The 144,179-nt window shown below is 45.3% G+C and overlaps 1 protein-coding gene across 6 annotated transcripts; it reads right to left on the minus strand.

Moving 5' to 3' along the window:
- Window positions 1-3,424: 3,424 nt before the first annotated feature.
- ACAN (aggrecan) lies at window positions 3,425-92,340 on the minus strand. 6 transcript variants are annotated; one of them, XM_060282479.1, is made up of 20 exons: window positions 91,942-92,340; window positions 57,293-57,371; window positions 46,281-46,357; window positions 45,187-45,570; window positions 43,816-43,990; window positions 42,237-42,364; window positions 40,899-41,192; window positions 39,578-40,045; window positions 38,581-38,755; window positions 36,385-36,512; window positions 32,290-32,583; window positions 31,234-31,413; window positions 27,697-30,084; window positions 26,832-26,945; window positions 19,870-19,983; window positions 13,051-13,209; window positions 12,010-12,092; window positions 10,726-10,870; window positions 7,593-7,775; window positions 3,425-4,291 (listed from the first exon to the last, which is right to left on the minus strand). In XM_060282479.1, exons 3-20 carry the CDS (start codon window positions 46,348-46,350, stop codon window positions 4,203-4,205), a joined length of 5,571 nt encoding a protein of 1,856 aa, XP_060138462.1. In that variant the 5' UTR covers window positions 46,351-46,357; window positions 57,293-57,371; window positions 91,942-92,340; the 3' UTR covers window positions 3,425-4,202. The 6 variants fall into 6 exon arrangements, with proteins under 6 accessions (XP_060138462.1, XP_060138461.1, XP_034987906.2 ...); XM_060282478.1 differs by having other exon boundaries at window positions 45,187-45,573; XM_035132015.2 differs by lacking the exon at window positions 57,293-57,371.
- Between the last annotated feature and the right edge of the window lie 51,839 nt (window positions 92,341-144,179).

A 144,179-nucleotide genomic window follows, 5' to 3' on the forward strand; every position in this document is an offset into this window, starting at 1 on the left:
CTTATTTTTCCTGAAGGAGGATCTAAGATGGCACCTCCAGTCATTTATTCATTTCACATTTATTTGCTTATGCATTTATGAATCACCTTTCACATAAATTTTGAGGTGATATGCAATAAAACCACCAAAATTGGTTGAGAAAACAATACAAATAAACACAACTCCTTTCAGACTCCCAGCCAGCATGCCCAGTGGTCTGGAATGGTGTGAGTTGTAGTCTAGCCACATGTGCCTAATCCCTCATGTAAGGGGCTAAAAGGCCCCAGGAAGGAAGTCACATAAAGCACATCTTCCTGGGATCCTGGAGAGCTGCTGCCAGTCAGAGTAGGCAGTACTGAGCTGGATGGAGAAATATTCTGACCTGACAAAAGGCAGCTTCCTGTTCACCTGCAGAGCAGCCCTGCATTGCTTGAGGCTGGGAGTGATTGTAATCTATACTGGATGCCTTTGCCTTGCCCTGATCAATACATCAGTTTCTTTGCAGTCCCTAAACTCCACCACTGTGCTTTTGACATAACCCCTTTGTTTTGTAACGTGGCTTCTGATCTGCGACGATGTGTGCACAAGTGTTCCCAAATGCACACACACAGAACACACACACACACACACACACACACACACACACACACACACACACAACATGCAACCAGCACCTCCACAAGGATAAAATACAACAAACTTTTATTTTACAGGGTTCACAACAGCGCCGATAGCTGTTTTAATTTTGAGTCTTGCATTTTATGCATAAGAGTTAAACACCCCCACCCACCAACACTGCAAAAAAAAAGGAAGAAGAATTTTTTTATTTTTTATTGCTTTTTACAGGAAAAAAACCCAGGCAAGCTCTTCTTTGCTTCATCCCACATCCCCCCACCCCCCATACCATTCCCACATCCCCACTTTGAAAACAGAACACACATCAAAAGTCAGGCTCCTACCAGCATCCTTGAGAAATCGGCGAGTCCATTTAAATTATTGTAAAAATGACCAGTTTTCTCTTTGTTTTCAATAATTATTACCATTATGTTTTTTAAAAATATATATAAATAGGTGCAGGGAACTCAGGTGCCCGGCACGGTCCCCCTTGAGAGAGCGCCATCTCAGGATGGGAGCTACTTTTCCATATGTCCTGGTGGGAGGGTAGGAAACAGCCATGGTGGGGGGGGGGCACAGGCTTATGAAGTTGCGTTATAGATATATTTCTATGTCCTCTACTTGCATCTTTAAGATGCACTCAGGAAAGCAGGGAGAAGATGGCCGAAGAAAGAAACCCATGATGTTGTCAGCTGAGTGATTCTGTGGCTCAAATCATAGGCAGGCCAGAGGGGGCTCAGCCCCCTTACCATTTTGTGCCAGCTCCTGAACACCTGTTGTTTTTTAGAAAGTTATGGCAAACGGGGTGGGATGTTTGTATCACGATTTGGCTAAAAGTAGAGAAATTCAAGGATGGACTTCGTAGACTTCATGAAGGACACCACAACCTCCCTGCCCCCCTCTGCACAATTCAAGCATTACTCTGAGAGGGAGAAAAAGCCAATGAAATGACTGACAGCAGGTTCGGAACAAACAGAGGGAAGTGAAACCCACCTCACAAGGCTGTTGTGAGGATAAAATGGCATGGACCCTTGTCCGCTATCCTGAGCTCCTTAGAGACAAAGGTTAAATGTGAAGTAGCCATGGTCTGTATCCCATGTTCTCTGTCCCAGTGCAAGGGCAAGTTTTAATTCAACACAACCGGCTTAGCTCAGATAGCAGAGCATAAGACTCTTAATCTCAGGGTCGTGGGTTCGAGTCCCCCACTGGGCAAAAGATTCCTGCGCTACATGGGGTTGGACTAGATGGCTCAATCTATTGTGCGGCAAAGCTACCAGCCACTTGCTAGTGCATTCTCTCGCACAACACAACGTCCTGCTGGGACAAAACATTTCTCCAGAGGAACAAGTTGGCCACCAAGTGGCTTTAATTTAGCTCTACATTGGATCCTGCCCCACACCTTTGCATGAAGGAATGCATCTAATTCATGGACCTGCTCATCACCCATAATAAATTTGACTAAAAGCTTTAAGTGTTATTTCCCCCACTTTTAAAAATTAGATTAGAGAGTTTTATGGGGCAGACGACAATCATGGTAGCTAAAAAAGAGGGGGAGACTCAATAGGCAGAGGAAGTCTCTCTTTAGTTACCGATGCCAAGGATGCTATCATGCGTTGAACTGAAGGGCCATGGCTCAGCGGCATAACATCCGCTTTGAGTGCAGAAGGCCCCAGTTTCAATCCCTCGCACCTCCATGTAGGGCTGGGAAAATCCCTGGGCCTTTGAAAACTGTGCCTTCCAGTCAGTGTAGACCAGCCTGGATAGCTCAGTTGGTTAGAGCATGGTGCTGTTAATGCCAAGGTTGCAAGTTCAATCCCTTTATAGGACAGCTGCATATTCCAGCATTGCAGGGGGTTGGATCAAGATGACCCTCAGGGTCCCTTTCATCTCTATGATTCTATGCTTCTACCAGAGTTTCCCAAACTTGGTTCTCCAGCTGCTGTTGAACTACAACTCTCATAATCCCTAGTTAGCAGCATCAGTGGTCAGGGATGATGGGAATTGTAGTACCCCAAACAACCAGTGACCCAGGTTTAGGAAACCCTAATGTTGTGCTTGATGGACCTATGGCCCAACTGGGTACGGCAGCTTCCTGTGCCCTGCTTAAGAACTTTGCAACAGCATTTGACTTGAGCGAGGAGTAGGGTTGCCAGACTCAATAGAGGACAGGACTTCTGTGCCTTTAATTGCCCTGCTCTCTTTTGAGTCTGGAAACCTTAAAGAGAAACCAGCAGACCCTTTGTTTAATTTCCAAGCAAAGGGTCTGCTGGTTTCTCTTTAAGGTTTCCAGACTCAAAAGAGAGCAGGGCAATTAAAGGCACAGAAGTCCTGTCCTCTATTGAGTCTAGCAACCCTAGCTAGTAGGTCAATACAGATGACCACTGACCAACATGGTAACTGACCACAAGTTGCACCTCTGTAACTTCTTGTCAAGTATTGGTTCAACTACACTTTTGTTTCAACAAAATTCTGGGGATCAAAGAATGTGGCCCAATGATCAACACCTGACAGGATGTTACAAACAGCTTACAAAGTGCTTACATTCATTCACACAACGGCTGAAAACAGATATTGCCTCTGTTCATTCAGCATGTTGGGACTTGAGAGGGAATCTCCGGAATGACCCACTAAGGTCGATTTATAGGTGTACATATGAAGCTGGCTTGCCAATTGTCAGTATCAAGACTTGAATCTTGTTGCTCCAGTCATTTCTTCTCTCATTTCCTTCACACAACTTTAAATATTAAAAAAATAATAAAAATGGAGGGGAGGAGAAATTGACCAAGAGTAGCTGGAAACTGAAACTAAACTAGCTGGAAACTGAAACTAAAATAGCCTCAGAGGTTCAGCTTTTAACTCTGCCCTTCATTCTTTATATGAATGCCACTAGTCTGATGTTCTGGTTAATTTCAGCCTCCACACATTATTTTATATTTTGCATTTATTTAAAAGAATTGACATATCCAAACAAGCAATGGCTGTTTCCCCCACCTCCCTGGGAGAGGTGGAAATCCTCTTTTCCATTCCTTTCTCATTGAAAAGATTCAGCCCATTTCATCTCTCTCTCTCTCTCTCTCTCTCTCTCTCTCTCTCTCTCTCTCTCTCTCTCTCGATTTACACATTCCCAGTGGCTCCCTCTGAACACTACAAGGTAATCTGCAACAGTGGGAAGAAGCTGAGTGGGACAGGGAAGGAGAAACACAATGGCTTACAAAAGAAAAAGAAAAAGAGAGAGTCTTGTCCACCCTGCAGATTAAATAATTACATGGCCTGTGAATAAAACCAGGACCTCCTCCACAAAAATAGCAAATCTTCTTTATTATTTAACTTAACCCTCACCCTCTTGCGACCCTCTCCATCCCCTTCCCCGAAAAGGCACAAAGATAATTGGATCCAGACGGTTAGTAAAAAAAAAAGCTTTTGCTTTGCTGTTTTGCAAAAGTTTTTTCCTCTCTCTCTTTTTACATATGCACAAGGTGGATTTTTCTTTAATATATTTTCCCCTTATATAACAACAACAAAAAAGCAACAAGAAGAAATCGAATCTGTTAATATAACTGTTCCATATAATCTCTCTCTTTCTCTTATCTCCTCTCTCTGTCTCCTCTTTAATGGGTGGGTCTCTGTGCCATTCCTCCATTGGTCCTTGATCGAGTCCTTGCGCTCCTCTTATGTAGTCTGTGCTTGTAGGTGGAGGCTGTGGGAGGGGAAGAAGAAGAAGAAGAAGAAGAAGAAGAAGAAGAAGAAGAAGAAGAAGAAGAAAAGGCACCTTGTTAGCTAGGGATGGAGGTTACAGAGGCCTTGCTTGTCCTCAGCTGGCTTGACCAAACACCTCTCTCCCTCTTGCTCTCTGGAAAAACACTGCCGAGGCTGTAGCATGTTGTTTCTTTGGCTGGCCGTGCCGAACGTGCCACGGCGCCAGCATTCTCACCGTCGCACAATCGGGCCTTCTCTCACCTCCGGTGCTCTGGGACCCAATGAACCAGCTGGGTGGGTTCCCCCCCCTCTATGGCAGGCTCTGTCCCTTCCAGCTAACACTAAGGGGAAAGAGATTTTGGGGTGCCACAGACAACTCTGCTACTGTCTGTTGTGGCGTGGGGTGGGGTGAGGGAATAAAGTCTGCCCTTTCCAATAACGGTTGATAGGCCGAGACATCGCCAGCCCATGAGGCAGACTCTCTTACATTGCTGCCTGTTCAAGGAGCCGTAGCTGGAGAAGAGAAGAGCCCTCTCTCTTTGCAGAGGAGGAATCCAGAAAAAAAAAACAGCCCAAGACACGTTGGTGCCTGAGGACAAAATTCAAAACGTCCTCTGCCCTGTGACAATTATTATTATTTTTTAAAAGCAAGCTACATCATTGACAATGGGCTCCTCCAGATGGCCTGTTTTTTTAGCCTTCTGATTTGCTGGCACAAAGTGCACACAGAGCTAAGAGCCAACTGAGCCACATCTGTAAAAGGTAAAGGTAAAGGACCCCTGGACAGTTAAGTCCAGTCAAAGTTGACTATGGGGTTGCAGCGCTCATCTCGCTTTCAGGCCGAAGGAGCCGGTGTTTGTCCACAGATAGCTTTCCGGGTCATGTGGCCAGCAGGACTAAACCATTTCTGGCGCAACGGAACACTGTGATGAGTGCCAGAGCGCATGGAAGCACTGTTTACCTTCCTGCCACAGCGGTAGCTATTTATCTACTTGCACTGGTGTGCTTTCAAATTGCTAGGTTGGCAGGAGCTGGCAGAGAGCAATGGGAGCTCACTCTGCCACAGGGATTTGAACCGCTGACCTTCTGATCAGCAAGCCCAAGAGGCTCAGTGGTTTAGACCACAGCACCACCCCCACCATGGGGTAGCCAATGTGATACCCTCCAGATGTTGGTGAACTCCAACTCCCATCAGTCCAAGTCAGCATGGCCAATGGTCAGGGATGGTGGGCATTGTAGTCAACAACATCTGGCTACCTCTGATGGTGGGATGTGGGTATCTTCAACCAATGGAAGAGTGCCCCCAGACAGCCCAAGGGTCAGAGGAGGTGTGTAGGTTAAATCTGGAGAAGGGAAGGTTATTGTTTGTATTCAATGCCAGTCGAACTCAGAGCAGACCCATTAAAGTTAATCAACATAAACTAACTTAGGCACATTCATCTCAATCGGTCTACTTGGAGTAAGACTTAATTGACTACAGGCCTATATTTTCCAAACATGGCCCCAACCCTGGATCTATTTAGTATTTCTTTTCCCCAAATACTTTACATTCAGGAAGAGGGATGGGTGAATCTGTCAATTTCAGTTCTTCTCATCTCCCCCATCTGAAGTTTGGTTTCCAGATTTCCCCAACAGTTTGTGATTTTTTAAAAAAAACAAAACAAAAAGTCATCATGAAAATGGCCAGCATTTAGCGCACATTTCTCTTAATATTTTGCACACAATTCTGTCTTAATACACACACTTTTCTGCAAGTCATTTTCTCGCTATATAATGCATTTTTGCATATCTTCACGAAAAGACACATTTTTATGCACACTTTTGCCTAACGTGCACTTTTTCCTGCTCATCATTTGGTTGGCGAACTGCATCCTAACGTTAGGAGAGGTGTGGACTTCAAAGGACAGCATGGTTTTGATTTGTGCATCGTGTCAGGAAGTGTGAATAAGGGAGGTCCCCATTAAAATGCAAACTGAGCCGAACTTCTCCCCCATCCCTAGTCGGTATCCTTAAAGGAAAACCCATAGTTAAGTTGATTCCCAAACCTTTTATTAGCCAATTGAAAGGGTGGCATGGGAGCTGCCATCTAGCTGCCTCTCCTCTACCCCTGCGAATCTTATCCCTGCCCTCTGTCCATTCACAAGGCAGAGAACTCAAAGACTTACAGAGAGTCTGCTGAGCACAACATGTTGGCCAAGAAGGACTTGCCAGCTGTTGGCATCGCTATGGAATGAAACGTCCCCCAAGCTGAGTATCCAGCTGGCCCTTGTGAGCCAGCTCTGCGTGGGAGAGGGATAGAACTGGAGTCCTTGTCAGACTGAGCTTTAACTAATAGCACTATTGTCACACATGAGGAAGCTTCAGCCAGCCTCTCCCTTGCTGTGGGTCTGAACTGTCTGATCATTCCTAATGAGGAAGAAGAGGCTAGAGAATAATACTTTGGTGTACCAGAGAGCATTCTGGTCCGGTGCAGGCACTGCATTCATGATGGCCTTTCCAGTACAGTCATACTTCGGTTTAAGTATGCCTCGGTTTGATATTTTTGGTTTAAGTACTCCGTGGACCCGTCTGGAACGGATTAATCCACTTTCCATTACTTTCAATGGGAAAGTTCGCTTCAGGTTAAGTACGCTTCAGGTTAAGTATGGACTTCCGGAACCAATTACACTCATACCTCGGGTTAAGTACGCTTCAGGTTGAGTACTCCGTGGACCCGCCTGGAACAGCTTAATCCACTTTCCATTACTTTCAATGGGAAAGTTTGCTTCAGGTTAAGTACGCTTCAGTTTAAGTACTCCTCGGACCGTCTGGAATGGATTAATCCACTTTCCATTACTTTCAATGGGAAAGTTCACTTGAGATTAAGTACGCTTCAGGTTAAGTACAGACTTCCGGAACCAATTGTGTTTGTAAACCGAGGTACCACTTTATAGTTGTGGATTTGCACAAAATTTGGTCATCACCCCACATCTTTCTAGTGCAATTATCTCGTCGCTTTTCTAACCACAAAAAGTCCAATAAGAAAAGCGATGGGAAATTTCCCCTGGAAAGTGTGGGTCAACTACTGGCTGGCAAAGGCCGATGGACTGCATACACACACTATTTGTCTAATTCAAATGGGAGTTGGATAAACTCTTTTGCACTCTCTATCCCTGGGAGTTTCTAGACTGGCTATTTATTGAGCATTCGTGGTGGTACATTCACACAAAACTTGCATGGAGGTTACACAGAGACATAGGAAGCTGTCTTGCATTGAATCAGGATATTGGTCTGCAGTACAAATAAGATAAACCACTACATACGATCAATACAGGCTATCCGTGGCTCTTCCCAGTGCCCGTTGGGTTGACACCGGATGGTGGGCAGATGGCGCTGAATGTAGCCCTGATTGCACTGGTACCGCACCATGGAATTGATCTCGTAGCGGTCTTTCTTCTTTCCGAAGTGCCTGGCGTTCTCAACCACGGGTGGGTCTCCACAGGAAACTGGTGGAGGAAAGGAAAGCCTTCAAAGTTGCTTTCAGCACAAAGCAGCTCAGTGGCTGGTGTGCTGCTCCTAACCTTCTTCTCCTATCATCGCACGAACTTTTAATATTAAAAATGTGTGACACCATATTGCTAACCGGTTGATAGGATGCCGGCTATGTCTCTGTATGATTTACTGCTCTGGTTTTCACTTTACACCATCAGCATCCAATTGGGCTGTCTAATTCTGCTCTGTCTCTTCCTTGGTGTGATTGCAACATCCAGTCACTCTTGGTATAGATATGCAGCAGAATCAGTCACCTGAGCTCAGAGAAGGACGTCTGTCGAGGCTGCTCAGTACCTGTCTCCTTACAGTCAGGAGTCATACACGGAAGAGTCGCTTGGGTTTCTCATTTTTCCAATTTTAAGTTCAGTTTATTCACACTTAATTGTGTGCATTTTTCACAGCCCCAATGTAAATTTATGCCCATTCTAGTGCAAATTCCTTCTAATTTATATATACAATTTTGTATGCAACCCTGCATACAAATTGCTTACACATTTATGCAAAACAATTTCCCCCTAAAATAACAGAGTTTTGTATGCCCTTTTCATGAATACATATGTCTGTGCATATATTTATGCACATTACTTGGCTGGAGAAGTAAATTGCAAAATTCAGGTAAGTGCAAATTTCAAAGGATGGCTGCACTTTGGCTCACATGTTCTTCTGAAAACTGCAAATTTGGAAAATTCTCCTTTAGAGGCACAGGGAATTGAGCTCCTCCTCTATCCCTGCTCACTTAGCAGTGCAGGAGGATGCTCCGAGTGCAGAGAGTTTTTCTGCTTACACAATCTGAAAGCAAATCTTCTTGAGGGTTAAGAGTGAAGCAAACGTTGAAGTTTGGTTCAGAAAAAAAAGTGTGCTTCGATATTTTTTTTAAAAATGGGGTTGGGGAACTAGGTTAGAAACAGAGATCTTGGGGGATTTACAAGAATGAGATGCTGGTCCCGTCCTTAAAATGCTGTTGGTGTTCTCTGCACTTACTGGGCTCGAGAGCAGATCATCCGAAAATTTATCCTTGCTCTTGTTGGATTTGACTGGCATGATTCAAAGTAGTCTTGTGGAGCTATGTTACTGCAGCACCAAAGAGATGATGGCAGATATCCTAACCAAACATCTGACAAAGGAAAGTTTCCAGAGCTTACGAAGAAAACTGGGACTTTGTATAGCAGAGTAAAGTTGTTTAATTTATTAATGTTGTATTGCCTGAGAAGGGGTTTGTGGGATATGTCAGTCAAATCCAACATTCTAAGAGAGGAGTAACTGCCAGTCAGTTTTGTCATTTTGTTGGTTGGTCTGCTGCTGATAGGAGTATTAAGTAGTAAATGCTCTGATGGAGTCTTTTTAGGACTCACTAATATCTAGTATGGGACCCAGGTGGCGCTGTGGGTTAAACCACTGAGCCTAGGGCTTGCTGACCAGAAGGTCGGCGGTTCGAATCCCTGTGACGGGGTGAGCTCCCATTGCTCAGTCCCAGCTCCTGCCAACCTAGCAGTTCGAAAGCACGTCAAAGTGCAAGTAGATGAATAGGAACCGCAACAGCGGGAAGGTAAACGGCGTTTCCATGTGCTGCTCTGGTTTGCCAGAAGCGGCTTTGTCATGCTGGCCACATGACCTGGAAGCTATACGCTGGCTCCCTCGGCCAATAATGCGAGATGAGCGCGCAACCCCAGAGTCGGTCACGACTGGACCTAATGGTCAGGGGTCCCTTTACCTTTACCTAATATCTAGTATATAGTTTATATGTTATGTAACCTAAGTATGTACTCAATGAATCTGACAGTAAAGTAGTTTATGTTATTATCATTCAGAAAATATCATTTTTCTTCAAGAGGGACAGAAGGGATTATCAACCAGGAAGGCAAGAAGGCAGGAAGGTAGAAGGCATAATTATAAAAAGGGGTTAGCAATCCGTTTGCTGCTGTGTAAACTCAAACAAGGAATTGTTTAACTCTGCTATATTATATAAGTGTTCCTACAGCTCTGACTTTTGATTCCACGCAGGAAGGGGGATTCCATACTAAAGCCTTTGTCTGCTGTTTGGTTTATGAGACCTTCAGACGTCAAGGTTGCTAAGAGCCTTCTGTTGCCTGGTCCATGAGCCAGGCTTAGTGGCTGCAGGGGGACATCTTTTTTGTTAAATGTGGCAGGCAGGATTAGAGCTATAAACAACTGGTTAACTAGCATCTAGAGAAGCTGGGGGAATCTGATTCAGGCCACATTTAAAGGTGAACTACTTAATTTTCGCTTCCTGAAACAACGTGCAAAGTGGAACTCAGCCGACCTTTGAAATTCACACGCCTATGAATTTTGCAACACAGTTCTCCAACACAAAACACGCTTTTAACTCTGAGTAGGTCACTTCCACCTAGAGCAGCTTTATCTGAGAAAGGAAAGCCCTGGCAGATTTCTGCCATTTCCTGCCCTCCGACTTGTTGCATCTCTGTGTGAGTCACTGACCCTACGAGGAAAATTTAATTCAGGAAAGGGGAACATGTGGCTGATGTTGCTAGACTGATGCCCCATCCCCTTGGACATTAGCCTTCAAATTGCTTCAAAGGGGCTGATGGAAGCTGAAATATAATTACATCTGGGGTTGGAAACACATGTTTCCCATACCCGATTTAATTACTGAATTTCTTTCACACAGCAGACTTGCGGATCTCTCAAGTCACACACATGACTGCAGGTGCGGTGAACCTTTGGCTCCCTAGATGTTGTGGAATTACAACTCCTGTCACCCTTGCGCATTGGCCATGTTTGCCAGGGAACTGTTGGAAACTGTAGTTCAGCAACCTCTGGACGGCCAAAGGTTTCCCCACACCTGCACAAGTGGCCTTGGGGAAGGGCTGCTATCTTGTCCTTCCTTGTCCCGTAGGACTCTCGCTGCCAGGAATCCTGCCTTACCTGTTCCTTTCTTGCACGTGAATGGGAGGTGGTAGTTGCAGGGGACGTCGTTCCACTCTCCCTTCTCATGCCAGATCATTACGACGCAATCTTCTCCTTTGGCAAAGAAATTATCGGGTTGGTTGGGCCGCCAGTTCTCGTATTGCTGCGAGAGATGAGAATGAAGCTGGTATTGGAACTTAGACAGAGAAGACAGTTGGGGAGGCTTTTCCTTAGGGTCTAATTAGACCCAATGGTGGAGGAAATGGCCATCGGATCACCCATGGTTTTTTGTTTTTGCAGGGTCCCCCAGGTGAAGGTGGGATCATAATCCTTAAAAGTGAGGGGCTTATTCTCCCCAGACTTTTCTGGTCTAAATTCACACCCACTCTTGCAAAGTTGTTATTTGCTCTGCAGGCAGTGGAATGTGGTCCAGCTGGGCAAATGGGACATTGTTACACCAACCTCTGTCTGGCTTTAGCCAGCCCCACCAGCCTGCCTTCTTATTACCATTCCAGAGGGTGGCACTGCCTGTCAGTTTCCTAGCAGTCTAGGGAGTGGCACTGCCTGCCAGGTTCCTTAACCTTAGTTTTGATGTTGCTCCTTGTAGAAGGGAAGGGGGCAAAATGAGGATTGGTTGCTCCATCTTCTATTGTCTCTAGTGCTGCCTCTTGTTGGCTCTAGCTCCACCTACTGGTGGCCTCCCTGCCTTCCACCCTACCAGTCACAACGAGCACCAGCCACCTCCGCTTACGGCCAGCGAAAATATTTGAATGCCATGCAGGTACCTGTATATGCCCAACTCCTTATGGGACACTTGGCAGCTCTGAAGGGCAAGTGGTCAAAGCCCCAATCAAACCTGCAGCCAGCTCTAACTCTGGTCACAAGCACACCATATATCTAAAGCACTATTCCCCCTATTCCCCTCACAGAGCTCCAGTTCCCAGAGTGGTTTAACAACCAATCCTTCTTTGCAGAGAACTCTGGGAATTGGAGCTCAGCGAGGAGAATAGAGGTCTCCTAAGAACTCTCATCATCCCTTAAACTACAGTTTCCAGTTGGGGAAGCCATGACTGTTTAAAGTGGTATCACAGTGCTTTAAATGTGTTGTGGTAATGTTCTCTCTGTCTCTTGTCCTGTCTCACTAAACATAGAAGCCCCTTTCACTCTTGGGCACAAGGGGGGGGGAATAAATAAAGCCCAGAATTATATTTCGTTGTGAGGAAGGAAGCTCTTATGCTGAAATGATTCCCAGCAGCCCAGGATCATTTGATGAAAACCATGTCCTTCTGGAATGTAACTCACAAGGGAGTGTCCATCAGACCAGCGAAAGTCATCTTCAACCGCTCTGTCACTAAGGCCAATCCATTGGTAGTCTTGAGCGTTGTCTAGAAAGGAGAGATAGAGAAAGCATAAAGATTAGAAAGTTAGCCTGTAACTTCCTGCTGAAATCCTGCAAATTTTTACACCACAAATGTTCCACCCTTTCCCTTTGCCCTGCTTTTGTTGTGCCTGGGTGCTCTTCCAGACAGGTAAGGTAAAAAGGTAAAGGTAAAGGACCCCTGGACGGTTAAGTCCAGTCAAAGGCGACTATGGGGTTGTGGTGCTCATCTCGCTTTCAGGCCAAGGGAGCTGGCGTTTGTCCACAGACAGCTTTTGGGGTCATGTGGTCAGCAGGACTAAACTGCTTCTGGCACAATGGAGCACTGTGACAGAAACCAGAGCGCACGGAAACGCTGTTTACCTTCCTGCCGCAGTGGTACCTGTTTATCTACTTGCACTTTTTTTGGCGTGCTTTCGAACTGCTAGGTTGGCAGGAGCTGGGACACAGCAATGGGAGCTCACCCCGTTGCAGGGATTCGAACCGCCGACTTTCTGATCGGCAGGCCCAAGAGGCTCAGTGGTCTAGACCAGTGGTCCTCAACCTTGGGCCTCCAGATGTTTTGAGACTACAATTCCCATCATCCCTGACCACTGGTCCTGCTAGCTAGGGATCATGGGAGTTGTAGTCCATAAACATCTGGAGGCCCAAGGTTGAGGACCACTGGTCTAGACCACAGTGCCACCCGCAATAATATGACAACACTGGGGAAGCATCATAAAATGACAAATAAAATGGAATGATGGGTGGGTGGCCCAGTATAATTCTACCACTAATGCCTTAATTGGCTACACCCACCCCACAACTCCCGCACAACCAATCTGGAATGACTGCAAATTGCAACGTTTTGATTCTACTTCTAAACTCAAGAGGAATTTGTAGCTTCTTGATCAGCCAATGCCGCCTGTTTGGAAAGTGCAACCTGGATCTCTGGCCCTGCGTACTCTTCAAATCACCACACTTACTGTTCACAAACTCTTGCTCTTCGGGAGTGATGATACTGCTCAGGTGAGACTGATGCTCTCGGCAGAGGTTCTCAGCATCCACCCACGTGTGCTTTTCTTCAAAGTGCTTGTAACAGTTGCCTTGGAATTTGGTCCAGCCTGCTTCACATTCTGCCAGATCTGGAGATAAATAAGGGGGAATGCATGTGAACAAGAAGCAAAGGTTCTTCAACAACTCAGGACCAGGTTATCTGAAATAATGCCTGCCCTATAAGGCGATAAAATTTACAGCACATTATAGTTTAAGAGAAAATTATATGAAAATGATATCTAACACCGAGTAAAGTGGCAAAAATGTATAAATCTAAATCAAACAAGTGTTGGAAATGTAAAGAGAAAGAAGGTTTTTTTTATTCTATGTGGTGGTCTTGTAGTAAGGTTACAGGTTACTGGGAAATGATATACAATGAATGGAAAAGGATGTCCAAATAACTTTTGTAAAAAAACCCAGAAGCTTTTCTTTCAGGAATTATAGAGACAGAACTACCTAAATTGTATAGAAATTTATTTACGTATGCTACCACAGTGGCAAGAATGTTACTCGCCCAAAAGTGGAAAGAAGCAGAAGTCCCAGCAAAGGAAGAATGGATACAGAAACTTATGGAAAATGCAGAAATGGCGAAACTTACTGGAAGAAGAAATCATGGTAACAAACTTTTTATAAAAGAATGGAAATGGTTTATTGAATATATACAGATAAATTGCAAACAGATAAAAACATTAGCACGGTTATGGTAATAACCTGCAGTTTCATAAGAGTATTTATATTTAAAGTAGATAATTAAATGAGCAAATTAAAGATATTAGAAGATGTTAAAAATTAAAGATTATGTAAAAGGTAAAGGGACCCCTGACCATTAGGTCCAGTCGTGACTGACTCTGGGGTTGCGCGCTCAGCTCGCATTATTGGCCGAGGGAGCTGGCGTATAGCATCCATGTCATGTGGCCAGCATGACAAAGCCGCTTCTGGCAAACCAGAGCAGCACATGGAAACGCCGTTTACCTTCCCGCTGTAGCGGTTCCTATTTATCTACTTGCATTTCGAACTGCTAGGTTGGCAGGAGCTGGGACCAAGCAACGGGAGCTCACCCCGTCACAGGGATTCGAACCGCCGACCTTCTGATCAGCAAGCCCTAGGCTCAGTGGTTTAACCCACAGCACCACCTGGGTCCCCAAAGATTATGTAGAAGGTATTAAAAAATAAATTTAAGGAACCGCAGAAAGAGGGGGAAGGAAGTCAAACTTTGAAATGTTAAATAGATTGTAAAACTAATGAAATGTATAAATTTGAAAAGTGTAAATAAAAACTATAATAATAATAATAATAATAATAATAATAATAATAATGAAACGCTGCCTGCCCATGTAGAGATGTATAATATTACTCAAGGCATCATACCCTACAGAATATCCTAGGGCAGTGACCTGAGAGCAAACATTTTTTTGCCACTGTGGAATGCTCTTCTTTCTGCCATACATAAAGTACCATCCATCAGTTGCTTCAGGTATCTTGAAAAGATGCATCTTTTTGACTCATAAGATTGGATCCTGCTTTTAGTAGATTTCTGATTTTACCTGTACCTGCTTTTACCTGTTTTTTTTAATAATGCTAATTTATAGCATTTTAATGTTATTTTTGTATATCACTTAGGGATTTTCAGATATTAAGTGGCTTAGAAATGCTTTTAAATACGTACATGCATAATATGCATTGCATCTATCAAGTAACTGCATATGCTTTTAAAAATATGAGCACACATTTTTTTATTCATTTAACAAAATGTATGTAACACTTCGTTGTAAATAGAACCTCTGAGTGGTTTGCCAGAAACGGAACAAAGCCAAAATGGTCAAAGGATGACAATGTTGAAAATCAGGTATTCCAAAAATAAAAATAAATCAAAATATAATTAAACAGTTAAACTAAACTAAAAATATAATTAAAATAAACAGCTAAACTAAAAACAGAAGATGGTTACAACACATAGCAGCTTCTATGTTTCTAGGTAGGCTTGCCCGAACAAAAGTTCCGTTTTTAACAAGTTCTGAAAAGGTTACGGCAAATGCGCCTGCCTGATGACAATATGCAGGGAGTTCCAAAGTTTAGGTGCTGCTATACTAAAAGACTTCACAAGCAGGGAACAAGTATTATGTGGCACCTCTAATAGTGCCAGTTCGGGAGATCAAAGGAGTCAAGTGAGTGATTTTATTCTGTGAGACCCCTGGGTATATAGGGCGCTATATAAATTCAATAAATCAAATAAATAATAAAATAAATGAACTAGTCCCAAACTGTTAAGTGCTTTATATGCAAACAGCAAAAAACCTTGAACTTTGCCTAGTGACAAAATGGCAGCCCCATGCAAATCTCTGAGCAATTACTGGCTACATAGGCAGAATGAGCCAGTTACCCCCAGGCAGCTAATTTTGGACATCATGGAAGGACAGCAAAAGGTTAGCTATTTAATTTATTATTGTTGCATTTTCACTGCCAGGCAGGGAAGAGAGGCGCTTGTGGGATTCCCCCCCCCTTCTGCTTAGGTGCCAAAATAACTTGACCAGCTTTGGGCATTATGTATCTTGACTTGGAAGGGGAGCCCATTTGCTGCTCCACCTCAGAGAAGAAAATGTCTTCTGCCCGCCGTGTAGACACCTAGGTCACCCTTTGCTGTGATGCACAGTTGTCCTCTCAGACAAGAAGAGTTATTGACTTCCCTGTCGAGGAGGCTTCCTACCGTGCTGAGCAAAATTTCAAAAGCTCATTAAAGGACACCACAGTGTGCCAAAGAGACAAGGAGAGAATGGAAGAGCCTTTTAAGACTGCCAAAATGGAAACAGGGCAACATGGTCAGTCGCTTGTATTCCAAGAAGCTGAGCTTGAGGGAGCAGGGACGTTTTCTGAGATAAATTGTGAGCAGGTAAAGAAATCGCTGCAAGACTGTGTTAGGCCCTAAAATAATAATAATTGGGGCCAGATTCACACCATACGTTCAAAGCACTGCGGTACCACTTTAAACAGTCATGGCTTGGAGCTGTGGTCAACAGATAATACATATCTAGCTTTGTTATAAACACACAAAATATTTTGTGTTGCGTTCGATCACTCCGATGATGAAAAGCTGGAGAATGTTCACTATGAGGAAAGCAAAAGTGTTAGGGGCTTTTTTTGTAGATTAGAAAAATGATGATTAAGAAAGGGGGAAATTTCAAAATTACGAATTATATGTAGAACACCAATGGAGATAGCTTTTTCTCTCTGTTTCATAATACTAGAAACTGGGTTAGCTGGGTGAACCTGCTTTCATCACCCTTAACCCATTGCAATCCCCAGGTTCTTTTGGAGGAAGCCATGACTGTTTAAAGTGGTATGATACTGCTTTAAATGTCTAGTGCAGATGGCATCTAGGATACAGTGAGTAGGAGAAGAACTTTAGGCTGATTTAAATATGCCTAACAGGCAGGGCAGTGGAAATCCATGGAGCATATTGTAAGAAGTAGGACCCACCTCAGTGGATTATGCCACAACTAAACATGGTTTACATAATCCCAGAGGAATTAACTTCCTCTCATTTTTGTTGACATTTTGTTTGCTCTCCTTAATCCAGTACAGGTGAAATGAGTTTAGTCCCCGCCCCCCACCAGCATCTCTGTCCCTTGAAATTTCCATCAATCAGAAAATCACTGGCGTAGCAAGGGGGTGCAATGGGGGCCGAGCGGTGCCGCAGCCGAGCGGTGCCGCTCCAGTGTCGTATGGATGGTGCCGAGATCCTCTGCTTGCGGCTGCAACCGTGAATGGAGGATCCTCCGTTTGCGGCTGCAGCCATGAGCAGAGGATCCTGGCAGCATCCCTGTACGGTGCTGGAGCAGTGCCTCCACTACGTAGCACACATGGGTCCCTATTTTCCCAGGACCGTCCTGGATTTACAGAAGTTGCTTCGGTTTCTGATTTGATCCCAGAACAGCCTGCTTTTCCTTAGGACGTCTCAATTTTGACTGGAAAAATGCTGGAGGCTGTGGAATAGGATGTCCCTATTTTCATCAGAGAAATGTTGGTGGGTTTGCATGCAATGTGTGAACAGCCCTTTCATTACTACTGTGCAATTGAGCCCTGTTAAGGTCAAACACCATGGATATTCGAGTAGGTAGCTATGTTGGTCTGCCGTAGTCAAAATAAATTAAAACGATTCTTTAGAAAGATAATTTAAAGTAATTCTTTAAAAAGGTATGTTAAGTCTGTTAGTCAAACTTAACACCCATTCCCCCCTCCCTCTCATTATGTATAAAGGTCTGATGACTTCTATTTCAGTGTATCTGAAGAAGTGCGCATGCAAACAAAAGCTTATACCTAAAATTATTCAGTTGGTCTCTAAGGTGCTACTTTATAATTTTTTAATTCTTCTGGAACGATTCTTTTAAAGGCTTTCTTAGATCATATAACTTTTTTGAAGACTTGATTCTTTTAAGGGAGTTTTTAGGTTTTTAAGAATAGTCTTTTAAAATATATTTTTTTAAAAGAATTGCTTTAATTTATCACGGATATTCAGCAAGGGAAGAAAGACTATGCCAGCTAGCCATGCCCTTGCCTTGGCATGGCCCCCGCTGGCTGTGTCTCCAACATCCATATGTCTTCAGCTGAGCAGGTGAAAGCCCCTCCGCCCCCCATTCATATTTATTCCCATGCAAAGGAACTTCCATTAACATGACCTTTTGCCTGGCATGTTCTCGAACTCTCCTAATATTTCTTGTTTGCCTGGAAGGAAGATACTGAATGTGCCTGAATGTACAAAGGTAACATTTATATTCATTGCTCCACCCACTTTTGTCCCTGGTCCCACCCACAACTTCCACACAGCCCCCCAGAAGATTTCACAGAAGGAAATGTGGCCCTTGGGCTAAGAAAGCATCTTCCTCTTGGTTGTACACGGTCCATTTCTTTTCTGGTCCTGTTTGCCAAGGTAAACAGGCAAAAACCCTGCCTGGCTGTTTGTTGCTCTCAGCTTGTTCTGCAAGTAACGTGGGTGGGAGGAAGAAAGATGTAGGAGAAATCAGATGTGAATTCATCCTGCCTGCCTATTAGTAAGAAGATGGGATGGATGAATGGATGGATGTTTTTACTTGAGGCTCCTAAGGGAAGTTCCGTAGTCCAGCTTAAAAAAATATATTCTTTTTTTGTCCCCACCAAGGAACTCATCTAAGTTGGCGCATGGAATGGTATCATGTTTTGCTTGCCGCTGGAGTATTCCCTATGTGGAAAAGCTAAAGTATGGAACTTATAAATAAACTAGGAGGGGGTAAGGAATGATGAAAAGAGTGGAGAAAACTGGTTGGCTTTGTCTGAGGGTGCTTCCAGGCGACCCATTTGCTGGGCATTCATCCTGCTTTGTTTGCAAGGAGGCTAGATGGGGTTGCCTGTTTAATGAGCATTCATTCTGATTTGCTTGTAGGGTGATTGGATGTGGCTGCATCAAAGCAAATATCATCCCAGGGCATTTCCCCACCCCAAAGAATCCAGTCATTTTGGGAGGCCAGCTTGTTGCACAAGACCACCCACTCAACCGTAATTGTGCAACCAGAATTTGCTGGTATGTGATTGAATTCCATCTGAAAAGTGATGGTCTGGAAGTGCCCCCCCCCAAAAAAACGTAATGCTGAAGGCTAGTTAGGGGGAGGCACAATGGGCCATTGGGCTACATCAGTTTTGTCAACCAACAGAAGGGTGAAGGAGAAACAGTCTACTGCTACTGCAACAAATATCATTTGTTTCCTGAAGCAGTCATCTCACTAGGCCTAATGGTAGGGCCGTCTCTCTTAATGTAGCACTCCCTGCCCCCCACCTCCCCCCACCAGAAGTGAATCCACTCATTCATAGGAAGAAAGTGGAGGGATACATTTAGACACACAACTACAGGGGGTTAAAGTTGCAGAGGTGAGGCAACAGATTTCACCTTTCCCCAATTGCACCTTGGATTTCAGCCTCCTTTTCTTTCTTCTACACATTTCAGCAGGGTCCAGTTAGTTTGAGTCAGACCTCCATAATCCCACCCTGTGTTTTTGGAACGATACTGGAGGTGTGACGTAAGATTGGACATTTAAGAATGTGACCAAGGGAAAGAATGTTGGGAACTGCCCAACAAAGGCTTCCTTTGGTTTCTAAGTGTGACCAAGAGAATACCCAGGAGTCTTGAGAGTTATAAAAAGAGAAAGACAGAAACTACGTATGGGAATTCCTTGCCATACACAAGATAAATATGGGCTGGTAAGCAAAGAAACCAGCTTTCCTTGTGGCAAAAATGCACAATTCCTTCTATTACTAACATGCAACCTTCAGGTGCTGTTGATTATGTACATAGCAAAATATGACACCAGCATGATCTTGCAAGAGGGATGCATCAGCAGGCTTAGGGGAAACTCCAAAGTTTGCAGACATATGAGCAAATGAAAACCGGTGAGAAAACTCTAGTGGGAGAGAATCCCAGGCTAGCTCAGTGAGGTCTGAGCATGCTCAGTGGTCATGGCATGCAGATTAGATATTTGGCAGGGCAATGAGAAAACGCTGAGTGGACGTGGAGTCCTGAACAGCAGCAGCACTTCATACTGCAATGTTCTGTTGCAGTTTTTACTGGTTTTTAAAATTACAGTTGTTAAAGAGTTAGATGAGGATGGGATGGGTGTGTGTGTGTGTGTGTGATAGAGAAGATGTCTCCCCACACCTCCCAACCCAGGGGAGAGAGAAGGGATACTGTTAGTACGATTAGCTGAAGCCAGGTAGGCAGGGCGTACCAACGTCACAGAGGTCCCCTCCGTAGCTGGGAAGGCATAAGCATTTGAAAGTGTGGATGCCATCGACGCAGGTAGCTCCATTCAGACAGGGGCTGGAGTGGCACTCATCAGTGTCTGCAAGAAATCAAGGGCTGCCATTAGGACTCAGGCTCTGGAGGGAGGTCCATCAGCAGGAGAAAGGCTTTCCTTGCTTGTCTTGCAGGGCAGGGCAGGAAGAATGAATGAATGGTTTGGAGAGGCAGTGGGGAAAACTTGGAAGCGGGCACCAGCTTTCGCCTTAGAACTATCACCGCCAAAGAAGTAGAAGAGGAATGGGGAATGGGAAGGGCAGGCTAGGATGTGATAGGAGGGCTTCCCCTTTGCTTACCAGCAGGGATGACAGATCAACCATAGAGGCAAACAACTGCTTGCATTTGGGAGAAAGAAAGGCAGTATAGTACTTTGATGGGGATGCGCTCAAGATGCGTAAGATTGTGATGGGCTACGCAGGACATAGACATGCTCGTAAAGGGGAGAAAATAAAAGAAAATTGTGGGTCATTTTTGTGATGAGAGGACCTAAATGGAAAAGCGAACCCTTGGACAGAAGTCAGGAAAGGGAGCATCATATGTTTGCAAATTTATTTAATTGTATTAGTGAGCCACTGGCATTTTTCTCCTTTAGACCCACAAGTAAAAAACACCCCTATAATTCCAGAGACTTTTTATTTTATACTGCATAGCAAATGCTGGAAATTCAGAGGAGGGAGATGTGGTTATGTAACGGTCCTAAAGAACAGGAAGAGAGGTTTCTCTGTCACCTTCATTATACAGCAAATGTTGAAAGCGCCCCACTTTAGCCTGCCTGTTGACACTTAAGATTTGTTTTGTTAGGACCGACCATGTTTCCGTGTTTGCACATTGTTTTAAACTGTTTTTAAAATTTTGTTTTAATTGTTGTAACCCTGGGGACCTTAAGGTGAAGGACAGGTAAATGATGATGATGATGATGATAATGATATGATATTGTTATGTTCCTCAATGTGCAATGGCATGGGACAAGAACTTACGGTAATTCACATAGAGCAGAAAACCCCCCACAACCTTAGCTTGCCCCCCCAAGCTCTGGGTGCCTCAGGTTATTTATCAATGAAAAGGAGCCCCACTTTTTCCAAGTCTTTTTAGCACATCCTGCAAAATCAATTATTGCCATGCCTTTTTGCTGTCTGCTTCATTTGGACACCTTTGCTTGTGGCTTTCTCACCCCTCTGGTCACCTAGCTATCATTTGGTAGAGCCTGAGACAATCTCTGGGTTGCGGGTTTGAGCCCAGCATTGGACAAAAGATTCCTGCTTTGCAGGGAGTTGGACTTAGGTGACCCTCATAGTCCCTTCCAGCTCTACAATTTTATGATTCTATGAGCAGATGAAAGAGTTCTCCAGCAGAAACGAAGCATGTCTAAATCAGGACCTACTGGGACATCTCTGGGTAACTTGCAGTAGCTCAGCGAGGGTTGACAACTTCCAGTGGTTTAATAAGAGTGACACCCCCCAAAGCCTTTCCCTCCTCTCCAAAATTTGACTGCTGAAATCGAGAAAGTTTTGAAGCAAACAGAAGTAGGTGTATGTGTGAATGGATCCATGCAAGACCTCCAGTTCTGGTACTGAAAGCAAGTTCTTGGTCTCTGAGCCTGGATAGCTCAGTGCCTGGATAGCTCATGTTGGTTTGAGCATGGTGCCGATAACCCCAAGGTTGCAGGTTCGATCCCTGTATAGGGCAGCTGCATATTCCTGCATTGTAGAGGGTTGGGCTAGATGATCCACAGGGCCCCAATCCAACTCTATGATTCTATGATTCTCAACAGCGCCTTGTTTCTGAGCTGCTCTTCTGTACTGGCCATTCATCCTGATTTGCTCGTGGTGTGTCTTCCAACTAATCAGCCATTCATCCCACAAATGCAAAAAGTCTGTTTCCTTTTTTAAAAACGTGGATCTGTTGCACTAGGGCAGCAGTAGGCATCAATCCACTTTAATTGAGCAAGCCCAAATTTCCCAGTGAGGATGCGGGTGGCGCTGTGGTCTAAACCACTGAGCCTCTTGGGCTTGCCTATTGGAAGGTTGGCAGTTCGAATCCCCACGACAGGGTGAGCTCCCGTTGCTCAGTCCCAGCTCCTGCCAACCTAGCAGTTCGAAAGCACGTCAAAGTGCAAGTAGATAAATAGGTACCGCTCCGGCGGGAAGGTAAACGGCATTTCCGTGTGCTGCTCTGGTTTTGCCAGAAGCAGCTTAGTCATGCTGGCCACATGACCTGGAAAAACTGTCTGCGGACAAACATCGGGTCCCTTGGCTTGTAAAGCGAGATGAGCGCTGCATCCCCAGAGTCATTCGTGACTGGACTTAACTGTCAGGGGTCCTTTACCTTTTTTAAAAAAATTCCCAGTATGCTCTTGAATTTCTCCCACAAAATACTGATAGCCTGGAGGGGGCTTTTGTCTGCTTCTAATTGTTTCATCTTTATCCAGAGCCTTAGACACTGGTCATCATCGCACATTCATTTCACAAGCCAAGTGATAAGAGAAGATAACCAGCCACATCCTTATTTCCAACTTTGGGCTTATCTAGACTTCCTTTTGTGCCGCATTTCTAGGCACAGGTTGGGGCTTTAAAGATCCATATCCAAGCTTTGTTTTTTGCTTTTTTGTCTCAGTGTTTTCCCCCTGCGTTTACTGCTGAATCAGAGGAAACAGCAATCAGGTTTTCTGCAGATTGTCGTTTTCTCCAATTCGGTGGTGAAACACAGGTTTTCCTGGGGAAAGCGCTGAGACCAAAGCAAACAAACAAATGCTCAGACATGAAAGGTATAATAAAGCATGGACCTCTTCCTGGAAATCGCAGCACAAAAGGAAGTGCGGATGAGCTAAAGAAAATAAGGAAACAGCACAGGAAATTAACAGCATTAAAAAGGTCTGTACATTATAGAAAACCCATCTAAACTTGAATCAAAAACTTATTTGCACCCCACACCTCCTTTCTCACTTGTATCTGCTAACGAAACAAAAAATGGCTTTTGTACAAGTAACTTATGGAGGGTTTCTCCCCTTTTCTTTGACAGTGAACAGGCAATCATGCCATTTCTCTTCCCATCTGAAAAATCTTCACCATGGGATTTTGAAGTATGCATAGACTGGCTGTCAGGGAATTAGGGCTCCATCTGATGAACTATTTATTGATTTGCTTGAGCAAAAGTTACACAGAGGTGAGATTATATCCAGTCTTCATTGTTTGCAGGAAGTTTCTATAATCATAGAAAAACATAGGAATGGGTGTGTGTGATTCAGTTCACATTTAAAGGCAAATCTACCTAATTCACACTGTCCAAAACAATATGCGAATTGCACTTCTCCGAATTTTGCCATGCAGTTCTCCAGCCAAGTAATGTGTACAAAAATGCACATGGTAACGTAAAGCGTGCACAAAAATGTGCATATGACTGAAATGTAAAATAAAAAATGCACAGCATTAGGGGAAATATAAATATTAGGAAATGTGTACATCAGGCAAAATTTGCATACAAAAATTTGTATATTAGGGTAAATTTGCAGCAAAGTGGTGATGAATTTTCATGAGAATCTTTTTTTCTTAAAATTGCAAACTGATGTGGAAATGTGAAGAGCTTAAGATAGGAAAAAATGAGATATCAAGAGAATATGTAATTGACAGATTCACCCATCCCTAGCTGTCAGAGAATGAGGCTCTATGACACTTTCCTGAAAAATGTTATTTTGTCACTTCTCTTATACAGAAAAACCCTCCAAGGTATAGTGATGTAAAGTGCTTACTCTAAAAAGACCTACCAGCAGAGAGCAGGGAAGCACCGGGAGTCAGCCCGGTTCAGCATTTGCTGAGCTCCACACCCCAGAAGGGTGTGACTGCTGCAAATTCCCTGAACCTGCTTCTCCTCCTCTTCACCTCTGTCTCTCGCTTGCTTGCTTTATCTCTTCCTCTGGCCCAGAAGACGTAAGCAAGGGAATGGCAACGGTGGTGAGATGAAGGAGCAGCAGCAGCAGCTGCTGCTGCCTCGGCCTACCTGCTTCCTGGCTTTTTACCTGGCAAGAGAGCAGGTGATGGCAAAGGCAAGGAGGAGCAACAGTAGATGGCGCTGTAAGAACATAAGAAGAGGTTTTCCTGGATAAGACCGAAGGCCCATCTAGTTGGACATCCTCTTCTCACGGTGGCCAACCGGGTGCCTTGGAGGTGTAGCACCCCAGACCTTGGAGGTGTGGTAAAAGGTAAAGGTAAAGGACCCCTGGACAGTTAAGTCCAGTCAAAGGCAACTATGGGGTTGCACCGCTCATCTTGCTTTCAGGCCGAAGGAGCCTGTGTTGTCCATAGACAGCTTTCTGGATCATGTGGCCAGCATGACTAAACCGCTTCTGGCGCAACAGGACACCGTGACAGAAACCAGAGCGCATGGAAACAGCATTTACCTTCCCGCCACAGTGGTACCTATTTATCTACTTGCACTGGCATGCTTTTGAACTGCTAGGTTGGCAGAAGGATTCGAACCACCAACCTTCTGATCGGCAAGCCCAAGAGGCTCAGTGGTTTAGACCACAGCGCCACCCGCGTCCCTGTGTAGCACATAGCCATGATAATGGAAACGACTCAAAGCAACTTACAGACACAACAGAAATACTGAAACCGATTCCAGCAAAGACAATCAATAAAAAAAACGAAAGAACCCCACCTCTATACAAAGATCTTACAGATCCTGCCGCACTGAAAGAGGCCGCAAATACTTGAAAGGCCTTCAGATTAAGGGCCAAAAGCCTCTGTAAAAAGGCCAAATTTTGCCAGATGTTTAGAAATAAAAGATGCCAGGAGGGCCTCCCTGAGGACAGTGTTTCTACAAGCGGGAAGCCACCACTGAAAAGGCCCTTTTTTGTGTTGCCACCCTTTGGATCTCCTGTGTCAGGGGCAGATGGAGAAGTGCCTCAGATGACGATTGCAGCATCTGGGATGTTCCACATGGAGAGAGGTATTGCATCTTTGTGGTAAGCATTGATAGCCTTATCCTCCATGAATTTGTCTCATCCCCTTTCAAAGCCAGCTAAGTTGAGGCCATTGATCCATCTCATGGTAGCAAATTGCATAGTTTAACTATTCACTGTGTGAAGAAGAACCTCCTTTGGAGACCACATGGAGACCATACATTCAAAGCACTATGATCAGGGTGGATCTACTATAAAACTAAAGAAGATTAAGCTTTAGGGCCCCTAAACCCAGAGGGCCCCCAGAAACGACTTTAGTCCACGCTGCTTAATTTATTTGGGGGGGGGGGGGGAGAGGAAGGGGCTAGTACATCCAATTTGAGTCACACAATTCAAATTGATTAATTTTTTGTTGTATATATTTCAACAATTCCAAAGTTTGAGAGTCAGTAGCACAGATGTTCTACAGGTGGTGTGTTGCAGGAATTTGAAAACTAAAGGGATAGGAAATTTTTATTCACACCAGTGACTTTACATGTGAGATAATTTTGATATGTACAGCGATTTTAATCAAAATCTGAGATGTAGTAGTTTTGTTTTGTTTTTAAAGTGTTGATCTGTTGTGGAACTGCCCCATTGAAAAAGTGAAAAGTGGATATTCAGACCTCGTTGCTGGTTGTGAAGCCCCCCCCACCCCATAACAGTTCAAGCTTCAGGGCCCCCAAATGGTAGGTGCATCACTGACTATGATACCACTTTAAGCAGCCATGGGTTCCTCTATAGCGGGGGTTCCCCAAACTTGGGTCTCCAACTGTTTTTGGACTAAAATTTCATCATCCTTGACCACTGGTCCTGCTAGCTAGGGGTGATGGGAGTTGTAGTCCAAAAACAGCTGGAGACCCAAGATGGGTGGAGATAGATAGACAGATGGTAGATAGGTGATAGATGATAGATAGAAAGATATCCATTCCGTCTTCCTCTCTCCTTTGTAGACAATGTTCAAGACTACCAATGGTTTGGCTTTAGAGACAGAGGTATGGATGACTTCTGCTGGTCTGATGGACACTCCCTGGTGAGTTACATTCCAGAAGGACATGGTTTTCAGAGAATAGTCCTGGACTGCTGGGAAGCATTTCAGAATAAGAGCCTCCTTCCTCAGAAGGAAATATTCTTCTTCTTTTCTTTATTAACCCCTCGTGTATTGGGTGTAAAAGGCTACTACTATTTAGGGTTACCCTATGTCTGGATTTTCCCGAACATAGCTGGAACATGGCAGTCGGAAACATGTCAGAAATCGCTGACATGTTTGGGAAAATCCGGACGCATGGCAACCCCCCCCCCCCAAAAAAAAGCTCAGCCACTTTGCCCCAAAAAGCTCAGCAAGTTTTCTGTCCGGACTGTCACTTTGGTAACCGTACTACTGTTAGTATGTTAGTATGCAGGACAAGAGACAGACCTAGAGACCACATTTACACCATACGTTTAAAGCACAGTGACACCACTTTAAGCAGTGCTGCTGTTCGCAAAGGCATGTGTGTTCCATCTTGGGCTGAGTGAGACCAGCCCCACTTGCTCTGCAACTAGAACTATGAATGAAGCCTTCTTCCTGGGCTTGTAATGCTGCACTGGGTGAGAAACTCTCTTCCCAGTGCGGTTACATATATCAGTTGTTGTGGGGCTGATGCTTGACAGCCATTTCTGATACATCACTTTTGGATTATTTTCCGTTTGCACTGAGCTGCATTAGTTGTTCATTGAATTGCAGATCAGTAGAGCAGATCTGTAGTTCCACGTGCGCATGAACAAAGAAACGTAACAATAGTGTGTTGTGGATAGCCCATCTGTTCTTCTGTTTCTTGGTTCTGCCTCCGTGCTCAGAACCTGGGATATTTGCTCAACGTGCCCAACAAGCAACACAGTTTTGCAATAACATTTTCTTGGTGGGGTGCATATTACCCTCTCAACCTCCATATTAAGAAGAAGTTAGGACTTACCTATGTCACAGCGATCGCCCATATACCCAGGTGGGCACACACAAGTGATGCTTCCATCTTGTTCTTGGCAGGTTCCAGCACCACATGGTTTCTCTTCACATGTCTTGGGCATAACTGCAACCATGAAAGGAGATAAGCATTAATTATCCCTTTGGAACTGGTAGGGTGGAAGGCTGGGAGGTCAACAGTAGGTGGCAGTACAACCAATGACAGGTGAAGCCAACTACAGTGGTACCTCGCAAGATGAATTTTTCTATGGCCGTGCTTTGCAAGATGATTTTTTTGTAATTTTTTTTTGTTGCTTTGTTTAAATTGGAAAACCGCAAGATGAAATTTTCACAATACAAAACGACTCGCGGAACAAATTAATTTTGTCTTGCGGGGCACCACTGTAGTTCTAGTTTTGTCTACATTCTCTTTCCTGTTGACAAAAGTAACATTCATTTCTTCACCCACATTTGCCTTTAGTCATGCTCTCACCTCCCCCCAAAAAGTTCCCAGAAAGAATATGCGGCCCTCAATTTGAAATAGGTTCCTGACCACTGATTTAGGTGAACAGGAATGAGGTTTTGCTGATGAAAGGCAGTATGATAAAGGATGGTCTAGGAGAGACTCAGGGCTCAGCTATACAGCTGCAAATAAAACATTTGAAGTGTGTTTTAAGTGCAATGTGCAATGTGACACTAGATGGCGATTGTGAGCCTTATGGAAAATTCAATGTATTTTTACAAACACTTTTAAAAAAGCATTTTCATAATTTTTTAAAATATGCATGTAGATTCCACCTCAGGGAGTGTGAGCATTCTGGAGATTCAGATAACCAAGGCTGGCTATGGGGGGTTCCACTGTATATTTTAAACTGTACCTTGCGTAGTAGATTCTGTCTCATCTGTAACCTCTGGTGAAACTTCAGGCAGGACATCCTTGGCAGTCGGAGGTGTTGGTGGAACCTCTGGAAAAGCTAAACCTTCTGTTTCCGAACCTGGTATTTTGTGTGTATAGGCCTCTGTTTCAACCTGGCCTTCTTCTAGATGCTTGGACTGTGCAGTTAATTCAGCATCTGGTTCACTGGTTCCTGGTAGACTATCTGGCAGCAGAGCTTTCTCCAGAACGTCAGAGGCAGGGTCCGGAGGTGGCCCAGAACTATCCCCATGAATCTGGCTTCTTTCTTCAAGTGCCTCAGAGGGCAATCCGCTGAAATAAGGTACTCCAGATGTTTCTGTATGGGTTTCAGGCAATGCTGATGTTTCACTACCCGCTTCATAAAGGGTTGGCATTTCAGGGTGGCTGTCTGGTAATGCTGATGCTTCACCACTTGTTTCATGAATGGTGGTGGTTTCTACACCAGCTTCATGAAACGTGGATATCTCACCACTGGTTTCATGAACAGTTGAGGATTCTACACCAGCTTCATGAAACGTGGATATCTCACCACTGGTTTCATGAACAGTTGAGGATTCTACACCAGTTTCATGAAACGTGGATATCTCACCACTGGTTTCATGAACAGTTGAGGATTCTACACCAGCTTCATGAAACGTGGATGTTTCACCACTAATATCATGATATTCAGGTGGGCTTATGGTACTTTCATGATAGGCAGAAGTTTCTCCACCAGTCGCGGAGGTTTCCCCACTTGATTCAGAAAAATGGGGAAGTGTTGCCTCTGTTCCTCCAGCCATTTCCTGTGAAACTGCAGGGCTTGTCACAGCTTCTATAAGATCAGATGTTACTAAGGTGATTTCTGGGATTCCAGAGGCATCACCACTAGTACCAGCTACGGTTGAAGACTCTCCACTTAGGTCAGTGACACCAGTAATTTCTCCACTAAAATAAGGAACACCCGATGATGTTCCACTGATGTCAATTGTTCCTGATGGATAGCCGCTAACTGTTGTCACATCGTATGGTTCTCCAGATGCCTCCCTATCTCCTGAAGGAAATCCACTGATTTCTAATACCCCAGATGTCCCTTCTCCAAGTTCCTGGGCAACCGATGGCTGTGTTACAACTTCCACCAAAGTTGTATCCACAAGGGAGACCGTGGGAAACCCAGACGTGAGCCCACTGTAATCGTAAATTCCAGATGACAAGCCACTGGTGAGACCAACACCAGAACTTTCCTCACTAATGTCTGTTAGTCCACTTGGAAGTCCACTAATTTCATGAGATCCTGAAGTCCACCCACTGAAGTCTATTTGGCCAGAAGGCTGACCACTCACATCTAACATTCCAGATACTATGCCTGATAGATCTTCATCTCCTGAAGACAACCCACTCATTTCTACAAATCCTTTGCCTTCTTCTTCTTTAGCTGAAGGAGTTGTCACTTCAAACAAATTGGCATCTATGAAGGTTACCCCTGAAGGCTCGCCACTTCCATCAGTACCGGAAGCGTGGCCACTTAAGTCCACGAAGCCACTTATATCAGGTATCCCAAAATGTTCCCCACTGAAGTCAATTCCTGAGGACAACCCACTAATATCTGGTAGGCCAGATGGTTGTCCGCTAGCATCAAGTCCGGATGGTAATCCACTGATATCGGGTATCCTAGGCAGCTCCCCACTGATATCAAGTCCTGAGGAAAACCCACTGATGTCAGGTATTCCACTGACATCAAATCCCGAGGGTAACCCACTGGTTATGCCACTCATGTCCCATCCAGCAGAGGGCAACCCTGATAAGTCTCCATCTCCACTGACCCCAATGGTTCCTTTCCCTTCCACTTCCTTGTCCGTTGCTGTGGTGACAACTTCCACCAATGTAGCATTGACAAGGGACACGGTAGGAAATCCAGATGGGAGACCACTGTAATCATACTCTCCAGATGGTAAGCCACTGAAAAGGTCCGCACCAGAACCATCTCCACTGAATCCAGAAGGCAACCCACTGATTTCTGGAACCCCTTTGCCTTCTTGAAGTCCAGGTACTTGCTCTTGGATTCCTGAGCCAATCCCTGATGTCAGTTCTTCATCTCCAGAAGGTAAAATGCTGACTTCAATAACACCGGAAGACAGGCCACTTATGTCTCCTGATGGTAGGCCACTCTCACCAGAAGGGAGTCCGCTGAAATCGGTGGCGCCAGAAGGAAACCCACTTTCTCCAAATCCAGAGGGTTCTCCACTAGGTTCATACATTCCACTTGTATCTGGAGCTCCAGATGTCCACCCAGAAGCAGATGTTTGTGTGATTGGAGCTTCTGCACTTGTTTCACTAGGTATGGCATCAATAGGAGCAACAGCTGATGGAATCACTTAAAAAAAGAAGTGTGTGGGAGAGAGAGAGAGAGAGAACATTAAAGAAATCTTGTTCAAGGACACTGACATTTTCTCACATGATATAAAGAGAAACATCAGCTTGAACTCTGTTCAATATCAATTGTCCATTATCATCTCTAACTAGCTATGGCAGCCAAGGAACTCAAGCAGAAGGTCTCACCCACTGCCTGCTGCTGGATCCTTTTCACTGCAGACACCTCCTGTTCCACTGTTGGCTATGTGCTGGTCATTGGCAGATTAGATTACAGGCAGCCCCCCACTGCGTCCGTGAAATCGCATATATTTGAAACACCACTGGAAAAAGCCTGCAACTGCCCCATTCTGTCCCTTTTTGTAACATTTTCAGCTCACTTACGGGTTCGGAGCAATTCACGTTTGCACAGTCATGCAGATATTGAACATGCGTAATTGGGGGAGTTGCCTGTACTGCAATGTGCTCTATATGGGATTGCCCTTGAGACTGACCTGGAAGATGCAGCTAATGCAAAAGGCAGAGACCCGGCTGTTCATTAGGGCAGAATATCACCATATTGCTGTGGAAAGAACTGCATTGGCTTCCATTTAGCCACTGGGAGAACTTATAGGTGCTGGTACTGCCATACAAAGCCTTATGCAGTCTGCGATCAGGATACCCAGAAAACCTAAAAGATCGTCTCATCCCCTATGGGTCAAACCTATTACTGTATTCTACAGGGGAAAGCATCCTGTCAGCAGGTCTGTGTGGCTACGCTTTGGAGGACCCCCCCCTCATTATATATCAGGCAGGCACCTTCTCTAAATCTACCATCCTGTAAATTAAGTTCTTTGGATATTGTCTTGTCCTCTGGGACATCAGGGAAGAAATCTTTGCCCTGTTCTGTGTCATGTTCCTCTGAGTATTTGAACAGCCCTATCATGCCTCCTCAATTTTGTCTTCTCCCCTGGTTCCTTCAACCATTCTTCATAGGACTTGTTTTCCAGATGTTGTTGACTCCCCCTCCCACCAGTCCCAGTCAGCATGGCTTATAAGCCAACAACATCTGGATGGTCTACATGCATCATTGTGTCCATCACACATTGGAAGCACACGTTTAGAGCCACCTCTGAATAGGGCTGCAGAGTTATAACCATGGAGCCCAACATACCAGACAACAATGATATGTTTGTTGGAAATACTTCTGTTCCCCACTCAGTCTGATTTTCAGAATCAGTGGCAAACTCCATTTCCACAGTTGTTTCCTCCCCAGAAGGGACTTCCTCGACCCCAGGAACTAGCTGGGCTGCAATGAGCTCTTCCTCTATGCTCTCATACTGAGATGGTTGAGCTGAAAGACAAAAAACATCACAGTGAATATCCACAGTGTCCTGTCTGTCTCAGATGTCTTATGTCTACCCTGTTTAGTGTGGGGAAGATTTTTGGAATATCCTCAATTCTGAATGAATACAGTAATGCCCTACTCAATGTAATTCTCATTGGTCTATCATGACCCCCATATTTCATTTCCTCCGCTAAAAGTCTTACATTGTTTGTTGTTGTTGATGATGATGTTGTTATTTATTTATTTTTATTTTTAATATTCCGTCATTAGCCCAGACACTGAGATCTAGTTCCAAGGGCCTTCTGGCAGTTCCCTCACTGTTAAGAGGGTACAGGGAACCAGGCAGAGGGTCTTCTTGCCAGTGGCACCCTCCCTGTGGAATGCCTTCCCAGCAGATGTCAAGGAGATACAACCTTTAGAAGGCATCTGAAGGCAACCCTGTATAGGGAAGTTCTTAATGTCTGGTGTTTTATTATGCATCTGGATATGCTTGAAGCCACCCAGAGTGGCTGGAGTGACCCAGTCAGATGGGCAGGGTACAAATAATAAAATTATTAACAAGATCACTAACAATACCAATACCAATATCACTATCAATATTAATATTAATATCCTGCCTTTTCCCCAGGCTTGGACTCAAAGTGGCTTACAGTTTCACCATTTAAAAACAATTCACATCGTTCTTCTCTTCTGGAATACATTATGTGGTATTATTCTGGCCCTGTAGTGCTTGAAAAACCTTCTGTGATGAGTCACAGAGACACAAGAACATCATAAGAAGAGCCTGCTAGCTTAAAGCCCATCTGTTCTCCTGTTCTCACAGAGGCCAGACAGATGCCTGTGGGCATGACCTGACCACAACAGCACTCTCCCAGACAGTACCTCTGAAACAAAAAGCGTGGTGCTTTGACTGAGGATCAGGGAATCCCGTCTGATTGGGGTACAGGTAGGTGGTCCTCACACCAGGCTTCTCCCCACCACACGCAGGACGTGGGTGAACAATGGGATATCGAAGGCTGCCATCAGCCAGCCAGCCAGCCCGGCAGTTATCCAGACCCAGCTTCCAGGCTGCATAGAGTTGACCAGTTGAAGCCAGTGTGGCATTCTGGCTCTGACAATATTCTTGAGCTTCCTGTAAGGTGAACTCGTCTGGTTGTGTTGCGAAGAAGACCTCACCTAGGGATAAAATAGTAAGCATGAGTTTTGGCTATATATATATATTGGAGAGGTCCTATGGAAATGGAAATGGGGGGGTGGAAATTGCTGACATTCCCTTATGTTCCCATGTGTGGAACAAAAATTAATCCAGCAAATATGATTGCTGTTCACCTTTGCTTTCAGTCCGCAAATGGAACAGTGGTACCTCGGTTTAAGTACACAATTGGTTCCGGAAGTCTGTACTTAACCTGAAGCGAACTTTCCAACTGAAAGTAATGGAAAGTGGATTAATCCATTCCAGACGGTCCGCGGAGTACGTAAACTGATGCGTACTTAACCTGAAGCGAACTTTCCCATTGAAAGTAATGGAAAGTGGATTAATCCGTTCCAGACGGGTCCACGGAGTACTTAAACTGAAAGTACTAAAACTGAAGCGTACTTAAACTGAGGTATGATTGTACTTGATTGATTACATTCCTCCATACAGTGGTACCTCTACTTACGAATTTAATGCTTTCCGAACACACATTCGTAAGTCGAAAAAAATTGTAAGTCGAATCCCATAGGAATGCATTGGCAGAAAAAATTCGGAAGTAGAAGCAACCCTATCTAAAAATTCGTAAGTAGAAAAAAATCCTATCTAAACCGCATCCAAGATGGCGGATGGAGCTCCATTCGTAAGTAGAAACATTTGTAAGTAGAGTTATTCATAAGTAGAGGTACCACTGTATTTGCATTGCGTTTCCTCTGCACTGAAATACGTGGGGTGGATTAATGTAATGAGAACATAATTTATGTAATTAAATACGCAAATTATGTAAGTGATGAAATTTCACTATGGGGGGGCGGGGGACAGTGAGATGACTAATTCAGGTCCCACCTGCACTATACATTTAAAGCATCGTCATCCCAATTTAAACAGTCATGGCTTTCTCCAAAAATCCTGGGAAACATAGGCAAAGGTACAGTACTGAGAATTCTTAGGAGAATTCCCTTCAGAAAGGTTCCCCAGAGTTCCCCAGGAAGAGGGTTTGATAAAAATTGTTTTTTAAAATCATTTTTATTTGATTTTACAAATATAAATTTATAACAAAATCAAATACATATCAATATAGAGAGGTTTCTCTGAATCTCAAGACTTCCCCCATCCCCTCCATGGGTCCTATTGTCAACATTTTCAACTGCATATCATTTCATAGTCTATATTTTGTATCTATCCGTATTGTCCATAGTATTTGTTACACTGCAAGTTAGATTAAAATCCTAATGTTTTCATCTGCTTACAGTGGTCTCCTAAGTAAATTATAATTTCCCCCCATTCATACTTGAAGTTTTTGTCTTCTTGATCCCTGAGCTTTCCGGTCAGTTTTGCCATTACGCATAGTCTAACAGCTTGGTGGCGGACGCGGGTGGTGCTGTGGGTTAAACCACAGAGCCTAGGGCTTGCCGATCAGAAGGTCGGCGGTTCGAATCCCCGCGACAGGGTGAGCTCCCGTTGCTTGGTCCCAGCTCCTGCCAACCTAGCAGTTCGAAAGCATGTCGAAGTACAAGTAGATAAATAGGTAAACGGTGTTTCCATGCACTGCTCTGGTTCGCCAGAAGCGGCTTTGTCATGCTAGCCACATGACCTGGAAGCTGTACGCTGGCTCCCGTGGCCAATTATGCGAGATGAGCGCCGCAACCCCAGAGTTGGTCATGACCGGACCTAATGGTCAGGGGTCCCTTTACCTTTAACAGCTTGGCAAACCAAGTTGATCGTTAAAAATGGTTAAACCTGTTGACGGGAGATGGACTGCCATGGAATGGAAAGAGCGCTGCATGTGACTTATATAGGGCAGAGCCCCTCGTTTTGACTCAGATTTGTTTCCCATGAGTATAAGAACATAATAAGAGCTCTGTTGGATCAGGCCAATGGGCCAGCCTCCTGTTCTCACAGCAGCCAACCAGATGCCTGTGGAAAACCCAGAAGCAGGACGCGAGCACAAGACCACTCTCCTCTCCTACGGTTTCTGGAAACTTGTATTCAGCGCTTGACTGTAGAAGCAGAAATAGCCATCATGGCTAACAGCCATCTACAGTATAGTCCCCTCCTCCATGAATTGGTCTAATTCTTTCCAAAGCCATCTAGGTTGGTGGCCTCCTGTAGCAGTGAGTTCCATAGTTTAACAGTGTGCTGCATGAAAAAGGTACTTTCTTTTGCTTGCCCTGAATCTTCCAGCATTCAGTTTCATTGGATGTTTATGAGTGCCGTGAGAGAGGGAGGAAAATGTTTCTTTCCAACCACTTTCTCCATGCCAGGTGTGATTTTATAAACTTCTACTGTGTCATCTCTTACTTGCCTTTTCTCTAAACTAAAAAGTCGCAGATGCTGTAGCATAGCTATAAGGAGGACTTCCTACAGGGAGCCAACCCCCATCATCCTAACATCCACCTCATCAAGTACAGAGAGCAGCAGTGGTTCTGAAGCAGCCAGAGGGGGAGGGGGAGGAGGAGACTCGGAGAGGGAGAGAAATCAGAGTGAAGGACAATGGGAAAGCTCGGAGGCGGAGGGAGGCAGGCAGACGCTTGGGAATACTGCAGAGCCAGGGAACCGACTGCTGAGGGAGGGAACTGAAAGGGCATCGCTCCTTCCGGTGCCAGAAATGAGGAGAGCACCGCAACGCAGGTCAAGGGGGCGGTGTTTTGGGGTGCCCAGACTACTTGCTGGCGTAGGAACAGACGTACGCCATTGCCGGATTCTGATTCGGGATGAGAGGTCATGTTTTTAAGCTGTCTCTACACTGTACATAATTAGCAAAATAAAAGTCTTGAAAAACAAACTGGACTCAGTTGTATCTGAAGAAGTGTGCATGCACACGAAAGCTCATACCAAAATAAAAACTTAGTTGGTCTTTAAGGTGCTACTGAAGGAATTTTTTTTATTTTAAACTGGACTCAAGCAGAGTTACTCTAGAGTAGCCACGACGACCCTCTGACAATAGCTGTCAACGTTTCCCTTTTCTCGTGAGGAATCCTATTCGGAATAAGGGAATTTCCCTTTATAGTAGCAAGTGGGGGGTAATAGGGAACTGTTCATACTAGTAAATAATAATATAGGCCTACTAAATAATAAAGATGAATATTTTTCTTCAGTAGTTTTATAATGGGATCAAAATAAATAAATTATTACATGAAATCAATCAGTAGGCATAAGACTCATACCCTTAATCTATGCTGCCTGATCATCAGTCTACAACAGGCATCCCCAAACTGCAGCCCTCCAGATGTTTTGGCCTACAACTCCCATGATCCCTAGCTAAGAGGACCAGTGGTCAGGGATGATGGGAATTGTAGTCCAAAACATCTGGAGGGCCGAAGTTTGGGGATGCCTGGTCTACAAGCACTCTTTAATATTACATAACAGGTACAACAGCTTGACCTACATTCAACTGTGCAGCATTGCAGTCTGCAGCTGCATGCTACATGTTCCCATGCAGCCAGTCCATGCAGAATGCAGGCACCCTATATATAGAAAGGAGCAAACCAGTGATATTTTAGGGAGCAGGCTAGCAGGCGGGGCCCATGACTTACATCACAGGAGCCTACACAACACAAAGCACTGCTGTTGCAAGTAGGTTTTATTTTATTTGTTTTTTATCTTATATTTTGGAAATGTAAATCCAGGTGTTTTTTTCCCTTTAATTTTTTGGGGGCCCCCAAGAGAGTGGGGCCCTAAACTATAGCTTGTTTAGCTTATATGTAAATCCGGCACTGTGTCCGGCGCATGGATACATTCAAATGCACTTTACTCCAAAGCGGGAAATATGAAAGAAAACTTACCATTCAGTCTGTCAATATAGCAGTAGACATCAAACATCTCAGATGCTGGGCGCATGCCATATGTCCGTACGCCTGGGATGTCGTCTTTGTCTCCTTCACATTTGCTCCGTGGAACCACAATAGGGTACCTGGCCATTAAGGACATTTGTTAATTTTTTCACCCAAGATCTCACCTATCTATCTATTTAGAAGATGTAGGAACCCCTTGATCAAATAGCTCTCTGCGTGGTGTGCAAAAAAAGAAGAAGCTGTAAATAAAACACAGCTAAGATCCACAAACCAATTAAAAACAAATATGCATGAAACCACCACCGTTAAAAGCAAATATAAACTCAATAACACTTTTGAAACAAATATAGGGTAACTAATTATATCTTGGCAAAACAAAACAAAAAAGTTTTCAGCAGGTGTTTAAAATAGGGCAGCCCAACTTTTCATACAAAGTGGGCTGCAAGAGGACTTTGGAAGCTGCCTTGGCATGTGTGGGGCAGAGCGAGTCCAAAATTTGGCATCCCCCAGCCTCCACACTGCCTTCCCAAAGCCCACTGAGTGAGGAGTGAGGCTCTGGCAGGGTCCTAGATCCCTTCTTCCTCCTTCCCAAGGCTGGGAAAGTGCAAATCAGACTTTGGGAAGGAGACAGGAGGATTTTGGACTCTGCCAGGGCCTTCACACCTCCTTCCCCAAAACCAGCTCCTTGATTACCCAACTTTGGGAAGGCAGTGCAAGGGCTGGAGGATGTCAAATGTTGCTGAGGGATGCAAAAAAGGCCTCGAGAGCCGCATGCGCCTAAAAACTTTCACCAAGGGCACCTGCTTAGTTGTCAATAGGCAAGGAGCTCTGAAGTACAGGTGCTGCCACGCTAAATAAATGTCTCCTCACAATGCAGAATGGATGCAGCAATTGCACAGGCATGACTGTGAGATCAATTGCGGCAGATTGGCCACAGGAGAAACATCACCTTCTCAGTAGTGGCCATAGGAAGTTGATACACAACAAGGCAGACTATCAGGGCTTGTGTGCGGCTTCCCACGACCAAAGACCACCAAAGCTCGATGATGGGTTTTCAAACTTTATTGCTATTTACATATGTACAATTCAGAGTTCAGAAAGACATGACCACCTATTCTGAGTCAGAATCCGGAACTGGTGCGCGTCTCGATCTATGCCAGCAGAGCAACTTTGGCCCGCCTCATTTCCTCCTTTGCTCCTGATGCTTTCCCCAGGGGAAGGAGCGGGACCAGACCCCTCCCCTGAACTGCTCACAGCCTCCTTGTTGCCCTGACTTCCGAAACCTCCCCTGTTGCAGTACCTTTGGACACCTCCTCTCCTGCACGTGCGTCGGTAGCATCCCTAAGCCCCTCCACCTCGCTCGGAGCCCTTGCACCGCTTTCCGTTTCACTCTCCTGCCAGCTTTCCTCTTGCTCTGCCCTTTCCTCAGGTTCCTGTCCCTGGGCGAACTCGCTCCCCTCCCAGGGTTCCCTGACAGCAGACTATGTTGCTCAGTGTTTTCCATAGTGCCTGGCAGTGGCTCTCCAGGGTTTCAAGCAGGAGATATTCCTTGCCCAACCTGGAGATGCCGGGGAATGAACCTGGGCCCTTCTCCATGCAAAACAAATGCTCTCCCACTGAGCCACAGCCTTTCCCCAATGTAGATCAATACATTGATGGTAGAGGTAGTGGCAATAGTAGAAATGAGATCACCAGCAACGCCACTCAGTTCAATGAACATTCATTTATTAATTGTATGTATTTTAGTTTCATTAAATGCTTAAATCTGCGCCCGCCCTGTGGAACGCCCTCCCATCAGATGTGAAGGAAATAAACAACTACCTGACTTTTAGAAAACACTTGAGGGTAGCCCTGTTTAGGGAAGTTTTTAATGTTTAATTCGTTCCACGGGTCTTTTCTTATAACGAAAAATTCGTCTAGTGAATCCCATAGGAATGCATTGATTTTTTTTATTTTTTTTGCCCATAGGAACGCATTAATTGAATTTCAATGCATTCCTATGGGAAACCGCGATTCGCTAGACGAATTTTTCGTAAAACGAATTCGTCTAGCGAGGCAACCTCCACTGGAAAAAACCTTTCGTTAAGCGGAAATTTCCGTTAAGCAGGGCATTCGTTAAGCGAGGCACCACTGTACCCTGCTCATTAACCTTCCCACTGGACATGCTGAATCATCATCTTTCCTTACCTGACCGTCTGGTCTCTCAGCCAGCCAGCATCACACTGATCATAACCGTTCTCATAGGCTGCCTGCAGTTGTTCGGGAGTGGCAATCACCGCATTATTATCCAGGCAAGCTTGCTGAGCTTTGACAAAAGTCAGGGAATACCTGTTGGTGGATGGTCGGTAATGAAAGATGACACCTGTTAAAGGAAAAGGAAAAACAACTGAAGGGGCAACTGGGCATGAACCCATCAGCACTTGCATTGCATATTTCCTAGGGATGTGCTAATATTTCTGCAATTTCAATATGTGTTTCCGGAGAACTGAAACTGACTCTAAAAGCAGTTCCCTCTGGAGGATGAGTGTTTGTCACTGGTTTTGGCTCAGTCCTGTTTTCCTTGAAATATTTGTGATTAGGGATGTAGGAGAAATTCAGTCATTTTTTTATTTTTTATTTTGATGCGAACCTACCCAATCTGCACTTCTTAAAACAATATGGAAACCAGAATGCAGCTATTCTTTGAAATTCACACCTCTGAATTTTGCAAAGAAGCTCTCCGACCCAATAATGTACCCCAAAATTCATACATTAGGGGAAAGTATGCATAATAATGTGTGTCTTAGTGAAATCAGTATACAGAATTTGCATTAGATTAGGGGCAATTGCATGCAAAAATGTGTGTATTCAGAAAAATGCAACTAAAATGCTGACAATTTTTCATGAGGTCATTTTTTTTAAAGGTTTCCTAGTTGATGGAGAAATCTGGAGAGGTGAACACCAGACTGGAAAAATGGGAAACTGGAATTGCCAGACTAGTCCATTTCTAGGTGTGATCGGGTCCCTCTTGCGGGTTTCAGGTTGGCCACAGTGAGAATAGGATGCTGGACTAGATGGGACATTGCCTGATCCAGCAGGCTCTTCTCACGTTCTTATGTGATTCATGGTGGACCACACTGGGCTACTGAATCAGGTGGGTTTTGTTACTCTGCATTTGCATAAAGCACTAGGCATTGCCACATACCTGTGGGAGAAATGGGTTGCCCCGGAATGAGGCGAATATCAGGAGCAGCTGTTCCCGGTACAATTTGATCTTCCCCGGTAAATGGCAAGGTGGATTCTAGTCCTGGCGTGATGGTAGTCCACAAGCTGTCTTCCACCGAGCTCACCTCCAGGGTATCGGTGGTGGGAAGAGCATCTAGGAGCGAGAAGGTGGCATTTTCTAGACCCTCCCAGATCCCCACATCTGTCCTGTTCTCTGCCTCTTCAACAAAGCTAGTAACAAAGAGATCTGGTGTTGCTGTGAAGCCTTCGTCCACCTCCGAGCCAGTAAAGTCTATTGGCTCCAAGGTGGCAATGCTGCCTCGGGCCTCCTCCTCAGTGGCGTTGCGTGCAAATTCCAGCTCAACATCTGTCTCAGTGACTGTCTGGATGGTGAAGCCACTGCCCAGTTCATCAATTATCTCACCGGTGATCGTGTCCAAGTCGCGACCTAGGGTGAAAGAGTGAGGATTCATGGGATATGAATGCAATGGATGAATACAAAGCATTGCCAGGCTACAAACTTAGGTCCCCCAAAGTCCTGAAACAATGCTACATCAGGGGGGTTTATAGGAAATTTACACGGTGGACAGATCTAGCTCAGTATTGTCCACACTGACTAGCAGTGGCTCTCCATGGGTGTGAGGCTTCAGTGAATTCTGATCCTCCCCTGCTCACAGCAGACAGCCAAGGAAGTAGACAAGGAAGCTCTTACCGAGTCTTTATTCAGTATTCACAGTGAGAGGCTCATGTATGCTGCTTCTTAGATTACTGGTGCTGCTCCAGCTGAGCTCCTCTCCCCCCTTCCTTCCTAGCAACAGCACTTCCCCTTACGGTGGCCACCAGGGGCTAATTGTCTTTGAGTCCTTTGCTCTTCCACTTTCAATGCACGCTGGGTTTTGGGAGAAGGGGGGTCGGGAATGCTTTTCAGTGATAATGTGTCAGCTGGCTGCTCTATCTCTGTCTCCCCCTTCTGTTCTCCCAACACCTCCCAGCTCTTCTGTTCACTTGTCTCTGAGCTGTGACCTTCCTCAAACCACTGCTGTAAATCAATACTGCCTTCCTCTTCTCTAAAAGGTTCAAGGGGAGGGCGGCCAGCCTCCACCATTCCTCCTCAGTCCCATCCCCCTCAGTCCAGTCCCTGACAATGGGTGTCTCTCCCAGCCCTATCACTTCTTTCACCCAGTAAAGGTGCAAGTGCTGATGGTGACAGGAGGTTACTGGAGATTGGCCCATGACTCTCATTCTTCTGTACTCTTGCATCTAGGAAAGTATGAAGAAATAACTTGGGACCCAGCACTTACCAGCGTAGCAGATGGCATCATAGCGGGAATGGGGGTGAGGATACCCTGTCTGGTTGACGTGGAGGTACACGGTGCGCACCCCGACCAGGCCGCCACCACAGGTGGGGCGTGCCTTGTTGATGGGGTACCGGACGCTGCGGTCTGCCAGCCAGCCAGCGCTGCAGACATCCATCCCATCCTTCCAGGCCAAGTACAGTTCTCCCGTTGTTGCCAAACGAGCGCCGAGGCGGTGGCATTTCTCTGCAGCTTCAGGGAAGCTGAACTTCTCCGGGGAGGTGGCATAGAAGACTTTACCTGCAATCACACACAGCAATTATTATTTATTACAATTGATTTATTAATTGCCCTCTAAACCACTGTCTCAAGGCAATTTGCACACAAGATAGTTAAAAGCTCAAAAACAACAAGACCCCAAACCCTCATGACACTCATGGTCAAGACCCATTTATCTAGCTGGGAAAGCCTGTTGGGACAAAAATGTATTCAACTGTTTCTGGAAAGGGGAGTTAGTGGGCACCTGTCATGTCTCGACAGGATTGCTATTCCAGAAAACAGGGACAGGCACACTAAAGGCCCTGATCTGAGTTACTGTGGCTTCTGAAATCTTTGGAATTTGCAGAGAAGCTCTCTCACAAACTGCAGTAATCTAAAGTACTTAAACCAAGGATTAACCGAAGGCTTGCATCTTTTCCTTTTTACACAGTGATCTTGGCCTTTTCTTAGATAGTTCACAGGGTCAAGGGGTCAAAGGGAACAGAGGCGAGGAGATTCAAAAAGGCAAGCATGTCTTGAATGGGAAAGATACAGTCTGCAGATACTGGATGAATGCTAAGGAAATTTATATAATTTCCTTAAAAATTATAAAATGTCAGTTGAACTGGCTGATGTGACTGAACCAAGCGAGACTCAACTCAGCTGATGCCTGGGGAGTGGGGTTCAATCCTACAATCTGCAAGGCCAGCCAGTTCCCCTGGGGAGTTTAATCCTTCCCCCACCCTGCAGCCACCTTTACCTGCCTGATACCGGGCATCACATATGACATCAGATGTGGGACAGGTAGTCATGGCTTAGAGAAAATGGCTTTGTGGTCTAAATGGGGAGACATGACTGGTGAAGTTTGTTCCAAGGGCTGGAGGTTCACCACCACTGGGGCAGATAGGATTGCATGTATATTTTATTCAAAATGATAACGTTGAGCACTTGGAGAAGCTAAGTCATGAATGTAAAGTCACCCAGGGCTCTGCCACACCACAAGAAAGCCGCAGACCACCAACTGTCATGAGTAGCTTGAGGTGGCAAATGGAGTGTATACGTGTTAAATAAATAAGAAACAATTACCTTCCATTTCTTCTGCATAACAATACACATCATATGTCTCATCCGTCTCACGAACACCATATGTTCTCACTCCAGGAAATTCATCCTTGTCACCATAACAACCTTCCCGGGGATGGTGCATTGGGTACCTGATTCAGTGAGAGATTCAGTGAGAAGAAGAGACTGTGTTGCCTGGGGATGGGGTGGCGAAATACTGTGTACTTTATGGTGCTGGGATGGAGGTAGTAACTTGAAGAACAAAGGGAACCTAAGCAGAATTTGGATATACACTGTATGAACAGCCTAGCAGCTGGATCAAAAGCCCATCTAGTCCAGTAGCCAACCAGATGCTCATGCGAAGCCTGGAAGCAGAACCTGAGTGTAACAGCAGCTGTCCCCACTTGATAAACTACTTCCAGCAGTGGAGGTAGAACGCAGGCATCAGGGTTAGTAGCCTAGCCAAATACAGTGTTGACCTCATAGATTTGTCTAATTCTCCTCTAAAACAATCCAAGCTGGTAGCCATCGCTGCACCCGGTGGGAGCAGATTCCATAGTTCAATTGCACTGTGTGAAGAAGCAAATTATTTTGTCTATGCTGAATCCTCCAACATTCAGCTTCATCGGAGGGCCCCAGGATCTAAAGTATGAGAGAGAGGGAGAAAACCACCTCTCTATTCACTTTTTCTGTACCATGCGTAATCTTAGACACCTCCACCGCGTACCCACTCAATTGCCTTTTCTCCAAACAAAAAACCCCCAAATGTTGCAACTGTTTTGCATAGGGGAGTTGCTCCAGCCCCTCGATCATTTTGATTACTCTTTTCTGAACCTTCTACAGCTCTACAACTTCCTTGTGGAGGTGAGATGGCCAGAAGTGTAAACGGTATTCCAAGTGTGGTTACAACATAGAGTTGTATAATGGCATTGTGATATTGGCTGTTTAATTTCCAGCCCCTAACATGGGCTTCTCCTCTTCACAGCTGCCACACACTTGGTCAATACCTTCATTGAATTATCCACTACAACCCCAAGGTCTTGTGCCTGGTCAGTCACCACCACTCCAAACCTCTTTAGCATCTATATGAAATTTGAGGGGGAAGGCCAATGTGTATCCCTTGATTTGATTGAGGAAAAAATATATATGTTCCATTGACCTGGGAAATTGCAGGAGCAAGGTGATGAAAATTGGGGTGGCATTCCCACATGCAGTTCTTCCCTGCTGTTTTCAGGGGGGAATCATGAGGGAAAAGAAGCACACATGTGCAGAAAAGATGGAAGAATAGCGACCTCCAGTGACGTTCATTGTGATGTCTGCTGGTGTGAATGAAATCTGGTATAACATGAGGGTATATGGGTCAAAAAGCTACAGTTCCATAACCCAACAGGTACTGCAGTACAAAAAGAGCAGGAAAATCAACAATAAACCCAATGCCGTGTTGCGGAGTACAGCTGCAAGAAGCAAAAATCAGTGTGGAACAGCCTCTAGTCACATTGACCTCTGACCCTTTTCTGATTCCTTGTCCATGACAACCTGAGTTCTCCCCAATGGCCAATTTCGCCCCTGTGGTTTGTTCATATAACTCCCTGCCAGAACTTACCTGACGGTCTGATCAGCCAACCACCCAGCATCACATTGGTCAAAGCCATCGTCGTAGGCAGCCTGGAGCTGTTCTGGCGTTGCAATGACAGCACTGTTCTGGATGCAGGCCTGCTTGGCCTTCTCAAAGTCCAAAGTGTACCGGGTGGAGATGGCTCTGTAATGGAACACGATGCCTGGAAAACACATTCACCAACATACATATACATATCAGTAAATAACCCAAACCAGTTGAGTTTTTTAAAAAGTGAGGCAGAGGGCAGCGACTTAGGATTTTCAGGAACTGGAGTGATACTGCAGAGAATCTAGCGTTGCCTGTGTGCTTGCTTCTGGGTCCCTGCAGTTCTGAAACACATAAACTAGTAACCTTTTGGGGCCCACGGATCCTCCTTCCGACTGGAGAAAGTGTTGTGGGCACTGCACAAAAACACACACACTGCAACCAAGCACACACCACAACTTATTCTCATTGACTACAACACAATGTTTCTTTCAAGTCAAATTTCAGGATGGGCAGGGGAAAGGTACCATGGTGGTGACCTGTAATCTAACCCTAAAGGACAAAACTGATATGGCATTAATGTCCATTTGATCAGTCTGTTTGCCCCTCCCCCACCTTTAACACCAATTGGTAGGTGAGCAGGATTGCTACCATGGCCGGTTGCCCAGGAATTATAGAGACAAGGAAAAGTTTCTTATAGCCCTTTTTTATTTCAATCTTTACAGAAAGAGGCTCTAGAACCCAGCCTCTTGGATAATGGCGTTGTCCTGAGTGAATCTCCACCCGTCGTCTCTCCCACTTCCTCATTCGACATTCTCATCATCTCTCAACGGGTGCTGAGAAGTGCCCTCTGTCTTTGAGCTCTTTGCTCTCCTACTTTTAAGGCCCTCCGGGTTCTGGGATATGGAGGGCCTGGAATGCTTTCTAATGACGACGTTTCAGCCAAGTGTTGCTCTGGCTCTCCCATGATTTCCCAACTTTGCCCTTCATCAGCCTTTGAGCTGCGACCTCTAAATCTATACTGTCTTCCTCTTCCTCTTCCCTGGAAGGGTCAGGATGGGGAGGGGGTCTCCACCATTCCTCTTCTGCCCAGTCCCCGACAATGTCATGGGCCTGTCAAAATCCCCCCCACTCCTGTAGTTAGACCCAGCGAAGCAAACTTCCGTTGTTGCCAACTTCTCCTGCATCTAACAGCAGTTGTTGGTGGCGGGCTGCGCCAAACTCACCGCCTCCCAGTAAACTGCAGCGATGCCAATGGTGGAAGGTCCAGTAAGCCCTGCTAGCTTGCCCCACCAACCACTCCTTGTGTGAAGTGCCTGGCCATCTGGAGAACCCAACTCGGAAAGGTCAGCCGAAAAGATGCAACCTTACCTTTTACCTTCACCTCTACTGTGTCCTGGCTATCCTCAATGCCATGTATCACCTCGCAGCGATAGACCCCGGTATCATTGGAGCGAAGTGCCTTGATTTCCAGCGTGGCATCAGTGGGTATGGCAGGGTAATTGGGCAAAGAGACCACCTCCTGGTATGCAGTGTTGATTCTCACATGCCCATCCATGGCCACCAGCAAGACAACCTCTTTGCCGCCCGACAACTTGCTCCATTTGATCCGCGGAGTCAGAGGCGGGGTGAACGGAGATGTGGTGACGTGTTCCAATGTGTCGATGTAGTAACAGGGGATGGTCAGGGTGCTTCCCAGGGGAATGTGCAGGGGGGAGCGTAAAGGTATGCTCACACTCAGTGTGGCACCATGATCTGCTGGTTCCAAGAAGATGAGGGAGGGAGAAATCAGCAGCATTCATCCATTGCTAGTCATGGCGGCTATCGGTGGCATGCGGTGAAATCTTTCATAGGGGCATAGTTAGGGCTAGAGGCACCAGCTTACAAAGGCGATGGGGCCCCCTGACATCATGCGTGTGACATCACGATGTCCTGATGTTGCATGCATGAACATCACACCTCCCTCCCTAAGCTGGGCAGGAACTTCTGGGCTTTGGGAAGGGGGTGCCAGGCCTCGGACAGGATACTAGAGTCCTGCTGCCTCCTTCCCAAAGCTAGGGAGGCCTTGGGAAGATGGTGGGAGGGCCAGGACTCAGTCGGCACATTGCACCTCCCTCCCTAAGCTGGGTAGAAGCTTCTCAGGCTTTGGGAAGGAGGAGCCAGGCTTTAATACTCTAATTTACTGGGAACATGTAAGGGACTAGCCTAGTGCCCCATGTCCATAGACCACACACCACTAGCGGCTAGGTTCTGCCTCCATGTTTGGAAGCAGTAATGCTTCTGAATACCCGGGGAAGGGAGAGTGCTCTTGTGCTTGGGTCCTGCTTGTGGGTTTGCCACATGCAACTAACTGGCTGGCTGCTGTGAGGACAGGATGCTGTTCACAGGAAGGGGCTCGAGGCCTAGCACTCCCCACCCCACAAAACTTCATATATTTTAAGTATGGCTCTGGGGGTCTCACATACCTAAGACTTCCACAGCGACAGCTGCAGTGATGATTCGCAAACACACAAAGGCTAGTAGAAAAGTGGTCATTGTTTTCCTGAAAGAAGCACAAAGACAAAAGAGCTGTGTTAGAGAAATGGGCAGCACCATCTTTTGTGGAATGAAGGTGACAAGAAGTGAGAGTAATAATAATAATAATCTATTATTTGTACCCTGCCCATCTGGCTCCTGTATTTGCAAGAGGTGTGGAGCAAACATCGGTTCAACTTCTGGAAATGACAATGGAGGAGAAGAACCTTCACTGAGTGATATATTATTAATTAGTAATGTTAATTAGGTTGTATCCAGTGTTGCTGTTGTTTCTACCTTTCCTCCAAGGCGCTCATGGTGGCAAACGTGGTTCACCCGCTCTCCATTTTATTCCTACATAACCCTGTGTAGTAGGTTAGGCTGAGAGACAGTGAGTGGTCCAAAGCCACCCATTGTACTTTATGGCTGAGTGAGGATGAACCCTGATCTGCAAGGTCCTACACCGATACGCTAACCGCTCTACCATGCTGGCCTACGCAGAATAACCCCATTGAAATGAACGCATGTGAATAACTAAGGTTCATTAATTCCAGTGGCTGTACTCCAAGTAGAATTTAGCTGGATACAATCTATCATGATGATGTAAAAAGAAACCCTCAAAAAAAAAAACCCCAAAAAACAACAACACATTGTGGAACCAATTCTGGTGAAGCATATAGAGAGACATAACAAACTGGAGAGAAAGTGGTGGCCAACACATGAAAACAGTGGATGATATTCAGAGATGATTCAGCAAAGTGGCCTTCTTTTTCTAGGAACCTGGTTGGCTACTGTGGAAATCAGATTGGCCTTTTATTCTATTCCTATGCTCTTAGTACCTATCACTTTCATTGGGTGATCCGCCTAGTATTATGGGAGAAAAATTGTGAGTCCATTCTCTCTATACTAATTAAAAAAACCAAACCAAAACACCCCTCTATTGTGACCTCTTAGTCATCTATTTTTCTGCACCTAAGCACAATAAGGACATGAGAAAAATCCTGCAGGATCAGACCAAAAGCCCATCAATTCCTGCACTGTGTTTTGTGCAGTGCATCTTGGAAGACTGCAAGCGGGCTGTGAGTGCAATAGACTTCTCCCTCTTGTATTCCCAAGCAACTGGCATTCATATTCTTTCTGGAAGCCTTCTAAGCAAGCAGCCATCATCACCATAGCTGCCAAGTTATCCCTTTTTTTAAGGGAAATTCCATTATGCTGAATAGGCTTCCTCGCGAGAAAAGGGAAAACTTGGCAGCTATGATCATCACCCCTTGCAACAGTGGGTGCTGGTGGTCAGGAATGGGAAGCCCCTTTCAGCACCAAGGGCTGTATTCCATTCTGGGCAACTTTCTGGGAGGCCACATGTGAGTGGTGGGCAGGGCCAGAGACAAAACTTGGCCAAAGCAACAAATGTAAAATTTACCTTTGAATGGCAGACCATTTTCTACACAAAATGACACACTGCTCTCTCTTTCCTCCATTCAGGTAGGCAAGATGCATTATCAGAGTTCAAAAACATATTCTAGATGGGAAAACCATGTAAGGAGGGTGGAAAGCAGGGCTGGAGAAGGGTGTGGTCTGATAAGAGGGGGCGTGGCTGGGGAAGAGGGTGTCCTAGGAATAGTCCCAAGGGCCACACTGAAAGGTGTGGAGGGCCACATTTGGCTCCTGAGTCTGAGGTGCCCCGCCTCTTACTGTAATTAAATACACATGGCATAAAAATGGACATTCGTTTATCAATCTTGGACCAACCGCCAATCAGTTTCATTTTGTGACCCCCTCAACCACACCATGGGCCAGAACAGAGATCTGATGCTTGGGGAGTCCTGCCCAAACAGGGCTCTAACATAACGGAGGAAATGTGGAGGAGCTCTGGTTCATTTGGGTTCCGTGATTTGGTGCACACTTCTGTGAACAAATCCCTGATTGTTTTCACAAGATGCCTTCCTAGAACTGAGAGTTTTTCTGTTCAAAATCCAGCTTGCTTCAGGAAATGGGAGGGGAGAGTTTTTAGGCAGGGGAGGAACTCATTTTACATCTCTTTCCCTCCCCCCCTTCTTAAATAAGGCAAACGCTGGAACCCAAATACAGAAATAAATATACTTCTGTGACTTTTTGTGTATGTGTGTTTTCTCAGCTGTAGCAAAAATAAGAAATTTATTCCATTCTGACCGGCTTCCAAACCATCCCAAGACTGAAACTCCTTTATACATTTAGCTACTTGGAATGGTGAGCTCTTCTCCTCTCCCGTCCTTATTTCCTTGGTCATCAAATTAACTGAAACAAAATAACATGCTCTTCAACATTTCTCCACTGAAAATAGGGACGTCCCATTCCATAATGATAATTTTACTATTCATCTTCCTGGGTTGCCGCAGCCACTCTAGGCAGCCTCCAACATATATAAAAACATCATAAAACATTAAACATTGGAAAAAAACTTCCCTATACAGGAATGCCTCCAGACAGCTCGGGAGTCAGATAACTCCATACCCTCCAATGAAATAGGGACATCCTAAGGAAAAGTTGTGGAATGTGGGTGGCACTGTGGGTTAAACCACAGAGCCCAGGGCTTGCCGATCAGAAGGTCGGTGGTTCGAATCCCTGCAATGGGGTGAGCTCCCGTTGCTCGGTCCCTGCTCCTGCCAACCTAGCAGTTCAAAAGCACGCCAGTGCAAGTAGATAAATAGGGACCACTCCGACGGGAAGGTAAACGGTGTTTCTGTGCGCTGCTCTGGTTTGCCAGAAGCAGCCTAGTCATGCTGGTCACATGACCCAGAAGCTGAATGCCGGCTCCCTCGGCCAATAAAGCGAGATGAGCGCCACAACCCCAGAGTCGTCCGCAACTCGACCTAATGGTCAGGGGTCCCTTTACCTTTACCTGAGGAAAAGTGGGACATCCCAGGATCAAATCAGAAACTGGGACAGCATCTCTAAATCAGGGATGTCCCTGGAAAATAGGACCAGGGAATTAGCTGAACGCACGGGTGCATTGAAGGTGTCTGAGTTTTATACAAACGAATGCAAAGTAAATGTGCACCTTATATTGGAAAGAACAGCCAGATTTTCACAAAGAGAGCAGGTCTTCACTGGGTGCACCTCACGCCTGCTGTAATGGGAGCTAGCGTTTCACTCTTGAAAGAAAACATAGCTTAGAGCTGTCATCTTCAAGCACCGAGGACCCAGCATATAAATTGATTTTCTGAATAGGCCTATCTTTCTCCATTTCTCTCTGGATCATCAATTGCCAAAAGACGACATGACAGGAGGACTTTGTGAGCCAAAGTACATTGTGTGTGTATGTCTAACAAATTCACTTTTGTTTTGAACCAAAAGCAGCCAGCAGTGCCTTAATACAGCGTCACACTTCTGATCCATATTGTTCCTTGCGCTGGTTTCCTGCTAGAAAAATCACCCCCAACAGAGCTACTGTTTGCCCCCAAAGGTGCAGTAAACTGCGATTTCTTTCAGTAAGCGGCAATTAATGTTAACAAGCTGTTTAGGCCTATTACCCAGCTGTTTAGATGCAAAGGGTCCCTTGTCCTCATTTCCACCCAGTCATTCGCCTTCTCTCCTTCTCTTTCTTTCTTTCTTAAACACAACAGTCCTGGAATCACCATGTGACACCCTTTGGCATCTACCAGGACCTCATCGCTCCAGAAGGGCTCTTGGGCAGCCAAGCACATTTCCAGGACCTCCTTTAATTTTTTTTCTGGCACTAAGTCTGGTAGCTTCCATCAGGGCCAGCCCTATCACGAGGCAAATTCTGAGGGGTGGAAAGTGGCTAGAAAGGTGTGCCATGTGGTCTGCCCTGCAGTCCCTAAGCTAGCTTGTTGCCATAACATAGCTGGCACACCAATGAGGTGACATGAGGCAAACCAGCTCGGGTGGTATGCTCCTACCTCTCCACCGGGACCGGATCTGTGTGGGGAAGCGTTGGTGGCATGTCTTGCCTCAGGTGCCAAAAATCTTGGGCTGGCCCTGGCTACCATGTTAATTCCTCTAGCACCCGTGATGTAGTGCTGCTTTGAGACAGTACTAGAACTTAAATGGCAGCTGCCTGGAGCCAACCCCTTTGGGACCTGTAGGGCGGAAGGCAGGAAGACCAACAGCAGGTGGTGCGAGAGCCAATAACAGGCAGAGTCAACCAATTCTCCTATGTTCTCCAATGGTGGCACTAAGATAAAGAGGAGGAAGCTGATAGGCTGTGCTCTCCCTTGGCTGCTTGTAAGGAAGAAGGCAGGCAGGTCAGGACTGGCTGAGGGTAGCTGGGGGTTCATGGGGCAATGCCCCATTTGCCTTAATGGAGCAGCTTCCACTGCAACCAGATTAGCAACACCCCCACCCCCACCAGGTAACTGTGTCAATGGGTGAAGGAAGCAGGTGCCTCTGAAGCAACTATACAAATGGGGCCAGAAGCTGGTCCTAAAAGAGAGCACAGTAGGAAGATTTTTTTTGTTAGCCCTCAAATGGAAAACGAGCGAGGTCCCAACTAAAGAAGAACGGCAGCTTAAGTTGACAGAATATGCGCAGCTTGTGGACTTAACATATAGAACAAGAAGAGCATACGTTTAGAGAAGATTGGAAAACGTTTATTGAATATATGGGAAATAACCGTGTACAGCTGAAAACGCTGGCAGCATTAAGATAAATTCAGCAGTGTAAATAAGCCTTGATGGATGCAATAATGGAATGCTGAATGGTATAGTTTCTGTAAAATATGCAGGGAATTTATGATATGCAAAATGAACCACGGAAAGAGAAGAAGGGAAGTCACTGATATCTTAAGGATGTAAAAATGAGTATCTTAAATTGGAAGACAGAATTATATATATATATATATATATATATATATATATATATATATATGAAAGAAAAGACGATAGTGCGATTCAGCAAAGGTCAGCTTGCAACCCACTGGCTGGAAGCATTACAGTTTCCGGCCCTTGAGGCAGAGCATAGCCACTAGCTGGTAGCCATTGATAGTCTTATCCTCTATGACAGGGGTCAGCAAACTTTTTCAGCAGGGGGCCGGTCCACTGTCCCTCAGACCTTGTGGGGGGCCAGACTATATTTTGAAAAAAATAGGAACAAATTCCTATGCCCCACAAATAACCCAGAGATGCATTTTAAATAAAAGGGCACATTCTACTCATGTAAAAACACCAGGCAGGCCCCACAAATAACCCAGAGATGCATTTTAAATAAAAGGACACATTCTACTCATGTAAAAATATGCTGATTCCCAGACCTTCCGCAGGCCAGATTTAGAAGGCGATTGGGCCGCATCCGGCCCCCAGGCCTTAGTTTGGGGACCCCTGCTCTATGACTTCTTTTTAAGCCATCCAATTTGGTGGCTATCACTGCCTCTTGTGGCAGCGAGTTCTGTAGCTTAACTATGCACTGCTTTCTTTTATCGGTTGTGAATTTTCCAACATTCAGCTTCATTGCTAGTCAATGAGCAGGTGCGCCAACTCTAGGGGGTGGAGTTGTCTTCCGAACTCTCAGTATTTGTTTGAAGGGGGCTAAGCCCTCCCAATATTGAGGGGCCCCAGTGCAACATCGCAGAAAGCTGCACCGGTTCGGAGACATGTGTGACATTGCGTGAAGTGTGCAGGATGTCACATACGCATGGTCCCCCCCCCAATCTTAGGAGCAACACAGTGTCACTGTGCACTAGTGCTAGTGTTATGAGAGAAGGGAGTGCATTTGGGCCACACTAACCTCCCCACGTTGACCTCCTGCTCAGGGCCGGCCCTACGGCCAGGGGGGCGCTGCACAGCTGTGCCCACCTGCCCGCTGCGGAGCTGTGCCCGCCCACCCGCCGCAGAGCTGCACCCCCAGCAGCCGTACTGTGCGCTGCACCCGCCCGCGCAGTTCCGGCCACGCAGCTCCGCCCGCCCGCCGCGCTGGGAAACGGGGCGGGGGCGCCAGAGGGATCCGTCGCACCACGTCGCCAGGGCGCCAAATATACTTAAGACGGCCCTGCTCCTGCTCTCCCTTTGGTAGGCAACAGTGACCCAGCTGCCAGGAAATTGGCCCAGTGGCTCCACCTCCCCTTGTGAGACACTTCTTTTTTGGAAGAGACCAAATTGCAGCCAGGCAGGAGGCACTTTTGCTACTGGCATCATTTGCAGTGGCAGCAAAAAAGAAAAGAAAAGCAACTTTGCGTTCTTGTCATTTTAACGGTGAGCCTAACACTTGAGAAACTGTTAATTTCTCCTCTCTCTCAAGCTGTGGTTTCCAATGTGGGGCACACGCCCCACGGGGGGGGGGCAATTTGATTTTTAAGGGGGGCAATTTGAGAATGAGTTATTAACAGCTGTTAATGGCCTTTTAGGCTTCCTCCACGTGAATAGAAGTTCACTTTTTGAATAATAAGAAGTATATGTCACGGGGGGAGGGGGACACACCAGGATTTTAGAGATGCTTAGGTGGGGCATGGCCAAAAAAAGGTTGGGAACCACTGCTCTAGAGAGATTCAATGAAATGGTTCGCCCTTTCTAATTTCTCAGATTACGAATAGAGTGGAGAGAGTTTCGAGAGGCCATTTGCACACAGTGCTAGTCTCAACAAGAACCTGATCAACCGCTATGGTGGAAACTCCTCAGACCCAGACATTTTGCTTGGAACAGCTTTCCCTTTTGGGCACATGGAAAAATAATAATACAGTATATCCTCTTGGCGCTCACCATACAAGAGGGTCTGCTTTCTCTCTCGTTGAGAGCCATGTTTATACAGCAGGATGCAGTGGTCAAGCTTTTCCTGGACTGTACCATTTCAGGTTGCAGGTATGTGTGTGGGCAGGTCCACGTCACACATTTAAAGCACATGACTTCCCCCAATGAATCCTGGGAACTGTAGTTTAAGGGTACTGAGAACTGAAAGCCATGTGCTTCCAATGTGCGATGGGTGTGCTTTAAATGTTTGGTGCGGGACTTCCCTGTGTGGGGGTCACATATTTGTGTGCAAAAACTCTTGCTCTCAGAAAACTAGCATATAAAGGAGAGAATTCCCCTGCACGACTCATACAATTTTATGAGTGCTGAGAGTTGTTAGGAGATCTCCTGGTCCCTTCACAGACCTACCAATTCTCAGAGTTCCCTGGGAAGAGGGATTAATTGTTAAGCCACTCTGATAAATATAGCTCTGTGAGGGTAGTAGGGGGTATCCTCTCAGCAGCCTTAATAAACAATACTTCCCATGATTCTTTGGGGGAACCATACCTGTTTACAGTGGTATGATACTGCTTTAAATCAATGGTGTCTCCGAATTTTTTTACACATCACTTGGGAAGACAGGCGAACTAATGCCAGTGTACTGGAAGAAGCAAAGATCACCAGTGTTGAAGCAATGATTCTTCAACATCAACTTCGTTGGGCTGGTCATGTTGTGTGGGTGCCTGATGAATGTCTTCCAAAGCAACTACTCTATTCCGAACTTAAAAATGGAAAGCGTAATGCTGGTGGTCAACAAAAGAGGTTTAAAGACTGTCTCAAGGCAAATCTAAAAAAATGTAGTATAAACACATTTGGGAAACACTGGCCTGCAAGCGCTCCAGTTGGAGAACAGCCTTTACCAAAGGTGTCATGGGCTTGGAAGACACTCGATCTCAGGACTCAAGGGAGAAACGTGCTAAGAGGAAGGCACGCTTGGCAAATCCACACCGTGATCAACTCCTGCCTGGAAACCAATGTCCCCACTGTGGAAGGACGTGTGGATCCAGAATTGGCCTCCACAGTCATGGACCCATTGTTAAAACCGTGTTTATGGAAGACAATCTTACTCGGAAACAAGTGATTGCCAAAGAAGAAAGAAGAATGTAAGCTCAGGGTTTTGTGACTGGAAGGCCCCATGTTTGTTTTTCCCCTAAAAGGCAGATGTGGAGAATCTTGACCATGATTGGTCCTGTGGCATGGAAGCAAAAGGTTAGATCATAACAGAAGGCAAACATTCAAAACAGGGTCCCTGCAGATGCATTTTTAAAAAAAGAAAACAAAACAAGTCCACCTCATGCCAACTATACAGCTTCTTTTCTTCTTTGCATCTGGCAAGGATAGCAATTAGGAAAGCTTGTGTTGGGTTGCACTTTGGGTTGCCAACAATTCACACACTCACACCCAGGAATGGCTCCTGTGCCTTTAACCAGTGTTGAGGAAACTGTGGTCCTCCAGCTGTTGCTTGGCATGGGAGGGATGATGGGAGTTGTGGTCCAACAACACTGGAAGTTCCCCATCCCTGCTTTAATGGGTACAGACACACAACAGGCAGAAATTCAGTAGGTGAAGCTTTATCACCACCATAGGTACAGTGATAGGAAAAGTTTCCACCTGCTCAATTTCTCCTTGCAGAGCAACTGTTGAAAATTATTGAGTGCTGTCCAATATGAAAATGGGATTAGAAAAGGGAAGCCTGGCTTTGGTATGTTTCTCCTTTCTCCCCAGTGCCCCCTGTGCTCAGTTATTCCAGGGAGAATAAAGGAAAAGGGACCCCTGACCATTAGGTCCAGTCGTGACCGACTCTGGGGTTGCGGCGCTCATCTCGCGCTATTGGCCAAGGGAGCCGGCATACAGCTAATTCCCTGGTCCTATTTTTCCAGGGACTTCCCTGATTTAGAGATGCTGTCCCAGTTTCTGATTTGATCCCGGGATGTCCCACGTTTCCTTAGGTAAAGGTAAAGGGACCCCTGACCATTAGGTCCAGTTGCGGACGACTCTGGGGTTGTGGCGCTCATCTTGCTTTATTGGCCGAGGGAGCCGGCATACAGCTTCTGGGTCATGTGACCAGCATGACTAAGCTGCTTCTGGAGAACCAGAGCAGCACACGGAAACGCCGTTTACCTTCCCGCAGGAGCGGTACCTATTTACCTACTTGCACTTTGACGTGCTTTCGAACTGCTAGGTTGGCAGGAGCTGGGACCGAACAATGGGAGCTCACCCCGTCTTGGGGATTCAAACTGCCGACCTTCTGATCAGCAAGCCCTAGGCCCTGTGGTTTAACCCACTGCGCCACCCGGGAGAATACACCGCAGTAATAACATCATTAATAGCTTAGCTTTAATACACCACTTGAGAGCAGGGATGGGGAACTGCTACCCTCCAGATGTGGATGGACTACAACTCCCATCAGCCTTGGCTGGTGGCTCTGCTGGCTGATGGGTGTTGAGTCCAACAACATCTAGAAGGTGACAGGCCCCTACACCCCTGCTTCAGAGGGGTCAGAACACTTCAGACACATTGCTGCAGTCTTCACTATGACCCTGTGAAGTGAGTACAGATGTGGGTTATATTATAGTGCAGATGAGGACTGGAGGCTGCCTTACCTAAGGCTACATAGTAAATTCATGGCAGAGACCCAAGACTCAAAAAAGAGGCTTCCCAAGTCGGAGTGCAAGACTCTTCCAATTCAAGCTGACACCTGCCTACTCAGAAGTAAGCCCTGCTGAGTTCAATAGGACTTGCTTCCAGGGAGTGCTTCTTTTCTGGGGGGTACGCAGGCATACCCCTAAACATTTTGTGAATCTAAGTTTGGCCTCATTGCAGGGCAATATGAGTAGGAAAATAAGAGTACCCCTAAACATTTTTTAAGAAATTAAATCACTGCTCCCAGGTAAATGAGTAAAAGTATTGCAGGCTTTTGAATTATGGTGCTGGAGGAGACTCTTGAGAGTCCCATGGACTGCAAGAAGATCAAACCTATCCATTCTGAAGGAAATCAGCCCTGAGTGCTCACTGGAAGGACAGATCGTGAAGCTGAGACTCCAATACTTTGGCCACCTCATGAGAAGAGAAGACTCCCTGGAAAATACCCTGATGTTGGGAAAGATTGAGGGCACTAGGAGAAGGGGACGACAGAGGACGAGATGGTTGGACAGTGTTCTCGAAGCTACCCGGTACGCACATGAGTTTGACCAATCTGTGGGAGGTAGTGGAAGACAGGAGTGCCTGGCGTGCTCTGGTCCATGGGGTCACAAAGAGTCGGACACGACTAAACGACTAAACAACAACAACAATTGCAGGCTCAGTTACTGTGCTATGCTAGCTTCAACAGGACCTTTATCTCAACAGGGAGATTTACTCAAGTAACTGAAGGAGTTTGCTTACACTATTAAAGCAATTAGTACTCTGAGGAGCTCTTGTTCTGCTATAAACAATGTCAAGGAGACAGGTTTTTAGCCCAGGGGGGTTCTACTATAATATTCATGACAGCCAACATGTCATGAATATTATAGTCTCTCTCTCTCTCTCGCTCTCCCCTCTGTCTCTGACAACACACACACACACATTTTAAATACCCCAATGTCCATCAAACGTTCTCTCACACAAGAGACCATGTTTCCTTATGTATAACTTTAGGCTGGAGTGCAGAAGCTGAAAACTCATGGATGTTTCCCCTCCTTTAAACATCTTCGTGTGTGTGCCATTCATAGCTGCCAAGTTACCCCTTTTTTAAAGGGATTTTCCCTTATGCTGAATAGGCTTCCTCGTGAGAAAAGGGAAAACTTGGCAGCTATGGTGCCATTCAGTAAAAAATAATAATGAATGATTAAAAAAGCAAGCAAGCAAGCAATACTGTATGGCCTGTTGCCTTAAAACCAGCTTGATAAATTATTTCCCCATCAAGTGGATACCAGCGGTGCTTGCTGTTAAGGTAGAATTTGGGGGCAAGAGGTCCAAGGCCCTGCTCAGGAGAATGAGATCAGCAGAGCTGGTTTACCACATTTTGAAGCAAACAAACCAATACAAATTTCTGGAGGCGAACCATCCATAAGACCCATAAACCCAGAGTCTAAAATTACCTAACTGGTGGGTTTCTAAGGTGACCCAGCAAGGTGAATTAGCACAGTGAGGGTTAACCCTAACCCTATCTTCATTATTTGCTTCCTTCCTCCTCCTGCTTCGACTCCAGGTTTATTATGCCATTCCCAGAGACTTACAAAATCAAAGGGCAGCTGGTTGGTTACCTGGAACTAGAAGTCAGCAGGATTGAATCTCCATTAAGTCTCCAGGGCTAGCTGCTTCAGACTAGAGGTTAGCAGGGTCCTTCAAGAAAAGAGGGAGAGAGAAGGTAGGGTCCTTTCGAGGCAGTAAGCAGGCAGGGCAATCTGGACGCATGGTTCTATGGAAGCATCTGCCTTAGCTTTCCTAGGTTGCCAGAAAAAGGAATGTACGCAGATGCCGAGAGACAAAACACAATGTTCTGTGTTATTGAAGGCCATTATGGTGCTCAGTGATAAGACGCGAGACCAAGCAGAGTTAACCGGTGCTGTGGGTGACATAGCTGGCAGCCAACACATCCCTCTAGTCTTGACGCAGGGGAGGAAATAAGCTTTTTGCTTCATCTGCTGAATCTGTGTGCTTGCCATAATCATGCTCTCCCACCAACCAAGACATAATATCATGGCACTGGAAGAAGGTAATGCTTGTCTCCTGTGGTAAAGGGCAGCGTTGTGATGGGGTGGTTTGGTTTGGTGGGTAGATTCTGGAAAAGTAGCCCCTGTGGCCTGAACTTTATTCCCTCCCCATCTTCTACCCAGCAGCTGCTGTTTAATACCTAGACAAAAACAAACCCAGATACTCGAAATGTGATCGTGGCTTTTCACAAACCATCGCTTACGCAGCATCACCAAAACGGAGGAAGATTGTTATTTGGATTGAAACACCAGGGTGTTCAGTTGTGTGTGTCGGCTCCTAAGAGGGCCCAGAGTGGCATGGAATTTACAGGTGCTAATGTGTATGTCTAGGTGCAAATTTAGAAATAATTTACAGTGATTTACACAGAAATATAATCCGTCTCAGCTTGCAGTTTCGGATGCTGAGGCTTCTGATAGCAATATTGCAGGCAGGTGGGGTGGGGTGAGGGAAACAAATATTGTTTTTCCTAATATTATCTGTAGCCAAAAGAACAAGCACTCTCACAGGACAAACTATTGCAGAGTAAATGAACAGACTGCTTAGCAGGCAGGCAACAGCTTTCGGCAATGCGTAGCAGGTTGCGTATTTGTATCAGGAAGGGATGGATATTCCAGACTCATCCTTGGTATGAGAAGAGGGGAGTAACAAGAAGGCAAAGTATCCCTATCCCATCATTGGTGGGTGTGCATTCATCCCTCAAAATGCTGTTGCTGCTGCTGCAATTGATGATCATTTGGTTAACTGTGCCACCAGGCTTCCTCAGTAGTCTATCGCTCTATTGATCTGATGTAGCAGATTGGCCCTGAGTGTGAAGTTCAAGAAGCATTTTTGGAAAGCTTCTTTGGGGTAAGGAGAAGTTTAAAAGAATACAGGGCCAGGGATACGATGAAGGCCATTCAAACAAAATTACTCCACAAGGACCTTGAATATGTCACAGGGTATCTACTCTGTAGCTCACTATGCATGAACTTTAATCCAGTACACTGGTGCCTCACTAGACGAATTTAATTCGTTCCCCAGGTCTTTTCTTATAACGAAAAATTCGTCTAGCAAATCCCATAGGAATGCATTGAATTTTTTTTGCCCATAGGAACGCATTAATTGAATTTCAATGCATTCCTATTGGGAAACCGCGATTCGCTAAATGAATTTTTCATAAAACACATTCGTCTAGCGAGGCAACCTCCGCTAGAAAAAACCTTTCGTTAAGCGGAAATTTCGTTAAGCAGGGCATTCGTTAAGCGAGGCACCACTGTACTAGGGAGCTCAGCTCTCCAAACTCTGGCATAAGGCCGATGGACAATGCTACCTTAAAATGAGCCAGGTTATAGGTATGCTACTTGCCCAAGATTGTATAAAGATTTATCCATCTCTTCTACCCAAGAGCTTTGAAATAACTACGATCCATTGGTGCAGTAGTGGTGGTGTCAAACACCCATTACTATTTCTGCAGAGCCCCTACTAGATCCTAGATACTTCAGTATCCTAGAGTTACCCAATCAGCAGGAACTGGGAGCTTTTTGGCCACTGTATGCTCCAAAGCAAACACTCAGGGACACTGAAAACACAAGATGCTTCAGTTTCAAGAGTATGATATGCAATGGGACTTCATGGAGAACACAACTAAATTCACTCCAAAAGAAGTTATTAGAGCACTCCAAATCATTTCCCCATGTATGTGCGCGGAAAATATTAGATCTAGCTGAAAGGCAACTCCTGGAGATCTGCATTGACCGTTGCTAAATATCCCTAATTATTCTTGTTGTATAATTGTAAGTTTATTGTAAAATCTTATAAGGTTGTATATTCTTAGCAAGGGAGTGGGTGTGACTATCATGAAGGACCCTGCACTTCCGAATTTGCCACTGTGCCACTGCTGGCAACACCAGGAATTGAATCTGAAACCTTCGTCATGGCAAAGTATTGAGAGCTCTTCACAAATAGATGATCCTATGAAACTACGGTAGTTTGTTCCAACTCAATGCAGGAACTGAGGAAGAAGAACAGGCAGCCTCACAGGAATTGTCAATTTGGAGGGGCCATTTACTGAGACCTTTTGCGAACGCTGTAGTAGATACTGGCGGACACACTTTGGTGACTCCTGAGCTAAGCAGCCATTTAAATGGGAAGTGTTCCATCCTTGGCAACCATCCTGCAAACAAAAAAAGCAGGGGAGAGAAAGAAAGGAGAACTCGCAGAGATGGGCTGAGCACTGGCAAAGAGAGCCCGTATCCAAGTCCTCCTGCCTCTGAGTCTCGGCAGCACAATTACCCCGAGATACATGGGCGACATCCAAATAGCGCCAAGAGAGTCAGCTAAGAAAACAAACCCTTCTGCAGAGGCCAAATGCAAAGGCTGCAGTTTGGGCGGAGAGCCAAATGGGTTTTTAAAGAGCTTTCTAATCAAGCAGTTTGCCTAGTTAGGACATGGCAGGTTTTAACACTCAGAGAGCTGGGACGGCACTGCAGTTGAAATTGAGACCTGGTAAGTGGCTGGTTCAGGAGGAGGAGGTGTCAGCAGCAGGAGAGGTGGCAAGGTTAAGTTTACATGAAGAGGCTGTGGCAGAGAGCAGTTCAGACTCCGAGGCAGAGGCAGAGGCAGGAGGGGAGGGTGGCCAAGAGGCAGAGTGGAGATGGGATGCTGAAGAATCCAGGGAGTCTCCCCCTCCTGCTGCAACCAGCTCCCCTTCTCCTGGTCCCTTAAAACTCACAGAGAAATGAAACAGGCAGAGAAGAGGATGGTTGTATGCAGACACAGCCTCAGACTGTGTGGGAAAGACCCTGGAGAGGAGGAGTCCTAGGGCACTGGGAAAGTGGAGACTTTCAGTCCTTGCAACTGCTTTCTTGGGGAAGACCTCCTAGAAAGAGTTGCTGAGACCACTAGGACTGTATTATTTCAGGAAATCAAACTTCCTGAAATAATACATGAACCAAAAACGCAACCGTACTTTGAAATTTGCACTTCTCTGAATTTTGCAATGCAATTCCCCAGCCAAGGAATGTGTACAGGAGTGCCTATACTGAGGTTAAGTGTCCATAAAAATGGAAATGTTAACTGAAAATAACATACAAAACTGCACCACGTTAGGGAAAATTGCTTGCAAAAATGCACACAGTTTATTTATTAAAAATATGCATATACTGCTACATCATAAAATAGATATCCCGGTGGTTTACAAAAATATAAAAATATTGGAGAAAAACGCTTTTAAAGTTTCATGAGGGATTTTTAAAAAAAGGGAATTTGCAGACTGTTATGGGAATGTGGAGAACTGAATTAAAGGCTGGAATCATGGGAAACCAAAACTGACAGATTCACACATCCCTACTTCTAATTCAGTCCTGCACTTGGATCATCAAGCCAAATACCAGACCCTCCAAGTGCCCCTAATCTCCAGGAACACCCCTGATTTAGAGAAGCCATCCCAGTTTCTGATTTGATCCCAGAATGTCCCACTTTTCCTTAGGATTTCCCTATTTTCACTGGAGAAATGTTGGAGGGTATGGAGTTATCTGACCCCCGAACTCTCTGAAGGCAATCCTGTATTGGGAAGATTTTTAATGTTTAATATTTTATTAGGTTTTAATGTATGTTGGAAGCTGCCCAGAGTGGCTGGGGCAACCCAGTAAGATGTGTGGAGTATAAACAGTAAAATTATCATTATGGAATGGGATGTCCCTATTTTCATCAGAGAAATGTTGGAGAGTATGAAATGCAACCTCCATTTATGTATTGTGGGCTGCAAAGTGACAAATCGGGTTCTCTATTCATTGAGAGCACATGTTGCAGTGGGGTTAACAGGACATCCCCTGGGGTTGCTGGGCAGATTAGTTTAAATGGCCACAGGGTGATTGGACAGTTTGTTGCTGGGGGGAAAGTCACGTTGCAAGTTAATGATTCATGGCGATAGCGGGTATAAATTCTTTGTGGGCAAGTTTTGGTTTCACTTTTGCCAGTGCAACGTAAAAGTCAAAAACCATGCAAGGCTGCTCTAACTAATGCATTCAAGCAACTGCGCTCAATCAAAATGGTGTACTTTTCAGTCAGCTGATCCCATCAATAAATAGCAACTTTGGTTAAGTCTGTTCCTCTCTTTTTGGGGGCAGAACTCCAAGTGCAAAACAAATCTGCAAAATAAATCTTCCCTCATTTCCCTCCCTATTATCTACAGTGGTTTATTTCAACAGAGCCAAATTGCTCAAGCACAGCGAAGACAAAAGGCCGAAGTGAGATAGTTTACAAGCGCTTGTTCTGGGTCAGGTATGAAGAGACCCATCAATCAGGTACAACAAAGACTTTAGGGAAAGCCTTTCATTGCTGGCCTGACAGTGATTGAATTGCAAAAGAAGAGAAGGGAGAAAGTTAAAGGAAAAGGAAAAGCGCATCAGGAGCAACTGCTTTAAAGATTCCCTCAGTGTAGCTGGTACATTCAGTAAACTCACTTACAGCCTGATCTTATTTCATTTCATTTTAGCATTTGTGTCCTGTTTTTACTTCCCAGAGGAAGCCCAGAAGGGCTAGCAACAACAAATAAGAAGTTAATAATAGCAAAATGACAATCCATACAATGTGAAAAAGGAACAATAAAAAGTCTGCAATAGCTTATTGATAACATTTCAGTTCAATGCCAACTTTTAAGCAGAACTGATTTTTTTTTAAAAAAAACCTAGCAGTGCAAGCATTTCAATGATCTCTCACACATTTAGCCACCAGATTACCCAGAAAGAGGTTTAAACTACCACACCATTCTTCTATTGTGTTTCTCCGAAAATAAGCCATACCCCGAAAATAAGTCATACCCCCCCCCAAAAATAAGCCATACCCCAAAAATAAGCCATACCGTGAAAATAAGCCAAGGTGATATACTTAATTTTTTTAAAAAATACATCCCCTGAAAATAAGCCACCGTGTTTTTTTTTGAGGAAAAATAAATATAAGACGGTGTCTTATTTTTGGAGAAACACGATATGCATCTGCTATAAGTACCCTCTAGATGTTTTTTTAAAAATAATAATATTTTTTTTCAATTTTCCAAATAAACAAACAAAACAAAAACAATTTTTTAAATACAATTCATCTTACATTCACCCATCTCAGTTCATTTCGCTCTGCCAAGCTATGACTTCCCTCCCTCCCGTCATTCAGCTTTATTTCTCACTCTTATCTCGCAGTTCCTTTTTACCCACATTTTAAACCAGTTCGTAGGATTTATTTCAGTCCTGCAAGTGTCTTTAAACTTCTACAGTTCGTCTCCATATAGTCAATTAATTTACTCCATTCCCTTTGGAACTTTGTCTCTCCCTGGTTACGGATCCCGCAGGTCAACTTTGCTAACTCTGCATAGTCAATCATTTTCGTCTGTCACTCCTCAATCGTCGGTATCTCTTGTAGTTTCCATTTTGGGGCTAATAAAGTCCTTGCCACAGTTGTAGCATACATAAATAATCTCTGGTCTCCTTTTGCTATTTCCTCTCCTATTAGTCCCAATAGAAAAGCTTCAGGTTTTTTGGGAAAGGTATACCTAAACATCTTTTTCAATTCATTATATATCATTTCCCAAAATCTTTTCACTTTTTCGCATGTCCACCACATATGGTAAAATTCACCATCTTTATATTTACATTTCCAGCATAATTTACTACTCATTCTATACATTTTAGCTAATTTTACTGGTGTTAGGTATCATCTATACACCATTTTCATTACATTTTCTTTCAAAGCGGTACATGCAGTAAATTTCAATCTTTCACTCCACAGTTTCAACCACGCGTCATATTCAATATTGTACCCAAAGTCTCTTGCCCATTTTATCGTCACATCTTTTGTCAGTTCATCTTTCGTAAACCACTCTAACGAAAAATTATACATTTTCAATAACAATTTCACTCTGCCTTCCAACAATTCCATTTGAAAATTGGACATTTTATCCTCAAAGCCTATTTTCCTGTCATTTAACAATACATCATTCACTTGGTTGTACTAAATACCCTCCAGATGTTGATGGACTACAACTCCCATCAACAATGACTGCTGGTTATACTGGCTGCAGCCGGTGGAACTGGAGTTCAGCAACATCTGGAGGGCCAAAATTTCTCCAGCCATGTGCTTCTGACTACTAAGGAAACATATTCATAAACTCCAGGCTCCTCCTTTGACAGCCACATTCACACCCTACATTTAAAGTGTTGCGATAGTTATGGCTTCCGCCATATAAGAAGATTTACAGCATGGTTTAACAATCAATCTTTCCCAGGAAACTCCAAAACATTACAAAGTGAATCTTGTTTTATTGTGATCCAGCTAGAGCAGGGGTCCCCAAACTAAGGCCCGGGTGCCGGGTGCGGCCCAGTCGCCTTCTCAATCCGGCCTGCGGATGGTCCAGGAATCAGCATGTTTTTACATGAGTAGAATGTGTCCTTTTATTTAAAATGCATCTCTGGGTTATTTGTGGGGCATAATAATAATAATAATAATAATAATAATAATAATAATAATAATTTTTATTTATACCCCGCCCTTCCCAGTCAAGACCGGTCTCAGGGCGGCTAACAACAAATAATATCAACACAAATATAAAAGAAACAATTCAGTTAAAACACAGATTAATACAATGTTAAAATTCAATTTTAAAATTGAAAATCTACGAATAAGATAAGACCATTATAAAATAAAACCTTAGGGGAGGGTAACTGTGGGGTCAGACTGCGTCAGTCCGAAGGCCAAACGGAACAGCTCTGTCTTGCAGGCCCTACGAAAAGATGACAAATCCCGCAGGGCCCTAGTCTCCTGAGACAGAGCGTTCCACCAGGTCGGGGCCAGTACTGAGAAGGCCCTGGTCCTGGTCGAGGCCAGCCTAGCCACCTTGTGACTCGGGATCTCCAATATGTTATTATTTGTGGACCGTAATGTCCTCTGTGGGTCATACCGGGAGAGGCGGTCCCGTAGGTATGAGGGTCCTAAGCCGTATAAGGCTTTAAAGGTCAAAACCAGCACCTTGAACCTGATCCTGTTCTTCACCGGGAGCCAGTGCAGTTGGTAAAGCACTGGATGAATGTGATCCCGCGGCCGGGACCCCGTAAGGAGCCTCGCCGCGGCATTCTGCACCCGCTGGAGTTTCTGGGTCAGTTTCAAGGGCAGCCCCGCATAGAGCGAGTTACAATAATCAAGTCTAGAGGTGACCATCGCATGGATCATGGTGGCCAGATCAGGTTGAGAGAGGTAGGGGACCAACTGCTTAATGCGGCGAAGATGGAAAAATGCCACCTTGGCTGAGGTTGCAACCTGTGCCTCCGTGGAAAGGGAGGCATCCAAGGTTACACCCAAGCTCTTGACAGAAGGGGCTGACACTAATTGAGCCCCAGTGAAAGATGGAAGTTGCCCCCCCCCCGCCCCATGTCATCCCGCCCCAGCCAGAGGACCTCTGTCTTCGAAGGATTTAGCTTCAGCCGACTCCCACGTAGCCATCCAGCCACAGCTTCCAGGCACTTGGTCAATGTGTCCGGGGCCGAGGCAGGATGGCCATCCATCAACAGATAAATCTGGATGTCATCAGCATATTGATGACAACCCAGCCCAAAACACTGGACAATCTGGGCAAGGGGGCGCATGAAGATATTAAAAAGCATTGGGGAAAGGATTGGACCTTGTGGGACTCCACACACCAAGGAGTGCCGCGGTGACAACCCCCTCCCTAGCGCCACCCTCTGTCCCCGACCTGAGATAAAGGAACGCGGCCATTGTTGGACTGTACCCTGAATCCCCACGTCGGCAAGGCGGTGGTCTAAAAGCTCATAATCGACCATGTCGAAGGCGGCTGACAAGTCTAGAAGAATCAGCAGCCCCGACCCGCCTTGATCCAGCTGTTTACGGAGGTCATCTGTTAGGGCGACCAGTGCTGTCTCGGTCCCGTGGCCGGGACGAAAGCCGGACTGGAATGGATCTAAAGCCGATGTTTCATCCAGAAACCTTCATTCATATTTTTTTCCCCAAAATATAGTCCGCCCCCCCACAAGGTCTGAGGGACAGTGGACTTTGCTGAAAAAGTTTGCTGACCCCTGAGCTAGAGCAATTCAACTGAACTAGATGCTGTAGACAAATGGGACATGGTGAAAAACATTTTTTTTTAAAAAAATGTAAACAACACATGCACATGTGGCTGAACCTCATTGATGCCATCCTAGAAGTTTTTAAATGAAAAAAGATAAAGGATTTGCCCACGGGATGCTGACACAAACCCCTATACTAATACAGTGGTACCTCGGGTTACGAACGCGATCCGTTCCGGGTCGCAGTTCGTAACCCAAAAAGTTCGTAACCCGAAAAGGGCCCGGACCGCCGTTTTGCGCATGCGCAAAGCGCTATTTCCGCGCTTTGCGCGGCGAAAATACTTTTGGGTTTGCGAAGTTCGTAACCCGGGTTGTTCGTAACCCGAGGTGTTCGCAACCCGAGGTACGACTGTAATAGACAATAGAACAAAATATCAGTACCCCCATCTCCCTCCCCCCCTCTCTTTCCCAACTGCAAGATGTCTATGACAAAAGTGTCTCTCACCAAATGTAAACGAACTGTGAAAAAGACTACGAATTGTAAGTGGAGACAATAGATGTACCTTTCCCTGTTGATCTGTTTGTTTAGTAGCACAATTTAAAAAACAAAACAAAAAACTAATTTTAAAAAGAAAAAACCCAGTGGAGAAGTGCTCATTTAACTGTCTCTCCCTCTCCCCCCTTTTAAAGTTAAATGAGCACTCCTCTAGTGGAATTGTAGCACACCTTGCAAACGAAGAAGTGCTGTGGGTGTCAGCACAAAATGGCTGCCATGGGCAACTGAAAACAGAGGTGCTGGGTGAGTACCACCACAAAAAGCATGAGGTAAAGCCAATGGTGTGCTGGTCACCTCAGATGACAGACAGGGCTGACCCAAGTCATTTTGCTGCCTGAGACAAAGATGGCGCCTGCGTCCCAATTCCACAGAAGCCAGCTGGACGGGCTGCTGAATTTTAACTGCAACACTGACAATAAGAGAACATCCACCACCACACCTGAGGGCAGAAAGCTATCTTAAGAGCCTCCGAGGAGGCTGAACGGTGTGCACAGGTATCGGATCTGTCCATTTTGTTCATTAATTGCATTTATACTCCTCCTTCTCCAATTTGCTCCAAATGATGTGCGTGGCCTACTCATTTCATCTCCAGAACAACCTGTGAGGTAAGTTAGGCTTGGAGGCAGCGAATGGCCCAAGGTCGCCCAGTGAGCTTCATGGCCAAATGGGGGATTTGAACCCTGGTCCTCCAGGTCCTCGTCTGACACTCTAACCACTATACCACATTGGCTCTCAGTTTCTCATTTTTCAAATATTAATTCAGTTCTCTGAATTTCCACATCAGTTTGCATCGTGAAGAAGAAGAAGAAGAAGAAGAAGAAGAAGAAGAAGAAGAAGAAGAAGAAGAAGAAGAAGAAGAAGAAGAAGAAGAAGAAGAAGAAGAAGAAGAAGCCGCCTTCGTGGAATTTTAATGTTAGTATCTCCTCGTCTATACGGTTTCATAAACAATATTGCTTGATTTACACATTCCTACAAAGCAATCTTCCCTAATGTGATGCATTTTTGAATATGCTTTTCTGTACACTGGAGAATGGAATTACAAAATTTGGAGAAATGCAATTTTTTAAAATAAAACAAAACAAACCCACTGTATTTTGGTTCACATATTTTTTCAGAAATTGTGAATTGGGGAGGTTTGCCTTCAAATGTGAAATGAATCAATTTTCTCCATCTCCTCCACATAGGATTGTCTTCCAAAACAGGGGAATAGTTGTTGATGTTGTGGCTTATAAGGAAAAGCCAGGGGGGTCTACCACTGGTGCCTCCCCCAGCCCCCAGCATCTACTGCCTGAGGTGAGTGACTCACTCTACATTATTATTAACAATAATCAATGACATATTGATAATAATTAATTAATGAATTGCCCTATTAGTCACTGACTACAAGAAGTCTCTAAGCAATAACTCCAAAACAGTTCCAGGAGAAAACTTCAGCAGCAATGATATTGCATCAAATAGTCCATCAGCCAACTGGTTAACTCACCACCTTAGAACAAATTTACACCACCAGGTGCCATAGAAAAGCACTAGATATATCAAGAGATCCAACGCACCCTGGTCACCATTTCTTTCAGCTCCTGCCATCAGGACGGAGATATAGAACAATGCAGGCAAGAACGAGCCGTCTCAGGAACAGTTTCTTCTCTAGAGCAATTTTGGCCTTAAATGGAAAGCCCGGACTTTGAAGTCATCTTATTTTACTTGTCATTTTGTAGTATAATTACTGTTTTTAATTAGCTTTTTGTAATTTTGGATTATGCGGAATGCTTTATCTGAGTGGATGTAGCAACCGAGTAATTTCGTTGTTCCCGCAAGGGGACAATGACAATAAAGATATCTTATAATCTTATCTTAAAATCCTTCAGATATGTGGGAGAAAATACAGGTTTTAACCTGCCACCTGAGAGATGTTAATGTTGGCACCAGGCAGTCATCACTAGGGAGAGCATTCTGCAGTCAGGGAGCCACAAGCGAAAAGGTTCTTTCCTTGGTCACCAGCCTTTGGACCTCCCTCAGAAGTTTCTCAACTGCCAGGAACAGAAGCGCAGGCTGAGAGCGCCAAAGATCCTTTGCTGGAAATGTTCCTGCCAAGCAGCACTTCCGGATTCTGACTCGGACTGAACGGTCATGGACATTTTTGCTCTGGCTTGTACATATGTACAGTGGTACCTCAGTTTGCGACCGCAATCCGTTCCGCGGAGGCGGTCGCTCGCCGAAATGGTCGCTCGCCAAAGGCACGCTTCTGCGTGTGCGCGAAGTGCCGGTAGATCGCTTCTGCGCACGCATACGCTGCGCAGATTGCATCTGTGGATTCGATGCCATGGAACCCGGATGTAAACACTTCCGGGTCCACGGCGGTCGCTCGCCGAAGCGGTCGCTCACCGAGGTAGGCGTAAACCAAGGTTTGACTGTATATAATAAAACTCTGTAAAAAAAACAGTTACAGAGTTTGGAGCCTCTTACTTGTGAGAAGCCACTCAGCGTCCTTACATCAACACAAAAAAGTGACCATTTGTTGTTGACAAAGGACAGCTGGACATATAAAGGGCCCCATTGCCTCCAGTAGCTTAGGGCCTCATCAAACCTAAATCCAGCCCTGGCTGAAGACCACAGTTTGCCCACTTTTGGATTTCATCAGGTACTAAGCTTTGTGAATGAGTCACCATAGATACATACAGGGATTTAAGGGAGACCTTTGGCAAAGGATCTTCTTGTGTGCAGAAGGCACACATACACACACACACACACACACACACACACACAACGTTTCACAGCTCAGCAGTGGTGGGACCACTGGAAATTTCCTGGAAAGGCACTATGTCAAGGACATTGTGGGATATTAAAATTGTGGCTTGCAGACAGCAAGGCAGGTGCCCATGGGACCTTTCTGGGTTCTGGAGCCTTGGCAACTGCCCACAGATGCTGAATATATTGATGCCAGGCCTGATTGTAGAAATGGAGTGTCTCTATGCTCTCTTCAGGTTTCTGGCAGGTCTCATCTCCTACCTCAAGATCTTCATCAGTTTTCACAGCTCAGGAGGACAGAAGCAGGACTGGACCATGAAAAGTTTGGCTGGTAAACTGACTTGCTCAATTATAATATCCAGACAGATTTCACATCTTGAAAAGATGTGTTCAGATTTTGGGGGGAAATAAGCCTTCTTCAGATGTTTGGGTGAATGGACGTGGGTTTAAAGAGGGTAGGCAAATGCGTATGCATACAGATACCCCCCCCCAATACCTCATTGACCTCTGGCTAGACGTAAAACTTTCCCACTTTGAGAGGGAAAATCCGAAAGCAGATTGTAAGGTGCTTAGATTCCTTTTTGTGACCAGGAGCACTGATACAGTATGGTTTCTGATCATGGGGGATATTCTAAGCACTTTCAGCTATGAACACCCTTAAAATTTCCCTTCAAACCTTCCTTCTCAATGTGGGACTGTTTGACGTGGAGACGGCACAGGTGGGGGCATTGGGATTGTGCCCCAGCCTCCTCCCCACTTTAGCATTCCTGAACAGGGCTCTGACCCTCTGCTTCTGTAGCTGAAGTGCCCAAGTTTTAGCAAAAGTGAAAGAAAAGCAAACAAGAAGAGAACCTTCCAAAACTAAAGATAATCTTGACATTTTCAGTGTGCTGTTAATTTCCCATGTCCATATCAGTAGTTGTGCCAGTATAATCATCCCAATGTAGCAATTTAGGATGAGCTAACAAACCTTATCCCACTACCTCTGGCCTAATAAATCTTTACTTGCTTCTGGTGTAATACTATCATCTTGTATGGCCTTTGTGATGAATGAGTTGCTTGATTATCTTAAAATGTCTCTGAAATGCAATCCTTCCTGCCCATACAAATCTTCTATAGAGGACTGGTTAACTAGCCTTTTTCTCCCCACCCCATGGAACTCTGGGAACTGTAGTTCTGCAAGAGGGGCTATGGGCTGTACTGGCTGAGGCAGATGGTATTTGAAATCTATAACATCTGAAAGGCACCAGTTTGGTGAAGGCTGGCCTCCAGAGTGGTATTTTTATTTCGTTGATTCATTCATACCTTCAGCATAGATGAGCTTATGGTGGGTCACAACATACAACCATACAATCAGTGGTAGAGCTTCTGCTTTGCATGCAGAAGGTCCAAGGTTCAACCCCTGGCATCTCCGGGCTGATAGAGAACCTCTGTCTAGAGCCCTGGAGACCATGGACTCATCTCATTTGGCCTGGGGCTTCTCATCAGGCATGCCCCAAGGGCTGATGCTGGTATGAGAGGAAGCCACAACATAGATTCATCCCATTTGGCCTGGGGCCTCTCATCAAAAGCATCCCAAGATGCTGGCGTGAGAAGAAGCCATAGCATGGACCTTTGGGGCCAGTGCTTCTCATCATTGTTGTTCCAAGATATTTTGGTGCCTGAGGGGAAGGACAAGGTGGTACCTTCACCAGTCCAGAAGCCAGGTGGCCTGGTGGCTGAAACTTACTGCCACATTGGCATCCTCCACAGTATAACTCAGTGATATGTTTATTCATTTATTTAAGCAATTATCACACCATTTTTCACTATTTGTCTCAAGTTTGTGTACACACCAGAGGCTGCCACCCCTGCTCACATTGCTCACCAACCCCACCCCCCCTCACAACTCTTTCAAGCCCCCAATATCCTTGCAGCTCCTCTGTGCCCATCTAGCCCTATGTTACTCAAACCTCCGCTGTTGTTGAAATCCACTGTTTTAAAACCCACCTTCTCTTTTGCCCCCTTGCCTGCCCTGATTTCACAAAAAAACTGGATTCTGATGAGGCCCTAGAAATCCTTCCCTAGGGGCTGCATGATGATAACCAGAGCCATCTTTCCCATATGGCTTAGTGGCGCATTGCGCCAGGGCACCGGCCTCTATGGGGCACCCCAGCGAGTGGGGGAGCTGCGCAGCTTTGCCGGCAGCCTCCCTTTTCCCTGCATGCCCGCCAGCTGCACCCCGCCAACCATATGGCTGGCAGGCATGCAGCTTGTCTCCCAAGCCTCCGCGGGAGGAGAGCGATCCCCACAGAGGCTTAGAACGGAAGCTGCGTCCCACCAGTGTACAGCTCCCCCCCATCCGTGGTAATTTGGGGACGCTGAGCGGATATTTGCACCCTGGCGCCGCATCTGCTAAAGATAGCCCTGATGGTAACCTTCTATTTTTATAGGACAATATGAATGAAACCAGACTTCACTTCAGAAAAACAAAATGGCGGTGGCTATGTGAACCATATCACATGCTAGCACCTTGCACAAAGGCTGATTAACTTGGCAACACTTATTTCAGTTTTTTTCAAAAATAGTTATTTTCCAGTCAGCATGTTCCTGAGTAAAGAGCAGAATGAGTCACATTTGCATTTTAAACAAGACCACACACCAGATGAACGGAACAGGTTTAAATGGCCACACCTCAAGTTAAAAGCCAATGTTCGGTTTCTCATTAGTTTCCTGCCACACAAACATCTTGTCTGTGGCAGGCAGGCCGGCCTTTCTGACTCACAAATAGTTCTCTGTTAGCCTTCCTTGCACTGGCACCAGCTTGGGTGGATAGAAAATGCCCAGCCCTTGGACGCTCTCTATGCCCCCTTTGTCACCAAAATCCCACACCTCTTTAAATCTCTCATCTACCAGACACCCCCCCTCTAAAGGCAACTTTGGTTCTGCCATGCATCTTGAGATGTGTCAAGTCTCACAAGACAGGCCCATCAAACTCACAACCTCCCTGAGACACAGATCATGTTGCCTAGAGACACTACAAGTCCGTCTCTAAAAGGCGCACCTCATATTTTAAAGCACATTTCCTCACCACTAAAAGAATCATGGGAACTGTAGTTTGTTAAGAGTGCTGGGATATGGAGCTCTGTGGTGGATAAACTACAGTCCCCAACATTCTTATCTTTATTTATTTATTTATTTATTTTAGAGGGAGGATGATGCCAGAAGATCTTCGGTTTCCAGAGTTTCCAGGGAACAGACATTGATCGATGAACCACTCTGAAAACTAGCTCTGTGAGAGGAAATGTGGTCTCCTAACAACTCTCAGCACCTTTAACAAACAACAGTTCCCATGATTCTTTGGGGGAAGCTATGACTTTTAAATGGCATGATACTGCTTTAAATGTATTGTGCAGTTGGGGTCCAAGCTTGTTCTGTGAGAGCTTTACTATTTTATCATTAATTTTTTGCAAGAAAGCCAAATATGTTTGAGTAATGCTAATAAAAATTATCCAAGGGGTGACTCCAGTCCTTCATTCCCCTCCTTGCAGTGGCGTAGCACAGGGGGGGGGCACAGGGGGCGGTTGCCCTTGACACAACATTGTTAGGGGCGCAAAATTTCAACACCTGGTCCTGCCTCAATACCTGGTGCTGCACTTCCATCGTGCTTCCTGTGAACCAGGAAGTGACCTCTCTAGACAACAAAATGACTCTTTTTATCTCTGTGGCTGCAATACATACTCTATCTGTTTCCCTCCCTGCCCTCCCCACAGCCTCGGGTGTGGCAACCCACGCTACGCCACTGCCTCCTTGCAGATATCTTTGAATTCCTTTCCATTTATTTATTTGCTATTTAAACATTTATAAACCATACTTTCCTATAAAAATATCACAAGGAGGTACACAGTGGTACCTCTGGTTACAAACTTAATTCGTTCCGGAGGTCTGTTCTTAACCTGAAACCGTTCGTAACCTGAGGTACCACTTTAACTAATGGGGCCTCCCGCCGCCGCGCTGCCGCTGCGCGATTTCTGTTCTCATCCTGGGGCAAAGTTATTAACCCGAGGTACTACTTCCAGGTTAGCGGAGTCTGTAACCCAAAGTGTTTGTAACCCGAAGTACCACTGTACAACAAAAAAACACTAAAAACCTCAAGTAATTCAGTACAAGCTGGTTGGCAAAGAATCTCAGGTCTGGAAGACTTGTCTGACTAATGCAGTGTTTAGAAGACATCTAATAACAAGCAGGGATGACTCCTGCGGATGGAAGAACATGTGCGTGAAATGCAGATCTGTGATGTATGAGCATATGACAAACTCTCTCCTGCCCATTGGCCTCTCCTACGGATCTAGCCGGGTTTCCATTCTGATGTAACGTTCCCTCTCCCCTTATGGATTTTTCTGTAGCGTGAGTTCCAAACAGCTGGGAAGGAAAACATAGGCTGTGTATACATAGCATTTTCTTCTAGAATCCATGGAGACTGAGTATTTGTCCTCACACAATCTAGATCTATTGTGAAACTTCTTGTGAAACTGGTTTCATTCTGAATAGTAAGGCTCACTGCAGATTGATTCTACATTACGCCTAAGTATGTATTTGAAAACAGGTGTAAGCTGACCTGGCAATGGGGTGTATGAAAGCACACCTAGACTCAAGCTAGGCTGAAAACAGCATGTTGAGGATGAGCGTGAGCAATTCCAGATTAAAAGAAAACTTAACGTTTTTGTGCTACAAACATGTTAGCATCTAACACAGCCACAGGACTGAAAAATATAATATTCTGGAATTTAAGCCCAGGACTCAGTTCTCCTTTCTCCGACTGCTTAGACCAGGCATAGGCAAACTTGGCTCTCCAGATGTTTTGGAACTTCAACTCCCATGATCCCTAGCTAACAGGGCCAGTGGTCAGGGATCATGGGAGTTGTAGTTCCAAAACATCTGGAGAGCCAAGGTTACCTATGCCTGGCTTAGACAGCTATTGGATAAAGATTGATGAAGGAGGGGGTTCTTCCCCCTCCTTCCTCAGGACCTACAGCCGCAAGCAAGGTGCCAGGAACACTGGAAAACACAATTTCCCTTACTTCCCCTGACAGACATGAGGGCTACTGGCATATTTTGGCATTGCAAAATAAGAGAGAAGCTTGAATATATCCCTTGCTGAGTCTTGGGGTGGATCAAATCAGAGTTGCTGATTCTTGAAATCAAAAGTTCCAGTATGTGGGTAGAGATAGGGGTGGAGCCCAGGTTGAATTGGGTCCTGGGGTGGTGGTGGAGCCCACCGCACAAATTGTTCCTTTGGCTTCGGTCCAAAGCTAAATAAACAGTGGCTTGGTTGAGCCCCGCCGCCCTCCAATCTCTGGTCTGTTGACAACAACCCTACATTGCACAGAGATCTAAAGTAAAGTATACATGTTGGGGGGGGGGGTTGTGTTAGAAGCCATCTCAATCCTACTTTGAATTCCCTGTACCGCCTTTGAACCTGAAGGGGATGTGATCATTTTATGTTGAGAAAACACTTTGCACGCACAAACATATGTATTGCACCAGTGTGTGTGTGTGTGTGTGTGTGTGTACATATATATTCAGAGAGAGAGAGAGAGAGAGAGAGAGAGAGAGAGAGAGAGAGAGAGAGAGAGAGAGAGAGAGAGAGGTGGATAGTTCCCATTATAAAATAAAAAGGCCCATCTATTCCTGAACCCAACAAAAAAGCTTCTATACATCTCACACTGTAAGCCCATTGAGAGGGGAAGGCAGAGGCAGCCACTCACACCCACTCCCCCTTGTACACACAGATGGAAGGAAGACCGAAGAACTTCAGGCTCGTACACACACAGGGTGATCTGTTCTGCTCTCGCACAAGGAGGCAGTGAGTTCTTAAAAAGCAAACTGTGCAGTTTCCGTTGTTACATGGTGCTCAAGTTAATTTAATATATAACAACTCTCTTTCTCGTTCCACCTTCTACTTCTCTCTCTCTCTCTCCCCTTACCCCCTGCTCTGGCCCCAATTCTTGCTCTTTTTAAAGGACCTTGAATGTTCAGAGCTGCTCTGCAGAGGCCGAAAGCTGGCACCGTATGTGGTCCAGGCCTTGCAATGAACACAGCTTTTGTTGCTGCTTGCTGAGAAGCTGGCCGCAAAGGGTACACACACACAGTGACCGGTTTGTCTGGTGCACGGGAGCTGAGTGGTGGAGGGACTGGAGGGAGGAGGAGGAGGGAGAGGGAGGCGACCAATTTTGGGGACGATGGGCACCTTGCGGTGGCCAGGCACCTTTCTGCAATGCAACAAGGGGAAGGCGAAGGGAACGGGCAGGTTAGAGCACTGGGACAGAAAAGATGTCTCATTCATAACTTATGAAAGCTCCTGTTGATTTTCGAAACGGTATGGAAGCACTTGAGAAGCTGACAGTGGCTGCATACAAATGTGCTTCTTCTCGAGAAATCTAGGCAGGACTGTGCCAATAATAAAACACACACATGCCATTGCACCAAGGAAACCTACATTGTATGGCTCACATGAAATGGGCAAATAATAGAGGCCGGGATAAATGCAAATGGTTTGCTCGGGCTTGCCCAGCGATATTTGGGTTTCCCCAGGATTTGAAATAATATGTGGCTGGGAGATCACAGGGGCATGGGAAAAAATGGGGGAGGAGAGGAATGGGATATAGGAACAGACAGTAGAGCCAGTTGCTTGAGAGCAAATGGGTCACTGGTTCACCTGCCTCATCCTCTCCTCGGCCAACCTGCACCTGCCTGCCTTCTTTCTTACAACCAGTCCTCCTCCTTCGTTTCAGCGTTGACCCTTGTAGAGATCCTCGGGGTCCCTTCCAACGCTACAATTCTATGATTCTAGAGTAAGTTGGCTCTGCCTGTCATTGGCTCTGGCTCTAGCTACTGGGGCTCTCAGCCTTCTGCCCCAGCCCCCACAGAGAAGCAGAGAAACCTAGAGTGGTAGTAATCACGTCACTTTGTGCTTTTTTTCTCTCACACTGTTTTGACCAGCCCTCCCCAACTTGGTATCTTCTCCGAAGCAGGATGGACAATTGGCAGGGATGGTGGGTAGCTGAGCCATTCCAAACAACTGGAGAGTGTCAGATTGAGCATGGGGGCAGGGACTGGTGTTTTGGTTTATAACACTGGAAAGTCACATGATGGCTCTGCCTCTGAATTTTGCACATCACGGTAGCAGGTCTGAAGGAAATTTCTTCATGCGTTTGGGTAAGCTATCTTAGAATTCTCTCCACAATCTGGGTCCTGATTGCAGCAGGGTATTCTTAATCTGGCCAGCTGAACGTCCCAAGAAGAACCCCACTTTCAGACTGCCCCACTAAATGCAAGAAGATTGTGGCAGGACCGGCCCACACATGAGGCAAGGTGACATGAATGCCTCAGATGGCAGGGTCCATGGGGCAGCAGATATCAATGTTGATCTCCCCCAACACCCAGTTCCTGATGTAAAGATCTTCCCTGACCCCTTCTTTACTGGCGGGAAGGGGGCACCATTTTAGGATTCCCCCTCAAGTTCCAAAATGTGTTGGGGCAGCCCTGGTTAGTGGGAACAGGGATGTTGGAGTGGGGCTGGCACACACTCCCACAATACCCTGTTTACACTTTGTTGCATGCATTCTCTGAATGCCTGAATAGAGCTATACAATACATGCTTCTTTTCCCCGTCAATTTTCTAGTAAGACATTGCTCCTGTTTTGGACATAATTTTTATTTTTATTTTATTTTCACAGGTTTTACAAATTTATTTACATTCCAATATATGTTTTTTCTGGAAAATGTTGACTTCCCACCCTCACTTCCATGCTGTTTTTATTCACACCTTTATACCTACTGCTTTATAGAACATACTTTGATCTAATCGCTGCTCCTGTTTTGACTGTTTTGTGATGTCTGGTTAGCCTTGTAAATATGAGTTTCCTGCGTTTCAGCGGCAGAGTATCTGCTTTGCATGCAAACAGCCCCAGGTTCAACCCCTAGCATCTCTGGTTAGGGTTAGGAAAGAACCCTCCCTGAAACTTGGAGACCCACTGTCCGTCACTAGACAATACTGAGCTAGGTAGACTAATGGCCTGACTCAGTACGAGGCAGCTTCCTGTAAGTTACTTTTCTTCAGAGCAGCTGTGGGGAACCTCTGATCCACATGCCTACTTAGACCATATTGTCTAAGCCAGGCCCACCTGCCCTATAGCTGATGCCAGATGTGGGAGAGGAAAGGGGCTGAAAGAGGATGTGCAGGCAGCTCACTGATGAACAGCACCTGCCAATACCTGTGTAAGGTCCCATACACAGTGTGCTTCAAGCCCCTCCAATAAGGCTAGATGGATCTGTCAGTTTCCAATTTTTCCAATGTTAAATTCAGTTTTCCACACTTTTACATCAATTAGCAGATTTTTTTAAAAAAATCCTCATGAAGATTCACCAGCATTTTAATGTGAATTTCTCAAAACACCACCACATTCCTATATGCCAGGCATAGGCAACCTTGGCTCTCCAGATGTTTTGGAACTACAGCTCCCATGATCCCTGACCACTGGTCCTGTTAGCTAGGGATCATGGGAGTTGTAGTTCCAAAACATCTGGAGAGCCAAGATTGCCTGTGCCTGCTATAAGCTGTTTTGACTAACGCACACATTTTCTGCAACACAATTTCCCCTAATGCATTTTTGTATTTCATTTCACCCTTATCTACATTTTAATGCACACTTTCCCTAATATAAGCATTTTTTGGTAAACATTGGTTGGGTGGAGAACCACATCACAAAATTCAGGCTGGTGCGAATTTTGAAGGATCACTGTGTTTCGGTTTACATGGTGTGAATTTGACAGAGTTGGCTTTAAATGTGTACTGAATCTATTTTTTTTCCTCCATCCCTACCCACCAATCAGGTGATCATCGGGGCTTCTAAAGTGCTGTGCCCAGGGCTTCCTAATAACCTATGATCACCTGATCTGTGGGACTTGCAAAATGCAATGTTGCACCTTTGTCCACCTGGTTTGATTTCAAACCACATGGACAGAAAATGGCATCCTATTCAACTTGGTCCACAGCGAGTGGGGGAAGACAAGTTTTTGACCGGCTGGCCAGACCCAGCTCTGCACCTCTGCTCTAGAGTTTAAACGCTTGAGTGGGTAATGTATGTGTGTTGACTCTAGTATCCATGCATGTGTGAATGTGTGTGTGTGCACACTAGAGCACCATGTTATTTCACACACTGAAGCTTGTGAGGTATGTTCTGAATGGCCAGCATTATTCAAATATATGTTTCCGTAACACCCTACTGGCTTTGAAATAAATGGGAGAGGCTATTGAGGAGTAAACAAAAAAGCATAGAGCAGGTGGGGAGACCCTTCAACAATGTATAATGAGACAGCCAATCTTGGTGTGAGTGAAAATGACACAAATAACAGAAGGTTATTGATCTTAGCACTCTGGTGCTGAGTTCTAAGATCAAAGACCCACTGGGTTGTATCTAATGTAGCGCTAAGTGACTTTGACTTGTTCTTTTGGCAAAATGCTTTGGTGCCAGCAGAACATTGGTTCACAAGAGAACGCATAATCAGTTTGCTCGTAGCTCTGTTGTGCAATAGATTATGTTACACCACAAGTGTCTGCTAGCACAACTGTTGCGTTGGATTCCTCTGTTGTGCAGCATCAAAACTCATTCATCTGCTAGCCAGGCCCGGCTCTAGGGGTAGTGTTGGTGGCGCGGGGCGCCGGGCCGGCAGGAGGGCACTGCGCGGTGATGCCGTGCGGAAGCCGTGTGGAAGCCGTGCTGCGCGCTGCACCCGCCCACGAGGGTGGGGGCACCAGAGCGATCTCCGCGCCACGGTGCCAGGGCGCCCGACCAGCTTGAGATGGCCCTGCTGCTAGCTCAAGAGCCTTTGCACTAGCAGACAGAGAACACTGGGCACAGCCCTTTATCTCCAAAGTTAACACTTAGTGCTTAGATTGGAGGTAATGGTTCTGATGTCTCTGAGATCAGGTGACTGGCAGGAGGGTGTACTTTGCCCTAAATAGCCTTGCAGGCAAAGGGCTTGTGGGTCTAATTACGGCCAAGGCTTGGAGGCTCCCCACTGATGCTGTAAGGGACACAAGAAGTAAAAGGAAGGAGGGAACAGGTGGTGGCGGTGGCTACAAAAGGGCTAGAGATTAGAAGAAGCATTACAGGAATAAAAATGTCAAAACAATGCCCTGTCTAAGGTAGCAGTGGGAAACCTAGGGTCCTCCAGATGTTGTTGAACTACAGCTCCCATCAGCACCAAGGAGCATTGCCAAGGGGGGACCTTTGGCCCTCCAGATGTTGCTCAACTACAAATCCCATCATCCCTGGCCATTGATCACGCTTGTTGGGGCTGATGGGAGGTGTAGTTCAGCAACATCTAGAAGGCCACTGTGCACTGTGTCCTCATGGCTCACTGAGGTCATATTGCTCCAGAATCTAATGATTATATCCTGTATGACTAGATACTGAGTATAAGTTATTGATGGGCTCTTTGACATTTTATAAAATCACCACCAAACTGGACAAGAAAAATGATGCTTTCAGAAGGACAACACTCTCACAGTGTCTGGGAGATTGAATACAACTGACTTCCCCCGCCTCCAATTTGCACAATCTAGAGCTGCCTCTGTAAGTATTTCACTACATAAATGTTGTGGTTGAAATATTTAAATATGGACACCAAATACAAGCTCTGGGCGAATCTATGATAACTAGCTAAATCATGATAGCAGAGAGAATTTGAAGCTTAGGAATCGGGTGCTGGGAAAATGCATCCACAAAACATTACATTATAAATATCTGCAGCAGGATGAACAGCCACCAGAGAAGGCAGTTACTATGGCCAGGTTGTATGAAAGGGTTCAAGAATAAAGTTGCCTAATGGCTGCTATGTGTGGCGACTGCAGATATGTCCATTAATTGTGTCACTCAGCAATGTAGCATCACAAGAGATGCTGCACCCCAGGATACAAACCAGACAAGCTCTGATAATCTTGGCTGCCACTCGGGATGGGGGAGAAATTAAATGTGGTTTGCATTTAAAGTCATAAAAATGTATTTATTAAGAGAATGCTGTAGAATTTCAAGAGGGTTTTTTTAAAAAAGAAATTGCTGAAGAAATGTGGAGAATTGAATTTAAAAAATGAGAAAGAGAGAGAACCAAACTGGACATTTGTAGCTTGTTGTTTAAATATTGCATAAAATTGTTTTTTTTTAATATTAATGTTGTGTTTTAATTGTTATAACCCACCCTGGGACCTTAGGGTGAAGGGTGGGTAATAATATCTATAATAATGATGATGTTAATGGTCAGGGGGACTCTCTATAGGGACCCTCCCCCAGTCATCCTGACCAGCCCTTCGCCCAGTGACAGCGCAAGCAGCGGGATCAGGAGGAGGGAATGAGGAATGGAGCGGAATGGAGAGGGGGCTTCAAGACGTGTCAGAGCCTCGGCACCGACCCAGCTGGCCAGAGGAGGAAGGACAGCGCAGCGAGGTGTTGGAGCCTCTGCAACGCTCCAGCCAAAGGACGGGAGAAGGAACGCAGCCCCTTCCAGCACCCATGTCGGGTCATGCACCCAGGTGTAGGGCAAGGGGGCGGTGTTTTGGGGTTCCCATACTATTATGCTGGCTCAAAAGCAGACAAGCGCCATTGCCGGATTCTGAATCAGACTAGGCAGTCATGTTTTCTTATGTCTCTGCACTGTAAATAGTATGCACAATAAAGCTCTTAAAGACAGAGCAGGCTGGAGTGTCTTTACTCGAGAGTAGCCGCAACAATCCCCTGACATTAATAATAACTGAACCACTCCTGAGAGCAGTGTGGAACAACAAATGCTACTTGTTTATATGGCAAATAATAAAGTGGACATTGAACTCGGATTTCTCACAAAAAAAGCGAGAGATGCAGTCTAACTACTTTCATGGGCCAACTGAAGACATTTTTCCGCCTGAGGCAAAGACAATATGCCTTCCTTACCACCAGCACAGGCACTTATTTTCAACATGGGACAGCATCCTTCACTGCACCTAAGTAGCTAGCTTAGGGGCTCACAGGGCAGATCACTTGGCTACACAGCCGCCTGCTTTATGACTCTCAGCATCTGCCACCTGAGGCAGCAGTGCCACTCTGCCTCATGGTAGGGCTGGCCCTTGACAAACCTGTATGAGCTGGCTTGGCAACTGAAAATGAGGAGGAAGGGAGCATGGTTTATTTTATGAATTACAAAGGGAAATGAAGTGTGGAAGTTAACGGGAAGCAGTCAGAGATGGTGATTGAGACTAGGAGTGAAATGAATTTTGTTAGTGCCAAACTTTACCACGCTCTGTTGGCAAACACACAATTAAGGCTGTTGCCCACAAATAACAACAAGAAAAATCACTTATGCTCAGCTCCATCCATTCATGTTTATGGGTTACTGGGAAGCACAGTTCTCACAGAAAAATACTGTTGTATGTTGGTCATGGGGAACATCTACTTGCCTAGAAGACTGTACTAATTTTTCAGAAGGGAGAGTCAGTGAATCAGATTGCAAATGGAGTCTTTAGTACTCAGTCTTGCCTACATAACCTGCTGGAACATCTAAATGTCTGTTTAAAGCAGGGTTGGGAAATATGATTCAGTCAGTGGGCCAGATCCTGATCTCTCTTACCCTTCATGGGCCAAAGTTGATAGGTGGGTGTGGCAAAATGATGTTAGGTAATGATTTTTTGGACTCCATAACATCACAAAAGGCTGGTCAGCTGAAGCGTGAAGTCACTGCTTAGGCAGGCTATGGCTTCAGATATAGTATTCCCATAAACAACTCAATCAAACAGCCAATCCAGCTGAGCCTCTCCCTGCCTCACACCTGACATCATATATGACATCAGGTGTGGGACAGGGTTTGGGGGAAATGGCCTCACATATCAAATTGAGGCCCTTATTGGATCTAATTTGGCCTGGGGGGCAGAGATCCCCCACCCCTAGTTTAAAGGTATGGGGCAGAGCAGAGGCTAAAGGTAAAGGGACCCCTGACCATTAGGTCTAGTCGTGACTAACTCTGGGGTTGCAGGGCTCATCTCGCGTTATTGGCCGAGGGAGCCGGCGTACAGCTTTCAGGTCATGTGGCCAGCATGACAAAGCCACTTCTGGAGAACCAGAGCAGCACATGGAAACGCCACCCACAGCGCCACCCACAGCGCCAGCCACGTCCCTTACAGCAGAGGGTATTCTCATAAAATTACAGTAGATGAGACTGTCATGTCTGTTGCTGAGAATCTAAGACCCATTTCATATCCCCTGCTAGAAGATGTGAATGATGAATTGGACAAGATGTTGGAGAAAGACATTATAGAAGCACATGAAGGTAGCGGCCTGATGTTGAGCATGCCCAAAAATGCACCAGTGAAATTAGAGTTTGTGTTGATTTAAGAGCAGTAGGGTAGGAGCATCACCCTGTACTGGCAAGAACCACTCTTTTGTACACTGCGCAAGAAAATTTGCCAAGCTGGATGCCACCAAAGAATTCTGGCAAGTGGCATTTGCACCAGAGCCCAAGCATTTGACAACTTTTGTTACGCATTCAGGTTGTTACAGATTTTGTAAACTTCCCTTGAACTTTTCAGTGCCTCAGCTTATCATAAGGCTGTGGATTCGATCTTTGGGGCAGTCTTGCCAGTATAGCCTGGCATATGGATGATGGCGTTGTGTATGCAGCAAATACTGAAAAACTCTTTGACAGATTCCAGGCAGTTTTTGAGAGGTTCCAGGAAAGAGGACTAAAATTAAACAAAAATAAATGTTGCTTTTGTCTTGAAGAAGTTGTGATATCAGGACATGTTGTTTCAGGAGAGAGCATCAAGCCAGACACAACAAAGTGAAAGCTGCCTTAAAGACTCCAAAACCTAAGAATCTGAAAATTCTGTGTTCCTTCCTGGCAATTTCTGACTCTCTCTCTCCACCCTCCCTCTCCAATTATGTAGGTATCTCAGAACCACTTTCTGGACTAAAATGGGCTTTTCTTGAACTGTCCTACAGTGGCATTGCCACCTTTTCAGCACCTGAAAATTGCATTAACCTAAGACCATTGTCTTGTCTATTATAACCTTCATGTACCAAACACGGAGGGACAGTGCTGTTGGACTAAGAGTCATTTTGCTACAGACTTAACCAGCTGAATCTTGGAAACCTGTGGTTAATGCCAGCTGCTCCCTTTTCTACTCCAGAGAAGCAGTATTCACAGAATGAACGTAAAACTCTGTGGCATGTATGGTTCATAAAACATTGTAATGCTTGCTTCTGAGGGATGTCATTTTGTGTTGTTGACTGATTACAAAGTACTCATACACCTGCTTCAACCAACTAAAAACAATGTCTTACCATCTTGCTTTCAGCATCTCACTGGGAGATGGCAACACTATGCTTATACTATCAAACACAGTTTTAGGAAGCCCAACACAGCTGCTTTTATTATGACGTCTTACACTCTCTGAAATGGGGTGAAACTCCTTGTTAAGGTTGTCAGCATGTGTGTTTTGTGGTTCAATCTCTTGGAAGAAAAGATATCAGTGGGATGTATTTCTTGCTAGGTTGAAACATATTATTCAATCTGGCAACTGATCACACAGACAGTGCCCACCTACCGGTATTTGCACCCTTTTTAGCATGTAAACTGCTTGGAGGATTTTGTTGGTGGTGGTGCATAAATCTTATTAAATAACCAATTTTGCCTCTGGCAAAATTTCCGTCCATGAGGATGTTCTGTCAAGAGGTGAGCGGGTTGTTATGCCTGCTGCGATTGCTATACCTGAATCTAAGCTATGCTATTCATTAAAGGTGGCTCATGATAAGATACAGCAAAGGGGTTCTGTGGACCAAGCAACCTCTATGTGCAAAGTTTTATTGGCACATGGGTTTATATGGGTTCTGATTTGGAACGCTATAACAGGAACATGCTGCGTATGGATGGACCCAACCTTCACATGATGATCAATCATCATGACCTCTTCAGTTGCTACACCATCCTTGGACCAAGCTAGGCATTGATGCTGTGGGACATGTACTCCAAACCTTTTTGCACACAGTCATTGATGATTAGGGCTGTGTACCGGATTTGGCTGAATCAGGCTCAAAAGGGGGGCTCCAGGCTTTTCCCAAGTTGGGTGGAAACAGCTTCAAATCACCCCACATTGGAGTACCCAGAGTCAGTGGTGGAGCTTCAAGCTCCGGCGGTGGGGGGGGAGAGAAGGCGGGGGCGGGGCTAGCGCATGCCCCAGGGGCGCGGCACACTGCCTGCAGGGACGTGGCACATGTCCCATGGGCATGGTGCGCCACCCACAGGGGCATGGCACGTGTCCTGGGGTGTGTGGCATGCTGCCTGCGGGGGTGTGGCACCCAGCGCTGGGGGGCAGCTGCAATGGCACCCCACCTGGATTGTGCCGCCAGGGGCGGTGCACTCCCCCCCCCCCGCACCCCTGTTCCTCCCCCAGTGCCCAGAGTGATCTAAGGCTGTCACGGGGCAGAATGTCAGGCAGGAATGAGAGGCAGGCAGCCCCAGGATGTTCCACGTCACAGGAAATGGGCTGGGGAAGCAGACCCCAGCAGGACTGAACCCTTCACTCACTAGCTGGTGAGCAAAGAATTCAATCCTGCAGGATTCAGGTGCTCATTCACAAGCATGTTCCCTGCATGGAAGGAGGTAGAGCATCTCCTTCCCCTTCTCAAAACCCCAATCAAACATTTGCCCCATGCCCCCAATTGATTGTGGACTGGATCTGGGTTGGGCATTCCTTCGCTGTTTGAAGAAAACCCTGCAAGCAGCTCACTGGGAAGGGCAGAACTGGAAAATAGAATTATTAAATATCTTAATGGCCTATTGACCTACTTCATGCAGAGTTTCAGAGGAGACATTTCCTAGATTGCATTTTTCTTGTCAGATTCATACCAAACTAGGGTCAGGGTGAAATTTGATTAAGTTTTCATTTGAAGGCAAAGCTACCTAATCTGCACTTTCTAAAACAACACACAAACCGAAGCACAGTCATTCTGTGAAGCTGCCACTTCTCCAGATTTTTTTGCAATGCAGTTCTCCAGCCAAGTAAAGCATGCATGTAAATGCATATATTAGTAATTTTTTTTAAAAAAATAAAAAAATATATCATACCCGGCGAAACCGCCTTGCAAAATTGCAAAAAAAGAAGAAGTATGCATTAGGAGAAATCTGCACCAAAATGCCGATCAATTTCACGAGGCCTTTCAAAAATAAATAAATAAACCACACCCTGATGCGGAAAATGAGAAACTGAGAGGTTAGCCAAATTGACAGGTGTCCATGCACCAAACTTCCTGGGCTCACCAGCAGAACCAGAACAAGGTGAAACAATACAGTGATGCAAAACATAGGGCTAAAGGACACAGCATCAGAGTTGTCGGCCTGCTTCCATTCTGGGGAACCCTTGGCACTTCAGACATTGGTGAACTACAACTCCTATCTCCACTGGCCATTGACCATGCTTGCTAGGGCCAATGGGAGATGTAGTTCAGGTGGTGCCCCACGCCTGGTCAACATTGCTAGCAATATTGCAGGTGACAAATAATTTCAGCCAACCTGTAGACATGAGCACTGTGTGATTCTTAGGAGCAGATTGCACGCTTCCTTTGAGCCTATGAACCCTGAAAATGGGAGTGTTGTAATTAGAAATGTTGAACATCTGAGAAAGGTTCCACCTGGGGTACCAGCTTGAGTATGGAGATGCAGAGGTTCCTCATCATAATTCTGATTCAACTACAACTGCAGAAGCATCCAGTGAAAACAGGAGCAAGGAGATAGGGGAAGCAGAGGCTACACGTCTATGTCAAACCTACTCCAGGGAAGACGGCTTCTAAGTGCATGAGCTGTTCGGTGACCCTCCAGATTTAAAGCCCAGATTAAGTAGGATTTTGACCAAACTGCGGGAGGCAGTGCAAGACAGGAGTGCCTGGCATGCTATGGTCCATGGGGTCACGAAGAGTCGGACACGACTAAACGACTAAACAACAACAAGTAGGATTTTAAGGATCTAGTTCATTTACTGTATATAAATATGCATTTTAGAGAAATAATAATGTAAGAGTGGGCTTAGGTTTACTGCTGTTTGTTTTGATCTAATGTAGTGTATTCTCTTTATAGATACTCCTGCTCTCCTACACCTCCCAGCAGTCTCTGTAAGGTAGGGATGAGGATCTTTTTTCAGCCCGAGGGCCACATTACCATTTGCGCAACCTTCTGGGGGCCACATGCAAGAGGTGGACACTGGGCCGGAGGCAAAAGTGAGCAGAGCAATGAAAGCGATTTTTTACCTTTATACAGTAGTCTAGTTTCTACAAACACACCCCTGTCCCCCCAGTGGGTTCTTTTCCTAGAAAAATAGGCCAGGACTCACCAGCAAGCAAGGGGAGGGGCCAGTGCATGTGGGAGGGGCGTGGCCTGATGCCAAGGCTGGGTGGTGAAGGCGGGTTAGCTGCTTGACACTCCCCTGCCCGCCCACCTTACCTTCCAAGTCCCGGACTGCAGAATCCGGGACCGGCAGCCGTGTGACACCGGAAGTTGCGTCGACGTAACTTCCGGTGTCGCTTTGCCCTTCTATGGGCACCAAAAATGGCTGCCGCCGGCTTCGAAAGTCGCTTGTACGCATGTCAGGAAGTGCGCCGACGCAACTTCCGGTGTCGCTCTGCCCATCTATGGGCACCAAAAATGGCCGCCGCCGACACCAGAAGTCGCATCTATGCACTTCCGGACATGCGTAGATGCAACTTTTGAAGCCGGCAGTGGCCATTTTTGGTGCCCATAGATGGGGAAATCAGAAAAGAGAATGGCCGCCGGCAGGAGAAAATAATGGAGAAAAACGGGAGACGAAGTGATACGGGGGACCACCGGGAAAAGGTAAGTAAAAACGGGGGTTTCCCGGGGAAAACGGGGTACTTGGCAGCTATGCCGCTCACCCACCTGCCGGGGCACTGCCACCCAATGAAGAGGCCTCCACTGCCTGGCTTGGGAAGGAGGCAGCAAGGCTCCAGGATCCTGTCAGAGCATCGTGCCTCCTCCCCTAAGCTGAGCAAACACTTCCCAGGCTTGGGGAAGGAGGCTCTGATGGGGTCTGAGAGTCCTCCCACTTCCTTCCCTTCACCCCCCAAGAAGATACTACTGCATATTGTTCGTACCACCAGAAAAAAGCACTGCTTGTCCCTATCCTCTGCCTAGGCAAGAAGCATTATTAGAGTTCAAGGACACATTATTAGAGTTATTAGAGTTCAAGGACACATTTCACCAAGGCACAAAACACTCAAGGGGGGGTGGAAAGCAGGGGCAGTGGGGGGGGGTCTTGAGGGGAGACCAAGGGGTGGATCTAGTGGGTGGATCCAGGAAGGGAAAAGCCAAGGCAAAGGTCTAGGTTCAGAGCCTGAAGGATTGTTGCATCAGAGGGGCAGAGTGAGGGCAAAATGTGGGAGGGGGAAATATAAATTAGGAGATTGGAAAATTGGAAAATTAGAAAAACCAGGGGAAGGAGTAGGAAGAGATCTGGCAGGGCCATTGCAAAGTCCGCAGTGTACTGTTTTCACCAGTATCTGATGCTTCAATGAAGCAAAAGTGAAATTTGGTATGCTGGTTTATTGTTATTATTTTATTCCACGACTGTATTACCATTTCTTTGGGCTTGCCCATACTTCCTCCTGTCTCATGCCTAGAAAGCACAGGTCTGGGTGCTTTTCTGCTTTTCCTGTGCTTTCTAAACAAAGGTCTGAGTGGTTTTGCCTTTGCTGTGCTGCCATATCTGTCAAGTTTTCCCTTTTCCCGCGAGGAAGCCTATTCAGCATAAGGGAATTTCCCTTTAAAAAAGGGAGAAGTTTACAGCTATGTGTGCTGCTTTCCCCCAGAAAATGCACTCTTTAGCGCTAGATCAGAACAAACAGCAATCCGTTGAAAAACTGATTGCCATTTGTTCTGATTCGGTGCTATACCATGAGTGTTCCTGGGGAGAAATGGCAGAGCAAAGGGAGTTGTGAATAAGCCTTCTTTTACTTACTTACCTGCCGGCCACCCCACCCACCCCAGTGTCTACATGTTCTTTTTCTTTAAGAATCTGATGTTGCGTATTGGCTGGGTGTGTGACCCAACAAGGCCAAAAACTAGGTCCTTATTTTGTAGTCATCCAATCTCTTGTGAAATAAAGTTTAGGCCCCATATACCATATATTCCGGCGTATAAGACGACTGGGTTTATAAGACGACCTCCAACTTTTCCAGTTAAAATATAGAGTTTGGGATATCCTCGCCGTATAAGAAATACGACCCGGCGTATAAGACGACCCCTGACTTTTGAGAATATTTTCCTGGGTTAAAAAGTAGTCTTATACGCAGGAATATACAGTACATGACCCATGATTTCTTCTTCTTCTTTGGTCGTATGGACCACTTTCAGAAGAGCCAGTCAAAAGACCCACAACTTATGCTGGTCCTCTGTAGTAAGGATGCAACAAACACTATCCTACCTCAGTGACGCTGGTGAGTATCTTTTTCATTGCTCTTTTAAGGCAGGTGCATTATCCTCCCAAGGCATTATGGTCACTGAAGTAGCAGATCAAAATTCAAGTCTTCAACCCATTTTATTTATACCCTGCCTTTCCTGCAAGGATCCCAAGGCAGGGCATATATGGTCATTGCACCCCTGTTTTATCTTCACAACAATTCTGTGACCTAACTTAGGCTGAGAGATAGTGACTGGCCCAAGGTCACCCAGTGAGCTTCATGTCTGAGGAGGGATCTGACATGGCACTGTCTAGTCCGGCACTCTAACCACTGCTCCACACTGCCTCTCTTTTTAAATGCATCCCAATGATATTTATTAGCACAGACGATGAGTTTTCTCCCATAGATACAAATGGCTATTGTATTCTCCCAGAAAGGTAACTGTGTTGGTTAATTTTTTCATTGCATTTTCTCCCAGGCGTTTTGGGACAACGTTGCGATAGTGGTGGGACCTGCCTCTACGGCCACAGAGTTGGCTCATATCTATTAACACAAACCTGAAAGTGGGAAGGGGGGATTCAATCTATGTGCACAGGGGTCCAAATAACATAAGGGTTCCTCCCCATCTCAGTGATAAACAGTTTCCTAGTAAATAACACCATTTGGCTAAATTGCTGTTACTCTCCCAATAATAGTTTCAAAGCACTAGTGGACAGTGCTGGTGGTTTTAACGATTGCTTTTTTTAAAAAAGCACCTTATAACTTTTCCTGCTCGTCTTTACAATTTATACAGTCAATTTGGACTGACTTATAGAAGTGAGCAATTTGCTTTAACATTTTTTTTAAAAAAGCAGGTGATGTGCCTTCTGAGTGTTACCCTTTTGCTGTTGGAAGAAGTCTAAGAAGTTTTTTTTAAAAAAAGTAAATAAGGCTAATAGAGCCATAGAGAAAAGAAACTTTCTAACTGGATAGGGTAGGGGGAAAATGTGAGGTTTTGGCATCAGGTTGGAAATGCAAACTTCCATGAGTAATGAAGGGGTTGAAAGAAGAAGAAGAAAAAAGCAGTCTCCATGTAGAAACGACACTTTCTTTTCAATGTGAAACCGCAGCTTGGAAAAATTGCACTTTCTGTGCATTCATTCAAAAGGGAGGCTGGTATTTAGAGATTCTAAGCAGATCCCTGGACTTTAAAAGAATGCCAAGTCACTGTAGACCTTACAACAAACCATATTTCAACAGCAACAAATCCCTGTTAGCTGCCCAAGCCTATTGATTTTTTTTTAAAAAAGTTTTATTTTAGAATGCAGGACAAACATACTCCCCCCTCCTTTCATGCAACCATTCATCCATCATATGTACTAGTATTGAGCTCACCAGCCACCCAATCCTATGGTAATTACAGCCTCTTTAACTACAGAATCCCCCTTACATATAATGGAAATCACAGACAGCTTATACCAGGAGGTGACATCAAAGTACAAACACATCCAATAATTCTTGGTTTCGCAGCATAGCGATTTTTGAAACTTGCTTAACGGCAGTGAGCTCTGTAATTTCCAGTTTTGCAGAACGGTTTGCAAATACATTATTAGCGGATCTATAATTTTGCTGTTTGGTATCAGTGCTTTGCTTTATGAGTCACGATTGACCAAGGCAGCCAGTGTGGGCTTGGGAGGTGGGCTGAGGACATGGGCTCTGAGCCACGGAACTCACTTGAGGACAATGGACCAATCCCTATCTCTCAGGCTGGCCTACCTCCCAGAGTTGTTGTGAGGAAAAATTAGGATGAGTCCATGCGCGCCACTCACAAGTCTGTGGAAGAAAGAGTGAGAAGTGCCTATGTGACAAACTGAGGCTGTAATCCTAGACCCACTTAAACGGGGAGTAAACCCCATTGATTTCAATAGGATTTACTCCTCTTGTGTAGATATGGTTAAGATTGCAGCCGAATTCTAAATTTAGGCTGGACTGTGGTAAAGTCACCCCATAGTCGTTGTGCACTGCTATTCCATATATAAATGCTTGAAGCTTTAACTTGGTCTACATTTTTAAGCAAACTGTTCTGATGTGGACTTCCTACACTAATAGGCGTATTAGAATATAGTTGTCATTTGTTTTCCACATTTCTCTGAATTTTGTTATACAATTCTCGGCTCAACCCCCCCCCCCCCCAAAAAAAAATTCACACTGTAGAGTAAAATGCATAGAAAATGCACATTTGTCTCAGTGTGAGGTGTGTTGTTGGTTTTTTAAAAATAAAAAATTAAAAAATTAAAAATTACAGAATGATGAGGAGACAAGAGAGAACAGATTTATGAATGAACACATCTGAATGAACTAACACAGAGCAAAAATAGACTGGATACAATTTGTTCTCACTGAAATTAGCCAAAGCCACAGAAGCAAATTTCGTGAGGCTGATTTCCTGAGGCGAGCTGAAGATTTGAAAAGATGAAGATGTACAAATGCTATTGTTTCACAATCAAAAACAAATAGTTGAATCCTGCTTTATGAATGGATTTCAGAAGCATTGATTTCATTTGTCAGTATTCATTCTCTCCTCATTTCCCCCTCATTCCGCTTTATGTGGATTGTAAGCTCCTTGCAGACAGGGACCCATCTATGCTGCTCCTCCATGTAACTCTGCAAGGTGCTGTATGATCGTGGCATGGTATAAATAAAAATAAGATGATATTTGGGGTGGCGTAGGGAGGCGCAATGACAGCAACATTTCTGATGGAAAACAAGAGGCTTACAGAATAAATTTTCCACTAAAGTGCCATCTGTATTCAGCTGGCATAATTTATTGGGGAAATTTATTGGGGGAAATTTATTGGTGGGTAACCCCTAACCCTACTCTACGTCTTTCATTATAAGCAGAGTCTGTTATTATTACTGTTTTACCAAGAAAACTAGGAAATGCCCTTCTTCTGACTATAGATCTATTTCCTTGAAATTTCAACAGACTGAGTTGCTGGCAGAGTCTGATCTTTTCCTTGGTTGCTTGGCAACAATGGGCATCGCACATGCATACACTTCTCTAACATGAGCAAACTTTTCTGGGGTGCAACTTTTTACAACAAGTTGGGTGTCGAAACCAGCCCATATTCTTGCATTCCTGCACATACACAATCCATTGAATCAGACTGACAGCGCATCTGCCCAAGTATTGTGTTGCAGACAGTGGTCAGCAAGAGCCCTCCAGGAAGTCTACAAGCATGGCATGAAAGCTTCCACCCTGTTCAATGCTCCAAGCATATGCCATTCAAAGGTACACTGCCTCGGGATTCTAGGGGAAAGCACCCACCCCATCCCACCTTGGTTAAGAATAAAATACTTAACAGCAAAAAAGGAAAAAATAAATTGCTCGTGCTTACCTTCAACAAATTCAGTGCTTCAAGAATTTAAGTCCCATACACCTAACAGGGCAATAAGGATTCTTGTGTGTTAAGAAAGAGGTTACGACGTCCGGCGATCCCTGTAGATCCCCTTCACAGCCTCCAGATGAGATTTCCTGCTTTTGTTTTGTGGCTAGATCTTTTTCTTTCCTGGTTTATTAACCTCCCAAGAAGAAATCAAAATTATTGGTACGTCAGGTTCCTTTCATGCAGTGGCAGCAAAAGCAGCAGCAGCAGCAAGGTTGAATTTTTTGGAAGGGAAAAAAATGAAAAGAGCAAAGGGGTGGGGGTGAGAGATTTTAAGCAACAGCCCACGTTGAGCTGCTCCTGGCTGTGAAAAGAGACCTTCCAGGCTCCTCCTGTCCCTCCTTGGATACCTCTTGCTACAGCTGGCAGATTGCTAAAGGCACTGAATCCTCCTATGAAAAGTTTGAGTCAAGGTAGGCAGGAATCCAGGAAAAATAAGACAGGAGCTTGGGTGGGGAAGAGGAGGGTGGTGGGAGGCAGCAAAAGGAGGGCTGTAAGAGAGAAAAGAGAAGCCAAACCTCTTGGGGGGGGGGGGAGAAAAAGAAAGGATGACCAGAAGTCCTGAATAGGGAGAACAGGGAATTGGGGGTTTTGTTTTATTTTTTAAAAAACCAAAACAACCGTTTGGAGAGAGGGGGAGCAGTCAAACTATGCACCACAAGTGGTTGAAAGTAAGGAAGAATATAAGGAATGAGGTTGAAGAGAGAACCAGGACTTGTGCAAAAAAATGGGGAATGGGGGGGGGAGAGAGAATCGAGATATATCTAATTAAAATCTCTCAGCAAGACGAGTGGGTGAAAATGAGGGAGAGGGTGCCTGCAATGCAGTCAATAATACTGCAGGCTGGCTAAGGGAGCTGTCAGGATAAATATTGGGAGAATCTTCCATAGGGGGGTGACCCAAAACATGCAAGGCAGGCAAAAGAGAGGAAAGTTTGGAGGATTCCAGTTAGGGTGCAATTGGAAGGCATCCGGCTACACAGACACAGAATATTAATTAGTATTCATTTATTGCATTTATACTTCACCTTCCTCCCTCCCCGCAAGGAGTTCAAGGTGGCTTAAATGGTTCTCTCCCCACCCATTTAATCCCCACAACAACCTGCGAGGTAGATTAGGCTGAGAGGCTGTGACCTGGTTCAAGGTCATTCAGTGACCTTCATGGCAGATTGGGGATTTGAACCCCGGTCTCCCAGGTCCTAGTCTGGCACTCTCACCACTACACCACACTGCCTCTCCAGTGGGAAGGCACTGGCCAAGCAGCCCATAGGTACTTCTGCTGACTCTGAGGTTGCCACTCAGTTTGCCCTGTCGTGCGCCAGTCCTGAACAGAACTTGGTGGCAAATGGTACCTTGCTAGGAAGGTGCAGCGAGAAGGGAACAAGAAGACAATTGGTGCCATGTATAGTGTGATAGATTTGTGAGGGGGGACCATAGAAATTAAGAAGTGGTAGGATTTTGATTATTTGGGATGTGGGAAGGGAGAAATATAAGCCACAGGGGAATTCTTGAGCCAGCCTATGCAAAACAACCCGGTCATTGGCAACGCAAGGGAACTGTCTTCGCCCCATCCCCTTTGCCCTGAGATGTGAACAGAGAGTGGGGTGCCAGGGTAATTGGGTGTGAGGTGACAGGAAAAGAGACCTTTTAGCAGGGTGTTCTAGAAAGAAGGAAGAAGAGAGACGGGTCCATCTTGGGCAGGCTGGCTGAAAGCTGGCTGGGAGAGATGGCTTGGACTCCAGGGCTGCACTGCCGTGGGGTGCAAGCCCCTCTTGAAATGACCATGCCGTAAGATCTGGACCCCCTCCATGCAGACTGAAGGTGTAAATAGGTGAACAAATCATATTTCTAAAAGCTACGACAGTCTCTGCCATGTCTCAGTTCTCCAAAGGAACACAGATCCTGGATGAGTGCCTGGTTATGAGGGGCAGATAGAGAGTCCATCCCTGTTCTATAAAATTTGCAGTAACTGTTTTCTGAAACAAATGAATCAATGAATGAATATGGTTGGAAGCGCCATACTTGTGATGGACAGAAAACTGGCAACAAGCGCTTCATGGAGAAGCAATTGGAAAGACCACTGTTTGTTTCAGTTGAAATAAACATGTTGGTGTGTTTTAAGCAGTTAAATTGCACTGAGAGGTGGAGGGAACGTTTTTTCATATGTGGCGGACTTGTAAAAGGATAAAAGAGTATTGGGAAATGATCCATAATGAAATGAAAAAAATGTTTTAAAGTACTCCCCCCCCCCAAAAAAAACACCCCAGAGTCCTTTCTATTGGGGATAATTCAGGCTGAAATTCCCAGGTTTCAAAAAAGCTTATTTATGTATGCTACTACTGTGGCTCGTGTTTTGTTAGCCCAAAAATGGAAAACGAGCGAGGTCCCAACCCAAGAAGAATGGCAACTTAAGTTGACAGAATAATAATAATAATATGCACAACGTGCAGACTTAACATATTGAATAAGAGAACAAGAAGAGCATACGTTTAAAGAAGATTGGAAAACGTTTATTGAATATATGGGAAATAATTGTGTACAGCTGAAAACACTGGCAGCATTAAGATAAATTCAACAGTGAAAACAAGTTTTGATGGATGTAATACTCAAATAATGGAATACTGAATGGTATAGTTTTTAGTTTCAATATAGGGACATGGGAGAAAGCTGCCTTACAGCAGGTTAGAGTATTTGTCTGTCAAGACCAGTATTGACTATAACGATTCACAGCAGCTCTCAAGGGTCTCAGACAGAGGGTCTTTCACATGCTACGTGACCCCTTTCACTGAAGATGTCGAGGGCTTAACTTCCTGGATGCAAAAGATGATTTGCATTGAAGAGACATTACCGTAGCAGTTTGTTGACACTCAGCTCTTCCCTCTTGTTTTGATTTCCGGGTCCGTTTATTTAATTCACAAGGTTTATATACTGCTTGATTGTTACGAAACCTTCAAGTGCTTTACAAAAGGAAGGAAATAATAAAATTATCAGTGAAAAGCAACAAATAAACACATTCAAACATATTTAAAACCATCAGTGAGCTAAGAAACCAAATAAAAACTCATCAATATTCTACATGTCTGGATAGGCTTTTCTAAACAAAAGCACCAGTTAAAAAAACAGTACCTTGAGGGAGCCTGCCTTAAGTCAAGAGGCAGGGTTTTTTAGAGTGGGGCAATGGCCAAACTAAAAGATTGATTCCTTACGAACGCTCAACGAGTGTTATGTGGCAGTTCCACAGATCATAGAATTGTAGAGTTGGAAGAGGCCACGAGAGTCATCTAATCCAACCCCCTGCAATGCCAACATGAGGTTCGAAGCCACAGCCCTGATATTAAGAGTCTCATTCTCTACTGGGTGGGTATATTATGAGGTGAGGAGATCTCGCAAGTAAACTAGTCCCCAAGCTGCTACAGACTTCATATGCTAACACCTTTAGTTTCCACCAGTAGCAAAATGGTAACCAGTGCAGGTTTCTGACCAGAGGTGTTATATCCTGACAGGTCTCTCTCCTGGCAGCAATCATGCTGCAGCATTCTGCACTAATTGCAGCTTCTGGATCAAGGGCAGCCCCACACAGAGCACATCGTAGGAAGGTGCTGAAGAAGATATGGAGTCAGTGTTTGGCATTATTGCTGGAGGAGTGGATGCGGGCAAACAAACCGCAACTTAATCCAGCCAACGGGATAGAGGTGAAATTTGGTACGGTTCATATTTTAATGTGAACCTATCTAACTTGCACTTTCTGAAACAATATCCGAACTGTAGGAAAGCCATCCTTGGAAATTCTCACGTCTGTAAATGTTGTGATGTGGTTCTGCAGCCAACTAATGCAAAAAATAAAATAAAATAAAATGCATACATTCATGAAAACAATGCATAAAAATGCATTGTGTTGGGAGAAACTGCTTGCAAACATGGGCCCAACTGCAGAGAAAGATAATAATAATAATAATAATAATAATAATAATAATAATAATAATAATAATTTATTATTTATATCCCGCCCATCTGGCTGGGTTCCCCCAGCCACTCTGGGCGGCTTCCAACAAAATATTAAAATACAGAAATCCATCAAACATTACAAGCTTCCCTAAACAGGGCTGCCTTGAGATGCCTTCTAAAGGTCTGGTAATTGTTATTCTCTTTGACCTCTGGTGGGAGGGCATTCCACAGGGCAGGTGCCACTACCGAGAAGGCCCTCTGCCTGGTTCCCTGTAACTTGGCTTCTCGTAGCGAGGGAACCGCCAGAAGGCCCTCGCCGCTGGACCTCAGTCTCCGGGCAGAACGATGGGGGAGGAGACGCTCCTTCAGGTATATTGGACCGAGGCCGTTTATGTTGGATGGATATGTTAGGAGAAATTTGCACTAAAATGCTGACAAATTTTCACGAGGCGTTAGAAAACAGCTGCTGTAAGCTGATGCAGAAATTGAGAGAGAGGAATTTAAGAATACGAAATGGACAGAAGCCGAAATTGACAGATTCACCCACCCCTGTCCAGACAGTGAAATGCTGTTGACTGGGGTTCTGTTGATCTGAGTGCCCATATACAGTCCGTTCTCTGTTGAACTGCATTCCCCTCAAAGATCACATTCACAAGTATGGGAGGGGAAGGAAGGCGTTACTCCTGAAATCAGCATTGGTACCAGATGTCCAGGTGGCAGAAGCAGCAGGGCTTTAATTCAGTGCCAGCTGGTGCTTCAGCTGCTGCCTTTTTTAGAAAAACCACACCTGGCCACGTCCGAGTTTCATGCCCGCCCTGATTACTGCTACTTTAGATTACTAAAACGGTCTTTCTGCAGGGCTGCCCTTGAAGACAGTCTGCGAACTGTAACTGCCAGGATTCTGACAGAGACTTGGCTCATAACCACACCACACATTTGAAGCACTTTTGTACCACTCTAACAGAAGTTATTTAAGCATGCTGGAAATTGTCAGGAGAAACCCTCCCAGAGCCACAATTCCCAGACCTCCAAATATTCTGCAGACCTTGCCCATCTGAACAGTTTCACGGATTGAAAAGAGCTTGTGGGTCAGTGCGTTGTTATCATTTGGGGCGGGGGCTAAGTCCTGGAAATTAATAAATTGTAAGATTTTGATTAATTGGGATATGGATGAAACTACAAGCTGCAGAGTTGTGCCAGACAGGGAATCCCTGGGCTGGCTTATGCAAACCAGCCTGGTTGGCCTTGTGAAGAGCAGCAAATGTATTAACGGGGTTAATGGGCCATTTGAGAGGAATATTTTGCCTTGGAGAGGAGGAGGAGGAGGACTGGGCTCCATCTTGGGCAGGTTGGCTGAAGGCTAGCTGCAATGCTGTGGGGGACAAGCCCCTCTTGAAATGACTACGCTGTAAGATCTGGACTCACTCCATACAGAATGAAGGTGTAAATGGGTGAATAAACCATGTTTCTTAAAGCTACAACAGTCTTTGCTGTGTCTCAATTCTCCAAAGGAACACAGACCCTGGATGAGTGCCTGGAACCCCTGAAATCTTCACTAGGCAGAGAGAAGGTGAGTCATCCAACTTTTGTAACAGCATAATGTATGGAATTCACCGACAACAGGTATAGTTAGGGCCACCACTATTTTAGATGGGTTTAAAGGGGAACGGTTAGATAAATTCATGGAGAAAAGGCTAGCAATGGCTATTTGGAACCTCCTAGTATGACTATAGAATGCCAGTGCTGGGTAGCAATGACACAGGAAGACCATTGCCTTCATGCCTACTGATGGGCAGCATAAAGGCATCTGGCTGGCCTCTGCTTCTCTAGTGTTACCTGAGATGGACTAGGGGTAGCCAATGTGGTTCCTTCTAGAAGCTTCCACTACCCCTGAGCATAGGCTACGTTGACTGGGGCCCATGGAAGTTGGGGTCCTGCAGCATCCAGAGGGCAACAGAATGGCTCCCCCTGCAATGGGCTGTTGGCCTGATCCAGTGCACCTCTTCATCAGTCCTTGCATTGCAAGAGCCCAACCCGAAACCCAAATTTCTCCCTGTTCTTCATTAACACAAGTGATAGCTTCATGCACAAATTTGGGAGCGGCCGAATCCCTCCCCTTTTAGCTGCCTGGCAGTTTGGAGCCTCAGGTTGGTAACCTTGCTTTGGCCCAAGCCTGCTGCCCCCAGGACAATGCACCTCTATTTAACCTGCAGCGGCTGGCTCTGAATGAGGCTCCTTCTCTTTGCGTAGACTGGGCACCTCTTACAAGGTTAGTTGTAAACAGCCACAGTCCTCTCCCCTCCCCACCTCCCACCTCCCTCTCTACCACCACCCCAATATTGTGGCTTATTCATCACCTGGCAAAAATAAAAACGGAGGCTTCCAGGAAGGATGGGCCTTGCTTACACAGAGCGGGGTTTATTTAGAAGCTGTTCCCAGCCTCCTGTCCCTCATATTCTCTCTGTATCTTTCCAGTTGCTCTGTCCAGAAAAAAAAAAGCAAGACACAGCTTGGTAACTGCTGCAACATAGCGGCTGAACTCGGTTCGGATCCTTGGTTCAAGCATTGCCTCTGTTGTGAATTTGCAAGGTGCCCCCAGGCAAACCTATACACTCTCTCAGGTCCCAGTTAATGCAATGTCCCATGACTTGAAATAGTCATGGTTTCCCCCCAAAGAATCCTGGGAACTGTAGTCCATTAACAGTGCTAAGAGTTTTTAGGAGGGCCCCTCACAGTTCCCAGAATTCCATGGGAAGAGGGATTGGTTGTTGAACTGCTCTAGAAATTGTAGTTCTGTGAGGGGAATAGAGGTCTCCTAGCAACTCTCTGCATCCTTAACAAACTACAGCCCCCAGGATTCTTTAGGGGAAGCCATGACTGTTTCAAGTGGTATGATGATGCCCCAGTCCCTCCCATTTTCAATATAGGGAATAATAAAGGCTTCAGCTCAATTGTAGGGCATGCAGAAGATCCCAGGTTCAATCCCTGGAATCTCCAAGTATGGTTTGGAGAGAGACTGCTATCTGAAACCCTGGAGAGCCTCTGTCAGTCAATGCAGGCAGTCCTAAACTAGATGGATCCATGATATAAGACAGCTTCCCCTGTTTCCTGTGATCCCACTGATCTTGCAAGGCTTTTGTAAAGGGTTACAACTAGAAAATGCACATGACATGCATCGAACACCCAGAAATGCTATGCAAATATTAAACATTATTCTTTACTATAATTCCAAGCCCAGAACAATTGCAGGCCAACATTTGCTTCTTTTCTAGCTATACCCATTATTCTATTTGGAAAAATGTTTCTGTGTCTTTTTATTGCTTCTGAAAAATTGCTGGTGCCAATACTTATGCAATTTAGGCACCAGCTGAAGACACACCTTTCCATACAGGCATATGCCAGACACTGGGGTAGAGCCTTTTAAAAAAGCATTATAGAAGAGCTCTTGGTGGTTTCAGTGGTTGAGAGATATAAATAACTACATTCTAAGCACAACATCAATCTGGTTCTCAGTACTTTTTCATACCACCATAACAGGAAAGACCAGGGGAGCTGTACACCTGCTCTGTCTGCTGTTCAGATAAGGCTAACAATTGATGGGCAACTTCAAGATCCACCTCCCTTCTTATAGTTCTTTATCTTCTTTATCTTTAATCTGGACTTACCCTTCAAATAGAAGGCTCCATCAAATAAGCGCTGTCCTCCAAAGTAGCACAGCTACTTATATCTGAAGGCCAGAGACAGACTGACCACTAGGCCCTACTAGATCTCACAGCCATCTTGTCAATGGTGCATCCCACTATTTTGTGGATGTGACACTCCCCTGGGCCGAACACAGGCCTGGTTTGAGCACCTTGGGCAGATGCTGAGGTGCTGGCAGTGCCTACTAGCATCAACACCTGCCTAGAACCTCCTGTGTGAGCGTTTATTTCCCACAATGCTTCAGAGTCATGCTACCTTTAGGGGTATTGTGGGAAATTTAAAACAGTCGTTTGTCGCTGTCCACCACTGTTGCTAGGTAAGTCCACAGCCAGGCTCCCTGAATGTAAGAGCAGCCAATCAGAGAGCAGTTTCTTGAGGAGTCTCTTCAAATCTGGAGCCAGCCCTGTGGGCACACACACCCTTTCTTTGCCCATTCGCTGTGGTTCACCTCTTCATCAAGCTGCTCCCTTGTCTTTATTTTGGCTTCTCTGCTGCTCACAAGTCAGAAAACTCAAAGAGAGAGAACGCAAAGGCTGGCACTAATGAACAAATGAAAACAGGGCTAATTTTATGTTTGCCCCGTCACTAGATGAACCAGGTAAGTAGGAGAAAATGGTGTCTTTTGTGCAGGCGGACACAGGACATCTCCCTTGTTGACTTTTCTCCCAGAATTTTCTTGCTAGTTCAGCACTGTATAAACAGCTCTCTGTTGACCTTGGAGATGAATAGTGGGATTACCTCAGGTGAAGAGCGTTTGCTGTGTTGGATATTTGTGCCCGTGAAACGCTTCTCTCCTTAGCTACAGAAGTGAGAGCTGAAGGTAGCTCAACAGAGCCATTGTTCCATCACATGTCTACTTTATATTTATTTAATTTGAATATTTATAGACCGCCTTTCCAGGATGAGGTGGGAGAGAAGCCCTCTCAAGGCGACAAACAAGAATGCCAACATAAAATTCCATAGGGTTGTCTCCAACTAAGTTCTAACTCATGGGTAGGCAAACTAAGACCCGGGGGCTGGATCCGGCCCAATTGCCTTCTAAATCCAGCCTACAGACGGTCCAGGAATTAGCGTGCTTTTACATGAGTAGAATGTGTCCTTTTATTTAAAATGCACCTCTGGGTTATTTGTGGGGCATAGGAACTCATTCATTTTTTTCCTTCAAAATATAGTCCGGCCCCCCACAAGGTCTGAGGGACAGTGGACCGGCCCCCTGCTGAAAAAGTTTGCTGACCCCTATTCTAACTCAAACTAAACCCATTGAAATAAATCAACCTAGGGGAGTTGCATTGATTCATTTCAGCAGGTTTGCTCCAAGTATTACTAACATTGCATACGACTTGTAGTGGTGCCTCGACTTATGAATTTTATCCGTTCCGAAAGGCACCTTTGTAAGTTGAAAAATTTGTAAGTCAAAAAACGCCATTGGAAATGCGATTTCCCATAGGAATACATTGGAAATAGAAAAATTCGTAAGTCGAAGCAACCCTATCTAAAAATTCGTAAGTCAAAAAATCCCTATCTAAAACTGCTGTGGTTTCCCCCCGGATGTCGAGACATTTGTAAGCGCGCGGCCATTACCCCCATTCGTAAGTCGGAAAATTCGGTTGTTGAGTGGTTCGTAAGTCGAGGTACCACTGTATTGGATCTGGAAAAATATATATCAGGTTTTAAAAAATAAATAACAGTGGTACATGCCACAATCTCCAAATGGCAAGAGACTCCAGGAAAACCTGTGTTTACCCGGGGTTTTGTTTTCTTGGAATGAAGTTCAATGGAGGCTGCTGTGTCTTTGGGATGCATAGTTTTATTTAAGCATATATACAGCCTGAGTATAGGATGGAAGGGCTCACAGCATTAACATCCCAACGGATACTGCTTCTCCATTAGGTTCCCTAGCACACAGCAAAACATGCCTCGGTGCCTCAGCTAAAACTGACACACACAGCCCCTTCCCCACCTGTAATTCTTTTCTCTAGGATGACAATCCATTCAGGTGAGGTGGGAAAAGACCCGCCCATTTGTCTCTACAGCAACAGAGCAACTTCTTTAGACATGTAAATGGAAGTATTTATCTGCCCAGCCAAGGGCATTATCTTGCAAAGAAACTGTTCTCATGGGTTTCCTTTTATATATTCTAACCTCAGATGCAGGATTACAGACCTGGAAGGAACCCATGAATATAATCCAGACTGGGTTAGAGTAGGGTGCTATTAACACCGAGGTTGAAGGTTTGATCCCCTTAAGGGACAGCTGCATATTAGTACATTGCAGGGGTGGGACTAGATGATCCTCTGGGTCCCTTCCAATACTACAATTCTATGCTTCTATGACACCCCTCCCCCCAAAAAAAATAAACCCACCCTCAACAATATTATAAAGAAGATCCAGCCAGGACAAAACTTTTTCTTCTTCCAAGAACTGCTACCTGAAATAAATAAGACTTTGAAAGTCCACTCCCCCCCCCCACATACCATGACTGAAGAGAGCAGCTGTGCATTCCTTGGGAGGAAGTCAACATTTTAAAAAAAAACCATAGAAAGAGCCCTATTATATCAGACAGATGGCAAATATAGTCCCTCATCCTGTTCTGGTTGGTAGTGGCCAACCAGACAGTAGCAGGTAGCTCACACTGTCGCTGAAAAATGCGGGATCAGCAGCAGCGCGGCACCGGCAGTTGCATAGAAGCAATTTCCGGGGCCGCTCTTCCCATGTGTGGGCACCAGAAATTGGGCAGAGCGGCACCGGAAGTCGCTTCTATGCATGCCCGGCAGCCATCTTGGTGACGGCCGCTGCCATGTGGCCACCACCAAGATGGCCGCCGGGCATGCGTAGAAGCGACTTCCGGTGTCGCTCTGCCCGATTTTCCGGTGCCCACACATGGGAAGAGCGGCACACAAAATGGAGGCTCCCTGGCAGGTAGGGAATCCGGGGGATTTCCGGGATTTTTCTCCATTCGGGAGAACAGCAGGAAACGGATTAAAATCCGGAGGTTTCCCGCGAAAAACGGGATACTTGGCAGCTAAGCTCTGACTGTGTATGCAGCATGCATTTAAAGAACATTTAAAGCACATGACTTTCCCCAAATAACTATGTTTCCCAGCACTCTTAGAAAACTACGGTTCCCAGGATTCATTGAGGGAAGTCGCGTCTAGTGTGTACATATAGCCTGGAGGGAGAAACTAAAGGAGGGAGAGCAGTTCATTTCACTTTCCTGCCCATATCCTTTAAAAAGGAAATGCAAAGCATACAGTGCCCCCCCCCCAAATTTCCCCCTCATTCCCCACGCCACACCCCAAAAAACTATCCCACCATTTCGGGGGGAAAGATTGGAACCCCAGTGTCTGGGAAGAAATTCCATCTGGAGAGTTTTTCTTTTTTGGTAAGGATTCAAAACCGGTATGATGGACACAGAATGAATAGCAGGCCAGAAGATAGTTGTTAGATCAGTGGATCATGTAGTGGGAGTCATTTATTTACTTATTTTTCAGCTAAAGAACATTGCTTAAAGTGGTTGCATACCTCATGTTGTTATTTGTCCCTTTCCGACATGGTGACACTTGGAATCAGGAATGAAACAGGAAGTGGGACATTCCCTTTCCTACCTCCCCATATAACCACAAGTTCCCTCCAGTGTATCCAAACATAGAGAGGAACAAGTTCAGCACAACAGAACAGAAAAATGAAAGGGAGGAAAGGAAATTCTTCTCCATTGGTCTCTGAGTGGGTAGCTGATATTTACAGGGGGTTTTTTGGGGTGGGGGGAGTGGACTTCTGAATTGCTTCACAAGTACACATAGTTCCTGGTCTATATGAGGTCAATTTGGGTAGGCTAATTTGTCAACTGACAAGTACTTTTGGATGACACATATGATGTTAAACCTGGCTGTGATGAAAAGGTTTGGGTGATCAGGAACATCCATGAGTGTGGCAATTCATTTCCCTTTCCCCATAATCCAAGCTGGAGGGAGCACATGATCAGTTATGGGCCAGAGTAGGAGTAATAATAATAATAATAATAATAATAATAGTAGTAATAATTTATTATTTATACCCCGCCCATCTGGCTGGGTTTCCCCAGCCGCTCTGGGCAGCTCCCAACAGAACACCAATAACAATAACAAAAAAGCAACAACATCAATCATTAAAAACTTCCCTAAACAGGGCTGCCTTCAGATACCTTCTAATCTTATTTCCTTGACATCTGAAGGGAGGGCATTCCACAGGGCAGGCGCCACTACCAAGAAAGCCCTCTGCCTGGTTCCCTGTAGCTTCACTTCTCACAGTCAGGGAACCGCCAGAGGGCCCTCGGTGCTGGACCTCAGTGTCTGATGGGGATGGAGACGCTTCTTCAGGTATACTGGGCCAAGGCCGTTTAGGACTTTAAAGGTCAGCTCCAACCCTTTGAATTGTGCTCAGAAATGTACTGGAAGCCAATATAGGTCTTTTAGGACCAGGGTTATGTGGTCTCAGCAGCCACTCCCAATATGGTATCTTCCAGATGTTGTAGACTACATTTCCCATCAACCCCAGCTAGCATGGCCAACAGCCATGGATGATTGGCATTTTGGTCCACAGATCTGGAGGGGCCCACAATGATGATGACCAGCAACTGGATTTAGGAAGCATCCCCTGCCCCGACCCCATGATCAAATGTTCCTTTTTGTACACATTTCTTGGCTGGAGAACTGCATTGCTGTCATAGACTGGCTGGATGCAGAGGAGTGGTGGGAGGAATCAGCTAGGGAACCCCCAAGGGGAGAAGGCTCAGAGCCAGGGAACTGGGAGATGACAATGAGAAGAGAGAGAAGACTGGGAAGAGGAAGTGTTGGAAGCTGGACCGGCAACATGGTTCAAGTGAGCAGGAAAAGTCTGTGACAGAGAGCAGTCCAGAATCAGAGGTAGACGTGGATGCTGGAGAGGAGGAGAAGCTGGTCTTCTGGAACCAGAAGAGGTATGAAGAGGGCAGAGCAGGGACAGACCACGTGACAGATTCTCAGAGGGTGAGGTGAAAAGTGAGGTGGAATAATGTACAGTCATACCTCTAGTTGCGTTAGGTTGATGTTGTGGATTTTCGGGTTGCGAACGCGGGAAACCCGGGTTTCGCCACACGCACACACACACAGAAACATTATGCGCACTTCGCGCATGCACAGGAGTGCTCTATTGCGTGATGTGCAGGAGTGCTCTATTGCGTCACGCGCACACGCAGAAGCGGTGCTCTACTTACAGACTTTTCAGGGTGCGAACGGCACCCCGGAACGGATCGCATACGTAAGGAGAGGTACCACTGTAATGTGAAAGTCATTGTGTAATTTATATAATTGCACCACAGAGGCCAGCAAGACAAATACAGTAATGTCATTTTTGGCAGAAGACAAACTATGGTGGAACAGAAGCAGTGCTGCATGCGATGACTACAAGGTGGAATGGAAAACCATGCAAAATCATACCCCTACTTTATTTGCGGTTCTTCATAGGAGGATTGGTCCCTCACAGTTTGGTGTTACCCAGGCCACTGACATAAATTAAACTATATAGTACAGTTGGCCAGGAAAATGTTGCTATTTACTATAGTGACTGCATTTGAACACCACGTTTCCATGGAAGATTAGAGATATGGCTCCCCCCCCCCCAAAAAAAGCTCCCCTCAGATATCTTGTTGCTACCTTCCTCAAGATATTTTGTTGGAAGATTCAGGTCAGGCAAAGGAAAGTACTTCTTCACATAGTCCATAGTTAAACTAAAGAGCTCGCTCCCACATGGGGCAGTGAGGGCCACCAACTTGTAAGGTTTTAAAAGAGGGTTAGAGAAATTCATGGAGGACAAGGCGGGGGAATTACGGGATATTTCACCATTCGGGACAACAGCGGGAATGGCTAGTGGTGATTGCTATCTTCTGCGTCCACCGTCGGTGGTGGTATGCGTCTGAATACCAGTTGCTAGAAACAGCAGGAGGGCTTGTGTGCTTGGGTCCTGCTTGAAGGCTTTCTGCAAACATCCAGTTAGCCACTGTGAGAACAGGGTGCTGGACTAGGTGGGCCATTCTGAGTACAGTTTTTGAGCACGCTTTTCCAGGTTGACGCTATAGAAATGATCCCTGAAAGTGTAGTGGTCCAACACATTTCCAGACCATGACACAGCTAGAGGGAGAAGAAGCCAGATGCCTCACTGACCCTCCCGTGTTGGGTATATTCTTAGCCAATCTCTCTCTCTCCCTCCCTCTCCCCCTGCCCCACTCATCTTTTGCCACTTCACTGTAGAAGGGACCACCGGCTTCAAGGTCTGCCTCTCCCAATATTTTTAGTGGAATCTTTTAATGGAATTCCGACCAAAGCCTAGAATGTGTCACTTGGCACATAGAACATTTACTTTTCCACCAAAACTATAAGATTGGGACATACACACATATGGTCAGAAAACAGATGACTAATGTCCTAATAATAAAGCCCTCTACTCCCCAGGTGTCTCTTGTTATTTCCTTGCTACTCTGCAAAGCTTCACATATTCATATTAATATGGTGTTGTCTACAGGCACACCCTCATGTCCGAATGGCTGATGTAATGAGTTGAGTGGGGAGTGGAACTGATTCTTCTTCTTCTTCTTCTTCTTCTTCTTCTTCTTCTTCTTCTTCTTCTTCTTCTTCTTCTTCTTCTTCTTCTTCTTCTTCTCTTCTCCTTGCTACTCAACTAACTGAAAGGCTTGTCAGATTAAAGCCAGCCCTAGAAATGTTATTCCTAGCACTGGACTCACCAACTGCAATGTCAATATTTGTGAACAGGGATAGGTCCTGCAAACTGCACCTCTTCACCAAATGAACTATGCCATAAGAATTCTGAGGATGCTGATTCATAGGCTCGGAGAGCTGGGAGAAGCCTGAAATAGATAATCTAGTCTCACCTTCCCTGTCCCCAAAGCAGGAGCATCTACCCACCAGCTCCCTTACTGATCAAGTGGACCCTTCCAAGGTCAAGTGATGTCTTCCAGACCACAGGCTATCACAACAGCAGGTGCACTGCCACAGGTTGACTGTCGGGAGCAGAATGTTGGAAGATTCTGGACTTTCAAGAGAAAGCGCTTCCTCAGGCAGCCCATAGTTAAATTATGGAATTGACTATGAAATCGCTACAAGATCTGGTGATGGTCACCTTCTTGGATTGGGCTAAAAGAGGATTGGGAAAATTCATGGAGGACAAGGCTGTCAATGACTCTTAGCCATGATGGCTATGTGCTTTTGAATGCCAGTTAATGAAAACTGCAGGAGGAGAGAGTGTAGATGTGCTCAGTTTTTGCTTGTGTGCTTCCTATGGGCATCTGGTTGGCCACACTGAGAATAGGATGCTGGACAAGATGGGCCATTGGCCTGATCCAGCAGGCTCTTCTTATATTCTTATGGTCTTAGATAATGGACAGTCCATTACTGAATCACAGCAGCCAAGCAAAATAAGTAAGAACACAAGAAGTGCTCTGCAGGATCAGATCAAAGTTCCATCATGTCCTGCCTCCTGCTTCCCACAATGGCCATACAAAAGCTTATGGGAAACCTGAAATTGTGAAGGTAGCATAGATGCTAACAAGCGTCATTGACGTGACCCAACCAGACACCTAAGAGAGCCTTCCTTTTATGACTCAATGATTCTCTTTATATCTAGTTGACTCTTTATGACTTGATGTCCAAAATGAACCTATTTATTGGGAATGGAAAAATCCATCATATGTGGAATGTGGAATATAGAAATAAAAATATTGTGTAAAATATGATGGCACATTGCTTGGTTGGTGCCAAACCATGGCAGGGCCTTTTCAGTGGTGGTTCCCTGATTGTGGAATGCCCTTCCTAGTGAGTTGTTCCTGTCTATAAGGAATTTGAAAACATCCCTGTTTGCTCAGGCCTTGCGTGATCTTGAGATCACTGGATGGAAGTATGTTTTTACTTGTAGCTGCTTCTAGATCAGGGGTCAGCAACCTAAGGCCCATGGGCCACAAGTGGCCCACAGGGCTCATTTAACCAGCCCACGAGCAGCCCCTGAACTGAGCTGCCCGCTCATTGAGTCCCTGCACGCTGTGCTAAACCGGCGCAGCGCAGCGCAGAGACTCGCTTCTGCGGCACTGGAAATCGTGTCTGCGCAGACACAGATACCGGAAATCACGGACGGGTGTGATCACACACACTCGCGATCCAACCCACAGAGGGATCTCTGCTGGAGTGAACCGGCCCAGGCAAGGTAAACCTTGCTGACCCTTGTTCTAGATGTTTGCAATTACAATTGTTCTTAGGATATTTTAATCTGTTTTAGCATTGTTTCTTTTTGTAAGCAAATTGTAATCCATTTGCTGCCCTGGGTTCTTTGGGGAAGGAAGAGTTGGATAATGATGATGATGATGATACACACTTTAACTTTTCACGGTTGGAATTTGGAATAAAGTGCGACTTATATTCAGGCCAATATGGTAATACAGTAATAACTGTAGCTGTCTCATTGTAAGGAGGAACACAGTCCTGTATTAAAGCACACCATTGGTCCATCTAGCTGATTGGTTGGCAATGGCTCTCCAGGGTTTCACCCGGCAAGGGGGGGGTCTTTCTCAGCCATATCTGCAAATGCCAGGGATTAAACCTGGGACCTTTGGCATACAAAGCTCTGCCATTATTGAGCTAGCCCAGGTCCAGCTCAGGCTGCAATGCATCTTTCCTTGGTTTTCATTCTTTCTTTTTTTCTCTTTGCTCAATCCCCCAGGCCCTGTCAAGAGAAAGGCTTCTCGTATGTTGATTTTGTTTTCCTTTCCTTATAGGGGAGAACGATTTCGCACATAATTATAACAGCCGCAGAGAGATTGTGCGAAGAGCACTTTACTGGAAATTGCAAGAGAATGAACAAGGAAAAGCCTGTTTTTTTAGCGTCAGCAACTGGGAGAAAAACTCCAGACTGCATGTGGTTGGAGGAGAAGGACAATGTGCGGTGTTCAGGCTGCAAGAAAGGAACCCTTCAAGGGATTGAGGTAGGTCTTCCAGGTGCTGTGATGAACTGAGCCAGAATGGACCACAGCATTGGCCCGATACATCTGCTGGGTATTAGGGAGTTGCTTTTTGCAAGAGGCCTCCATAATCTGTGTGCAAAGAACAGAGGGTTGTCCCTTGCATCAAGCAGGTATCAGATATACTCTTCTCCGCCTGTGGGCTTCAGCAGTGGTGGCTGACGTCCATTGGAACTGATATGATGGAAGGCAGGGAGCCCGACAGTAGGGGGCGTCACCGACAATGACAGGTGGAGTCAACTCTTTCTCATTTTGCCCCCATTCTCCTCCCTGCTGATTTCTACAAGGGGCAACGGTGAGACTACGAGGAAGGAAGCCGATAGTGACACCCTCTAGTCTGCACCCCATAGACCAGCCCCCACTGCAGTACATGATGGCAAACTAGCACACCCTGTGGGAATCACTGGCCTTGATGTCAGAAGCTAGTACTTCTGCTCTCCTAACAAAGAGGGGCTTCTCCTGCCCATCTCTGGTCTCCTGGTATGTTTTAGGGTGAGACTGTGTGCGTGAACATCAGACACTTGAGTCGCTGTAGTGTCTGCATCCCCACTTCTTCCTCCAAGCCACATAGTTTGCTTTCATGTCTGGAGTTTTGAGGTAGGAGTCTTGGCAGAAACAAGGAAAAGATTCCCAAAGAGCAAAAGTGGAGTTGGAAAGGTAAGAGCGGTGCCAACTTGCTGGATTTTTCTTACATGTTTGCTTCTGGCCTCTCAGCAGCTCCGCTTTGCTGCTTCGCAGTAAGTTGTCAGCTTTCTCTCTCTCTCTCTAATAATAATAATGATTTTATTATTTATACCCACCCATCTGGCTGGGTTTCCCCAGCCACTCTGGGCAGCTCCCAACAGAATATTAAAAACACGATAAAACATCAAACATTAAAAGATTCCCTAAATAGGGCTGCCTTCAGATGTCTTCTAAAAGTCAGATAGTTGTTTATTTCCTTGCCATCTGATGGGAGGGCGTTCCACAGGGTGGGCGCCACTACCGAGAAGGCCCTCTTCCTGCAGGGATGGAACCGCCAGAAGGCCCTTGGAGCTGGAACTCATACATCCACAAACAAATGTCCTGCAGGATCTGTCTGAGGTGAATTTGTACACCACTTCCCAAACCCGGAGAGCTGTAGAATTGTAAAGGACCCTGATCCCGTATGGGGATCGAACCTGCAATCTTGGCATTATCAGCACTATGCTCTAACCCAGACCCTCCAGGTGTCCCTATTTTCCAGGGACGTCCCTTTTTAGAGAAGCCATCCCGGTTTCTGATTTGATCCCAGAATGTCCCGCTTTTCCTTAGGATGTCCCTATTTCCATTGGAGAAATGTTGGAGGTTATGGAGTTATCCAACCCCGGAGCCATCTGAAAGCAAGCCTGTATAGGGAAGGGTTTTTTTAATGTTTAATGTTTCATTATGTTTTTTATATATGTTGGAAGCTGCCCAGAGTGGCTGGGGCAACCCAATAAGATGTGTGGGGTATAAATAGTAAATCTATCATTATGGAATGGGACATCCCTATTTTCATGGGAGAAATGTTGGAGGGTATGTTAACCAACTGGGCTGGGTGGGAGGGCAAGATTGGTTCCATACCAGGACACGTGAGCAAGTAAGCTATTGTTAGGGGCTGGGCCATATCCTCCAATCCAGGGGTGGGGAACTTGGGCCTGGGGCCTGAATGTGGCCCTACTTTGCGGTCTCCCTTATGGCAGAAGTAAGAGACCTCAGGTGTGAGGCAGGGGCGTAGCCAGGATCAAAACTAGGGGGGGGGGCAAGCCATGGTCGTTCAGGGGCGGGGCCAAGGCACAGAAGGGGAGGGGCCACAAAGTGGGCGGGGCTAAAGGGCCAACGGGCCTGATGACATCGTGGCGGTGGCAGCAGCGGCCACCTTGTGCTTCTGGGGCTGGTAGCGTTGGCGGCTACCCTGCTTGGCTGGAGAGGACGGGAGGGTCGGGCAGGCGAGAGGGGGTGGCAGGGCGGGCGAGGGCAAGGCAAGACACGGCCGCAGCCACGATGGCTCCGAGGTGTTGCTGCATATCAGCATAATATTTCAACCATGGTTCAAGCCCCACCTTAGGAAAAAATCCTGCATTGCAGGGGGTTGGACTAGATGACCCTTGTGGTCCCTTCCGACTACAATTCTATGATTCTATTGATATATTACCATAGCATATGCATCATTCTGCTTTCTTGAATTGTCCTACTCCTAGGCATAGCATCCAACTCCTAGAGGCCTAGGTGCCCCCCCCAATTACTGGTAAATACCGTATTTGAAAGAGTCATCCCCCCATGTTGATGGGCTTTCTATGTGGGGCTTATCTGCCCCCCCCCGCATTTTATTAAAGATGGAAGAGGGAGGGAAGGAAGGAAGAAATAGAGAGAGGGATAACTCATATTTGTGGGTGCCTCTGGGTGACGCTGGGATGCTGGAACTCTGCATGTACAGGAGCCTTGTAAGCAGATTTCTCTCTGCTTGATTTACAGCAGGCACGTCCAACAGGTAGATTGTGATCTACCAGTAGATCACTGGATGTCTGTGGTAGATCACTGGTAGGTCACTGGCACCCCTAAAAAAAGCTCACCCAAAATTTTCCTCCTCCCTCAAAAAAGTTGAACTATGACCTGAAGCCCTAAACAAAAATGGACCTCCCTCCCTCCTAAAAGAAGCTCAACAAGTTTGACCTAAACCCCAAAAAACAGGGCTTCCCTTCCTTTAAAAAAAACTAAACAGCTTTGACCTGAACCCCCCAAAAGGGGGTAGATCACCCCCAGTTTTAAACTCTGAGTAGATCAGAGTCTCTTGGGAGGTGGCCACCCCTGATTTACAGTATACAGATGCAGGAGGAGGGGCAGACTGGAACACCAATGCTTTTTATAAACATCACTGTGTCTGTCAAAGCTACAGCCCCCCCTTTCTTATTCACTTCTTTTTAGCCTTGCAGAGCCACCTTAGTCAAATTGAATCCCCTGAGTCTGCACCCTCATTAAATCGCCAATAGAACTCTTAATGCTCCTGAATGCTCATTAACAGCTCCCACTTAAGAACAATAGGGTGAAATGGTCAGCTATCAAATCTTGCCTGGGGATATATGCTCCATTGTCTTAACTGCTTAACTACTGGTAGCCACTTTGCTTTATTTATTTGATGTGTTTTTGTTACTGCTGTGTGTCCCCCCCCCCCAGCAAGCGGAGACTTAGCTGCTCTTGCTAAAGCAAAGCCCTTTCCACTTCAGTTTTTGGAGGGGAAAAGTGCTGGTTATGGTCTGTAAAATACATTAATTTTTTTGCTTCTAGGGGGGGCAGCTGCCCCCTCCTGCCCCCCCTGCCTACGCCCATGGTGTGAGGTCCAAGTGTGGCCCTCCAGGCCTCTCTAATCTGGCCCTCAAAGAATCTTCAGAGGCTACTCCCTCAGAGCCCTGCTGCATAGACTTCTCAAGTGCTTTCACCTGACTGGAATGTATCCTTGAACTAGGGCCAGCCCACCCATTAGCCCTGCTGAGGCAGTCACCTCAGACGGTAGGCTGGGGACAGCTTTAAGGCACAGCAGATCTGGAAAGGGAGGAGCATCCTCATGTGCAGTGCCGGATTTATGTATAGGCTAAGTAGGCTGAAGCCTAGGGCCTCTAAATCTAGGGGGGGGCTCACCAGCCTGCCCACTCCCCAGCGGGCTCTCTCCCCTCTCCCCAAATTGCAAACCCAAGACTTCATGTGAGGGCAGGGCAACTCGGGCCTCTAAATCTAGGGGTGCTAATGTCTAAATCTAGTGCTAATGTCTGGCCAAGGCGAAGGCGGTCATCCTCTTATATACCTGCTAGGATTGACAAGGCATCTGACCCTCACCTGAATCTCATAACTCTCGTGACAGGTGATTTGGTCTGCAGCCACAGTGTGGAAATAAAGGATGAGATTGCCCACCAGATACCAGGCACTCTACTATTCAAATTAGGCCCCAGTGTTTTTCTTATAATCCCCTTCTCAAATAAATAATCAATTTTAATCTAGAATTTAAATTCTCAAAACTTTATTTGTTAATTCAAGCAAGTAAACAAAGAGTCAGACATGACTAAACGACTAAACAACAACAACAAACTACTGCTCTCACTTCATTACAAACAGTATTTCTACCGGCAACACACTTGAGCAAACCTGTTCCTTTTCCTTTCACATATATTTTGTTGCCATTTGCAACTGTAGCTGCCTCTGATTAGTTATCATTTAACTCTCTGGGGAAATAATTGGCACCACATGTCATGTGCATGGAAGTTGCCAAACCAATTAACCAACTAGAAGGATTACTGTTAATAGCACCAGTTTTCCTATAACTTGATATTGCTGTATAGTTCTGATAAACTGCAAAAGCATTTTTAGTTTGCTTTCTGTTGCTACCCTGGAACTTTTCTTTATTAGTGCCACTTTGTTTTGTACGATTCCTTGCAAATGAAGGAAAACAACTTTTCTGCTTATAAATGTTGATAATATAATTTTGGTTACTGAGAACAAACAAGAGTGTACAAAAACAAGATTGGGCGCAGGCAGGCCTGGCCAGGACATAGGCGTCCTGACTGTGACAAAGGTGACCTGTGTGCTTGCTTGCTTGATTAACAGCTGTTAGGAACTTCAAGGTCCCTGCTCTCCCTTCTTATGGTCTTTGTACCGGACCTGGAGACCCCAATAGAGAGCATTCCATGTCAAGAAGGAGGGCAAGTGGGCATTACTCATAACCCACCTACTCTCAGCAACCAGAAACACCATAACCAGACACTGGAGAGACCTGCCAGGAGTAAGCATAGACCAACGGTAGCAAACAGTATAGGAAACAGCCTTACTAGAAAAATTAACTAACAAGCTGAGAATGACACAGGGACAAATAGAAGATGGCTTCACCCAGGTATGGTTCCCCTTTATCACATACACAGCCCAACAAGACAATGACAAAAATCCACCAACAGCATACAAATCAATATGGCTAACCTGACCCAAAACACACACACACCCCACTCACACACGAAACAAAGACCACCACAACCAACCACAAATGAACAACCACACCCTAGGCCAGGCATCCCCAAACTTCGGCCCTCCAGATGTTTTAGACTACAATTCCCATCTTCACCGATCACTGGTCCTGTTAGCTAGGGATCATGGGAGTTGTAGGCCAAAACATCTGGAGGGCTGCAGTTTGGGGATGCCTGCCCTAGGTCAATCCCAACCTCTCAACTCCAAAGGAACACAAGCAAACAGCAGAGAACCAGCACAAGCAACGCTGACAAAAAAAACCCCACATATACCAAGTAGAATAGAAATATCGTCACCCCACCCCACCTCCACCCATCTTTCCCCATCTACCTCTCCCCCCTTTCCCCCCCTAATGTCTCAACAAATGAAACTGATTTGTAAAAATGTTATGAGAGACATTGCACATATTTCTGTAAATCAAGAAAATCTTTAATAATAAAAAAAGGATGGCAAGTGGGCACCCTATCAAATGACAGGGCAGGAGCCACACAGCACAGGGTAGCTCCACGGTTGTTGCTTTTTAAAGAATATCATTACAACTTCATTTCCCTAAAAAAAATAATGCTTATTCCACAAAAGGTTTAAAAAGTTCAGTTACTGCAAAAGTCTTTCAGTGTTAATTTTATGCATTTTTAAAAAATCAACATGGTGTTTAACAATAATATCTTACATCTTTTAGAGGAGAAATTGTGAATTGCAGAATTTTTTTAAATCACCATGATATTTAACAATAATATCTTATGTCGAAATTGTGAATTGCAGAATTTTAAATACCCATCATGATCCTTTCCTTTGCTCAGTTTTGTTTGTAACAATCTTCCATTTTATTCGAGTTGTGAGGGTGGGGGACGGGGATGGGCCTCACAAGTTAGGGTTGCCAGACTCAATAGAGGACAGGACTTCTGTGCCTTTAATTGCCCTGCTCTCTTTTGAGTCTGGAAACCTTAAAGAGAAACCAGCAGGCCCTTTGTTTAATTTCCAAGCAAAGGGTCTCCTGGTTTCTCTTTAAGGTTTCCAGACTTAAAAGAGAGCAGGGCAATTAAAGGCACAGAGGTGCTGTCCTCTATTGAGTCTGGCAACCCTACCTAGGGCCTCTCTTCATCTAAATCCAGCCCTGCTCACATGCCTTTGCCACCCCTCCTCTGGCTGAGGATAGGAACCACCACCACTGCCATCCCAGTCACCCCCTGAGCAGGAAGGTCACTCTGCTGCTGCCTGCTCCTCTCTGGTCTCCTTTTCTCTTCTTGCCATCTTTAGCACACAGGCCACCTCCAGTTGCCTCAGGCAGCTCTGCCACTGGAAATTGCACAGGGAACACCATTTTCTGATTTGCCTCAAGCAGCAAAATGCATTAGGCCAGCCCTGCCTTGGGGAACCTGCCAGCGACACTTCTGCCTGTATGCTGAGCAGGCAGAAGGAAAATTCAACATTTTTAAAAAAAGTTTCATAGTGAATAGTGTCCCTCTGGGTTTTTATTTGAGATAGCTGGGCCTCAGTGATCAGACGTTGAGGGTCAAGCTCTTGCCATCAATCCTCCTAATGAAGAGTGTGCTTGTATTTACACAGAAACAATTTCTCAAGGAAGTGCAAAATGTGCCGATCTCAGTGGTTCAGCCGCTCTTCATCTTCAGAGTGGGCTGGAGAGCAGTTCTAGATGTCTTGTCTCAGGTGCCTGAGCCAGGAAGCTGATGTCCACAAGAACTTGGCAGGGAAACAGCAATTCCTGGGACACCCATTTCAGAGAAGAACTGGAAGTTCTGGTCTGCCTGCTTAACAGCGAACTCCTGTTGTACAGCTTTAGGACACACACACCCCTGGCACTCTGATGACTGCAAGGGCTGTTTGCTACCCAACACTTTCCAATGTGCAATCTAATTCTACATCCATTTTGCCCAACCTGGGGGGCCATTTATAGAGTACGAGCCTTGGGAAACATTCTTGGTCAAGAGGGGAGAATGTCTGGGCACAGCTACCTCCTCTCACAGGGGTGTTTACTTGACTTCCCTATACCCATGGGAAGTCAGAGCTGGTATTGTCCCAAGTGGACAGATGATGTGAGTCCTGTCCCAAGTGGACAGAAGATCGGAGTTCTGTCCCAAGGGGACAGATGAATTGAGTCCTGTCCTAAATGGACAGATGAAGATGGTCCTCCTTATAAAGGACGAATGGTTAACCAAAAGCCTAAGCCAACACTCGAATTAAAATTGTATTTGAATAAAGTTGTGGCCAAAATTAATGCCAAAAACCCAAACTAAAATATTGTGTCTGTCGTGAATTATTAAGGGGGGATTTCTGGCAGCCTCGTCACACAACTGCTGTGCTGAAGCACGTGGTTTGTCCTCGCTCATCCTGTTCCTGATTCCAGTGTTCCTGACTTCGGCTTCTCCTGACCCCCGGTTCTGATACCCAACCTCGGCTGGTTCCTGGCCCAGACTGTTGGACCTAGGCTCCGTCTTCACCCGACTGCTGCCTTCAGCACGCCAACCTGTCGGCCCCCTAACAGAGGGTAGTCAAAAGATGACAATGAAGGAGGAGGAGGAGGAAGAAGAAGAAGAGAAGGCATTCCCTTTTCTTTTGGCAATGCATGAGTCATTAGGACTCACATTAGGAACATATGAAAGGATTTCCTATGCAGATACAGCTCTCTACGCATGTACATGCCCCATTCATGTGTTCCACTGAATGCCCAGGCATCATGGGCAGGGCTGCGATATGTCTGGAATCTGCTGGACATAGCCAGGATTTGCCCTTCGAAAATGGCGTCTGGGCAAAATTTTTAAAAAGTGGCTAATGGCGTACGGAAGTGTTGTTAGCCAAGGTTGCCCAGGTTGCTTTTTTCCTTAAAATATAGGTAAAAACTTCTCGTTTTTCTTTAGATTTTGCACACACAAAAAGCTAATCAACTTTGCCAAAAAAAAGGGAAGAAGCTCAACAACCCTAATCATGGGACACATTCAGGAATATGGCTCCTTGGTGGTGTGGCTTTGCGCCCTGCTCAGGTATTCACCAAACCCATGTTTGTGTGACAAGGAGCATGGTTGCGCAAGCACATTTGAATGAATGGAACTTGCTTGTGGGATTTTCCGCCCTCACCCAGTTCCATTTCATTTGTTGCAGCGAATCCTGGTACTTTTCCATTCCCCCTGGAGCGCACGAGGCAAGGGCCTGCAGTCATTTAACCGAGTCAAAGCCATACACCGCCTCAGAGCCTTGTAACCTGGCCTGGCCCCAGCAGTCAGGTTTGTCCTCCGCACATCATTCCTCTGCCCTCGGACTTATTTCCATCTTCTAGCAGGGCAGGGTTTTGGAATGCAGCCGAGGCGTGGCTCACCTCGCTGGAGATGAAGATGTCAACTGCTCACAGGGCTTAAAAGAAGTGGAGGAATTTAGCAAGGCGGGAGCAAAATTCAGCAATCTGCAGGGACTGTGAAAGCTGATGGAATGTTTCAAGGGTCTTCTTGGGAGTCGTGCCACAGTATCAACTCGGTCGTAAACAGGGATGGGCGAATCCGCACCATTTGCTTTCTCTGCATTTGTCATTTTTCCCATCTTAAATTCAGTTCTCCACATTTCCACATCAGGTTGATTTTTTTAAAAAAATGTGTGAATATTGAAGGATGGCTGCATATCCTCCAACATTTCTCTGATGAAAAGAGGAGTGTCCTATTCAATGATATTATTATTATTATTATTATTATTATTAATACCCTGCCCATCTGATTGGGTTGCCCCAGTCACTCTGGGTGACTTACAATATATATATATATACATAAACATAATTAAACATTAAACTTTTTTTTTAATCCTCCCTGTACAGGGCTGCCTTCAGATGACTTCTAAAGGTTGTATAGTTACTTATCTCCTGGCTTGGGGAGGTCACATAACTCCATACCCTCCAACATTTCTCCGATGAAAATAGGGACATGCTAAGGAAAAGCAGGACATTCCAGGATCAAATCAGAAACCAGAACAGCTTCTGTAAATCTGGGACCGCCCCAAGAAAATAGGGGCACATGGGCGTAGGCAGGGGGGGCAGGAGGGGGCAGCTGCCCCCCCTAGAAGCAAAAAATTATTGTATTTTACAGACCATAACCAGCACTTTTCCCCTCCAAAAACTGAAGTGGAAAGGGCTTTGCTTTAGCGAGAGCAGCTCTCCACTTGCTGGGGGGGGGCGGGAACACAGCTGTAACAAAAACACATCAAACAAATAAAGCAAAGTGGCTACCGGTACTTAAGCAGTTAAGACAATGGAGCAGAAAATCCCTTCAGGCAAGGTTTGATAGCTGACCAATTCACCCTATTGTTCTTCAGTGGTAGTTGTTAATGAGCATTCAGGGATCACATTAAGAGTTCTATTGGCGATTTAATGAGGGTGCATTGACTAAGGTGGCTCTGCAAGGCTAAAAGGAAATGAATAAGAAAGGGGGGGCTGTAGCTTTTGATAGACACAGTGATGTTTATAAAAAGCAGAGGTGTTCCAGTCTGCCCCTCCTCCTGCATCTGTATACTGTAAATCAGGGGTGGCCACCTCCCAAGAGACTCTGATCTACTCAGAGTTAAAAACTGGGAGTGATCTACCCCCTTTTGGGGGGTTCAGGTCAAAGCTGTTGAGTTTTTTTAAGGAAGGGAAGCCCTGTTTTTTTTTAGTTTAGGTCAAACTTGTTGAGCTTCTTTTAGGAGGAAGGGAGGCCCATTTTTGTTTAGGGCTTCAGGTCATAGTTCAGCTTTTTTTAGGGAGGAGGAAAATTTTGGGTGAGCTTTTTTTAGGAGTGCCAGTGATCTAGCAGTGATCTACCACAGACATCCAGTGATCTGGATGTACCAGTATCTTCCTCTTGCTGCAGAGTTATCCCTCTCTCTATTTCTTCCTTCCTTCCCTCCCTCTTCCGTCCTTAATACTGTGGGGGGGGGGCAGATAAGCCCCACATAGAAAGCCCATCAACATGGGGGGGATGACTCTTTTAAATACAGTATTTACCAGTAATTGGGGGGGCGGCGGCACCTAGGCCTCTAGGAGTTGGCTGCTATGCCTAGGACAATTCAAGAAAGCAGATTGATGCATATGCTATGGTAATATATCAATAGAATCATGGAATTGTAGTCGGAAGGGACCACAAGGGTCATCTAGTCCAATCCCCTGCAATGCAGGATCTTTTTCCCAAGGTGGGGCTTGAACCCACAACATGGTTGAAATATTATGCTGATATGCAGCAACGCCTCGGAGCTGTCGTGACTGCGGCCGTGCCTTCCCTCGCCCTCATCCGCCCTGCCACCCCCTCTCGCCTGCCCGACCCTCCCGTCCTCTTACTGCAGAGTTCCAGCATCACAGCATCACCCAGAGGCACCCACAAATATGAGTTATCCCTCTCTCTATTTCTTCCTTCCTTCCTTCTTCCATCCTTAATAAAATACGGGGGGGGCAGAAAAGCCCCACATAGAAAGCCCATCAACATGGGGGGGGGGGTGACTCTTTAAAATACAGTACAGTCGTACCTCGGGTTGCGAACACCTCGGGTTACGAACAACCCGGGTTACGAACTTCGCAAACCCGGAAGTATTTTTGCCCCGCGCGCGTGCGCAGAAGCGTCTTGCGCATGCGCAAAGCGCAAAAATAGCAAAAACAGCGCTTTGCGCATGCGCAAAGCGGCAGTTCGGGCCCTTTTCGGGTTACGAACTTTTCGGGTTACGAACTGCGACCCGAAACGGATCGCGTTCGTAACCCGAGGTACCACTGTATTTACCAGTAATTGGGGGGGGGGGTGCACCTAGGCCTCTAGGAGTTGGCTGCTATGCCTAGGAGTAGGACAATTCAAGAAAGCAGAATGATGCATATGCTATGGCTATATATCAATAGAATCATAGAATTGTAGTCGGAAGGGACCACAAGGGTCATCTAGTCCAACCCCCTGCAATGCAGGAATTTTTTCCTAAGGTGGGGCTTGAACCCACAACATGGTTGAAATATTATGCTGATATGCAGCAACGCCTTGGAGCCATCGTGTTTGCGGCCGTGCCTTGCCTCGCCCTCGCCCGCCCTGTCACCCCCTCTCGGCTGCCCGACCCTCCCGTCCTCTCCAGCCAAGCAGGGTAGCCGCCGATGCTGCCAGCCCCAGAAGCACAAGGTGGCTGCTGCCGCCGCCGCCACAATGTCATCAGGCCAGCTGGCCCTGTAGCCCCGCCCACGTTCCCACTTTGGGGCCCCGCCCCTGAACTACCATGGCTTGCCCCCCCCCTAGTTTTGATCCTGGCTACGCCCCTGTAGGGGCACTTGGAGGGTCTGTGACTGTGTTACAGTTCTCATATTATTTTAGAAAGTCCAAATTAGACAGATTCACCTTTGAATGCAACCTGGATCTTATTCCTCTTCCATCCAGAGATGAATATGTATTTGAGATGCACACTGGCCTTTTGGTTAACTTTGGTTGATTTTCTCTTTCATTGGTGAAAGCCAAAAAAGGGTTAACAGATGAAGTTCGGAAAAGTGGGGAAGAAACAATGTCCAGTCACTCTTCCTGCCCAACCACACCTTTTTGCTTGTTGGGCGTTTCCCCCCCCCTGTTTCTATTAGTACTGCTCCTCTCCTTGGGAACACTGTGTTGCTTTTAATAGTGAACGGTTGAGGTGTCATCCAAACGGCTGTGGAAAATTCAGGTGTCCTGCTTTATAACTTGTGAGGCTTACAAGGGAATGACTCAGATTCAACAGGAGGAGCTGAGTGAATGAGCTATAGAATCAAGCTGACTGCTCCTAACTCCGTTGGGGGAAAATGTGAAAGCAGGTCCACATTAACTGTAGGGCAAAGTAGGGCAGAAATGTTGTTGTTGTTTAGTCATTTAATTGTGCCCGATTCTTCGTGACCCCATGGACCAGAGCACGCCAGGCACTTCTGTCTTCTATTGCGTCCCACAGTTTGGTCAAACTCATGTTGGTAGCTTCGAGAACACTGTCCAACCATCTCATCCTCAGTCGTCCCCTTCTCCTTGTGCCCTTAGTCTTTCCAGCTATGTTTTCCCAGTAGTGATGTATGGAAGTGAGAGCTGGACCATAAAGAAGGCTGATCCCCGAAGAATTGAAGCTTTTGAATTATGGTGCTAGAGGAGACTCTTGAGAGTCCCATGGACTGCAAGAAGATCAAACCTATCCATTCTGAAGGAAATCAGCCCTGAGTGCTCACTGGAAGGACAGATCCTGAAGCTGAGGCTCCAATACTTTGGCCACCTCATGAGAAGAGAAGACTCCCTGGAAAAGACCCTGATGCTGGGAAAGATTGAAGGCACACGGAGAAGGGGATGGTAGAGGACGAGATGGTTGGACAGTGTTCTCGAAGCTACGAACATGAGTCTGACCAAACTGCGGGAGGCAGTGGAAGACAGGAGTGCCTGGTGTGCTTTGGTCCATGGGGTCATGAAGAGTCGGACATAACTAGATGACTAAACAACAACAACATATATGGGGTGCCTACATTCTGCATGTACAAATGGCTTTAGATACATACCTGCCAAGTCCTGGATTGCAAAATCCGGGATCGGCAGCTGTGTGACGCGACTTCCAGTGTCGCTTTGCCCATCTATGGGCACCAAAAATGGCGGCGCCGACAACAGAAGTCACATCTACACACTTTCGGACATGCGTAGAGGTGACTTCCGATGTCGCTTTGCCCATCTATGGGCACCAAAAATGGCCGGCGCTGGAAGTCGCGTCTACACACTTCCAGACATGCGTAGACACGACTTCCGGCACCGGCCATTTTCGGTGCCCATAGATGGGCAAAGCAGCAAAAAATTTTTTTTTACAAAAATGGCCACTGCCAGGAGCGGAATAAGGGAGAATAACGGGAGAGGAACCGATGCGGGGGACCTCCGGGAAACGGTACGAAAAAACGGGGATTTCCTGGGGGAAACGGTGTACTTGGCAGCTATGTTTAGATACCTATTAGGTCCATAAATCACCATATAGCATATATTCAACACAAAAAACAATGACAATTTGTTGTTGACAAAGGGCAGCTGGACATTTAAAGGGCCCCCCCGTTACCTTCAGTAGCTTAGGGCCTCATCAAACCTAAATCCGGCCCTGTTGCCAGTCCAGTATCAAGATGTATATATTTTTTCATGAATGTATGTAATGAAAAGTGAAATGTTATTTCCCCCCTCCTCTGCTGGAAGTCTCCACGGTGTTGGCACCAGCTTGCCCAGCAGTTATTCCTATTTGCAAAAGCACCCTTGAAAGGCCCTTTTGAAAGTGTCGTTTTTGGAGAAGGTGGATAGAGAGAAAAAGCCCAGTCAAGACACGAGGATATTTAAATATTCCATGAATATGCTGGTATTTTATTTATTTATTTTGCTTGGGATCTGAACTTCACCTTATATAACTTGAAGCACTATGCCAGCCTGCGAAATAAATGTGCAGTGACTGGTCACCTTTCACAGGCTGAACACTTCCTGGGTGGGAAAGATGGAGAAGTTGTATGGGCATAAAAGGAGCCCTGCGTCAGATTCATCCCCTGGGAAGAGGGATTGACTGTGAAGCTTAGCTGCCAAGTATCCCGTTTTTCACGGGAACCCCCCCGGATTTTAATCCATTTCCCGCTGTTCTCCTGAATGGAGAAAAATCCCGGAAATCCCCCAGATTTCCTACCTGCCAGGGAGCCTCCATTTTGGGTGCCGCTCTTCCCATGTGTGGGCACCGGAAATCGGGCAGAGCGGAACCGGAAGTCGCTTCTACACATGCCCGGTGGCCATCTTGGTGTGGCCGCATGGCGGCAGCCATCACCAAGATGGTCGTCGCCATGCGGCCACCACCAAGATGGCCGCCAGGCATGCGTAGAGGCGACTTCCGGTGCCGCTCTGCCCGATTTATGGTGCCCACACATGGGAAGAGCGGCCCCGGAAGTTGCTTCTATGCAACTTCCGGAGCCGCGCCGCTGCTGATCCCACATTTTTCAGCTGGAGACTTGGCAGGTATGCTGTGAAGCCTCTCTTGAGAATCATAGCTGCGTGAGTGGAATAGGGGCCTGCTAACAACGCTCAGCACCCTTAGCAAACTACAGCTCCCAAAATTCCTAATACAAGTGCCAGCCCTGTGAGCGCTTTCAGACACTTAAATCAGATGTAGGCTAGGATGGGATTCTACTGTTAAAAAGAATAAAACAGCACGCTGAATTTACAGCAAATTTGGCATGCAGCAGTTAAGAATGCCAGATGTCCTACTTGCAGGATAATTTCTTGCTAGAACATAGTGATTAAATTGCTGAGGGACCACTGCGTGGCTCCATCCATTTAGCCACATTAACCTTTGAAGTTCCCTGAAGCTTTGTATCATAATGTGTGGTTGTTTTTGTTTTTTTTAAAGTTAAGTGTCTCTTTTCCAAGAAACAAACATTATCTTTGTAAGGTATGAGTCCCTTGTCAACTTTTTAGAGGGGGTAAAAGTAAAGGTAAAGGGACCCCTGACCCTGGCCGAGGGAGCCGGCGTATAGCTTCCAGGTCATGTGGCCAGCATGACAAAGCTGCTTCTGGCAAACCAGAGCAGCACATGGAAACGCTGTTTACCTTCCCGCTGTAGCGGTCCCTATTTATCTACTTGCACTTTGACGTGCTTTCGAACTGCTAGGTTGGCAGTAGCTGGGACCAAGCAAAGGGAGCTCACCCCATCACAGGGATTTGAACCGCCAACCTTCTGATCAGCAAGCCGCTAGGCTCAGTGGTTTAACCCACAGCGCCACCTGGGTCCCTTTTAGAGGGGGTGGGGCAATGTAAATTATTATTTTTATTATTTTATAAATAATTTTTATTTGGTTTTACAAATTCGTTTAACATTCATATTCATCCATAGTAAAAATACACAAGATTCTTCTGAATTTCAAGACTTCCCTCCTCTCTGTGGGTTCTTTGAATAACTTTTTAACTGCATATTATAGGTCCATCCAGTTTACTGTCCTCTGCTGTATCCAAAATCTATGTACAGTATCCTTGCAAGAGTTATTTAAAACCTGCTAAAGAGTTCAAGTGTTTACAGTGGTCTTTCAAATATACAGTCATACCTCGGTTTAAGTACACCTCGGTTTGAGTACTTTCAGTTTAAGTACTCCGCGGACCTGTCTGGAACGGATTAAATCCACTTTCCATTGCTTTCAATGGGAAAGTTCACTTCAGGTTAAGTGTGCTTCAGTTTAAGTATGGACTTCCAGAACCAATTACACTCATAATTCGGGTTAAGTACGCTTCAGGTTGAGTACTCCATGGACCATCTGGAACGGATTAATCCACTTTCCATTACTTTCAATGGGAAAGTTCGCTTCAGCTTAAGTACAGACTTCTGGAACTAATTGTGTTTGTAAACCGAGGTACCACTGTATAACAACATAATAAAGCATTAAACATTTTATAAATATAAATTTGTCCCAATCTTTATTGAATTTTTGATCCTCCTGGTTTCTGATTTTCCCAGTTCATCTTGCCATCTCTGTGTAGTCTGAAAATTATTTCTCCCTTGTGAAATCACCTACACATTGGGGTTTCTTGATCTCTTGCCATAACTTCCCAAAAGCATGACTTCACTTTGTGCTGATTCAAGAGGAAAGTATGGCCTTTTTTTTTAACCCAGTCATTATAATCCCTGAGCTGAGGGATCCTTGGAAAGCCTTTGCTTTCAAACACCAGCCTTGTTCCATTTCGGAGAACTGATGAGACCACATTTGCAAGCATGGGTTTACTGACAATGCCTCTTGACACAGTGCTTTCAAACCGCAAGCTGGTATACTTTGTAAAATGCACTGTGTGTCATTGAAACATATTTGCCAAACTCTGTTCAGTGATTCAGCTTCTCTGTTGCTGAGGCTGAGTTTTACATAGGGGTGGATGAATCTGTCAATTTTGGTTTCTCTCAGTTTCTCAAGTTTCCAGCCTTAAAATAAGACTACCCTAATTCCACATGCATTTGCAATTTCTTTTTCTTAAAAAAAGGTCTGGATGAAAAATTGTACTGTACTCGCTTTCGTACACAATTTTGTCCCGTGTATGGGCATTTTCGCAAGCGATTTCTAACTAATAAAATACATTTTAATATGACTTCTTCACTACTATATCCATGTTTGCATACACTTTTAGCTAGCATACGCACACTTCCTAGGTGTGCCTTCGTTCAACAACTATGTTGCAAAATGTGGAGAAATGTGAATTTTGATGGAGAGCATGGTTTTGGTTCACGTATTGGATTGGGAAGTGTGGATTTGGTAAATTTCATTAAAATGCCAATCAAATACATTTCTCCTCAACCCTGTTTGGTAAAAGTAAAAAATGTTAGATATGATATAATAAAAGGAAAATATCCTGGATGCCTGGATCCAGGTTTGGAGCAAGTGCTCTTTGGTGAGAGAGCCCCAGCAGAGATTTAAAATCACAAAATATGCAGCAAACCATGGAAATATAGGCTGTTAGACCTTTAAAATATCCCCTTCTGAGTTGCTTCTCAAAGTTCTGCACTTCCTTTAGCACAAAAAGAGACCATACGCTTGGTAAGTTAAAAAGGGTTTACTTACAAACTCTTCAAAGGTCAGATTCATGTGCTTTGCAGCAGGAAGAAAAGTGGCATGGTGTGAGTTTAAATGCATAGTGCAGATGGGGTCTAAGTTTAGTTTCCAAACAGGACTCACCTGATCCACACCCTTTGGACCAACATGCAGCTGCTCAGTAGTGATCTGCCTCAAAATCTATATACTCTTACCAGATTCCACATTGAGATGCTCTGAGCGCTGACTCTTTCCTTTCTAAGAAAAAACCAAGCAAACAGGTACAGTGGAACCTCGGTTTATGAACACCTCGGTTTATGAATTTTCGGTTTATGAACGCCGCGGACCCATCTGGAACGGATTAATTCACTTTCCATTACTTTTAATGGGAAAGTTCGCTTCAGTTTATGAACGCTTCAGTTTATGAACAGACTTCCGGAACCAATTACACCCATGTTTCAGTTTATGAACGCTTCAGTTTAAGTACTTCGCGGACCCGTCTGGAATGGATTAATCCACTTTCCATTACTTTCAATGGGAAAGTTCGCTTCAGTTTATGAACAGTTACTCCGCGGACCGTCTGGAACGGATTAATCCATTTTCCATTACTTTCAATGGGAAAGTTCGCTTCAGTTTATGAACGCTTCAGTTTATGAACAGACTTCCGGAACCAATTGTGTTCATAAACCGAGGTACCACTGTACTTGCCATTAGAGTGGCTAGCACATGGGGTTCCTACTGCTCGTGTGGGAAATGTGGCTGCAATTTCCCCTGGGAGATGATGTGCTGCCCCTATCAGGATCTCTCTCTCTCTCTCTCTCTCTCTCTCTCTCTCTCTCTCTCTTTCTCTCTGTGGGTGGGTGGGAAACCTCAGCTACCCACAGCTGGCATGGAAGGAAGGAAGGAAGGAAGGAAGGAAGGAAGGAAGGAAGGAAGGAAGGAAGGAAGGAAGGAAGGAAATGAAACCTTTGGGGAGATTTTTAATAATAATAATAATAATAATAATAATAATAATAATAATAATAATTTATTATTTATACCCTGTCCATCTGGCAGGGTTTTCCCAGCCACTCTGGGCACCTCCCAACAGAATATTAAAAACATGATAAAAAACATCAAACATTAAAAGCTTCCCTAAACAGGGCTGCCTTCAGATGTCTTCTAAAAGTCAGATAGTTGTTTATTCCCTTGACATCTGATGGAATGGCGTTCCACAGGGCAGGCACCACTACCGAGAAGGCCCTCTGCCTGGTTCCCTGTAGCTTTGCTTCTCGCAGTGAGGGAACCGCCAAAAGGCCCTCAGAGCTGGACCTCAGTGTCCAGGGGGTGGAGACGCTCCTTCAGGTATACTGGGATGAGGCCGTTTAGGGCTTTAAAGGTCAGCACTAACACTTTGAATTGTGCTCGGAGATGTCCTGGGAACCAATGTAGACCTTTCATGACCGGTATTATGTGGTCTCCGCAGCCATAAAAAATTACTAATTTTTGCAGATTATGTAGGTTTGTTGTTGTTGTTTTGTCATTTAGTCATGTCCGACTCTTTGGGACCCCATGGACCAGAGCACACCAGGCACTCCTGTCTTCATTATGTAGGGTCTAAGTTTAGTTTCCAAACAGAACTCCCACTTTAATAATCATCATGGAAATGGGACAGAATTGATGTACTTGGGCCATGCATAGAAGAGGCATTAAGCAGTTTAAGACTGCTTTATCTATTCTTTTCTCGGACCTCGGAGAGCAGAGTTCACAATCCCGTCTCAGCTGTAATGTTCACCTTGGCCCACCTCTCTCCTCAACTCTCAGCCTAACCAACCTCGCAAAACTGATGCATGGATAATATAGAGAAGGGGGAAACAATGTACACCACCCTGAGATCCTTGGAGGAAAGGTGGAGTAACAATACAATGCAAGAAATAAATGTGATTGCACGCATGGCTGTGTCAAGGTGCTGTGTGTGTGCTGTTTTACCTGCGGCCAAGTGTACACCTGTACGTTGATGATCACCACCTTAAAAGAGAACAGGAAAGGAAGCTATGTGGTTAATGTGATGATCTGAGTTTGCTGTTGCAGGGAATGTCAGTGAAGCTACTTGTAGCTGTGCGCCTTGACAACAGCTAGAAATTTCCCAGGCACATTCGGCTGCATCTTTTTCCCCCCGGATAGCTGCATGTATTTCATGACAAGGCCAAAAAAGAGACGAAACTGTGTCCCACCAGGGAGCGGGTGATGCCATCGGAGATGCACATCCTCAGAAGTTCAGCAGCCAGCCAGCCAGCGGCACAGAACGCTGCTTCAAGGGAGCTTCCTGCTACCTCAGCATCTTTGCAGCTGGGAAATCGGAACCAAGAAAATGGAGACGTCACCTGATGGCAACGGAATTCCAGGGCTAAAAATACACGCTGAGCCCCTCCAGCTGAAAGAAGAGGAAATAAAAAAGGCATTTTTAAATTTATTTTTTTGCCAGTGTTACAGGATTTACGCCTTCCTTCCAGGCAGAAAATGTGAGCAATGAATCATACTGGGTTAGCGTTTTGGGCATCGTTCTCTCTGCAGCACAGAGCTCCCTCTATTATCTACATCAGCTGGCTGCCGGGTTCATACGTGGCACTGCAATGGGAATAGTCCCAAACCTGAGAGGTGTAAAAAGAGGCAGGTCTTGGAGCAACAGTTCACCAAGCTTTAGGAACAGGCTGCCTTTTCTGTTTATCGCCTATAGTCAAATTCAACACCAAAACGGAACAAAATCTGAGGGATTTTGAAGCGAGCCAAAAGACGTTGCAATAAAACCAGCAACATCCCTCGGGGGTTGTTCAAGAACATCTCTTAGTAATCGGCGGGTTTTGTTTTCTGCAGAACTGGAGGAGAATCTAAAGCAAAGGTGGGAAAGCTTTTTCACCTCAAGGGCGACCTTTTCTTCTGGGCCACATCTTCCAGGGGCCACATGCTGTTGGTGGGCGGGGCCAGAGGCAAAGGTGGGCAGGGCTTATGTTTCCACATGCTCACACATCCCTCTCTGTCCTCCATCTGGGCAATCAAGAGACATAAGAAGAGTTCGAGGGCACGTGCCAGTCAGGCAAAAACACTTGAGAAGGGTTTGGAGCAAAGTCAGAGGGCAGAACCCCTTTTGAGCAGGACATCCCTGAATTAGAAAAGCCATCCAAGCTTCTGATTGGATCCCAGAACGTCCCATTTTTTGGTCCGGTGCTTTGGTGCGATTCAGGTTGCTCCCACATGAGCTCAGGACCAAAACCATGCACCCCCCCCCCAAAAAAAAATCCCATAAGTAATTTGGGGAGACGGCATGTATTTATTTATTACATTCCTATAGCCACACTTCATCCCAAAGGAGTCCAGGACAGCAAACGGCAACTGATAGAACAATTTTTTTAAAATCTTAAAAACATGTTTTTAAAAACACACAAGAAGAGGAAGAAAAATCTGGACTGGGCTCCGAGCCACTCGTTAGCTTTTTCCTGGCCTCTGAAAAGCGAGGTGTTAGATTTCCAAACCTTTACCATTTCAGGTTGCGCATATATATATTTCCAGGGAGACAGGGAAGAAAAGCTCTTTTCTTTCCAGAGGTGGGGAAAGAGGTGGGGGAGTTTGCTCTGGCCCCCAGCTAAACAGAACCTGAAGTTTCGCACCCTGTGCTCCCCGTAGTGACCTTGCGGAGAGGAGGCCTGGAATGATTTAAGCTCCTTTAACTTACAGAAACGTTAAACTGACCTCACAGAGACATGACATAATCACACAGTTTGTGGGGAGAAAGCCCGGGAGACTGGCGTCTCTCGAACACTGTTTCCTTATGCCGAGGAACAAGACTGCCAGTCTTTGGAGCCTATCAAGGAGTTACAGTCTGCTACCGAGTCAGACTGGATGGCCCTGTTCCCTGGGCTGCAGACAGGCGAGGAGGAGAGAGCTGGGATTCGGGGAATCCATGGGTTTGTTCAGAAAAGGAAAGGAGGTGGGGCAGGGGGGGTGGGGGAGAGGAGAGAGAGCGGGAGGCTCCACTGAGCCCTTGGTGCCTGGTGGGAATTCTCTTCAAAGATCCTTCTCTCGCTGCTCTCTCTTCAAACAAACAGACAAATGCTCTCTCTTTTGTATGAAGGATTCATGGTGGTGCAATTCCAAGCCCTTTGGGCCACTGATTACCAGGACCGTTAGAGCAGGAGCATAGCAACATTAAGGAGATCCTTCCTGGATCAGGCCAAGCCTGTCTTGACTAGCCAATTTGGGCAAATGAAGTCATGGGCCACCAAGCCCCCCACCTGCCTGCCTCTCCACATACAGTCAGCCCAGAGGGTGGTGCTGTCTGTCAGCTTCTTTCTCCTTAAGTCTCAGCCACATTGACACCATACATTTAAAGCACTATGGTCATAGCTGTCAAGTTTTCCCTTTTCTCGCGAGGAAGCCTATTCAGCATAAGGGAATTTCCCTTAAAAACAAGGGAGAACTTGACAGCTACGACTATGATACCGCAGTTGTGGCTCCCCCAAAGAATTCTGGGAGCTGTAGTTTGTTAAGGGTGCTGGGAGTTGTGAGCAGACCCCTAATCCCCACCTCCATAGAGCTATATTTCCCAGATTTCCATGAGAAGAGGGATTGGCCGTTAAACCACTCTGAAAAATGTAGCTCTGTGAGGAGAATGAGGGTTTCCTTAAGAACTCTCAGTGCCCTTTAACAAACTACAGTTCCCAGAATTCTTTGGGGAAAGTCAAAAGAGTGATTTAAATGTGTGGATTTAGCTGGCTCGCGCACGCACACACTTCTCTTTCTTTCCATCTACAGTCATTGTAGAATCAGATTCTCCAGGTTCCTTCCCAGCTGGTAGGGAGGGCTTTTCCTTTCAATTCAATTCCAGGCAAGCCGCATATGTCATAAAGGAAAAGCTTCAGATTTTCCAGAGAAGCAGAGCAGAGCAGAACCTCTTTTGCGATCCTCTCCGCATTTGAAGTGCATGGGCTGTCTCCCTGCGCTGCTGTTCCGCGGGCAGACAAACTGCAAACGTGTCAGCAGCTGACAGACGGGAAGTTAAGAGCCCATAAAGGCTCGTGAGGCCAAGCTTTTAAAAATAACGTTTTTGGGAAAGTGTAAGCGAGTGGAGCAGTCAATGGGGGGGATGCATACGCCATCTATAGCAGCTGGGATGGTTGTGATGCTGTTACCTCCAGCCAATGGAACTGGGGTGGGGTGGGGGTGGAGATGACAGCAGAATTTCCAGTCTGTGCCTTGTGATATATGTGCATCAGTCCTCAGCTGAAAGAAGCACCGCAAAAGCAGAATGCAATAAAAATGCACATGTCCTTAGGAACATAGGAAGCTGTTCTGGGTATAAGCTTTCATGTGCATGCACACCTCTTCAGATAACGTCAGATAACAGGTATCTGAACAAGTGTGCATGCACACGAAAGATTATACCCAGAACAAACTTTGTTGGTCTCTAAGGTGCTACTGGGCAATTTCTTAATTTATTTTGACTGCGTCAGACCAACACGGCTACCTACCTGAATCTAGGTTAGTCTAGTTTTAGTCTAGTTTTTAATTCTTGTTGGTTTTATGTTTTAATAATCTTTTATTATCTGCATTCTGTAGTCTCTGAATGCAGAGCAATGCATAAAACATGGGATGAATACATTTAAAAAGAGATGCTCACTGGGCCTCAGTTTGCCCATTTCTATCTGGGAACTTGAAGCTGGCACTGACTGTCCCTGCGGATCAAGTTTGCATCTCTAAACACCAGGCTGATGTTCTTACTTGGGAGTAGGGATGTAAAAAACGCATTGTTTTCCATTCCACCCCAAATTTGTTGAATGTAGCATTATTCCCATTCCGCTGCACTTCATCTTCCAGCCAAAACTACCTTGTTTGTCTTGCTGTCCACTGTGGTGAAGCTTTGTAACTTGTGTAAATTGCATAATGTCATGACATTGTTCCACTCCATTCATTTCATTGCAAATTGGGGTGGGTGAGTATGTGGCATAATAAATGCCGTATCATTTGTGGACTGAAAATAACAACAGCAAACACTGATAGTATTTGCTAGATTGTTTCGGACCTTAGACATGGGACGAACAAATCAAAATGGGGCGATTTATGTTTCCGTTCTCATTCCATTCTCAATCCACTTAGCACCCACTATGATTACAGTCAGTTACAGGCTATGAGCATCCTCTGATTCACTGACAAGATATCTCAGCCCAGATAGGGTTGGGGGTATCAATATCTCACAATACTGTCCCAGCAAACCCTCCAGTGTCCTCTTTTCTTCTGTCATGTGTTTCCAGGCGGCAGAGAAACTCTTGCTACTGCGGACACCCCAGGCTTAAAGAGGGAAAAGCTGTATCTATGGGGCAGTGGCTTAACTATATTGACCTTTTAAACTCAGGTAAGGTATATAAAGAGCTGTTTTACTGCTAATGTCGTGGAGTTTGTGTAAGTCATTTTTCCTTTTTCCTTTTAAAAACATGAATAGGTGTTTTGTAGGAATCCACTGTGTGGTCATTCACAAGGGCTCTGTTGGTCCTTTGAGAACAGCAGGAAGTGGAAGAGGGAGGTGAATAGAGTATCGCATAGCAATTCTATCAATGAATGGATGTATTCGGACCCTGGAAAGAAAAGGGGGTGGTGGAATCAAACTTGTTCAGGGGCATTTAGCCTAGCAGCACACATAAGGAATCCATCATCATATTTGGAATAGATACTCGGTGCCTTTCAGTAGGGAATGTGCCTCTTTAGGAGGTATATAAATACATTTAGATACCTCAGTCGGTTAAACATGAGACTCTTCATCTCAGGGTCATGGGTTCGAGGTCCGTGTTGGGCAAAATATTCTTGCCTTGCAGGGGGTTGGACTACATAATCCTTGCGGTCTCTTTAAATTCTATGATTCTATATCTCACTTTTCTTCCACCATGGGAGTCAAGGGAAATGTGCTCCTCGGCAGTCTCTCATCCAGACACCAACCAGCACTAGGGATGCTGGCAGGGGTGATTCATTCAGCTGACATTTTAATGCAAGCCTACCTAATTCCTGCTTCCCAAACCAATGTCCAAAGATAAATGCAGGTGTCCATCAAAATCCACTTCTCCGCATAAAATGTGTATATTGGTGGGGAAGTGTGACTAAACTGTGCGTATTGGTGAAAATAATGTAGGGAAATGCATTCTATCGGGGAAAACTGCTAGCAAAAGTACAGATATTAGGCAAAATTGCATCCCAAATGCATGTATATGTCTGTTGAACCTGCATCACAGGGCTGATCTGAGGAATAAGTGGGGAGAACCACATACAAGGCTTTGAATTTCTTGGAAGAAAGGTGGGATATAACTGTAATCCAAAATAAAATAAAATAAAATAAAAATATTTTGAAAAGGTGCCCAAACATACTTCCGAATTGTCATATGGTCTTTTAAAAGAAAACTACATTTATTGCATTTGTATCCTTTCTTTTTCTCCAGGCAGCTCAAGGTAACATACACAGTTCTGCTCCTCCTCATTTAATGTCCACAACAATATTGTGAGGTAGGTTAGGCTGAGAGACTGCAACTGGCCCAAGGGCGCACCAGTAGGCTTCGTGGCCTAGTGGAGATTTAAACCCTGGGACTCAGCTACATTAGAAAAACAACAACAATGATTTGAATGCGTTATAAACATGCAACACCAGATGGCGCCAGAGAGCAGGAGAATTTTATATATGATTTTCCATAGGGTTCCCCCCTTTTGTTATAACCAGAGGCGGAGCTAGCTGCTCCAGCACCCGGAGCGGCGCACATGCTGTGTACCAGCAGCAGCGTGAACATCCCGGGGAGGGGGGCGGCACAGCAATGTCACCCCCCCTCAGGGATGACACCCGGGGCGGACCGCACCCACCACACCCCTCTTCCTCTGCCAGTAGTTATAACGATCAAATTTCTGACTTATTTATAGCATTTCCCCCCTGTGTTTAGATCCACCCCTGGTCTCCCAGGTTCTGACACTCTAACCACTATACTACACTGGCTCTTGACAGATTGGCCCATCTGAACCAGACCCATTGAGCTCTCTCTTTCTCTCTCTCTCTCTCTCTCTCTCTCTGGAAGGCCAGCACCTCCTCCCCCCTTCGTGTCCATGACAGCTGGCACCCACAGCACTTTTATCAAGATACTAGCTGGCCCAGCCACGCATTGCTGTGGTTCATCCCTGTGTCCCCCCCCCCGTCCTGATCCATGACCTATTCCGTCCCCTCCTCCCCCCAACACCCACCCATGCCAGTCCCCACCTCCATTCGGCCTAGTTCAGCCTAGTCTATAAAGGCAAGGCGAGGTGCTGTGGAGAGGGAAGGTTTTCTAGCTGCAGTACCAGTGTAGCTGCCGATAGATGGTGAAGGTTTTCTAGCTGCAAAAGGATATGGCGTCTGTTCCCTTGTTATCCAGTGGAGGGCGCTATGTTTTTTTGAGAAAATTCCGTTTTTACCTGCCAAAGGTTTGGAATGTGTGGAATCTAAGGTTATGTTGGCACTCGCATATTGGTACTGGACACTGGGTCTAAATTTGAACACAAGCGGTCAAGCGGTTTTCGAGAAAAGTGCAAAGTTCCAAACATGGACCCTATATATATATATATATATATATATATATATATATATATATATATATGTATATATATATATGATCACCAACACCTCAATTTGTAGCAAAAGAAAACACTGTTCACAGCTGCTTGGGCTTAGATGACCAGTGTTCTCCATAGCTTCCCTTCCTAAAAGCCCCACTCTCTGCATCTAGAAAACAAGCATATCAAAAGGGACAGGTAACAGTCATGTTCACAGCATACATTTACTTTAAAGCACATTTAAAGCACTGGCTTTCTCTAAAGGACCCTGGGAACTGTAATTTGTTTTAAGGGTGCTGGGTACATGATTCTGTGAGGGGTAATCTACGCTGAGTCGGAGACAACTTTACATTTCTAAAAATGGTTTCTTCTTCTTTTAAAGGTAAAGGTACCCCTGACCATTAGGTCCATTCATGGCGCTCATCTCGCTCTATAGGCCGAGGGAGCCGGCGTTTGTCCACAGACAGCTTCCGGGTCATGTGGCCAGCATGACTAAGCCGCTTCTGGCGAACCAGAACAGCGCATGGAAACGCCGTCTACCTTCCCACCGGAGCGGTACATATTTATCTACTTGTACTTTGACGTGCTTCTGAACTGCTAGGTGGGCAGGAGCAGGGACCGAGCAATGGGAACTCACCCCATTGCAGGGATTCGAACCACCGACCTTCTGATCAGCAAGCCCTAGGCTCTTTGACCACAGCGCCACCTGCGTCCCCTTCTTCTTTTAGGCAGCAGATTAAGAGCACATCTGGAATATCCAGGACTTTTAGTCCATATAAAAGGACAGTAGTTTAATGTCAATCTGCAGGACAAATCCTGCAAGACGAATCATCCGGCATTACAAAACTAATAAGAATATTGCCGGCTGTCAATAATAAGCCCTTGAACTCAGTCAGAACAGATAAGAGAGTTTTGTGCGGATGGTTGCAATTCTCTCAAATTATCCTCTCTTAACTTATTTAAAATAAAGCTCCCCATTTGCAAGCACTGAAGGAGAAATGATTTCAGCTCTTCCATTATATTCGACAATTTCTACAACTGGAACAAAGAGAACATCTCCCATAAAGATTCTCCCATAAATTGAGGTGGTTAATTCCAGCCTGCCCCCAGGTTGCATAATGGCATTTCCCAGCAGTAAGTTTTTACAGAATTATGGGGCTCCAGAATTAACCAAACTTTTTGGAGTATATATGAATAGTTTCTAACTTAGTGAATGATGAGGTGACAGTAACAGACCCTCCAAGTGTTCCTTTTTACTTGGGACAGCCCCAGATTTACAGAAGCCGCCCAGTTTCTGATTTGATCCCAGAATGTCCCGCTTTTCCTTAGGATATCCCTATTTTCATCGGAGAAATGTTGGGGGACGGGAAGGAGTTATCCAAACCACAAGCCATCTGAAGGCAGCCCTTTACAAGGAAGTTTTTTTAATGTTCATTGTTTTATTATGTTTTTTTATATGTTGAAAGCCGCTCAGAATGGCTGAGACAACCCAATCAGATGGGCAGGTATAAATTTATTATTATTGTCATCATCATCAACATCATCATCATTATCATTATTATGGACTAGGATGTCCTAGGGTTGCCATTCGTCCAGAATTTCCCGGATATTGCAGGATTCGGCCGTCGAAAACAGTGTCTGGATGTATTTTGGAAAAGTAGATTTTAGCTAATTTCTTTTCTTGTTCTTTTAGATCTTGCGAGAAAAGCTTGACAACTTTGGGCAAAACTGAAAAAAGCTGAACTGAATTGGCCAAATTTTCACTTTTTGAAATATGGCATCCTTAGGATGAGAACCCCTAATTTCTTAGTCCCCTTCACTTTAACTCAGGGGTCAGCAAACTTTTTCGGCAAGGGGCCGGTCCACTGTACCTCAGACCTTGTGGGGGGCCAGACTATATTTTTTTTGGGGGGGGGGGAATGAACGAATTCCTATGCCCCACAAATAACCCAGAGATGCATTTTAAATAAAAGGACACATTCTACTCATGTAAAAACACGCTGATTCCCGGACCGTCTGCGGGCCGGATTTAGAAGGCAGTTGGGCTGGATCCGGCCCCTGGGCCTTAGTTTGCCTACCCATGCTTTAACTCAAAAACATTTAACTCAAAAACATCCCCAAGCTCAATGGCAGTGGCACTGACAGGGGAAATAGGGACATTCCTATCTGAATGTCAGAAGTCTGAAATCAGAAGTCAGGGTGGCTTTTGGAATTCTGGGATTGCTGAAGGCAGGGGAAGGGAAAGCATTTCCTGCTGTTTTTTCAGAGAGGGGTGTTGGAAGTGCAACGGCAGAGATCAGCTTGTGTGCAGCTTAAGGGTTAATTCTGTTAGTGCTAAAGTCAACTAGCCAAGAAGGGGCTGTGGAGACCAAGTGGCATGATGTTTACCGAGGCAGCCCATGTTCCGATCAACTGTGTATTTCTGAGGGAGTTCTTCCACTGTAGGTTTGACTGAATGTTTTCCCTGCCATGCACCAAGGCAGGAAGGAAAGACGGCAAAACCTCTCTGCTCCTTTCTCCTCAAATTATACGCTGTTTTTGTCCAGTTTCTTCAGAAAAGTGTTGTTGGGATCTCTTTTCTCTCAGCTCTCCATCTGCCTTATTTCGGCGATGGTGCTAATGGCAGGGGGTGGGAATCCCGACGAGGCAGACTGAGAGGTGAAGCATTTTTGAGCTTTTTCCAAAAAGGTTCTTCGGCTCGATGTACAATGGGAACATCTGTGCTCGAGCTGGACTTCTGGAAGGTCCTGTGGCCACAGAGCAAAACTGGCACCGTCAAGTTACAGTACCGGCGTTGATGAGACACCCTCTCCCCACCAGCCCAGGCTGCTCCTAACTCCTCTTGCCTGCAGCCACGCCTCCAGCTGCTGCCAAATTTGAACCGCTGCTGTAAATTCCTTCCTCTGGGTTGTCTTGTTCACCGTGAACTGGGCATATTTCAAGTGCAGAACCAACCCATGTGGGGGGGTGGGGGGTGGGAGAAAGAGAGAGAGTTTAAAAGCCCTGGTCCTGGGAACAGCCAACCTTCTGTGCTGCTCATGAAAAGAGTTTTCATAAACCCTCAGCTTGAAACATCCTGTTACCCAGATCCCAGCTGCAACCCGATTCTCATGAAAGTGAAAGATAGTGGAGTTGGTTTGTTTCTAAATTGCCACCAGCTCCTCCCCATTCATTTGTTATTTCAACTAATCAATGCTTTGGGAGTAGTTCATAGATGACCCCAAAGAGGTATGCAAATATGTTTTGAAGGACCCTCTTATACCTGTAGGGAAACAGGTGGCACTGTGGGTTAAACCACAGAGCCTAGGGCTTTCCGATCAGAAGGTTGGCGGTTCGAATCCCCACGAAGGGGTGAGCTCCCATTGCTCGGTCCCTGCTCCTGCCAGCCTAGAAGTTTGAAAGCAAGTAGATAAATAGGTACTGCTCCAGCGGGAAGGTAAACAGTGTTTCCGTGCGCTGCTCTGGTTCACCAGAAGCAGCTTATTCATGCTTGCCACATGACCTGGAAGCTATACGCCAGTTCCCTCGGCCAGTAAAGCGAGATGAGCGCTGCAACCCCAGAGTCATCCACGACTGGACCTAACAGTCAGGGGTCCCTTTACCTTTACCTTATACCTGTGCTAATTGATATTTTCTTGCTACAAAGAGAGATAGACCTCTCCCATATTTGTGAGCTTCAGTTGACAGTTTTACTTTATTTAAAAGGGAACCCCCAATTAAAGTAATGGAGTGGGTATGAAACCCTCTATGCTCAAAATATTCTGGGAGTCCAAGGAAATGATAACATAGTGAAAATTTGAATTTTACACAGCAGCTGTACTGTGTTGATGATGCATCAGGTCATGTCCTTCAAAACGTGTTTATCTTTAGGAGGATTTGAATGGAAGGAAAAAGTGAAGGAGTGTAGAATTAGGGGTCTCTACATCATCCCATAGGGGGTCATTACCTGTGCAGTCAGGTTTGGTTGGCTTTTTAAAAAATGCATAAAATGATTTACTTTATAGATTCATTTCAAATACTCTAATAATATGGCAAGGATGTAACCCAGGTTTCCACAGTTAAAAATCTCCAAATCTTTGCAAAGTGTGAAAAGTTAAAGGTCCATACTGAAATATATTTAGCACCAAATGTGATCTTTTAACCTTGTACCATCAGTTACCCCCCTGCGCTGTGAACAGGAATTTACATTAAACTGAGGTCATTGTCAACTTTAAATTGGCCTTGTATTCATAGCTGCCAAGTTATCCCTTTTTTAAAGGGAAATTCCATTATGCTGAATAGGCTTCCTCGCGAAAAAAGGGAAAACTTGGCAGCTATGCTTGTATTTCTTTTTTTTTAAAATAAATTTTTATTCCGTTTTCCAAATTTAACAAATTAATATAGAAAAAAAACAATCTTTTATACAAAACATCTTATATTTTCATCTTTTACCTTGCTCCGCCGAGCTATGACTTCCCCCCCTCCCTTCATACGGGTTTCTTATTAAATCTCTTTTTTGCAGTTCCTTTTTAACTTATTGGTCAATTCGTAGGATTTATTTCAGTCCTGCGAGAGTTTTTAACGATCTACAGTTTTTCTCCATGTAGTCCACATATTTACTCCAGTCCTTTTGAAACCTTGTCTCCCCCTGGTCACGGATCTTGCAAGTCAATCTAGCAAGTTCAGCATAGTCCATCATTTTTGTCTGCCACTCCTCAATTGTAGGTAGTTCCTGTACTTTCCATTTTTGGGCTAGCTAGCAAAATCCTAGCCGCGGTTGTTGCATACATAAACAGTATTTGATCTTCTTTTCTAATCTCTCCTCCCATTATTCCTAACAAAAATGCTTCCGGTTTTTTGGGGAAAGTATATCTAAACATCTTTTTCAATTCATTATATAACATTTCCCAAAATCTTTTGACTTTTTCGCATGTCCACCACATATGATAAAATTCACCATCTCTCTCCTTACATTTCCAGCATACTTTATCACTCATTCTATACATTTTAGCTAATTTAACTGGGGTTAAATACCATCTATACATCATCTTATATACATTTTCTTTTAAGGCAGTACATGCTGTAAATCTTAAGATTTGATTCCATAATTTCAACCACGCGTCATATTCAATATTATGCCCAAGGTCCTTTGCCCATTTGATCATTACCTCTTTTGTTAACTCATCTTTTGTATACCACTCTAACAACAAATCATACGTTTTTGCCAAAAAGCTTTGTTTTGCCTTCTAGCACTTCTATTTGAAATTTGGATCTTTTGTCCTCAAAACCTATTTTTCTGTCTTCTCTAAGCACGTCATTTATTTGATGATATTCTATCCATCCTGTTAATACTCCTTTGATTTCATCAAAAGGTTTTAATCTCCATCCTTTTTCAGTTTTTGTCAAGATTTCCTCGTACGTGGCCCGCCTCCCCTCCATATTTACTTTCTAAACTGTTAATACCTCCACTGGTGAAACCCACCATGGTGTTTTGGTCTCTAACAGCCTTTTATTTCTTTCCCACACCTCGTACAGAGATCTTCTTATCACATGGTTCGTAAACCCTGTGTGAGATTTCTTTTTATCATAACATAGATATGCATGCCATCCAAATCTATTATTAAAACCTTCCAAATCTAGCAGGTCCGTATTCTTTAAAGTTATCCATTCTTTTATCCAACAGATACAAGACGCTTCATAATAAAGTCTCAAGTCTGGTAGAGCGAATCCGCCTCTTTCTTTCTTATCTACCAAAATTTTATGCTTTATTCTAGGCTTTTTCCCCTGCCAGACAAATCTTGACAAGATCTTTTGCCATTCTTGAAATTGCCTTGTACCCTTCACAACAGGTATAGTTTGAAAAAGGAATAACATCTTAGGTAATATAATCATCTTTATTGCTGCAATTCTTCCTAAGAATGACATTTTCATATTAGTCCATCTTTCCAGGTCTTTCTTTATTTCCCTCCATACTTGTTCGTAGTTATCACTATAAAGATTAATATTCTTTGCTGTCATCCATATTCCCAGGTATTTTACTTTTTTAGCCACGTCGAATCCATATTTTAACTGTAATTCCTGTTTTTCTTCTTTCTCCATATTCATTGCCATAACCTTTGTTTTTTGTCTATTTAATTTAAATCCTGCAAGTTGGCCAAATTTCTCCATTTCTTCTATTGCTTCTGCAACACTTTCCTTTGGATTTTCCAATGTTAAAACTAAATCATCTGCGAAGGCTTTCACTTTAAATTGTTTTGTACCGACTTTAATACCTCTGATTGTAGATAGGTCTCTTAATCTGTTCAGTAATATTTCCAGGACCATGATGAATAATAACGGTGATAAAGGACATCCCTGTCTAGTTCCTTTTGTGATATCAAAATATTCTGTTAGGGTATTATTAATTATCAATCTTGCCTTTTGTTCTGAATAAATCGCCTCGATCCCATTCAAAAATGAATCCTTGTATTTCATATCTATCTATCTATCTATCATCAGAGCCAGTGTGGTATAGTGGTTAAGAGCAGTAGACTCGTAATCTGGGGAACCGGGTTCGCGTCTCCGCTCCTCCACATGCAGCTGCTGGGTGACCTTGGGCTAGTCACACTTCTCTGAAGTCTCTCAGCCCCACTCACCTCACAGAGTGTCTGTTGTGGGGGGGGGGAGATTGTTAGCCGCTTTGAGACTCCTTCGGGTAGTGATAAAGCGGGATATCAAATCCAAACTCTTCTTCTATCTATATCTATCTATCTATCTATCTAATCTATCTATCTATCTAATCTATCTATCTATCTAATCTCCAAACTGGTATCTCTAGATCAGGCATCCCCAAACTTCGGCCCTCCAAATGTTTTGGCCTACAACTCCCATGATCCCTAGCTAACAGAACCAGTGGTCAGTGATGATGGGAATTGTAGTCCAAAACATCTGGAGGGCCGAAGTTTGGGGATGCCTGCTCTAGATTCTGTAATTGGCTTTTTACAAGTGTCCTGGGGTTAAACTAGAATAAATCAGTCATTTTCCAGGTGTTATACTATCAAATAAATTCATTCATAAGTCCATGGCATCCTGTTTCTGTATTAAACTGTGAATGTTTTTAATTTGCACGAAAATCCACATTTCAATATTTATTTACATCCATGTTTTGAAACATGTTTTCTCTCAAAACCTGATTTTTAAAAATATATTTTCTCTCCAAACAATTATTTATAAACAGTTGTTTCTCTCTCGCAAAGCATGCATTTCTAAAGACATTTTCTCCCAAAGTATACATTTTAAATGCGCTCTCTCTCTCTCTCTCTCTCTCTCTCTCTCTCTCTCTCTCTATATATATATATATATATATACCCTGTTTCTCCAAAAATAAGACGTAGCCATAAAATATGATGTAGCATTCAAGGAATATAAGCCATATCCCGAATATAAGACATAGTGATAGGCGCAGCAGCAATGCCAGCCGCGGCAGGAGGAGGAGGAAAAAAATAAGACATCCCCTGAAAATAAGCCATAGTGTGTGTGTGTGTTTTGAGGAAAAATAAATATAAGATGGTGTCTTATTTTCGGAGAAACATGGTACGTCAGAACCTTCTTAATGTGTGAAAGATGATGAAGAAATTGAGGTCAGATCTGGGCATTAGCCCATATAGATCAGATCAGTTCGCAGTGGAATTTATAAAGGCTGAATTGCTCCATTATCCCTCATTTATAATACTAAGGTCTGTCTTCCTCATGTGTCACTCATAACCGAGTTTTTTTAAGTGTTTCACTCCTCTAGAAAGTGCATATCAGGACAGCACAAGGCTGTTCAGAAGTTAAAACAGCCCAGATTTATTCATTGTGGGAGTGAGCAGTTACGATTCAAAAATAGAAGTTATATTCAATTAACTGGGAGGTTGGGAAGAGAGAGTGGCTCATTTTTAGACTCATTTTTCTTTGACGCAGCCAAACATTTTCCTAAAGTGGTACCCCAACATTGCCCTACATAACCCCAACTTTGGTCGTTTCCATTTCTTGGTTATTTACCTGGCATATCAATAGGTAAACAAATCTGTCCTGCCTGTGGGTGTTTTTTTGTTTTTGTTTTTTTAAATATTGCAATGGAATGTGCTGTTTTTAGCTTATTGGGGTTTTTCCTTTGCAAAATGCGTGGAGAACACGAACCACAAAAGCTTTCCCATACAATCCTAAAAGCAGAACATGGTTTCTTAACGGACAGGAAGGGGCCAGGGAAATTCCTAAAGCGAGAGGTCCGGATATGCGTTGCTAAAAAAGGGAGGATTTACATCACCCACAAAAAGAGGACACATACTTGTGTATATGCTAACTTATACATATCGGTGCAAATTTAAAAATAATTGCTGCAGTTTCAATTGGAACCAAATGCATCTCCCCAATATAGGGAAGGCTGTGGCCAAGAGACTTGAATCTCTGCTCAGTCTGCTTCCAGGTGCTAACTGGGATGCTTAGGGATGCACCAAGATGGGTGCAAGTAACACCTTTGCTGAGGAACTGCACTGGCTGTCAATCAGCTACCAGGCCATGTTCCAGCCCTGAACAGATTACCTCCTGCAAGACCACCTCCCCCTGTATTGACCTTTAAGACAGACCCTCCAAGTGTCCCTATTTTCCAGGGACAGTCCCAGATTTACAGAGGCCATCCCGGTTTCTGATTTGATCCCAGAATGTCCCACTTTTCCTTAGGTGTACCTGTTTTCATTGGAGAAATGTTGGAGGGTATGGTAAAAGGTAAAGGGGACCCCTGACAGTCAAGTCCAATCATGAACGACTCTGGGGTTGTGGCGCTCATCTCGCTTTACAGGCCGAGGGAGCTGGCGTTTGTCTGCTCCGCAGACAGTTTTTCCGGGTCATGTGGCCAGCATGACTAAGCCACTTCTGGCGCAACGGAACACTGAAACCAGAGCAGTAGGACAATCCCTATTTTCATTGGGGAAATGTTGGAGGGTATGGAGTTATGCAACACAGGAGCCAAGGAGATAAGTACAGTGGTACCTCGGTTTACAAACACAATTGGTTCCGGAAGTCTGTACTTAACCTGAAGCAAACTTTCCCATTGAAAGTAATGGAAAGTGGATTAATCTGTTCCAGGCGGGTCCGCGGAGTACTTAACCTGAAGCGTACTTAACCCAAAGTATGAGTGTAATTGGTTCTGGAAGTCCATACTTAAACTGAAGCGTACTTAACCTGAAGCGAACTGTCCCATTGAACGTAATGGAAAGTGGATTAATCCGTTCCAGATAGGTCCGCGGAGTACTTAAACTGAAAATAATCAAACCGAGGCGTACTTAAACCGAGGTATGACTGTAACTATACAACCTTTAGAAGACATTTGAAGGCAACCCTGCATAGGGAATTTTTAATGTTTTAATGTTTGATGTTTTATTATGCTAACTGCCTGGAGAGGCTGAGATAACCCAGTCAGGTGGGCAGGTTGCTATTATTATTATTATTATTATTATTATTATTATTATTAATTATCTTCTGGGGAAATTCTACTCGTGGCTCCACGCCCTGAAGAATATCAGAGGGCAGTGACCCCAAAATGGGTATTTTCTGCTGTTGCCCCTGTTCTCTGGAATACCTTTCCCTCTACCATACGTAAAACATCAACCACTAGTCTTGTAAAGGCTTATCTTTTTGCCCAGGCTTTCCCTGACCCATAAGATTGCACCCTGTTTTATGTGTTTAAAATCTTCTAGATCTCCACTTTATTTGCCTTTATGTGTTTTTACACTGCTGTTTCACTGGTATGAGGTTGTGTTTTAATGATAAATTGATGTTATGCTGCCTAGAGATTTATTAGATTTTTTAAAAATATTCAGTGGTATAGAAATGCTTTTAAACAACTAGTAATTGCTCATGGACAGAATTTCAAGGCCTTTTCTGCTCTCCCTCCTTGTCGTCCTCCCGCTTTACTCTTTGCTTGCATTTCTTTTGCCAAAGCTTGTGTTCCTTTTTGTTCTCCTTGTTTGGGCAAGACTTGCTGTTTTCTGAAGGAAGCCTTCTTGCCTCTTTTAGCTTCCTTGACTCTGCTCATTAATCACACTGGCATCCTCTTGGATGTGGTGGTGCCTTTGCTGATCTCTACATTCTAAACGGAACTTTTATTGTTATGGTTTTGGACGACCCCCAAGGGCACTGGAGAGATAAGATGCTCCTGACTTTCCCATTTCAACTTCCTTTTTACCAACCTGTTCAGGTGCTTGTTGTTGTTGTTTAGTCGTTTAGTCATGTCCGACTCTTCGTGACCCATGGACCAGAGCATGCCAGGCACTCCTGTCTTCCACTGCCTCCCGCAGTTTGGTCAAACTCATGTTCGTAGCTTTGAGAACACTGTCCAACCATCTCGTCCTCTGTCGTCCCCTTCTCCTAGTGCCCTCAATCTTTCCCAACATCAGGGTCTTTC

The sequence above is a fragment of the Zootoca vivipara genome, chromosome 14, assembly GCF_963506605.1.
Source record: "Zootoca vivipara chromosome 14, rZooViv1.1, whole genome shotgun sequence".
NCBI lineage: Eukaryota > Metazoa > Chordata > Lepidosauria > Squamata > Lacertidae > Zootoca > Zootoca vivipara.

What these genes read in the sequence shown, in the direction of transcription:
- ACAN (XM_035132014.2), bottom strand. Translation starts at nt 46,350, where the DNA reads ATGACCACTTTTCTACTAGCCTTTGTGTGTTTGCGAATCATCACTGCA. An exon ending in TGTCGCTGTGGAAGTCTTAG is followed by an intron (nt 45,574 to 46,280) that starts GTATGTGAGACC and finishes TCTTGGAACCAG; the next exon opens with CAGATCATGGTGCCACACTG. An exon ending in GACAGAATCTACTACGCAAG is followed by an intron (nt 26,946 to 27,696) that starts GTACAGTTTAAA and finishes TCATGGTTGCAG; the next exon opens with TTATGCCCAAGACATGTGAA.